The sequence below is a fragment of the Myotis nattereri genome (genome assembly GCF_964212035.1).
Source record: "Myotis nattereri genome assembly, chromosome: 9".
Lineage (NCBI taxonomy): Eukaryota > Metazoa > Chordata > Mammalia > Chiroptera > Vespertilionidae > Myotis > Myotis nattereri.
Window position 1 is genome coordinate 66,417,751 of NC_138084.1, and position 121,896 is coordinate 66,539,646.

The 121,896-nt window shown below is 38.3% G+C and overlaps 2 protein-coding genes across 3 annotated transcripts; one reads left to right on the forward strand and one right to left on the reverse strand.

The window, feature by feature from the left end:
* Window positions 1-27,022: 27,022 nt before the first annotated feature.
* Window positions 27,023-47,880, reverse strand: ANGPTL5 (angiopoietin like 5; the record flags this gene model as incomplete). The annotated part of the gene is made up of 8 exons (XM_081100373.1): window positions 27,023-27,342; window positions 32,768-32,953; window positions 35,914-36,034; window positions 38,234-38,334; window positions 40,502-40,595; window positions 41,425-41,528; window positions 43,658-43,802; window positions 47,788-47,880. The coding sequence occupies 8 exons, from the start codon at window positions 47,878-47,880 to the stop codon at window positions 27,023-27,025; spliced, it is 1,164 nt and encodes a 387-aa protein (XP_080956499.1).
* A 7,329-nt stretch (window positions 47,881-55,209) lies between these two features.
* CEP126 (centrosomal protein 126) lies at window positions 55,210-120,895 on the forward strand. 2 transcript variants are annotated; one of them, XM_081098529.1, is made up of 11 exons: window positions 55,210-55,602; window positions 61,209-61,328; window positions 75,239-75,384; window positions 80,512-80,602; window positions 89,713-89,902; window positions 92,386-94,507; window positions 102,722-102,834; window positions 105,990-106,065; window positions 107,617-107,826; window positions 113,191-113,255; window positions 120,562-120,895. In XM_081098529.1, the coding sequence occupies exons 1-11, from the start codon at window positions 55,475-55,477 to the stop codon at window positions 120,622-120,624; spliced, it is 3,324 nt and encodes a 1,107-aa protein (XP_080954655.1). In that variant the 5' UTR covers window positions 55,210-55,474; the 3' UTR covers window positions 120,625-120,895. The 2 variants fall into 2 exon arrangements, with proteins under 2 accessions (XP_080954655.1, XP_080954656.1); XM_081098530.1 differs by having other exon boundaries at window positions 107,623-107,826.
* Window positions 120,896-121,896: the final 1,001 nt, after the last annotated feature.

Genomic DNA, 121,896 nt, shown 5'->3' on the forward strand with positions numbered 1-121,896 from the left:
ATGCCAGTGAGTCAATTCTCCCCAAAATAAGTGTCTCCATACCTGCCTTCTTGGTTCCATTCCCATTATTAATGTTACTGCAGTGTAAGATTTTAGAGTTAGTCTTGGGTTTGAGCTCTAGTTCTCATGTGTGACTTTTGACAAGTTACTTAACCATTTTGAGCCTAGGTTTCATCATCTAGAAAATGACAATATCTACTAACAAAAAAACTAAGTACATTATTTCCCTGTTGAAACATTTAATCACAATGCTTTCAAGATCAACTCTCAAATCCTTATCCATATATATAAAAGCCTAAGTGACCATCACAACAGAATGGACGACCGAACAGGCTGTGTGGGGCGACCAGGCCAGCAGGGGGCTTAGTGAGGGGCGACCAAATGACAGAGCAGCAGGCTGTGTGGTGCGACCAGGCCAGCAGGGGGGTTAGTGAGGGGTGACCAACAACAGAGCAACAGGCTGCATGGGGCCGGCAGGTGGGGGCAGTTGGGGGCAACTAGGCTGGCAGAGGGGACAGTTGGGGGTGACCAGGCCAGCAGGGGGTCAGGCAGTGGTGATCAGGCAGGCAGGTGAGCAGTTAGGAGCCAGTGGTCCTGGATTGTGAGAGGGATGTCCGAGTGCCGGCAGTTGGACATCCCCCAAGGGGTCCCGGATTGGAGTGGGTGCAGGCTGGGCTGAGGGGAGCCCTCCCCGCCCCCCATGCATGAATATCATGCACCGGGCCTCTCGTCTCATTATAAAATGCCTGTATGACTCCACACTCATTTCTTTTCACTCCTCTCATTCATTGAGCCAAAGGCAACATTTGAATATCCACCACATGCCAGGTTTAGTAGATGTGGTGGTAAGCAAGACTCCCATCACCCATATTCATGGATCATATGTAACAAGATGCAGTCACTATCAAGCACTAACTTCTTCCTGGACAGAATGTTTATTCACCCCATTTCTTTACCCTAATTATGGAAGCATAAATATTCATACCTTCAAGGATGAAGAGAGGGATCAAAGCATTTAGGGACCTTGCAGAGGAAAGGAAGACAATGTTAAATTGGTGAATTCTACCTCTAGTTTTAGTTTCAACACTAGCAAGGGAGGAAACGTGCTACAGGAGCCACTGGAAGTATATACAGCTAGAGTAGAGCTCAAATTCTTTAGAGGTGATCATCAGCAAGACTTCCAAGACAAACTGGCATTGTGCGGGGCCTTAAAGGTGGGTAGAATTTCTACAACTAGAAGAGTAGGACACTCCAACCAGTGGCAAGAGTATCAATCAAACCAGGACAATCACCTTCCCGGCCAAGTTTAAAGTTACTATCAGAGAAACAAATTACTTACTCAAATGGTAATCTTTAGGATTACTCAGCTATAGGAATTCTAGTTGTCTTAAAACAATCATTCTCAAATATTGGTGTGAGTCAGTATTACCTGGAGAACTAATAACGTATACTATGTCCCAGGCACATTAAAGTGTACTATTTTTACCAAATTTCCCAGGTAATTCTAATACACACAAAATATTGAGAACCACTGTCTTAAAAGAGCTAAGCCAATTGTTTTCAAAGTGTGAGTCCATAGCCACCAGCATCGTCACTGGTTATAAATGTAGGAAATCAGAACCCACACCAGATTTGTTGAATGAAAATCTGTGTATTAATAAGATCCCCATGTGATTTAGATGCACATTTAATTTTAAGAAAAACTGATCTAAACCAATGACTCTTAACCCTGCTTTCACAATAGAATCATACTAGGATATCACTGATATCTGGATCTCAACCTCAGATTCTTATTTAATTTGTATGGTGTGGCCTTAATGTAGGAGTTTGAAAAGCATCCTAGGTCCATGGTCGGCCAACTGCAGCTCGAGAACCACATGTGGCTCTTTGGCCCCTGAGTGTGGCTCTTCCTAAGCCTTAGGAGTACCCTAATTAAGTTAATAACAATGTACCTACTGATATAGTTTAAGTTTAAAAAATTTGGCTCTCAAAAGAAATTTCAATCGTTGTACTGTTGATATTTGGCTCTGTTGACTGTCCAAGGTGATTATACTAGACAGTAAAGTTTTCAAATCACTGTGCTAAGCAAATTCCAGGTGTTCCTGATATACCAAGATAATATGGACTCCTTGATCACTTTTAACTAGACTCAAATTTTTAAAATATAACTGAAGAAATTTGAGTTAAATTATAGAAATGTCAATAAAGCAATATTTTCCCTAATTTACCTCATTTTACATACATGTGCACATTTTAGATTATAATAGATATTGTAGAAGGAAGCAATAGAATTTAACAATGCATCATATATGCAAGCTCTTCAAGTTATATAAGTGTCCAGATTCCCAATTTAGAAGCTGGTTACAAAAGTTCCTGTTGCTAAATTGGTTGGGAAACACACTTGATTTTAGAAGGATTTCCCCTAACCAGTAAGGTCCTGACATTTAAAACATTGTATTTGAACCTTATAAATCAATGCCTGCATACAGACCATGTCTGAATTGTCTTCCACTCAGAGCTAGCATTTATAATTTAGTTTGGTTTTGTAGTCTAATGATGTATTCTAATAACACTATATATTTTTTAAATCTTTAAATTAATTATTTTTATAGCTTTTAAATATACATTAAAAGAAAAGACATTAAAAAGTCTTGGTTCAGGAAAATTATATGGGTGAAATTGAGTTGAATCAATCAGTTTAATATGCTATTTCCATCTTCTGTAAATTATTTTATTTCCTACTACCAGTAATATTTAAGATTATGTTGCCACCTGCTGGTGGATATGATATAATGATGTGGTACTTAGAGTACTTTGTTTTAAATTAAACTTTACTTTTTGTTATTGTTTTCAATGAATATATGTTTCATATTAAAATTTTAAAAACTAATAAGAGAAAAACATTGCACCATAGTATAAATCAGGGACATAGTTAAGGCATATTACAAACTATTCTTTGGGAAAATACACAAACTGAGGATTTGTACGGAGTATTCATTTACATGCAGCATTTGGCCCATTGTCATCCTCAGTTCTAAGGCTACAGGATACTTAGCCAGGTCACTAAAGCTAAGGATGTCAGCAACCACAGATAGAGATGTATTCTTTGGCAAAGGTATTGAAGCAGAGAAAGCAAACAACTCAGGATTTGTTGGAATCATAAAAGTGCAATGCTCGCATAAAAACAACTAGTGGCAGACCTAACTGGTTTGGCTCAGTGGATAGAGCGTCGGCTTGCGGACTGAAAGGTCCCAGGTTCAATTCCGGTCAAAGGCATGTACCTTGGTTGCGGGCACATCCCCAGTAGGAGGTGTGCAGGAGGCAGCTGACCGATGTTTCTAACTCTCTGTCCCTCTCCCTTCCTCTCTGTAAAAAATTAATAAAATATATTTTTAAAAAAACAACAAGAACAACCAGTGGCAGAACAGAAAGAAAAGCAGAGAGAAACAGAAAGTTATATATATACACACATGCACACATATATATAGGATGTCCCCAAAAAATGTATACATACACTTTGAATAATTATAAGGCAGTGTTTACTAAAATACATTTCATCTTCAAAATTGAGCTATCAGCTGTTAAAGTGTGCATACATTTTGGGGAATACCCTATATATGTGTGTATATATTCATATATTCCCTATATGACTTTATAGATATGTGTATATATACAGACAGTCCTCAGGTTATGTCGGACTTGTACGTCGTTTCGTGGTTACGTTGCCATCTCCCATTTATTTATAAAAAAAAAAGTTCCATCATTTCAACGTATGTACATATGTGCTTTATGTTTTGTATTATTTAATTACCACAAGTAAAGGTCAGGAATTGTTATCTTTCTTTTAAATTTTTTTTACTGTTTCACTTCATTATGCTGTGCCTGTGCTCCAAGTGAGTGGCGTAGGTGCTTATGTAGGTGGATTCCGACTTACGGCGAAAATAGCGTTACATCGCGCCATAGGAACAGATCTTCAATGTAACGTGAGGACCTACTGTATACACACACACACACACACACACACACACTCACACACACACACACATATATATATATATATATATATATATATATATATATATATATGATTTCTGTTTCTCTCTTCTTTTCATCCTATTCATATAAAAATGTAAATATGTGGACTTGCATAGAAAAAGGTAGATCATCATAGCCCTCTGGATGTGTTCAACTTCTGTTCCTACGGGAATAATTAGATGGAACCCATAGAAGGGGGCTGACATGTGTCCAGCTTTCACAAAGTGGGACTACTCTCTTAGAATTCTGACAAGGCACCTACAGCATTGCTACTGCTACAGAGACCCTTACACAGACTATATCACATTTTGAATGCTACAAGTATAACTTTATGAATCATGTATTATCCGTAGAAATAAAGCATGGGCAGCTGCCATTCTTTATGCCCAGTTTTTAGGTGTATGTTCAATGACAAAATACTATATAATAAAAGCCTAGGTGGCATCACACCACACGATGGCCTCACACACAGTGGAGATGGGGCCCGGTGGCTGCTCCACATGGTGAGGCCTGGGGGTCCCACAGCTCTGTGTGGCATGGAGGAAGACGGTCCTGCGTCTCCACTGCCTAGTGCGGAGGAGGCAGGTCCTGGCAGGGGAGGGCAGTTGTGGGTGATCAGGTCAGCAGGGAAGGGAAGTTGGGGGCGATCAGGCAGGCAGGCAGGCAGGCAAGCAGTTAGGAGCCAGCAGTCCCGGATTGTGAGAGGGATGTCCGAGGGTTCCCAGATTGGAGAGGGTGCAGGCTGGGCTGAGGGACACCCCCCCTCCCCCCACACGAATTTCATGCACCAGGCCTCTAGTTCACAAATATTAATTGATACAAATAGGGATACTTAATATTTGTAAGTATTAATGTAAGTTAGATAAAGACAGAGCCTAAATAAACTTTGAGCTGAGAATACTATCTCATAAATTATGAATTAAGTTTTATGTTCAGATTAACCATTGTTATCTCAAGGAGGGAACCTATGTGTGTGATCAAATGCAATGACCAAGCCTTTAAATCCTGCCCTATTCAGTGAATAGGTGTGAATTTCCCCAACGAAGGAATGACCTTGAGTGAGGAATGACCCAAGCAGTGACTGGGGGACCCTGAAGGAGCTGGTGAAGCTTTATGTGTGCAGCACTCTGCACAACCGGTCTGTAAATCCTTAGATGAAGGGGAGGGCGGGAGGGGAGGCACATCTCTCTGTCTACCACATGGTGGCAGTAGAGGAAGAACTGGACTGAGATTATGAAAGGATATTTCTACGTGAAATTGGCAAAATATGGAAAACCTGTATGAGATAGGGTTGAAAAAGGTAAAGCTACTAGACCAAGCACGCACTAATTTTTACCTCAGGTTTTATGTAGTGATATGGGTATAATTACTAGATTATGGATTCAACTATAAAAGCCGAAGCAGTCAGGCATTGCTTTCTTTTTCCTAAGCTAATTATAGAACTTTGAACTCCAAGTCCTGGCCCCTTCTACGTTCTGGCTTATATATTGCAAACAAGAATTTCTTTCAATTAAGGATTTCACAGGAAAAAATTCTGAGTGGATCTATAACATAGAAATTAGGTGATTACTACCTGTGCTCAATGTGCCAACATTTTTAAAGCACTAGAGCCATGATTCTCTGTAGATCAGATATGCTGGTGGAAGATGCTTAAAATTAAATGGCCTCTAAATACCATGTTGAATAGGAGTTTCTTACACAGGCCTCTTTCCCTGCCCATCGCTTCAGAAACTGCCTCTCTCTGTAGAGCTTCTGGCCTGGGGAGAATCAGAGCAACAGGGCATCTGGCAGCTCACAAAAAAAACCATAATTGACCGCTGATCCACCCACCCAGCTTAAACCATTTCCTTAGAACAAAAGGCAAATATGACACAGGGTCATAAAGGAATTCTCCCTCCAGCCTGAAGGGGAATGAACACCCAGGAGAAGAGTGCTTGGACAGAACCACTTAATGGAAACCCAGGAAGAAGAATGAAGAAGGACCACAAGGAAGAGGAACCTGAGGAGACCTAAGAATAACTGGGGATCAGAACCCTTTTCCCCACCCCCATATTACTTCAATACAGTGAGGTACAGGCTTCAGAGTTCACAAGTGTTTAGTGCTTTGTTCTCTTAAAAAACTGAATTGGGGAAATGAGACATGTGCCAACCACTGGGGAGAAATAGGATTCTAATTGCAAAGACACCATGCAGAAACAAAAACTAGATATGCCCCATTTTGCAGTTAGTCAGAATAGGAAGCCTTTTAAACTTGAATAGGATTTTAACATTCAGGAAAAGATGGCCATTACTTAAAGATAAAGCCCATTGAGTTCTCATGTCAGTATAACCTTTAATATGAAACATAGCATATGTCTATGCTGACAAGATTAGTTATCCAGAATTATAATAAGACTTGGCTCTTGATTTATTTCCCAATCCATGGCAATATCCAGTACTAGAGGCCTGAGCACAAAATTCATTCATGGGTTGGGTCCCTAGGCCTGGCCAGCAATCAGGGCTGATTGGGGCCTTCTGGCTGCCGGCTGGGGCCTTCCTTTGTTTCGTGCCGCCCCCTGGTGGTCAGTACAAGTCATAGCGAGCAATAGGTCTCCTGGTCAAACTTCCCCTGGTGGTCAGTACAAGTCATAGCGAGCAATAGGTCTCCTGGTCAAACTTCCGCAGGGACAATTTTCATATTAGGCTTTTATATATATATATATATACTAGAGGCCCAATGCACGAAATTTGAGCAAGAGTAGGCCTTCCTTCCCCCAGCTGCCAGCACCGGCTTCCCTCTAGCCACCGGCGGGCACCCAGGACCCAGGCTTCCCTCGCAGCCTTGGCTTTGTCCAGAAGGTCATCTGGAAGGATGTCTGATCTAATTAGCATATTATGCTTTTATTATTATAGATAGATAAGGGCCAGGACCACTTTTAGTAAGGAAATACTAGTATGATTATAATTATTATGAATTAATTCTGTACTGATTTTTTCTAACTCATAATTAAACACTATTTGATTGTATTTAGCAGTATGAATATGATTTTTAATAAAGCCTATGGTACTACTGTCGACAGTAAAATGTACTGAGAGTTTCAATTAAAGACAACTACAATGGGTTCTTCCATTCGAACCTGATTTTTCCAAATCAGGTTCCTTTCTGTAATCCTCAAAAAATGCATGAAAACAATGAGAACACTATTTTTTTTAATTGTCATAATTAACTGTTGCAGAACTCTAGAAATTAATCAAAGATTTACAATAATCTGGAACAATTCACTCAAGAAAAACTGTTGAATCTTTGTAAAAACAATGACCCTGTGGCTCTATAATTTCATTTACTCCTGCCTTTCCTCCCCAGGTCAGCAATAGCTTTGAAAAACAATAACCTTCAATCACAGTGAAAACCCAACATTCTGGAACATTCAGGACAGGGTAGAATGAGCCCAGATATCCACCATGATCTTGCTGACATTCTGAGATTTGGGGGCATCCAACTCTACATTCAACCTGGAGTTTACAATCTGGTTTTATAGACCATTTGCTTCCTCCTCACGGTTCTTCATGAGGAGCAGCTCCTCCTTGAGAGCTTCCACCTTTGTTTCTGGCTGTAGCTGAGTGACATTGTTGTCATCAGTTACCTTTCAGAGCCACTGATGTCATTGTCCACAGACTAAGCCTTAGTCACTAAGGCATGGCCAGCTCTATCTCAGACTTGACTCTGAAGTCATCAGCAGTAAGATAGGCATTAGCAATCTGCAGAACAATGTGGCCATTATCCACAGAACTTACAAAGATCTGAGCCCTCAGGTCCTCGTTGAGCCCTCAGGTCCTCGTTGATCTTAAAGTAATGTCCCCAGTCTCTCACCCGGAGTCCTTTCTTCTCCAGGTGTTTCCAGATTTTTCTCTCCAGTCCTCATTTATCAGCCTTCAGGCTCCTCATCCCCTCCAGATTAGAAGCCAGGTGGTCATCTAGACATTGCATAGTCTCCTTCTTGCTCTGAATACACCCTAAGCCTTCCAGACGCCCAGCCATCCCTCCAGCCATCCCTCCAGCCAGGACCCCAGACCCTCAGCCACCCTGCACACTGTGGAGTGGGACACAGAGATCCCAGAGCCTGAGCCTCCAGCTCCTGCATAGACTCTGGACAGTGATTGATGGAGAAGCTAGAACGGGTGCTGAAGCTCATGTTGTTTAGGGAGAAATGCAACAGGCCAAGCCTTAGTTTCAAGTGGCCAAATTTTTTATTTAAGAAGCCCAATAGCATGCCCTAACCGGTTTGGCTCAGTGTGGATAGAGCGTCAGCCTGCGGACTGAAAGGTCCCAGGTTTGATTCTGGTCAAGGACATGTACCTTGGTTGTGGGCACATCCCCAGTTGGGGGTGTGCAGAAGGCAGCTGATTGATGTTTCTCTCTCATTGATGTTTCTAACTGTCTATCCCTCTCCCTTCTTCTCTGTAAAAAATCAATAAAATATATTTTTTAAAAAAAAAAAAGAAGAAGAAGAAGCCCAATAGCAGATTTGAGGAAACAGAAGAAAGAAATCAGAAAACTTGATTATGGGACATTTGAGATTACCCAGTCTGTGAATAGAAAGAAAAATAAAGAAAAATGAATAGAGTCTCAGAGTCCTGAGGGACACTATCAACTGTACCAACATATGCATAACGGGAGTTCAAGAAGAAAAGGAGAGGAAGACAGAAACATTAAAAAATCTGAAGAAATAATGACTAAAAACTTCCCAAATTTGATGAAAATTATTAATCTACACATCTAAGTAGCTCAAGAAACCAAATAAGATGTACTCAAAGACAGAATAAAAATATTCTAAAATTTATTGTAGTAAGGGTTTCAGAACTCTGAATATACTAAGTACCATTGACTTGTACTCTTAAAAAGGTGTGAATTGTGAAGTATGTGAATTATAAAGCTGTTTTTTAAAAAGGGAAAGAAATACTGATACATGCCACAACATGGAAGAAATTTGAAGACATTATGCTAAGTGCAAGAAGCCAGTCACAAAAAAATAACATCTATATATATATATAAAAGCCTAAGTGACCAGCCAACCAACTGGCCAGCCAGTAGATATGATGCAAACTAACCACCAGGGGGCAGACGCTCAATGCAGGAGCTGCCAAGCTGCGGTGACGTGGCAACTGTGGCTCTTGGTGAAGCACCCAGAACCAGAAAGGAGGAAGCCAGATTCCGAGGTACGGCCCTTGAGAACTGCCCTCTCACAATCCGGGACACCTTGGGGGATGTTGGAGAGTCAATTTTGGTCCAATCCCTGCAGGCCAGGCTGAGAGACCCCACCAGTGCACAAATCCATGCACCAGGCCTCTATTATTGTATGAGTTTGTTCATAAAAGGCAATTCTATAGAGACAGAAAGTAGTGACTGCAGGAGCTAGAGGGAAAGGCTGCAAATGGGTATGGGATTTCTTTTGGTGATAATGAAAATTTCCTGCAATTACGTAGTGATAATGATTATACAATCTTGTGAATATACTAAAAATTACTTTTAAAGGGTGACTTTCATGGTTTATAACTTATATCTCAATTATTTTTAAAAAGCAACTCCCCCCCACCACCACCACACACACACACACCACCAAATTTTTAGTAGTAGAAGGAGCTAAAACTATTGTTAAGCTTGTATATGATTAAGAGCATTCTTGTGCTGAAAGTTTAGTAAATTAAAATGTTTAAAACAATACCTATTTAAAACAGTACTCACTGAAAGGTAGTTATTACTTTAAAAAATGTTCTCTTTCCTTATCTGTTTTATAACTACCAAAATTTCAGGGGAAAGAATAATATGCAATATATCATTTAAAAGATATGACCAATTGTCAGAGGGAGATGGTCTGGGATAGTTATCTTACAGCTGGACCAGGACAACTCTACGCTTATCTCTGAGAATGCCTGGGATTTGGGCACTGGCTCTTGGCCAAGATAAGGGCAGTGAGCTCATGATTTACAATATACGGTTTCAAGTTCAAGTTCACCTGGTGTCAGCCAGGACCAGGTTGTTTATTGATGACTTGTACCTAGTGTAACCAGTTGGACAGCCTGGCGTGGCTATGTGACCAAGAGAGATGTACGGTAAAAGACCCCAATGGAAACTTTTAAGTACCTCTTCCAAGAAAAAGATCTAGCATCACACAGTTCTTGGCAATTCAACCCGGATACAAAGTACACCCTTACACAAATAAGAAAGACGCTGGGAAGCTACATTTCAGTTTCTCGGGCTCCCGACGCTTGCTTGCACTGTCTTTCTCCTGCTGAGCTGTGTCCTTTTCCTTTATGGATCAGGCTCGGCGAGGCCTCGTAAGTCTTTTAATTATCCAACCTAATGCACCGTTTGTCCTAGTCATACTTTCCATACTGCAAACCATTTTTTTTCTAAAAAGTAAAGGAGGTGCAGCCTCAGAATTCTATCCCAGTGAAGCTCTCAAAACCCTGTGATCAAATATAAGCAGAGGGTAGCCCTATCTCCGGGGCAGTGCCGATATACCCACCATTTGTTCATGAAAAGGATGCCAAAGAGAATGCTGTCTACTCCAAATCTGGAAACTCAAAGCTGGTTGACCAAATCAAACCACCAAAGTTGGGGCATTTCAAAGACAAGGGTGTAAGAGTTATAGCTGAGGAAGAGAAACTTACAGTGACCAAGGACTTTCTCCATGAGTCCAAGAAGTAAGGGTCAGGCATCCAAACCTTGAATCTAAGAATCGACACTTATGTACCAGCTCATCCCATATCATCTATCATCTAGACCAGCGGTTCTCAACCTGTGGGTTGCGACCCCTTTGGGGGTCAAACGACCCTTTCACAGGGTCGCCTAAGACCATCGGAAAACACATATATAATTACATACTGGTTTTGTGATTAATCACTATGCTTTAATTATGTTCAATTTGTAACAATGAAAATACATCCTGCATATCAGATATTTACATTATGATTCATAACAGTAGCAAAATTACAGTTATGAAGTAGCAACGAAAATAATTTTATGGTTGGGGGTCACCACAACATGAGGAACTGTATTAAAGGGTCATGGCATTAGGAAGGTTGAGAACCACTGATCTAGACCATGGGTCTCAATCAGAGATTTGCACAACCTTCTATAGCACTTCAGCAAATTTACCATAAACATCCTCTGATCATTTTGGCGAAGAAAAATGCTTTGTTTGGGTTGGAATTCATCAGAAAAATTCTGGGGCTTGAACATCTAGATCAGAAGGACAAGATCCTACAAAATCCCCTACTCCCACAACTCATAGTCAGGTCTGCCAGAGCCTTCCTCATATATAATCCTAGCTCTCTGGCGCAAGCATTCCAATTTCTCCCAATTCCACCTCTGATAAGCACCAGGGGACATGGATCCATAGCCTCGCTGCTTTAGAGTAGGTCTTCAATGCTTTTGTCTGTTTTCCTGAGCTCACACTATCAAGGAGGTACCCAGAGAAAGGCACAGCTCCCTGAACCTAATTACCAAACCCACCCCTTCTGATGCCTATTCAATCACTGTCATTCACTCTATCATGATCACCTGGATGTCATCCTTTCCACCCAACATGTAACCAATAGACAGCCTGGCTTGCCCCACCCTAGAAGATTTTAACAATATCCTGGTTCTCAGTATACTGGCTTGTATTTGTCACTCACTCTATGGCCATATCCTAGACCTCACCACCTGGAACCATATGGCTTTAAAATCCTAAAATCCACGCATTAATACAGCACCCTGGTCCCAGCAGCCAATTCTTCCCACTTGTGTGAGTGATAGAGGGAACCACTATGATCTGCTGAAGCCCTGGTGTATGGATTCCCTACAAAAAATACTCAGAGCCAGTGCATATTCCATCGGAGCCAAGGATGTGCTTTTCCTGTTGAAAATACCTCTGGACGACCTGGCTGGCATGTCTCAGTAGTTGAGGGTCAACTTATGAACCAGGGTGTTCCAGTCAGGGCACATGTTTGGGTTTCGAGCTCGATCCCCAGTGGGGGGCGCGCAGGAGGCAGCCGATCAATAATTCTCTGTCATCATTGATATTTCTATCTCTCTCTCCCTCTCCCTTCTGCTTTGAAATCAATTTAAAAAAATTAAAAAATAAATGCATACATACATGTATACATATATACATACCTCTAGATGTTTCTCTGAAAGCTGATAACACAAGGGAAGAAATAGATTCTCTAAACTTTTGTGTCTTTTTTGTTAATTTTGGGGTGGAAGGGAGTGTAGTTGATTCTCCCTCAGGACCACCTATTTCCTAGGGGAGGAAGTGAAAGCTGAAGAACAAGTCTCCAAAGACTCTTCCGGGAAAAGGCTCTGGTCTTAGTCCCAATCCCCAGAAGGATGACTCTACCTACCTCAGCAAATGAAAGTTAAACGCACACAGACATATACTCACACATAATAAATATAGGTGACTTTATTCCTCCTCACACCTTAGTTTAGAGCAGACATAAATTGTTTTTCTTCTCAAACTTCTTTTGTTTTAAGCTCAGTGTTGGCTCTGTCAGGCCAGTGCATCTCCACCTGAGAACCTAAGAGGAACAATGTCACCTAAACCATGAGGTGTCATCTGTCTACGCTTGCAGATGTCTGCCCCCTCCCCCCCCCCCCACCCCCCATGCCCAGAAGTCTTGTCAACACCCAGGGGATACAGATACCTAGATGACTGGATTGAAAACATTTAAACTAAGACAACACAATGGTTGGCATATACAAATATTGCATTACAAAGTTATATATATATATATATATATATATATATATATATATATATATTCATTTAGAATTAAAAGTTTAATTCAAGCACTGTTGTTCAGTTGGTAAAAGACTGAATAGAGCATTTAATTTTCAGATTATCTGCTGCTTTGATGTTTTTGACATATAATACTAAGTCTGTTCACTTCCTATATATTTGGCAGGCTTTAAGAGTCTTATTTTGAGATATTTATGAAGTTTTACCCAAAACTTACATCCAAGTGTGAAATTACAGTATTGTTAAAGATGTAAATTAAACATTTTCAAATGCATTTCTTAAAAATGTGTATAACTAACAGGAAATAAAAGTTTTCATTATATCATTTGCTTCAATTTCAGAAGACTAGTGTTGCTAAAATATAAAATGCTCCAGGCATTAGTGGAAAATGAAATACCTCAAGTCTTATTCCCAGCTGTTTAATGCATTAAATTGCTAAGTGCAATGTAACAAGTATTTGACTTCTTAAAGTCTGCTTTTATAGAAAAAAACAAGCATGAATATATTAAAGGTACAATACTAGGGACCATGACATGAAAATGCCTTTTGCATGCTTTCATATTACCAAGTTTTCTCATTTCTAGTTCTCTAAGCTTTTCTAGTTATGCTTGTTTACTGGAACTGAAAGCACAGGTCCTGTGATACTCTTACATCACCCCTTGCATAGTAGTAAGCAGCCACTAAGAGGGTTGTGGTAATCTTGCTTTGGGCCAATTTCCATAGACAATAAAGTTTTGTTTTTGTTTTCTCCTACTTACCTTTTTATCTCCTACTAGGGGCCCGGTGCACGAAATTCGTGCACTGGGTGTGTGGGGGGGAGGGGAGTGTCCCTCAGCCCAGTCTGCCCCCTCTCACATACTGGGAGCCCTCAGGCGTTGACCCCCATCACCCTCCAATCGCAGGATCGGCCCCTTGCCCAGGCCTGACGCCTCTGACAGAGGCGTCAGGCCTGGGCAGGGAACCCTCATTTCCCCCCATCACTGATTCTGCCCCCAGCCCAGGCCTGAGGCCTCTGGCGGAGGCATCAGGCCTGGGCAGGGGACCCCCAGACCCCTCCGATTGCTGGCTCTGCCCCTTGCCCAGGCCTGATGCCTCGGCCAGAGGCGTAGACCCCCATCACCCTCTGATCGCCTGATCGGCCCCTTGCCCAGGCCTGACGCCTCCGCCAGAGGGGTCAGGCTTGGACAGGGGACCCCCATCTCCCCCCGATCACTGGCTCTGGCCCCCGCCCAGGCCTGAGGCCTCTGGCCCAGGAATCATGGCTGGGCAGGGGACCCCCATCTCCCTCTGATCGCTTGCTCCACCCCCCGCCCAAGCCTGACGCCTCTGACCCAGGCTTCAGGCCTGGGCAAGGGGACCATCATATCACCCCAATCCCCGGCTCCACCCCCCGCCCAGGCCTGATGCCTCAGCCAGAGGAGTTGACCCTCATCACCCTCCAATCACCAATCACCAGATCGGCCCCTTGACCAGGACTGAGGCCTCCGGCAGAGGTGTCAGGCCTGGGCAGGGGACCCCCAGCTCCCCGCGGTTGCAGGCTCCGCCCCTGCCCAGGCCTAACGCCTCTGGCCTAGGCGTCCGGCCCAGGCAGCGGGGACCTGCAGTGGCAGCAGGGGGCGCCGCGATCGTGGGCTTCGCTTTAGGCCCAGGCAAGGGACCCCTAGCTCCTGGGACTGCCAGCTTCGACCGTGCCCAGCTCCCATCGCTGTCTCCACCCCTACTTCCTGCTATCACTGGCCAGGGCGGCAAAGGCGCCTGATTCTCCGATCATGGCTGGGGGGCAGGGCAAAGGCGGCCCCAGGGCAGCCTTTGCCCTGCCCCCCAGCTCTTAGCTTCCCCCTGGGTTTCAGATCACTGTCAGTGGCAGGGGGCTTCTTCCTGCTTTCCCTTTCGCCTCCCTGCATTGTGCCTACATATGCAAATTAGCCGCCATCTTGTTGGCAGTTAACTGCCAATTTTAGTTGGCAGTTAACTGCCAATCTTAGTTGGCAGTTAATTTGCATATAGCCCTGATTAGCCAATGAAAAAGGTATCGCCATATGCCAATTACCATTTTTCTCTTTTACTAGTGTAGATTATATCAACAGAAGGCTTTCCAAACTCTTTCTTAATAATATCACTGAAAACCTACTTCAAACTAGCAAAATTGACTTGTCTTGGCTGATGCCATTTTGGTCTCAGCCCTTCTGCTAGCAGATATAATAATAAATTTATAATTCTTTACCACCACCACCACCACCCCCCCCAAAAAAAAGAATTGACTTGTCTTTATAAGAACACTAGAGGCCTGGTGCGCGAAATCCATACACAGGTAGGTCCCTAGGCCTGGCTGGCGATCGGGGCCGATTGAGGCCTCCCTTCCTTGGCTGCCAGCTGCCAGCCAGGGCCTCCCTTCATTCCACACCACCCCCTGGTGGTCAGAGCATGTCATAGCAAGTGATAGAACTCCCGGTCTCCCAGTTGAACTCCCGCTGGGACACTTTGCATATTAGCCTTTTATATATAGAGATTCACTGCACAATAGTGCAATGGAAATAAGAAGCAAATTGGGGGGAGGGCCAGACGTACAAACACCTCTATATTATACACCACACTGAGCTGTTTCAGCATGGCAGTAGGAGTTCAAAAGATCTGTGTTCAAGCTCAGTTCACCTACATATAAGTGATAGAATGGTAGGTATATACTGTATTTAAGTGTCTTCACAGTATAGTAAGAAGAATACCTAACTCACAGGATTTTTCGAAGGACTAATTAGATCCATGAGTAAATACTAAATATTAGCTATGATTGAATATTCATAATTATGTGTATGTAGATATGTTATGTAAAACTGGGATAAGCTGTTTTCTTCAGACTACTCCTCAACTGTAGACAAGTATTTTCAAATGGGCCTTTCAACAAACTTATACAAATTTACATCACAAGTATGGATAAGCCCATTTCCCAACTTCTGCACAAACACTGACATGACAGGTCCAATAGTAGGTCTTAATTTTCATGATGAATCATGACATTATTTCATGTTTATTGACTATGTATATGTTGTCTATGTCATTTGCCTATTTTATAAGGCTGTTCTCTTCTTACATTTTAAGATTCATTATACATAAGAAATATAATTTGTCATTCATTAAAATACTTTTTCTAGTTTTTTACTTGTCTCTAACTTTGCTTATGGTGTTTCAGGTATACAGAAGCTTAAAATATTCAAGTCATCAAATGAAATCCTTCTTCTTTTGAAATAAAAGGATTTGCTGGTATGTTCATCAAATGCTAGATGATTTGGGCTTTTTAAAATGTATTTAATCAATCTAAAGTTATTTTCAAATTTTGGCCATTATTCTTCATTACCATTTATCAATCTGTCTCTCACCAATATAAAACTCTTTTTTATATACTACATTATATAATGTTATCATTGTAGAATTTCTATTCTACTGGCTTTTCTGTTTTTCTCAATATAACTGTTTTAATTTTGTCACTTTATTGTGGTAGGCAGAATGCTAAGATTGCTCCCAAGATTCCCAGTTCCTTTTATACACATACCTTCTCACAGTAATTCAATTAAACACTACTCTAGGTACTGCTTTGAAAAGATTTTCAGATGTAATTAAAGTTCCAGATCAGTTAACCTTAAGCTATGGAGATTATTCAGCTGGGTTTGACTTAATCACATGAGCTCTAAACACAGCAAGCTTTTTTCTGGCTGGCCACAGAGGAGGAAGCTAGAGAAATGTTAGTGTGGAAGAAAGCAAATGTCCATCTTATAAACTGCCCCTTGGAGCCACATGTCAAGGAATAGCAGGTGGCCCCTAGGAGCTGAGAGTGGTCCCAGCTCTCTGCTAGAGGAACAACAGGGACCTCAATCCTACAGGAAATGAATTCTGCCAACACAGGAAATGAATTCTGCCAACACCCAATGAGCTTGAAAGAGATCCCTGAACCCAGATGAGAGCTCAGCCTGGATGACATCTTTTTTTTAATTTATATAAGTATAGTTGTTATACAATATTATCCTATATAATAAAAGCCTAATATGCTAAGTGTCCGGTCAACCCATTGGCCGTTCAACCAATTGAAGTATAATATGCTAATGATATGCTAAGACCACTCAACCGCTCGCTATGACATGCACTGACCCCCAGGGGTCAGACAGTCTACTGGTTGACCAGTCGCTATAATGTGCACTGAGCACCAGGGGGCAGATAGTCGAATGGTTGACCAGTCACTATGACATGCACTGATCACCAGGGAGCAGACGCTCCAACTGGTAGGTTAGCTGGCTGCTGCTGTCTGGCCGATCAAGACTGAGCAAGATGGGCTGGACACGCCCTGGAGCCCTCCCATAGCCCCTCCCCAGCTGGCCAACCTCCCGTGTCTTTTCCCAGCCCAAATGGTGCACCAATGAGGTCCCTTGGCCTGGCCTGCACCCTTTTGCAATCCGAGACCCCTTGAGGGATGTCAAAGAGCCAGTTTTTGGCCCTATCCCACATGCAGGCCGAGGGACCCACTAGTGCACGTATTCATGCACCAGGTCTCTAGTATCAGTTTTATTAGCTTCAGGTGTACAATAGCGATTCAACATTTTTATACCTTGATTTCAGCACATGATACCTTGAGCAGAAAGCCCACCCACACCTGTCAAACATCTGACACAGAACTGTGAGCTAATAGATGAGTGTCTTTTAAAGCCGCTAAATTTGTGGTCATTTGTCACACAGTAATTTTAAAAACTCATATATTTATAATATACTTTCATAACAACTCATCATACTTCTGGAAGCACTTTAGATTTCTGCAAAATTCAAAAAAAAGAAAATCCTGTTGACCTTTTATGGTGCCCTTATTTTAAATTTATGGACTACTTTGGAGACAGGTCTGAATAGCCTATGGGCTCATTGTCTCCCTTCTCTGGCCGCTTATCAAAGAGCAGGCTCAGTGGATCTGTGCTGGCTCAATGGAAAGAGCAGGTACCAGCCACTGAGCTTCAATGGACTCTGCCTTTCAAACAAGATCACTTTCTCAACCCTGAAACTTATCCTGCTACAAAAGTGGCCTCCCAGAGCACACTGCTCATTGAGATAAGCAGGCTCTCCTATCTACCAGCCTATGCATTTCTCAGTAAAACCTATGTCATATCTGAGAGTGAGGCAATTTGTGTCAGTGACTTCTTGATTCAACCTAAATCCTCCTCACACGTTGTTCCTGCAACTCCAAACTGTTCCTGGTTCTCACACCCCATCACTCTCCTTCATACATCTGGGGCCCCTTGACATAAGTCTTCTAATCAAAGATCATGCTTGTGTTGCTATTTAAAGTTATTTATGTTTCTTAGTAATGCTGTAGAGTTCTGTTTAAAATAGGTTATTACTTGCTTTTGGACTACTTCTAAGAACTATAGCTCTCAAAGCTATTATATTGACTTTTTTCCATTTATAACTAATCTATGATGGTTTAGAGAGAAACTTTCAGATCTGTATCTCTTTCTTTTGATTTTTAACTGGACACAGTTTCAGTGTTTACTGGTGATTAAGTTGATGGAAGAATAAAGTAGTTGTGTTCTTAAATGGGACCATTTACCCAGGAAAGTCCTCAGATCCTGAAAGAATGGATCTATAATGATGTCGTTCAGGCCACAGGTATGTGACTGAGACCTTTAATGCCTCCTTCTAGCACGTGCGTGCATGCTGTTGAAGTAGTGGATAGCAAAAAGGGACAAGTTTTCCTGATCTCTTAACTTCTGAGGGTCAGGTCACTTCATTTTGGGAAGTGTGAAGCTCAGGATTATTACTCAAGGTATACTTTCTCCTTTGCAATGGGATTGGGGGCCTCTTAACACTTTTACAGCTTCTCACAAGGCATCCTAGAGGTTATCGTCCCTTCGCCATTCAAAATCATATATATCTTCCCACTCCCAAGCCTAAAGAAAGTGAAATTTCTTGCTGCTCTCTGGATCTGTCTTACCTATAAAATGTTGTGGAATCACCTAGATATAGTAAGTTTCTTTTTTTTTTTAATATATATTTTATTGATTTCTTACAGAGAGGAAGGGAGAGAGATAGAGAGTTAGAAACATCGATGAGAGAGAAACATCGATCAGCTGCCTCCTGCACATCTCCCACTGGGGATATGCCCGCAACCCAGGCACATGCCCCTGACCGGAATTGAACCTGGGACCTTTCAGTCTGCAAGCCGACACTCTATCCACTGAGCCAAACCGGTTTCGGCAGTAAGTTTCTTTAAACCATGTGAAGTTTATATATTAATCAGCACAAAGTTTTTTCTTAGAATTGTCTTCAATAGAAATTATCTGTAGATTACATAGGTACCATTTAGAATAAATATAGAAATAAGTATAATGTTCTCTTTAATTTTTCTAACAAACTATGATGATTTAATGCTTTTTAAAAAGGGGGGAGCACCCCTATGTTCATAACAGCACAATTTACAATAGATAAGACTTGGAAACAGCCTAAGTGCCCATCAGCAGATGAATGGATAAAAAAACTGTGGTACATTTACACTATGGAATACTAGATGGCAATACAAAAGGAAGAACTCTTACCATTTGCAATAGCATGGGTGGACCTGGAGAGTATTATGCTGAGCAAAATAAGCCAGTCAGAGAAAGATAAATATCACATGATCTCACTCATATATGGAATTTAATGAACCAAATAAACTGATGATCAAAAAAAAACCCAGAGAGATAGAAGCATGAACATACTGTTGAACCTCAGAAGGAAGACAGGGGAGAGTGGGTGGGAAGAGATCAACCAATGAACTAGTATGTATATATGCACAATGCATGGACACAGACAATGGGGTGGTGAGGCCCTGGGGGGCAGGGGAGGGAGCCGGCTGGAAGAGATTAATGGGGGATCAAGGAGGACCTATGTAACTTTCAACAATAAAGACTTTTAAGAGCTCGGAAAATGGCGGAGGTATAAGCGGACGTGTCCTGTGCCTTGTCCTGGAGCAGATAAGGGTGAGCAGCTGAAACGGGTAACATTCAGCCCGAATAGGTAGAGGATTTTCAGCTGAGAGATTGTCTGCAGCTAGGAAAGACTGAGAACCCCCCAGGGAAAAAGAAGGACGGTTGGAGACTGCAGCTGAAGCCTCTCCAGGTGCGCCAGCTAAGCAGCGGAGACTGCGCCATCTTGGGTGGTTGTTGCCGGCATCCAGAGACCAGCTACTAACCTGGAAACAAGGGATCTCAAGCAGCGTGACTGCGTGAACTCAGACGAGCACTGCTTCTTCTCACGGAAAGGTTGGACATCCCCTAAAGGTGCGGTTTGCAGTTCGGGTTGGAGGGAGGACCGAGCTCGCGTGTGCGCGGGGCGGAATCTGCGCCCCACAGAGTCCGCAGCCGCTGGGACCAGAGTGACCCGCGAGTGGGGAAGGGGCCCCACAGGGCTGCTGGCAGAAGGGAACGCGAAAAATGAGCCCATAGCTGGACTGGATGTAAAGGAGCAGCCTTGGACTTTGCCAATCTGCTGGCTGCTTGGTGCCAGGGGCGAGTGGGCGCGCGGAGACTGCGCGCAGAGACTGTGCGCAGACCTGGAAGGTGGAGGCTTGCGAATTCGCACAACTACCAGGCTCTTGTTACAGTTCCCCTTAGATCCGTGCATTTGATTATTAAACCCAGCGCATGGGATTCCCCAGTTGGGGTCATTCGCAGAGCCTGTAGGGGAAAGTTCTTTTTGGGGAGCCTGGGAAACAGCGGACAGTGGCAAGGAACCAGCTCTGGGCCGTGGTCTTTCCCGTATCAGTTCCAAATACCATAGAGGACAAAACCCTACTGATAGAGAGGACTTAGAGCCTCGGTGGTAAATCCAGACACACTGCCACCCAGAGGCAGAGCCACAAACTGTCTCTTTTGCGATCACAAATAAAGGCAGTCTGGTAAAAAAATACAACCTGCCTTAAATTCAGGTCTGTGGTTTACTGCACGGAGGGACAGTGCATCGCAGGGAAGTTCAACACTCCCCTGAATGCCTGGCAGGACTGAGGCGTGCCAAAAAGAAGAGTGGAAGATCTGAAGCACCTTCACTTCCGAATATTTTTATATATATTTTTTTTAATTCTTTTTTCACCATTTCATTAAGAACCTATTTTATTTTTTTTTATTTTTTATTTTTTTCATCACCTGATTTTACCTTTTTAATTACTACATTTTTTTAACCAGTATTATTGCTATCCTTTTACCATTTTTTCAAGTGTCATTTTATTTTTTACTATTTTTTTTTATTTTTCTTTATTTTATTTTGGGATTAGTGTTCTACACTCTATTTTCATCGTTCCTTTAGCATCATTTCTCTCTATCTCACATTTACCCTTAAGCCAAAACTCTCTTCCTCACTTTTCCCCTTTTGTTGTCCTGTTTCTCTTACCCTATTCCTGCTTTGGATTTTACCTATTCCTTCTTTCTACCCACTGTCTAAATTTCACCCTACTTATATATCTAATTTCCAATCCCTCGCTCTCCCCATACAAATAGCCTCTTCCCCACCTCTATTTCATTCTCTTAATTTTTTTTTTTGTTTTTGTTGTTGTTGTTTTTGTTTTGTTTTTTGGTCTTTTTGTGTTTGTTTGTTTTTTCTCTCGCTTTTCCCAATCTCATTTCAGCACTCCTTTTTGTTTTTTATTTTTCTCTCTAATATTTTTCTCTTTTTTCTTCTTTATCCCCTAATTCTCTTCGCTCGGGGGGGTCACCTTTATTTGGGGTTATTAATATTGTGAATGCATTTAGTTCGGTGCCTTGTACGTTGTGCCTTGTTGTGTTGTATTTTGTGCCTTTGAATCAGTGCAACAGAGAGAGATCTACATAACCAAACACCTTGAGAAGAGAAATCATGGTGAAACAAAGAACCAACCCAAATATGAAAGAAAAACAGGCATCATCAGAAAAGGAAGTAAACAAAATAGAGGCAATGGAGGCAAGCAACCTGTCAGAGAAAGAATTCAGAGTAATGGTCATAAGGTGGATGAAAAGAATGGAAGACCAATTCAACAATATGTGTAGGAACCAAGAGCAAATGAAGAAGAACCAAGAGGAAATGAAGAGAAACCAAGAAGAAATGAAAAACGACATCACTGCCATAAAGAACTCAATAGAAAGCATCAACAGTAGACTAGAAGAAGCAGAGGACCGTATCAGCAAGCTAGAAGACAAGGTAGAAAAAAATACCCAAACAGAACAGCTTCTAGAAAAAAAAATTAAAAAGCAGGAAGAGAGCCTAAGAGAACTCTGGGACAATGCTAAACGAAACAACATCCGAATAATAGGGGTGCCAGAAGGAGAGGAAACTGAGCAAGGAATAGAAAACCTGTTTGAAAAAATAGTAACAGAAAATTTCCCTGATATAGGGAGGAAAAAACTCACACAAATCCAAGAAGCTCACAGAGTCCCAAACAAAATGAACCCGAAAAGACCGACACCAAGGCACATAATAATTAAATTGGCAAACACCAACGACAAAGCAAGAATCTTAAAAGCAGCCAGAGAGAGACAGAAAGTTACCTACAAAGGATCCCCCATCAGACTAGCGACTGATTTCTCAACAGAAACACATCAGGCAAGAAGGGAATGGAATGAAATATACAAAGTCATGCAAAGGAAGGGTCTGAATCCAAGAATACTATACCCAGCGAGGCTATCAATCAAAATTGAGGGTCAAATCAGGAGCTTCACAGACAAAAATGGTCTACGGGAGTTTATTACAACCAAACCAGCAATGCAAGAAATGCTAAAGGGTCTGCTGTAAATAGAAAAAACAGGAAACAAAGAAGGAACGCAGCGGTAAAGAACAAAAATGGCGATTAACAAGTTTCTATCAATAATAACTTTAAATGTAAATGGATTCAATTCCCCAGTCAAAAGGCATAGGGTAAATGAGTGGATAAGAAAACATGACCCATATATCTGCTGTCTACAGGAAACCCACCTCAGAAAAAAAGACGCACACAGACTGATGGTGAAGGGATGGAAAAAGGTTTTTCAGGCCAATGGAAGTGAAAAAAAAGCTGGGGTAGCAATACTTATATCTGACAAATTAGATCTCAAAGTGAAGGACATAAAAAGAGATCAAGAAGGCCACTTCATAATACTAAAGGGAGCAGTCCAACAAGAAGAAATAACTCTGGTAAATATATATGCACCCAATATAGGAGCACCCAAATACGTAAGAAAGCTTCTGGAGAAGATCAAGGGAGAGATTGACAGCAATACAATCATAGTAGGGGACCTTAACACCCCATTATCGCCACTGGACAAATCCTCTAAACAGAAACTCAGCAAAGAAACATCAATCCTAAATGACTCACTAGATCAGATGGAATTAATTGACATCTTCAGAACATTTCACCCCAAAGCCACAGAATATACATTCTCCTCAGGTGCACATTTGTCATCTTCAAAGATAGACCATATATTGGGTCACAGACAAAGTCTCTTCAAATTCAAGAAAATTGAAATCATATCAAGTATCTTCTCAGACCACAAAGGCATAAAACTGGAAATCAACTACAACAAAAACAATCCAAAAAAAATCAAACACATGGAGACTAAATAGCATGCTATTAAACAACGACTGGGTCACCAGTGAGATCAAAGAAGAAATAAAAAACATCATGGCAACGAATGACAATGAAAACACAACAATCCAAAACCTATGGGACACAGCAAAAGCAGTCTTGAGAGGGAAGTTCATAGCTCTACAAGCCTACTGCAAGAAACAAGAAACAACGAGAATAAATGACCTAACTCTACAACTCGAAGAATTAGAAAGAGAGCAACAAAAAAAGCCCACTGTAAGCAGAAGGAAGGAAATAACAAAGATCAGAGCGGAGATAAACGACATAGAGACCAAAAAAACAATACAAAAGATCAACAAAACCAAGAGCTGGTTCTTTGAAAGGATAAACAAGATTGATACACCTCTAGCCAGGCTCACCAAGAAACAAAGAGAGAGGACCCAAATAAACAAAATCAGAAATGAAAGAGGAGAAATAACAACAGACCCCATAGAAATACAAAGGATTGTTAGAAAATACTATGAACAACTCTACTCCAACACACTAGACAACCTGGAGGAAATGGACATATTCCTAGATAAATACAACCTTCCAAAACTTAACCAGGAAGAATCTAAAAATCTCAATAGGCCAATAACTATGGAGGAAATCGAAGCAGTAATCAAAAAGCTTCCAGCAAACAAAAGCCCGGGGCCAGATGGCTTCACAGGGGAGTTTTACCAAACATTCAAGGAAGACCTAAAACCTATCCTCCTCAGACTATGTCGAAAGATCCAAGAGGAAGGAACACTTCCCAGCTCATTCTATGAAGCCAACATCACCCTAATCCCAAAACCAGATAAAGACAATACAATGAAAGAGAATTATAGGCCAATATCCCTCATGAACATAGATGCCAAAATCCTCAACAAAATCCTAGCAAATCGGATCCAGCAGTACATCAAAAAGATCATACACCATGACCAAGTAGGATTTATCCCAGGGATGCAAGGATGGTACAATATCCGCAAATCAATAAACGTGATACATCACATAAACAAATTGAGAGAAAAAAACCACATAGTCATATCAATTGATGCGGAAAAAGCATTTGACAAAATCCAACACCCTTTCTTGATAAAAACTCTCAGCAAGATAGGAATTGAGGGATCATACCTCAACATAATAAAAGCCATATATGACAAACCCACAGCCAACATCATAATCAATGGGCAAAAACTAAAACCATACCCCCTAAAAACAGGAACAAGACAGGGATGCCCCCTCTCACCACTCCTGTTCAAAATAGTACTGGAAGTACTAGCCATTGCGATCAGACACGAAGAAGAAATAAAAGGCATCCAGATTGGAAAAGAAGAAGTAAAACTGTCCTTATTTGCAGATGACATGATACTGTACATACAGAACCCTAAAGACTCCATCAAAAAATTATTAGACTTAATAAATGAATTTGGCAATGTAGCAGGATACAAAATTAATGCTAAGAAATCCATGGCATTTCTTTACACCAATAGTGAACTTACAGAAAGTGAAACTACAGAAGCAATCCCATTTACCATTGCACCAAAAAAATTAAAATACCTAGGAATAAACTTAACTAAGGAGGTAAAAGACTTATATGCTGAAAACTACAGGACACCGAAAAAAGAGTTAGAGGAAGACATAAACAGATGGAAGAATATACCGTGTTCATGGATTGGTAGAATCAACATCATCAAAATGTCCATACTACCCAAAGCAATTTATAGATTCAATGCAATCCCCATTAAATTACCAACGGCATATTTCACAAATCTAGAACAAACGTTCCAAAAATTCATCTGGAATAAAAAAAGACCCCGAATAGCTGCAGCAATCCTGAGAAAGAACAAAGTAGGTGGGATCTCAATACCAGATATCAAACTGTATTACAAAGCCACTGTTCTTAAAACAGCTTGGTACTGGCACAAGAACAGACATATAGATCAATGGAATAGAATAGAGACCCCAGAAATCGACCCAAACCACTATGCCCAATTAATATTCAACAAAGGAGGCAAGAGCATACAATGGAGTCAAGACAGTCTTTTCAATAAATGGTGTTGGGAAAATTGGACAGATACATGCAAAAGGATGAAACTAGATCACCAACTCACACCATACACAAAAATAAACTCAAAATGGATAAAAGATTTAAACGTAAGACGGGAAACCATAAAAATACTAGAGGAATCCACAGGCAGCGAAATCGCAAACATATGCCGAAGAAATTTCTTCTCTGATAATGCTCCTAGGGCAATGGAAACTAAAGAGAAAATAAACAAATGGGACTACATCAAAATAAAAAGCTTTTGCACAGCAAAGGAAACCATCAAAAAAACAACAAGAAGACCCACTACATGGGAGAACATATTTACCAATGATACCACCGATAAGGGTTTAATTTCCAACATTTACAGGGATCTCATGAAACTTAACAAAAGGAAGATAAACAATCCAATAAAAAAATGGGCAACGGACCTAGATAGACACTTTTCAAAAGAGGACATACAGAAGGCAGAAAGACATATGAAAACCTGCTCAAAGTCACTAATTATACGAGAGATGCAAATCAAAACGACAATGCGTTATCATCTCACACCTGTCAGAATGGCTATCATCAACAAATCAACAAACAACAAGTGTTGGAGAGGATGTGGAGAAAAAGGAACCCTTCTGCACTGCTGGTGGGAATGCAGACTGGTGCAGCCACTGTGGAGAACAGTATGGAGCTACCTCAGAAGACTAAAAATGGAACTCCCATTTGACCCTGTGATCCCACTCCTAGGAATATATCCCAAGAAACCAGAAACGCCAATTAGAAAGGATATATGCACCCCAATGTTCATAGCAGCACAATTCACCATAGCTAAGATTTGGAAACAGCCTAAGTGCCCATCAGCAGATGAGTGGATTAGAAAACTGTGGTACATATACACAATGGAATACTATGCTGCGGTAAAAAAAAAAAGGAACTCTTGCCATTTGCAACAGCATGGATGGAACTGGAGAGCATTATGCTAAGTGAAATAAGCCAGTCAGAGAAAGATAAATACCACATGATCTCACTCATTTGTGGATTATAGAGAACAACATAGACTGATGAAAAAGGACAGACCCAAAGACTGAGAAACAGCGATCAGGCTATCAATCCCCAGAAGGAAAGTAGGGGAGGGCGGGGGTAAGGGGAAGAGAGCAACCGAAGGACTTGTATACATGTATATAAGACAAACCAATGGACATGGACAACGGGGGGATGGGAGCATGAGTTTGTGTGTGGGGGGGAGGTTGGGGGTTAAAGGGGGGTATGAGGACACATTTGTAATACCTTAACTAATAATAATAAAAAAAAAGATTTTTAAAAAGGGAGGAGGGGACCCTTTAAAAGGACAACAGATTCCAGAAGACATCATAATTTACTTAAAATAAATTTTATTATTTATTATTAATATAGTTAGTAATGAAAAGTATACATAGAGCCATGCTTTCTTTCATTAAGACTCTACAAAATTAAAATTTTCTAATAACACTCTCAACCCCTAGATGTCATCTATAGTTAAATGTTGGCTAAAATGTTTGAAACACTCAGTAAAAAGAAAAACTATGTAAAATCTTTTATATTTAAAAAAAAATAATTATGGAACAAGAATTACAATTTAAAATGAAATTACTTAAAATATGGATTGTAAGTTCTTCTGATTTTCATTGAAACAGATTTAATCTTGACAGGTGAGTTGTTTTTGGTCCATGTGCCCCATTGAATTCCAGTCGCAAGCAATTTTCCAGGGAAGCGATGGATGCCATTCAGATTTGCTAGTCCACATTGGCTGAACCACCAGCCAGTGTTGTTATTGAGGTGACTGCAGCTCTTCACAGACTGACCAACGACCAGGCATGCGGGACGACATCCATCATTATCAACATCTGCTGTGCTGAAAGGCATTGCATTTTGATTATCTTCTTTCCTGAAGCCCCGGAAAGCATCACCTGGGTAAAATAGATTTTGTAAATGACTAAATTTAAAGGCACTTTTTGTAATTTTCAATTGACCTTTGCCAGCCTATTATGCAAAAGCATTGCATCTAGAAATGAGATTTAAATTATTTTCTACAAGATGTCATATTACAAACTCTCCTCCAGATTGCAATATGGCAAAACCTAATAATAAATTCCTTTAGCATTATAGGGATCTTTAAGTGGACATTTGATATAACATTATAAGTTTTAAAAAATCACAATCCAAAATGGAAGTTTGGCTGTGTAGATTTATTCAGCTAATTTAGGCCAAAGATGATGGTGTATAGACCTGTCATTCTTCAGGGAAGAGTAATGTGATCATTGTTAATTTAGAAAAAGAAAATAATTTACATATAAGAGGTTTTCATAACACTACCATTTTACATGTTAGAGAGGTAAGAATGAATGTGAAACTTCTGCATTTAAAAAACTTAGCTTTGTTACTGCAAAAGTGGTTTGGTTTTATTTATAAGCTGCCAAGTTTATATAAAACTAGAGGCCCGGTGCACGAAATTCTGCACTCACAAGGGTCCCCCACCCCAACCTATGCCCTCTCACAATCCAGGAGCCCTCAGGGGATGTCCGACTGATGGCTGAGGCCTGCTCTCCAGGGGGAGCAGGCCTCAGCTGTCAATCAGACATCCTTAGCACTGCCACAGAGGTGGGAGAGGCTCCCACCACCGCCACTGCACTCGCCAGCTGTGAGCCCAGCTTCTGGCTGAGCACCGCTTCCCCTGTGGGAGCACACTGACCACCAGGGGGCAGCTCCTGTGTTGAGCATGTGCCCCCTGGTGGTCAGTGCGTGTCATAGCGACCAGTCATTCTGCTGTTTGATCGATTTGCATATTAGCCTTTTATTATATAGGATGCCCAATGCCCTCAAGAAAAAAATAGGCACACTGGTGAAATGTGCCTTTTCTTTGTGGCTCTCCAAATGATATTGGAACTAACTGGACAATAGTTAAAAGAATACAATTTTTAAAGGGCTTACACTGGACATTATATGTACCATATCCCTGATAGTCCCAATGATCTTCAAAGATTACGAATCTCGGCCAAGGCAAAGCAGTTAACTAAGTTGCAGGGATAGGAGTCATGTTTTGTTTTATAAAATCTGTATAAATAAAATATTCTCAACAAAACAACAAGAAAGCCTACTTCATGGGAGAACATATTTGCTAACGTTATCACCAAAAAGGGTTTAATCTCCAACATTTACAGGGAACTCATACAACTTAACAAAAGGAAGATAAACAATCCAATAAAAAAATGGGCAACGGACCTAAATAGACACTTTTCAAAAGAGGACATACAGAAGTCTGAAAGACATATGAAAACATGCTCAAAGTCACTAATTATACGAGAGATGCAAATCAAAAGGACAATGCGGTATCACCTCACACCTGTCAGAATGGCTATTGTCAACAAATCAACAAATGACAAGTGTTGGAGAGGATGTGGAGAAAAAGAAACCCTCGTGCACTGCTGGTGGGAATGCAGACTGGTGCAGCCACTGTGGAGAACAGTATGGAGTTTCCTCGTAAAACTAAAAATGGAACTCCCATTTGACCCAGTGATCCCACTTCTAGGAATATATCCCAAGAAACTAGAAACACCAACCAGAAAGGATATATACACCCCTGTGTTCATAGCAGCATAATTTACAATAGCTAAGATTTGGAAACAGCCTAAGGGCCCAACAGCAGATGAGTGGATTAGAAAACTGTGGTACATCTACACAATGGAATACTATGCTGCAATAAAAAAGAAGGAATTCTTGCCATTTGCAACAGCATGGATGGAACTGGAGAGCATTATGCTAAGTGAAATAAGCCAGTCAGAGAAAGATAAATGTCACATGATCTCACTCATTTGTGGAATATAGTGAACAACAGAGATTGATGAACAGGGACAGATCCAGAGACAGAGAAGCATCAATCAGACCGTCAAACCTCAGAGGGAAGGTAGGGGACAGTGGGGGTAAGGGGGAGAGATCAACCAAAGTACTTGTATGCATGCATATAGCCGTAATCAATGGACACGGACAACAGGGGGGTGAGGGCATGAGTGGGGGGGGGGGGGTTATGGGGGGAATGAGGTCAAATATGTAATACCTTAATCAATAAAGAAATTAAAGATTAAAAAACAATTCTAATTAGTCCCATTGTACCTAGATTTCACCTGTAGGTAAACTTTGCTAATAAGTTTGAACTAAAAGTGAAGCTATGCAAAATCTTTGAAGAATTCAAAGCCCATGTTTGTTTCATTATGCTCCCAAACATTTGGCATCTCTTGCGATACTAGTATGTCTTTGAGGAGTCGGAGAACTTGATTAGCAGTGTGATGGCCTATCCCAGGGGTGGGCAACCCCTGGCATGCCTGCCAAACATGGCACACCAGTAACTTTTGCTGGCACACGAAACCCTCTCTTATAATCTTCCAGTTACAATTTTTTTCTTAATATCGACTTTTTTATTTTTCAGATAAATTCAGTGTAGGTGCATCTTAAATAAATGAATAATTTTGCATAACAAGTTATCTTAAAGACCATAGACATGGATTGACGAGAGAGGGGAAGAGCAATTTCTATGCCTCTGCCTTAACTCTCCCTGCCTTCCTAGATCCGACCAGTGTTTTGGTTTCATCCACATACGCTTGTGAATCTTTGTTCTAAGTGATGAATTTTGTTAAGTCTCGTAATAGGAGTAGCCTGATGGATGAAAGTAGTAGCTCGTGCATATCTCTGATGGTCATGAAATATAACCTGTTGTAAAATCTTTGTCATCATTGATGCAGCAGCAAAAAGTCCCACTGATAATATCAAACGGAGTCATAAAGTTTTCTGTTGGACTATCAGTGTACATGTATACGTTAAAAAATAAATGTATTTTTCATCATCATATACTGTGTTTTTGTCACTCGAATGAATTTTATTATTTCTTCAAGGTTCTTCACATACGTACACCTTAAGAGATATCAAGTAGGAGTAACATGTTCTCAAAAAATTAGGGTTGGCATGCAGAAGAATTTTGAGTCAGATTTTGCTGGTTTTGGCACGCACTCACAAAAAGGTTGCCCACCCCTGGCCTATCCTATACCTATACGCAGACTCTCAGACTCTATTCTTCATGGGAAACAAAATGCCCACACTGCAAGTATTTGCAGAATGTATTTTCAACATCCACATGGTACAATACCTTTCAGAAGTTCAGATGAGAGAGACAGTACTTATGGATCCCCTACAGATTCTCTCCCTGGAAAAAGTCTAATCATCAGAAAAATCATATGCCAAATCAGCTTCTCTCTGGATTATATTTAAGAAGTTATTTTTAAAATATCATGCACATGTCTATTTGTTAAGAAAGAGCCCATTTAACTCAACACCATGTTTTCTGTTAGAGTGTAAATAGAGAACATGGCATTTGCCAAAAACCTATTCATTCCTCCAAGCAGAGATCAGTGGTTCTCAACTATAAAGATGCCAACATATCCATCTATGAATGCAAATACCTGGGCCCCAGTTTACTGACTCAGATTCTGCAGGACTTTCAAAAGCTTCCCAGGTTGAATCTAATATTAACTCCTTGTTGAAAACTACCTTTCCATGATGATTTTCTGTATACAACAATTGGAATCATTTTCTTCCTCCTTTAATTTTCATGAGCAACATGTTTATTTTCATCTGCTGATCTCTATGACAACTGAATTGGTATACATTTTGATATATCTGTTTTCCTCACCTAAATGTCTATAAAATCTAACCATCTTTAAATTGGATTTATATCTATCTTGAGATTAGTATACTGTACCTAAATAAATAGCATTTACTCTTTAATTACATGTAACTTGACGTTTTCTTTAAATAACCAAGTAGAGGAATAATGAACCTGAAAATCAGACAGCATTGTGAAAAACACATTACTATTTCAAAAAAGTCTTTCCATTCACAGCATATAGGATGGTTAATGCTTCCAGTTGATTTCTACTTTATTCCAACAAAATTAATTTTCAATAATACATTTTATATAATATTTTAGTAGAGCAGAGAGTTGCTTTAAATATAGTCTATTTGACTTGTTTTCTCTTTCATTGGGTTGTAGTAAAACAAAATAATAAATTTTTCCTTCCTTTTAACCCCCAAAGCTTTACTGAAAAGGAAAATGGGGGGTGGGGGGTTGGGGGGGGGCGGGCCTTGAAACCTAGTTCAGTATCTGGTTAAAACTGTAGTCTTACTTCCCCACTCTGACTGACTTGGGCAGAGCTGCAGAGCCTAACCCCAGGGCCCTGCCACAGCTGACTTGGGCGGAGCTGCGGGGACCCTCAGGGGCCGCCACAGGAATAGATAGATGATAGATAGATAGATAGATAGATAGATAGATAGATAGATAGATAGATATAGAGATATAGATAGACAGATGATATAGATATAGATATAGATATAGATATAGATATAGATATAGATATAGATATAGATATAGATATAGATATAGATATAGATGATATAGATATCAGTGACTCCCCACGAGTTCAGTTCTGGCTTTCGATCGAGAATTCCCCTGGACCAGCAGATCTGTGAAATAAAAGTTAAACTTTCCTCCCTCAGAGTGCTGGCTGATCAGTCTCCCGTGCATTCTGCCACAACATTATCAGTATTCTGTTTTCAGTTTTATTTATCTACCCCTCTATATTATGATCACTTAAAGACTTGGGAATATATATCATTTCTTTTTGGATTTCTAACACTAAAAATACATAATGAATGAGAACCATGATGAGCAACAAAGAGCTGAATTTCATATTTCTTAACTCAAATTTAAAATTTTAACATAAGCTTATAAAAAAATATAAATTTAACAGAAAGTACTTTGAAGTTCTAACAAATTAAGTTTATTTGTAAATGAGTAAGTGTGACAACATATAGTGAAAAAACACTAAACTAATTATTCTATCAACCTGAGTTCTTGCCCTTGCTCAGATGTGATGAGCTGGGAATCTTGGGCAAGTCACTTAATCTTTCTGTTTTTCTTTTTCACCTGTAGAGTGAGAAGAGTGAAGATCAGCTCTAACATTTATGACTTCTAAATGCCAGCCTCTCTGGACACAACAATGCAAATAATGTTTTCCAAGCCTAACCCACAGGCTCTCTATCTAAAGAATCAACGGCAATTACATGCGGCAAATTGTTTCAAAGAGTATAAAGCACTGCAAAATACATGTGGTGCAATCATCTTAACAGTTTCAAAGCTCAAGACCTGGCCAGTTTTTCTCATTCCTAATTTTTCCTCTTACCAGTTATGTGTCATATACCAAGAGAAATGCATTCCTTTTATCTTCACCTAATTCTGAGTCAGTTATATTTAAATCTTCTGGATAATTTTAGGAATAAAAAACTTACCAGCATTTCCTGAATACTGTCCTATGTGCATTTTAAAAAATCTTGTTTCATCCTCTAGCCAAAAATTATCATACGAAGCATAAGCCAATGTATTATCTTCAGATTCCAATGCCACATGCAGCATAAAATTGGTATTTTTCTGATTTACTATGTAGAAAATCTTTTTTAGACCTAGCCAAAATTCGCCTGTAAAATAAAAACACAGCTTTTTAAAGTATATTTTAATACAAATTAGAATAACCCTTTATCATTGAGTGTTTGGTGTTATTTAATATTTCAATACCTCTGAAATGGCTCACATAAATCATTGGAGGGACTGGATGGATCTCACTCAAATTATCAGTGATTGATTGCCTAATTCGGAGGGAAAAAAACTCCCACTTCTACTTCGCTAGACTGTGGATAACTAGACTCCGTTTTATTTCCCCAAATTAAATTCAAAAATTCATTTAAAGGTTAATGAAGTACAAAATCAAGTTTTACCTTAAAACATGTCAATAAAAAGCCAGTTGAAATATTATAGCAAATAACAAATAATGTGTACTGGTAAATAAAAGAGGTCTAATCTCCAAATCGGCACCTTTTAATGAGACGTTCCCTGATAATGCTCAGTTGAAATAATTTTTTTTTCTGTCTTTGAGAATAATGCTTTGTGAACAAATATTTCTTTGTTATAATGCAGCTTGTGAATTACCTACAAATGGAAACATAATGTAATAACATTGGAGTATCCCCAGATTTAGGGTCAATATTTCCAAGACAATTGTAGATCTACTGAAGGAAGTCAGGGTCTAGTCAAAATAAACTTCAGAGAGTTGGGGGACAGTGTGACAGCATTCAAACTCTTAAAACTATAGCTAAGATTCTAAGTCCCTCTCCAGGGCTAACAGGGGGTATTTTAGCTACATACCCACTTGGAATTTAAAATTATCCTGAAGAAGTAAGGGAAGAAAGGGTGTACAGGAAGTAATAAAGAACTACAGGAAGTAAAATGGGTCCTCAAGGGCCTGTGTAGTGTCTCAAATCTAGGACTGTCCATTTTAAATGTCCCTGCGATCTCTCCCCTCTACCATCATCCCAAATTTAAGACTGAATATATTTAACTTAATCACAAGTTGTTTAAAATATATATGAAGTATAAAGCAGTCTGTTTGTGTGAAAGAAATCAGCCTGAAGACCATTTTGTCAAAACTCATATAATTTCCCCAACGAAACAAGCATAATGTAAGGAAGATGAACATTCAAAGGCTGAATTCAGGAAGAAACACTCACTGGAAATGTAAAGGTTAATGCTGAGATAATACCAGTATGTTAACTACACTCCATAGCATGGCAGATATTTGGCCTTATACATAACATTTTATTACATTTCATGTCCCTCCTAAAATCACTGGCGTTCAGTGCTAAATCCTTGGACAACATTATTATGGGATGCTAACGATTTAAATTATAACAACAGTAACTTAAGCTAACATAAAAATGATCAAAATCACCTGCAAACATTCCAACCAATGTAAAATCTACAGTATTCAGAAATACTGATATTTCTATTCACCAGCAAAAGTTATGCTGTTGTGTGGCAATCATGTAAACAGATTTTACAATCAACCTAAGGTTTATATTTTTCAGATTTTGAATATAGTGATTTTGATTGATATTTTTATAAAACACTACTCCCAGTTCACATTACTCGAATTTTTACAGCCACATACCTAAATTAATTTACTTGTGTAGACACAACACACATCTGAAGAATTTCAAGATTTATGAAAACCATGTCCATGCATTTTTAGTTCTACAAATAGTTGTTGAGCACCTGCCAGAACTCTTCTGGGTATATAGCAGATACTTAATAAATACCCAATTTAGAATTTTCACACAAATCATATTTCAACAGGTATCTAAAATTAAAGATTTTCAAATTCCAACTAAAGACCTACTTATCTATATATATAAAAGCCTAAGCAACTGGCCAACCAGCCGACCGGCCAACCGGTAGCTATGACACTCACTGACCACCAAGGGTCAGACGCTCAATGCAGGAGCTGCTGAGCTGCCGTGACTTGGCAGCTGTGGTTCTCAGGTGACACACCTGGAACCAGAGAGGAGGGAGCCCGATTCCAGGGTGCAGCACCCGAGAATCGCCCTCTTGCAATCCAGGACCCTTTGGGGGATGTCAGAGAGCCGGTATTGGTCTGATCCCTGCAGGCCTGGCCAAGGGACCCCACTGGTGCATGAATCCATCACCAGGCCTCTAGCCCATTGGCTCCCCACTTTGGGTCTGGCTCCCCACCAGGCCTCTAGCCCATTGCAGAGGTCGTGGGTCTGGCCCTTACAGAAACTTTTTGACTCAAATTAGCTAAATGATGAGATGTGCAGGACCTACTGGCTGTGGCCCTGACATCTAACGCCTGTGCCGGCCCACCCGCTTAATATCGATTTCCAGTGGAGGCAGCAAATTTTCCCATTACCACTCTCATCTGGGAAACTGGCCACAGCTTCCCTCCTTCTGGGCGGACAGTAGCACCAGCAGGCAACCTCCAGGGAGGGAAGGAGGCGAAGGAGCAGCTCAGGTGGGAAGAAGGAGGTTCCTGCTGCCGCTGGATTCCACCTGGGCAGAAGGGCCTGGGCGGGAGCCTGACATTGAGCAGAGTCCTGCCCTAGGCCAACAAGATTCCAGGCTAAGTAAATCCTGTTTGCTAAATAATTGCATTTTGCAGCTAAATGCCCACAAGTCGTCAGTTACCAGCAAACTTAGGGTAAAGTGAGATGAAAGAAGTGAGACATAATCTTGGGAGAACAGAGGAGGGAGCCCGATTCCTGGGTGTGTCACCCCAGAATCATGCTCTAACAATCCGGGACCCCTCGGGAGTTGTCAGAGAGCCAGTTTTGGCCCACTCCCTGCAGGCCAAGCTGAGAGAGCCTTCCCCCCCCCCCACCCCCCCAACCACCACCGTGCATGAATCCATGCACTGGGCCTCTAGTTTTAAATAATTTGTCATATTAAGAGAGAATGATTTAGTCATATTTTTATATTCACAAGCATTTACTATTTTCTTACAAACAATTTGACCAAGAGACAGTCTATAGGTGTAATACCAAAAAGAAGGAAAAAAAAGATAAAGGAAAAATAAATATAATTTGACCTAAAAGGTCACCAAATCCATCCAGATAATCACACCACAACCTTTGGAAATCAATACTCCCATCAATCCTTTTCTGTATCACTGTCCATCCACCTCCTCTGTAATCCATGTCACACATTACCTAAAATAGACCCAGAAAAGACAAAAATAACATACTATGACTTTCATCCTTTTATATAAAACTCATACTTCACCCTTAAGCCTAGAGAAAGATGCTTTCACTGAAAGTTTCAATGCAATAGTATATTAATATATTCAATTTACTGATGCAGAGACTATACTTCCATTAACTATAAGTTGTTTTATGATAAACTGAATTCTTTGTAGAAATTTAAATGTCATTTCTATGGGTTTCTGTATCCATCATTTTTTTTAACGTATAGGTGTTTGTAGCATTTTAAGGTTATTCTCTTACCCCTTAACTCTAAATATTTTTCAGTTGAGTAATAAGAGTATCAATAAGATGTGGTAGAGTGATGTATTTCTTGACAAATTAACTTTTCCTTTGAATGAAAGTGTTGATTTTTTAAAATACCGTGTTAAATATTTCCATGTACCTGTCTTTGACTGTTCTTTTCTCCAAAAGTCGGGGAGGACTGTGTGCAGGCTGCAGTTTTCAGGCACAGAGGTGTGATCTGTGTCCCATCTCAGCAGGCACTCATAGGTGTATCTTTTGGCAACTGTGTGAAATGCCCCTAAAACAGTGGTTCTCAACCTTGGCTGCACATTAGAATCACCTGGGAATCTTTTTAAAATCCTGATTTCTGGGCCTCATCCTCCGGAAATCAGGATTTTAAAAAGATTCCCAGGTGATTCTAATGTGCAGCCAAGGTTGAGAAACACTGCCCTAAGAGGACAACGGTAGGGAGCCCATAGCAGTGACATTGGGGGATCAGAGCAATCCTCCCCATTAGAAACGTCCTGCTGCGTAGAGAGCGGCGGCGGGGAGGAAGAGAGGGAACAAACGCTCTCCCACAGAAGCGGTAACTGTGCTTCCCGCTCTTCAAAAATGAGAAGCCTTCCCTTTCCACATCAGCTCTGGCCCATTTTTGAATTAAATAATTTAAAAATTATTTCCCGCCTAGTTCCTAAACTTTTGACAGCTTGTGAATAGGTGTCAAAGAATAATGTTAGCAATTCTAAGAAAAGACATTGCTAGTATCTACTTAGAAAAAAAATTATTTTATTGGTGTAATAAAGACTATCAACAAGGTGTGATACCACTGTAATAAACTTTCTTATGCATAAAGAAGTATCAGAAAAATTATATATATAATATATATAAATATACACAATTTCTGGTAGAAATTTCTTCTAGAAATCCCACAATAGAACTACTGAGAATAGACATCAATGATTTATTTTATTCAATTTATAAGTGAGTCAGCTTTTCAATGTCTCACTTTAATTTTTTTTTAATTATTAACTTATACAATCACATAAAAGCACTTGTCATACAAAAAAATTATAACTATATGCAGGAAAGGAAAACAAAAGTATTTTTAGTGAGCTCTAAGGCAAAGCACACCATTATTTTCTAATATTTATAAGCTAATTAAAGCAAGTAAGTATTTATATTGCACAATCTGCTTACTGTAAGGATAATATAAGATCCTGCACCAGTCCAGCTAGCATAGCAAGTGGTTGAGTGTCAACCTATGAATCAGGTGATCACAGTTCAATTCCTGGTCAGGGCACATGCCCGGGTTGCAGGCTCAATCCCAGTGTGGGCATGCAAGGGGCAGCCAACCAATGATACTCTCTCATCATTGATGTTTCTTTCTTTCTCTCTCTCCCTTTCTCTCTAAAATCAATAAAAATATTTTTTAAATATATTTTATTGACTTTTTACAGAGAGGAAGGGAGGGATAGAGAGTTAGAAACATCAATGAGAGAGAAACAATGATCAGCTGCCTCCTGCACACTCCCTACTGGGGATGTGCCCGCAATCCAGGTACATGCCCTTGACCGGGATCAAACCTGAGACCCTTCAGTCTGCAGGCTGAAGCTCTATCCACTGAGCCAAACGGGTTAGGGCAATAAAAATATATATTTTTTAAAAAGATTTTGAACCAAAAGGATTTACTTTGAAAAGTATAACCATGAAAACTCAGAGAGAAAAGTGAAAGACTCTGTAGTCCCTTTACACATTTGTGTTTGGGCAAAGAACTTTAAAAAAAACAAAATTTGAAACTAGAACTTATAATAACTTACTTAAAATTTTTCAAGAGATATGTTAAGTATTAAAATAATTAAATATTAACATTAATTAATGTGGTTGGATATTTATCCTATTTCATACAATAAGGGAAAACTTTACCTCAAATGGGTAGCTAGATCCTTCTGGATAGATTATGTATAAACCACTTGGTGTTTTGATGACAGAGCCAACAGTATCTTTAATATCAGTACAATCTAAACCTAGAAAAGTAAAATTAGTTATTTAGGATATTTTCAAGTGTACATTTAAGATAATAACTCTACTGTAGAGAATTAACAGTGCTTTGAAATTATTACAAATTCCACTAAGGGTATGATGATTTTAACTCTTGGAAATGAAAAATGATCTCAATTTTAGAAATAAAGAGAAAACACATGGAAAGACTGGGATTAAAGAACATATGCTATAATAAACATAACATCACTGTTAGTTATTAATATTCACGACTGTTTAAAAGTTTCATTTGAGATCAACATTTATTTAATATATTTTATAATTATACATTCTCTTGCCCAATAAATAATGCCTTTTTAGGAATCTAGGCTTATCTACAGGGAGGAGAAAACCCAAAGGAATTATATAGATTAACTACTATTAACATACCTTTGACTACTATATTCAAAACTTCAGAAACTTTGATGTATTGAGGACCATTATTACAAGCAGCAAAGGGAGAGAAGGGGAAAATCACTTTCTTCACCAAGAAGAAGCTATGCTTGAAGCCTGCTCTGTTGACAACAGAATTGTAGCACCCTCTAACCACCCTCCCCAAAGCATTCTACAATTGCCAGGGAATTGTAAACATGCTGTATTTATGTGGCTATGGATATTACATTTTACTCTATGATACTTTATTCTGTATTACCTTTTATAAATCTAATAAAATAAATTCAACCCTCACAAGTGTCAATTACCCAGAAAAACAAACGCATGAAAGCTTAGGACTCCAGAGCCAAGAGCCTGGGTTAGAGTCCTAGTTCCTCTCCTTACTAATCGAGAACATTCGCTAAGTTACTTAACCTCTTTGCTCCATGTGCAATATAATAATGATAATCATAATAATATCTACTTTGTAGTGTTAGCCTGACGATTTACATCCTAAGGCTTTATGTAAAGCACTTAGCACAGAGCCTAGTACACAGTAAATGCTCAAAAGAGGTCATCTACAAAAAAATTAGCCATAAAATTGTTTGCTTTTCCCTTCATTTCCAGGAGATATTGATTTGTTGCCTTTGTTCTGAATTACTGAGACATTCTTATCATAAATGTATGCTCAAAGAGATGATAGAAGTTTCCAGTGAAAGACTGATCTGGATTGGAGTATCTTCTTTGACATCACCATCCATATAAGTGTGAACATTTTACTTGGATTTTTCTGGGCTGCATATTCCTCATCTGATGATAATCACCATCACAGCAAACCCTTATATTGTCTTACTACACGTAAGGCAATATTTTAAGAGCTTTGCATGTATATACTCACTTAATCCTCACAACAACCACATGAGGTAGGTATTGTCAGTTGACAGATTAGGATACTGATATTAAGGGGACAGTGGGTGAGATCTGAAGAAAGCAGTCTGACATTACACTCCATGCTCCTCACCACCATGTAACGCTATCTACCTCTTGGATGGTTATGGGAAATAAATGAGATACAACAAAGTGAAAAAAAATAACAAAATAACATGAGAAAATGTTATTCCTGTTAACATATGTTAATCCCTGACACATAGTAGATTCTACGTAGCTGTTTATTCTCTTCCCTTTGTAAGGAAAAAAGAAAGATCATACACTACTAGGCCCTCAATAATATTCATCTACTTGGAATTTTTTATATTAATCTATAAATGTAAGATTTATAGGCATTTTTCTTAGAAACCCAAGCTTCCAGGAATTACTATATATTTTTAGTACAAAAAAAAATGCTAAATCCTGGTTTATTTCTGTCTTTTTTCTTTTTCTTTTCAAAAAGTTTAAGTCCCAATTTGAAATGTTTCAAAAATGTCAAAAATACTTTTATAGGTGGAGGGAACTCTGAAAATTCTTTTCTTCTAGCTAAAGATTAATTATAATAAAATATAAGGGGAGCCCAGAACTCAATTACATAAAACTATACTATTTTCAACAGATTCAGAATATCTGTATACAGCCATAGCTTTCAAAATGTCAGAGAAGTTTCCCAATTTAGGAAAGTACACATAGTGTGGGTTGAAATTTGTTTAATGGCAAATATTACTTCTCCAGTCTGTTAGATAATAGTGAGCTGTATTGTTGAAACAAAACTTCTAAACGCCCCAACCTGTCCAGGAAAATTTTAAGCAATAAAAGAGAAATATGAAAAGGTTGAAATACCAAAGTTCTCACCATGTGACTGAACTGGTCTGTGAGGAAAAGGATCCAGCTGTTTTCTAAACACTTCAGAGGTCAAAAGGAGAACTCGATTCATGAGCTCATTAACCTAAACACACATGCACACACTGAAGCAAATTTGTATTTGGACAAACTTCCTTTAGCTGAATTCTATAACTAATATCTCTAAGCTTCTTATAAATCCAGCTCTGAAATACATATAATGACCATATTTCTACATTGAATCTTTTATTGTATTAAAAAAGCAGTAAAGGCATAGCTAAGTAGCAACTGCTCTTGCTTTTATCTGCCTATTTCTACACTTGACTGCTCTTGCAAATCTGTTCTTGATATCTTGCTTGAACCACTGTTGTAGTTCCCTATCTGGAGTCTCTGTTCCCTTCCTCTGCTCCTTCTGAAGTCATCCTTCACACCAGCTCCAATCTAACCATTTGATTTCGCTGCTCAGACATTTGGGTGACTCGTTGGTGTGGCATGATTTAATTCCTATTTCTTTTAGTCAGTGTTTCTTCTACATCCTTAACTCAACAGCCACTACATCGCTGCACCAACGTCCAGGTATTCTGAGAACACCATGCCCTACCTTCTTACCCACCCTTTGTGACCTTTGAAGCATCTATTCATATAGAAAGGTTATCATATCTTGGATCTTGGATACCTTTGTGTCATTCTGACAGCATTCAAAACATTTTCAGTACATTATTCTGCTCTTCTGGATTGTGTTACCCTTAAGTAAAGGTCATTTGTTGTTGTTGGTGTTACTTTCTGTTTGCCTGAGGCTTACTATGTGCTGCCAATATAGGAGACACTAAATAGATGTCTGGACATGAATGCATTCAGAAAAGTAAATGGTTGTACTTCTAGATAACTGTGTCATTCTGCAAATACAATAACAACATGATACCAAAAATTCATACCTGATTAGATAAGTAATCCAAGGAAGCTTGCTGCTCATCCATTATATTTCTTAGTAGTTTTTTGGTACTTCGTGTGTAAGAAATAATAGAACTTTGCAAATTTCCTTAAATCATAATAAAATGTGTTTTCTAAATATTAAACTGTTATAGAAACTAATTACAATAAAAAATAATAAATTTCACATAATTTTGAACAAATATGTAAACTACAATATCTGTAAATACTCAGAATTGCATATTCTAGTTAGTGTATTTTTTGTATAACTCAGGATGAACCAAGAATGCAGCTGTTTTAACACTTCTTAAGGAAGTTATGCTTCCTAATAATTTAGATTACCCCCCAAATAATTTAATCTGATATAATTGAGAGACAACATTCTGAATATCAATTCTCACTTTAGAAGACAAGAGGTATAGAAGCAAGAGGTCCAAGACTCATTGATTCTTCCTACATGAGAAGTAAAAGGCAATAATCCCCTACCATGAAATTTAATATTAAAACCTTTCTTTTAATTTTTTATGATAATGCTACATTTTTATATAAACAAATTGCAAACACACATACATATACACACATCATAACTCTTGGTCACAAATTTTGGTTGGTTGGTTTCTGACTGAGTTTTCACTATGTATTTTCCTTTTAAAAATGTTTTCATTTTTAAATAAGCTTGCTGATAGAATAGTTGCAAGAAGAGTACAAAGAACTTTTCCCTAAATTATTTGAGAGCATCCCGCCATGATATCCCTGGATATTTTGCTGTGTATTTCTTACAAAAAGGCATTCTCTACAACACAACCATCAAAACCAGGAAATAAACATTGACTCTCATGTATAGCTCAGACCTCATGCAAGTTTTCTCCAATTATACTGGAGATGTCCTTTATAACAAAAGGAACCACACATTATTGCATATATTATTCTTTAAAAATTTGTTTTATTTCTATGTTCCTTTCACTCTAGCAGTAGAGTAACATTAATAATTCTTGATATTTTGAAATCTACCTCACCCAGCCTTCATCTCTCTATTTTTTTCATTCTCTTATTTTCTATTAGAGTCTTCCTAATTTCAGACATCTGCCTTTTTTTAGAAAGAACTTTTTAAATTGAATGTATTGGGATGACATTGATTAAAATTATATAGATTTTAGGTGTACAATTCTATAATACGTTATCTGTATATATTGTATTGTGTGTTCAGTCAAGTCTCCTTCCATCACCATTACCTCACTCCCCCATACCCTCTCCTACCTCCTCCCACCCCTCTTTCCCTCCGGTAATCATCATACTATTGTCTGTATCTGTGAGTTTTTGGGGTGTTTTGGGGGGGTGGGGTTATTTGTGTGTGTGTGTGTGTGTGTGTGTGTGTGTGTGGTGTTTTGGTTTTGGTGTGTGTGTGTGTGTGTGTGTGTGTGTGTGTGTGTGTGTGTTTGCTTAATCCCTTCATCTTTTTCACCCAACCCCTCTTCCCTTTGACAGCTGTCAGTTTGTTCTTTATCTCTGAGTCTGCTTCTATTTTTTCTGCTGGTTTATTTTGTTCTTAATGGACAGAAAGCTCCACTCCCTGGTTTGAGAAGCCTGAGACACCTGTGTTACACATTGAATTAAGCGCATTAAAGTGAGTTTTTCATACTTTCTGACCAAGGAATTACAACCCTTTAAGAGCTGGATCAAATCATCACCTCTTCCACTTCTGATTCCCCTTCTTCACCCCACCCCTCTGTACATATAATAGACCATGACAATTACTGCATTGTTACTAAATAAGTTCTAAACAAAAATTGAGATTTTAAAACTTGTTATGCTTTGTTAAATAAATTGTTGTAAATTTGTATTACACCTTTTGTAACAGTTATTCAGTATTAATGAATCCCCCTTTCCCTCCTCCCCCACACTGACCCACCCCACCCCACCTCCATAAAGCTAAGGTGAAATTTCCTACTATCGCAAATGGAATTAACAACCCAGATAATACTGCTATCAGTGCCCTCTGGCTTGCCCCTTCTTTCTGTGGTGTCTTGATGCCAAGGGGCTATATAGAAGAAGGATTTGTTCATTTACCAAATATTTACTAAGCAGCACTATGTGTCAAACACATACAATTACCAGCCTAGGATAATCAGGACATATATAAAATAGCCCAAACAGAAGCTAAGGCATATTTTTCCCATGCCCACCCTAGAAATAATAAAATCATATACCTTTATAATTATGGTTATTTGTAATACTTACTACACATGAAATGTTTTTCTTCTCGTGTAATTTTAATTTTAATATCACATGATTCCTCACATTCTTCCTTATAAACAGTATCATTCCTTTTACTTTCATCTTTTATATGAGATACATTTTCTACAATGTTAACTAGTGGAGAATCCTTTATAATAAAAAAAAACAGAAATAAGAAAAAATATATGAAGCATGTTATATGGTCTAATTGCACAGTAAATAAAAAGACTAAAGGGAAAAGATGAGGTGTAAGGACATGAAAATGATTATTAGAAAAAAAAACATGTTAATAAATTGGTTAGTTCAAACTTCCATAAATAAACCTTATGGGTAGATTTGGAGTATGAATGATAAGTGTATGTTAATTCAGTACTTTTGTTCTCTTTTCTTCTCAAATTTCAAAAGGACTTACAGTCATCCCTTGGCATCCACAGGGATTGACATCCAAATCTACAGTTGCTCAAGTCCCCATGTAAAATGGCATAGTATTTGCATAGGAACTATGCATATCTTCCTGCATACTTTAAATTATATCTAGATGACTTGTAATGCCTAATTCATGTAAATGCTGTGTAAATAGTAATGCTGTATTATTTAGGGAATAATAACAGATGAAACCATCGTAGGCCTAACTACATGATAAACGTAGCAACAATGTAACTCTTGCCCTAAATATTTTCCACATACAGTTAGTTGAATCTGTGGATGTAGAACCCGTGGGTACAGAAAGCCAACAGCACTTAGGGTCTACGGTCTATAACCATGGCCGTGTGGCTTGAACGTTTGCGCATTTGGGGGTGTGATACCGTGCTGAGCCATCCCCCTTTTAGGAATCTGCAAATTTAAGTTCCTTGAACATGGAGATTCCCTACAACATTTCTATGCCAAATGGACTTTCTGCCGCCAGTTATTAGAAATCATCCTGAGGGGTAGAGGTTGAGGAATGTGTAAGAGAATTGTCACCTTTGTATAAGCTAACGATTTAAAAGTAAAATACTCGAGGAAAAACCAAGATGGCGGCATAGGTAAACACTGGAGTTCACTGCCTAGAACAACCACTTCAAAAATACAACTAAAAGACAGAACAGACATCATCCAGAACCACAGGAAGGCTGGCTGAGGGGAAATTCTACAACTAGAAGGAAAGAGAAAAGCATACAGAGACTCAGAGGAGGCGCAGTGCGGAAGTAAAATACTAAGGTGCAGAGTACATGTGGAGCGGGCTGGCGGCTGAGGGCGCGGTTGTCATTTTCAATCGGAAGGGAGTCTCAGGCTCTGAGCTCCAGATCCGGGCAAGTCTCTAGGGATCCAGACTCATACGGGAGAAGCGGGACTGTCTGGCAGCGGTGGGAACTCGAGGACAGCTTTCTCTCCGAGGGGCTTGCAGCAATTACTGGGACATTGAGAAGCAAAGCCTCTGAGGGCTGGACTGAGAGCAGCCATAACTGCTAGCCCCACCTTGTTGATCCCGCCCCACCCAAGCCCTGCAGGGAGGCTTTTGCTGGATAGCCTCAGGCAAAGGCTAGATTAGCACCTCCCTAGAGATCCAGGAACCAGGAAACCCAGAGGTCAGAGTGGGACCATCCAGTTTGCAGCCCCGTGGAACCATAAAGGACACACTCAGGGGGCAGACTCAGTGAGCACCAAAGCCCCATTGAAGCAAGTCTTGCCCCAGAGGGGTGTCTCCAGCACAGAAGTTCTCCCACTGCAGACACAGCTGATTCTCACAGCCAATTGGCCTGGAGGTCAATTCCTCCCAGTGATAACTACACCAATCAAGGCTTAACTACAACAAGACTGTGCACAAAGCCCACAAGGGGGTGCGCCAAGAGTTCCCTCCTCAGGTAATTGGGGAGGCTAAACCACTGGGCCCTAGAGGACACTCAGCACAGAAAACCACTTTATCAACACAGGGAAGCATAAAAAATGTGGAGACAAAGAAAAAGGACATAAATGACAGAAATGGAGGAAAGCAAACTATTGGATATAGAGTTCAAAACTACACTTTTAAGGTCTTTCAATAATTTTCTAGAAACTGCCGATAAACTTAATGAGATCTACAAGAAATCTAATGAGACCCTCGAGGTTGTGATAAAGGACCAACTAGAAATTAAGCATACACTGACTGAAATAAAGAATATTATACAGACTCCCAACAGCAGACTAGAAGATTGCAAGAATCAAGTCAATGATTTGAAATACGAAGAAGCAAAAAACACCCAACCAGAAAAGCAAAATGAAAAAAGAATCCAAAAATACGAAGATAGTGTAAGGAGCCTCTGGGACAACTTCAAGCATACCAACATCCGTAGTATAGGGGTGCCAGAAGACAGGAGAGAGCAAGATATTGAAAACCTATTTGAAGAAATAATGACAGAAAACTTCCCCTACCTGGTGAAAGAAATAGACTTACAAGTCCAGGAAGTGCAGAAAACCCCAAACAAAAGGAATCCAAAGAGGACCACACCAAGACACATCATAATTAAAATGCCAAGAGCAAAAGACAAAGAGAGAATCTTAAAAGCAGCAAGAGAAAGAACTCACTTACCTACAAGGGAGTACCCATACGACTGTCAGCTGATTTCTCAACAGAAACTTTGCAGGCCAGGAGGGAGTGGCAAGAAATATTCAAAGTGATGAATGCCAAGAACCTACAACCAAGATTACTTCATCCAGCAAAGCTATCATTCAGAATTGAAGGTCAGATAAAGAGCTTCACAGATAAGAAAAAGCTAAAGGAGTTCATCACCACCAAACCAGTATTATATGAAATGCTGAAAGGTATCCTGTCAGAAGAGAAGAAGAAGAAAAAGGTAAAGATACAAATTATGAACAACAAATACACATCTATCAACGAGTGAATCTAAAAATCAAGTGAATAATCTGATGAACAAAATGAACTGGTGATTATAATAGAATCAGGGGCATAGAAAGGGAATGGACTGGCTATTCTTGGCGGGGAAAGGGGCGAGGGGGACGCGGGAAGAGACTGGACAAAAATCATGCTCCTATGGATGAGGACAGTGGATAGGGAGTGAGGGCGGAGGGTGGGGTGGGAACTGGGTGGAGGGGAGTTATGGGGGGGAAAAAGAGGAACAAATGTAGTAATCTGAACAATAAAGATTTAATTAATAAAAAAATAGTAAAATACTCAGGTTTGAAGGGTAGCAATAATAACAGAAAAAAGCATGGAATTTTGCTTTGCAAAATCAACAACAGATGTCATTTTAAAAAGCAAACTGCAGCTGTCATTCCAGCAATATCTACTCTGTTAGTACTCTGGTTTCTTCAATGTTAAAACACTCATTGATAGAAATTATATCAATTTAAATGACATATTTTTTAATAACAAGCTTTGTCCTCCTTAGACCTGGATATTGAGAGAATGATAAACACATTTTGTTACATAGATTTATTTTTAACTTCTTGCTCCTTCTCTTCTACTCCTATAATAACTGACATACCAGATGTTTTCAAAAACCTACATTCTAGGTTATTGTTTTCAGATTTAAATGAAATTCTTAAATAGTATTTTAGAGAATTAGATTATTAATATTTCTGTAGCTTAACCTTGGAACTTCGGAATTCGGTATCTATAGAGTGGTAAATACATTTCATAATGTTTAAAAATATATAAACCAGTATTTAAATATGTAACATTCAAATCGCCATCTCTTCATAGTATTGTCTACACTATATTAAGTTATTACTCTGACATTATTTTAAATAACATTTTCTAACATCCTAGGTAACCACTCACAGACTATATTGGAAATGTGAAAGTTTATAGAATAGTGTTTTTATAAGTGAAGTGAATTTTTTTTTTTTTTTACTTACCGGATAGTTCTTTATCAAAGTTAATCAGAAAGTTGCTGGCTAGTTTTTAACCTAGGCCTGCAATTTGAATAAAATATTTTCACAAGAAATGGGTTAAGAGTCAATCCTCCGTTTATGGTTTCCTACATTTACAAGTAACATCATTTAAGCAAAGTTTCAACATTTCTAAATAAATACTTTAATTTTCCATAAATTATATTGGGTGGTATAATTAATCTTTTCAAACATCTAATATAAGTATTTAAAACCACATAATCATGCTTTCCTAGCTAAAGTAATATTGCTGAAATTCTTACCGTAGATTGATGTACACAGTTACCTTGTATAGTTTCTCCACAAATAAAAACACATATATTAAAGAACAAGAGTGAGATTTGGGAAAGATGCATTTTTCTTGAAGAAATAAAAAACTTCTTCAACTATCAGCCAGCTCTCTGTGGAAAGAACTACAGTGCATAGAGTCTTCAGTCAAAAATTTCTGGAAAGTGTACAACAAAAACAGAAGCCAATACTCACTGGTTTCCATGCCCTCATTCAAAACAGCACCCTTCACATAAAAAACAAGGTAGCTTCTAGAGATGCTGTCATTTGGAGTTATAAATCCCCCCCTTTTTTTTTTCACTACAGGTATGCATTATAAAATCCATGCCTTTTTAATATGAGCAATAAATAGCTAGATCATGAATTTATAAAGTCACCTAGTTTTTATGAGTCAGATTTTTTTTTGCATTAGAAAAAAATGCCTTTGATAAGGTATACCTCAATAATTATGAGCCAGTTTGAATAAAAATGATAAGTGGAAATAAGTGATGGTGTGGAAATAGTTTTACATTGGAACTATTTCTACAAAATGCTAAGTAGAAATTTAATCAATGAGGACATTCGGAGTAGGTAGATAATTCAGAGTTAAAATATGCTTCTAACTGAATTTAGCTATCAATAATGGTTGCACTAACCTCATAAATGCCAAATTTCTAGGACTCTAATTGATGTGTATGTTTTATATCTAGATTGTTAAAACTTAAAAGTTTTTGAACATATGGGAACTATTGTTATTGAAAATTACCGCTCTCTGAAAGTTAATAGATCAATGTCTGTGACAAGTCTTCATTTTCCCATACAATGCCTCCTTCTCTTCATTGTGCAAATATAACTAAGTCTTCTCTCTCTTAAAATTAAGAGGCAAAGCAAAACTTTCCTGAGTCTTGCTTCCTATTCAAGGCTTTATTTTCTCCATTTCCTTTCCTAGTCTGAGAACCACAGAGCAGAAACCATCGTTTTTATAGTTCTAGCATAGTGATTGGTATATAATAGGCACTCAAATATAAATTAATGAAGCAATATCCTAAATTAATTCTCTATTCTCTGGCTTTATTTCCTCAACACCTATTATTTAAACAATTCGTCTCTTCACCTAGTGAAACTTTCTCAGAGTTTCTCCAGAGAGGCAGTATGGGGTGGTTAGGAGTGCTGGCTCTAGAACCAGTCTGCCTGGGTTTGAATCTTGACTCCCCCACTCCCTTGCTCTGGAAACTTGGGCAAAATTACTTAATGTCATTGTAGCTTAATTATTTCCTTTGTAGAACGGGGACAGTTGTGTGGATTCAATGATTTAATATATGTGAGCACTTAGCACAGAACATGGGAAACACAAGCCCTCAAATGTTAGGTGGTGTCATTATTATTATTGGACTTGATCTACACTACAATTCTAACATTGCTGACAACATCGATGACTTTTGAAAACTACATTAGGAGTAGATGAGTGTATATCTTAAACCTTCAATTTCTAGTTGAAGTCTTATGAAATTGAAATGAAGATGGTAAAACTTAAGCAATTTTTTTAAATCAGTAGACATTAAAATTCTTTGTTCTTTCACAGCTTGCCCAGAGACAAATTCAGAAAATTCTTACTTGAGAAAAAAAAAAAATACTTCAGCAGAAGATGGAAAAAAAATAGCTTCAGCCAAGATGAAAGTAAAACCTCAAAAATTATTCATCACAGGCTGTTTGACCATATAAGTCACAAGGGTATAGTAGTATTCAAACTAGATTAAGTTATGGAACATGCTTTGTAGACATAAAGTGATTATTAATTTATTTTGTAAATACAACGTATTTTTATGAAACCATGTTAATAAAGTTGGGTGTTTAATAGGCAACTCACATTTTACATGTTTGAAACCTAACTCCTATTCCTTCTTCCATCCTCAGCCCATCCCTCTCTATCGTAGTATTTGGCAATACCCTTTAATCAGTGCTCCAGTTCCAAATCTGAGTCACATTTAATTCTTTTTTCCCCTACTCACCACAACCACTCATCAACACTTATTGGCTCAAGGTTAAAATTTTGAACACTTCTTGCCACTCCCATAACTACCATTGTAGTCCAAGTCTCCATAATCTCTAACCTTACCAACTATAACATTCAAACCAGCCTCACTGTGTCTAGTTTTATCGATTATAGTCTAAATTTCCCCACAGACCACTAGTATGATTATTTTTTAAGGTTGAATCCTATCATATTACCCCCCTACTCAAAATTCTCCAATGGCATTCCCTCCATTGGAAGTTGGATTTTATATTCATTTCCTGCATAATGAATCTGAAGTACATCCCCCATGCACTTCTTCAATCTCATATACTAACACACTTCCCCTACCTCACTCTGTTCCAAACAGAGTGGTCTTGTTGCTGTTCTTTGAACACATCAAATAACACTGCCCTTCAAAGCCTTTTTCCCTTATAGCACCCTTTGCCTATAATATTCTTCATTCAAATATTTGAATGGCAACTTCCTTTCTTCATTCTGACCTCTGCCCTAATTTCCCTTTCTCAGAGGACTTCCCTGAGCACTTTACCTAAAATAGAACTGACATCAGTCTTTATTCCCCTACACTATGCCATTTTTCCTCGTAGCACTTGTCACTACATGATCTATTCTGGAGGGAGAGAAAATAAAAATGCAAGCTTCATGAGCATAGGGACTTGGAAATTTTGTTCCCCACTGAATCCCCAGCACCTAAAAAGCTTGGCACATGCTCAATATATGTTTCCTTAATTAAAAAAAATAATTTTAGCCCTAGCCAGTTTGGTTCAGTGGATAGTGCACGGCCTTCAGACCAAAGGATCCTGGGTTTGATTCTGGTCAAGGGCACGAACCTTGGTTGCAGGTTCCTCCCCAGGCCCGGCCCTGGTTGGGGCACATGCAGGAGGCAATCACATGAATGCTTCTCTCTGTCTTTCCCTCTCTCTTCCACTCTCCCTAAAAATCATTGGAAAAATATACTCAGGTGAGGATTAACACACACAAAAAACATATTTTATTTCACACTTTTATTTAAATAAAAATATTTTATTTCACACTTTTGGAGTATGAAAGAATCAAGCATTATATTTAATATAGATATCTCTTCTGACAAAACATAAAGATTTTAATATATTCTTTTTTTGCTTCAATCATATTTGCCTTTCCTGTCAAGAGATAAAGTTTATAACTAATTCAAATTATCTTTCTATTACCCAAATAAAGCCCTTTTAAAAGAATTTATGACTATATCTATATCTACACTAATAAAAGAGAAAAATGGTAATTGGCATACGACGCTACCCTTTTCATTGGCTAATCAGGGCTATATGCAAATTAACTGCCAACTAAGATTGGCAGTTAACTGCCAACAAAGATTGGCAGTTAACTGCCAACAAGATGGCGGCTAATTTGCATATGTAGGCACAATGCAGGGAGGCAAAAGGGAAAGCAGGAAGAAGCCCCCTGCCACTGACAGTGATTGGAAACCCAGGGGGGAGCTAAGAGCTGGGGGGCAGGGCAAAGGCGGCCCCAGCCCCCAGGCCCCAGCCATGATCGGAGAATCAGGCGCCTTTGCCGCCCTGGCCAGTGATAGCAGGAAGTAGGGGTGGAGCCAGCGATGGGAGCTGGGCACGGTCGAAGCTGGCAGTCCCGGGAGCTAGGGGTCCCTTGCCTGGGCCTAAAGCGGAGCCCACGATCGCGGGGCCGCTGCAGCTGCGGGTCCCCGCTGCCCGTGCCGGACGCCTCAGCCAGAGGCGTCCTGCAGGGGCAGGGGCAGAGCCCGTGTGATCGCGGCGCCCCCCGCTGCCACTGCAGGTCCCCGCTGCCTGGACCGGATGCCTAGGCCAGAGGCGTTAGGCCTGGGCAGGGGCGGAGCCTGCAACCGCGGGGAGCTGGGGGTCCCCTGCCCAGGCCTGACACCTCTGCCGGAGGCCTCAGGCCTGGTCAAGGGGCCGATCCGATGATTGGTGATCGGAGGGTGATGAGGGTCAACTCTTCTGGCCGAGGCATCAGGCCTGGGTGGGGGGCGGAGCAGGGGATTGGGGGGATATGATGGTCCCCTTGCCCAGGCCTGAAGCCTGGGTCAGAGGCGTCAGGCTTGGGCGGGGGGTGGACCAAGTGATCAGAGGGAGATGGGGGTCCCCTGCCCAGGCATGATTCCTGGGCCAGAGGCCTCAGGCCTGGGCGGGGGTCAGAGTCAGTGATCGGGGGGAGATGGGGGTCCCCTGTCCAAGCCTGACACCTCTGGCAGAGGCGTCAGGCCTGGGCAAGGGGCCGATCAGGCGATCGGAGGGTGATGGGGGTCTACGCCTCTGGCCGAGGCATCAGGCCTGGGCAAGGGGCAGAGCCAGCAATCGGAGGGGTCTGGGGGTCCCCTGCCCAGGCCTGACGCCTGGGCCAGAGGCATCAGGCCTGGGCTGGAGGCAGAACCAGTGATGGGGGGAAATGAGGGTCCCCTGCCCAGGCCTGATGCCTCTGTCAGAGGCGTCAGGCCTGGGCAAGGGGCCGATCCTGCGATTGGAGGGTGATGGGGGTCAACGCCTGAGGGCTCCCAGTATGTGAGAGGGGGCAGGTTGGGCTGAGGGACACTCCCCCCCCCACACACACACACACCCAGTGCACGAATTTCGTGCACGGGGCCCCTAGTATATATATAATAGCCTAAGCAACCATTATGATGGAACTACCAGAACAGTGATTCCCAAAGTGGGCGCTACCGCCCCCTGGTGGGTGCTGCAGCGATCCAGGGGGGCGGTGATGGCCACAGGTGCATTTGTTTTAACTTTTTTTGTATTACCTTTCTATTCTGAGTTCAATAAATAGTTTCATAATTTCAAACTTCAATGTTTCTAATTTACACCATTCTTTACTATATTTTACGAAAAAGGTAGAAACATTAATACATATATCTTTCTGTTTAATTGCTATTAAAAATTTTTTAAAATTAATTTCCATGGGGCGCTGAGTAATATTTTTTCTGGAAAGGGGGCGGTAGGCCAAATAAGTTTGGGAACCACTGTACCAGAACGACTGGTTGTTATGTTGCGCACTGACCACCAGGGGGCAGGCAATCAATGCAGGAGCTGCACCCTGGTGGTCAGTGCGCTCCCACAGAAGCTGGGCTCATGGCTGGTGAGCGCAAGAGCAGTGGCAGGAGCCTCTCCAGCCTCCATAGCAAGCTAAGGAACAGCAAGCGGAGCAGTAAGGAGCGAGCAGGCGGACATCTCCCGAAGGGTCCTGGACTGTGAGAGGGTATAGGCCGGGCTGAGGGATGCCCCCCGCCCCCCAACAGTGCACAAATTTCATGCACCAGGCATCTAGTAACTAAATAAAATGTGGAAAACTTGCTTAATATTTTGAAGAAAGAAATAACTTAGGGCCAAAAAATTAGTTCCTGTGATTTATTTGTAAAAAGCTGGCAATATTATGTTCAGAATTTACCTATTTTTTTGGCTATTGTAAAACAACATATAAATGAAGAACCTTTATATGAGCAAAATATTTGTAGGCAACCAATTCATGCTTCTTAATGCTAATACTACATACAACAAAGCAGTAAGGTGTCTAGGAGTTATGAGATACTAAACTTAATAATTAGCAAATGCTAGATTTTCAAGAAGGCTAAAAATGCATGCCTAAATACTCCAAACAGCAACCACAACCTTCTCCCTTTTATTTTCACTGTGCACTGCCCTACTTTGGCGCTCTCTCTCTCTCTCTCTCTCTCTCTCTTTCTCTCTCTCCCCCTCTCTCCTTCTCTCATTGCTCTAATTGGCACTAGAGAAACATACTTGTGATAATAACAATGGGAATAGAATCAAGGTCAATGCCTATGGCTAGACCAGTTAAAAACTTGCCAAGATAGTTAATCGTCCAAGTGTATACATTTAGCCTTTCTCTGCCAGAATTATGTATTATATCATCTTGGCATTGTCCTTAAAGGGGCTTATGTGTTTCATGTTCCAAGTCAAAACTGGATTTGGCCCTGGCCAGTGTGGCTCCTTTGGTTGAGTGTGGTCCCATGCTCCAAAAGGTCGCCAGTTCTACTCCCAGTCAGGCAACAGATTGATGTTTCTCACATTGACTTCTCTCTCTTTCTTTCCTCTCTCTCTAAAATCAATAAAAATATATATTTTTTTAAAAACTGGATTTGTTGTGGCACTTTAAAATCTGTTACCAGAGCACATTTCGAGTCAATGCACCCAACTTTGCAAAAAAACTTTTTAAATAGTTTCAACTGGAAAAGGTTATTATTTGAACTCTAAACATGAACAAATTGATTCACAAAGGCAGACATGTTTGCATGATGGATGAGTGATCTTTATTGGTTTGTACATTCTGCTTCCAATCTGGGAATTTTTCCACCAAAATAAAACCTGGCTGAAATACGGTCCGAATTTATATGGACGTTTATAATGGGCTCCAACAAAAAATTTCAGCCTTTTTTCAAATTTTCACTTGTAGAGCCATTACACTGATGATTCGAAAACCCATTCAATTTTCCATACCTTCTGGAACAATTTCAATATGATCTCTTTTGGCATATCTTCCCAGGAGATGACGAGGCTAACTTTGGATTTCTTTCCAGGCTACAGATGCTCTGATGGTCTATTTCCAGAATCTGACTGCAAGGCACGCACCATTAGGAGCCTTTGAAATGTCAGCCTTTTAGGTAGGGAAATGGCCAGGAAAACGGCTGCAGATCCCGGCAGGAGTGGGTGAGAGAATGCCGAGAAAGGAAATTTCCATTTCAGAAGCTTTTTAAATGAGATGGTGTTGGGGATAATAATACCCCAGAAAAACAACTCAAACCCCACAACAGGATTCAGGTAGTTCAACACCAATTACCCCCGAGGAAATCATTCCCGAATCCCCACGGCAGGGGATTTTGCATCTCCTGTCTCTGATGACTCAATACCCCCACGAAAACATCTTCATAAAAAAAGATGATAGAGCCCTGGCCGGTTTTGCTCAGTGGATAGAGTGTTGGCCTGCGAACTGAAGGGTCCCAGGTTCAATTCCGGTCAAGGACACATGCCCGGGTTGTGGGCTCCATCCCCAGTGGGGGACTTGCAGGAGGCAGCCGATCCATGATTCTCTCTCATCGTGGATGTTTCTATCTCTCTCTCCCTCTTCCTTCCTCTCTGAAGTCAATAAAAATATTAAAAAAAAAAAAAGATGATAAAACCGAGTCAGATTCTGACGCAGAATTGAATTCACTTCAGCAAAGACGCGGGTCCCAGGAGACGCCAGGGTTCCCAACGGTCGCCAGCCCGGCAATTGGAGCAGGCGGGGCCGCCAGAGCCTCCTATTGGTTGCCTCGGGCGTCGGCCCCGCCCATCCGCACCCCGCCCCGCCCCGCCCAGCCCCGCCCTGGTTTCTGTCGCCAAGGACGCCGCGTCGGTTGGTTGCCAAGATGGCGGCGGCGGCGGTGGGGTCGCTGTCACCACCTCTCCCGTTGCCAGAAAAGTTGCCCACCGCAGCTGCCGTCGCCACCACAGCCACCAGCGCCGCTGAGCGCGAACCAGCGCCGCCACGGGCCACCCTTCCTCGCCCGTGACTCGGGACCCGAGAGGCCGAGTGTAGGGAGGGGCCGAGGAGGAGGAGGAGCAGAGGCCGGAGCGGCCATGAGGGCGGCGCTAGGGGCGAGCCCGCAGGCGGCGCGGAGGTGAAGGATGCTGACCCGGAGGCCGGGAGCCCGGAGCGCGGTCGCGAGACCGGGCGCCGAACCCTCGGACGCCCGCGACGGAGGCCCCCTCGACCCTCCGGTGGGCGGCGGGCGGCGCGGACCCGGCGCTCACCTGTATCCTTCCTTCCCAGCGGCGGCCGCGGGGGCGGCGTGTTGGCCGCGTGTCCATCTTTTTCCCGTTAGATTCCCTCTCCCGGGGGCGCTGGGGGATGGAAGCCAGCAGTCACCCCGGGCGGACCTTCGCTGTAGCTCCGTCGCTGCTCCCCCTGAGACCTGAGATGACACCGTTTTACCCTTGACCGCCTCCCCCGCCGCCGCCTTGTGCTCCCGCCCCCATTCTTCACCTTGGGTGTAAAATTGTTGCGAGTTTTAAAATGCAGGCTCCGCGTGTGCCGCGGAGATTGTGTTCTTGCCTTCCAGGATTAGGGCCCTTTACTGGTGGTATTCTCCTCCTGATCCATCATGCTGCTCGGAGAGAAGACGTCCACACATAAGTAAAAACGTTTTGCTATGTTGCATGTTTGAACAGTCCACCTAACGCGCCGCGAAGTCATTTACCAGAGCTGCGCAGGGGGGAGTTTTGTTGTTTTGTTTTGTTTTGTTTTGTTTTGTTTTGTTTTGTTTTCCATCCCCTGCCCCGGCCGTTGTCGGAGCGACAGCGCAGCGAGCGGGCGAAGCCCAGGGCCGGTGCTTCCTGCCGGCTCCGCTCCGACCTCCCCGGGGAGGGGGCCGAGCCCGCCCGGAGGTGGCTGTGGCTTGCACTGTGGGAAAGTCGAAAGAGTGCGAGTTTTATTTTCAGAGAGTGTACGTCGTGTTTATTCCTTTGGAGGATATTGTGAGAATTCGCATTTCACCGTTGTGCTCTCAAAGGACTTGGCCGGCAGGGATGGTGTTGAGGCAGCAGCATCTTCATTTTTGTCGGAAAGTGGAGTGTCCCCTCGTTTCTAGTTAACCCCGTGTTTACCCACGTTGTCTGCCACTACTTCTGGGATGCTGCGCCTTTGCCAGCAAGTCGGCGCGTTTAACCTCCTAGGGCCTGCGCTCGGCAGACCCTGTTCTGGGTCCTGGGGATCTTTGTGAAAACGCCTCTCCTCTGATGGTGCTTTCCTCCAGCTTCTGCCCTTCCGTCTTTTCCTTCTGTGGCTAAGTTCCGGAAATGGTAGCCGGCCGTAGCACCTTCTGGTTCCGCTTACCTATTCACTATTCACCCTACTCACTTTGGCCTTGTCTTTGCTACTCCCCCAGATCGGTCCCGGCAAAGATGTGTTCTGGAATAAGCAGTATTGCTTTCAGCAGGGATTTGATTCTGATTGTGTTTTCTTGAACACTAAACTCCTATTACACTGACCCTGATTTATCTCTAAATCTAGGGAAGCATTGTAAATGGCTCATTGACAGAGTGTGTATTTCTATCATTTTCATTAATGAAATGGTGGTAGACTGAATTCTTTTAATTTTATGTAGCATGAATGTTGATACATATATCATAGAAATTCAGCAATACCTCAAATGAACAAAACCAAAAAGACCTAATTCCAGAATTGTAATGATGACTTTCTTAAAGACATATATTACTAAAAATATACTTCAACACTAAATGTATTTATAACATATGGTTAAAATTTCTAAAGCTGTAAATGATCATTTTAATAGATGCCCAGGGGGCTTTGACAAAACCCAGTAATGTTTGCTAGTATGTATATATACACACATACATATATAAACACATGCCTACATATATATTTTGCTGGTATATATAAAATACATAGTGTGTATATATATTTAAATTGGAATAAAGGAATTCTTTTTAAATATCATAAAGACTGACACTAAATCAAGAATATGTTACTAATTAAAGAAACACTTAAGCATCCTTTATAAATATTAATTTGTATTTCCTTAGTGTCTGTAATGCTCACATTTATTTGAATGAATGACAGAAAAAAACTGAAAGACCTGTCATCTTAAAAAAATTAACTATGTGTGGGGGGGAGGTTGGGGGTTAATGGGGGGGATGAGGACACATTTTTAATACCTTAACTAATAATAATTTTAAAAAAGAGGAAAAAAATTAACTAACTTGGTAAAATTTCCACAGGTGATTTTCAAATATGAAGTCAGTACTGAGCGACATCCAGCTTTCTATTTGTCAAAATTTCTTTACTCTAAATGCATTTTCCTAATTATAATTAGCTGAAGTGAATTCTCTCATGTCCCCTTCACACTGAGCTTCTTCTTTTCTCATAAGTATCTGCACTGCTTTTCCCTTCCATTTTTATCCTAGACCCATTTTGTCTCTCTTTCTTCTCTACCCAATTTATACCCTATTCTTGATTACCTGCACATATTCTCTCACTAACATCCTTGGTTCTTTGCACCCTGAAAGGATGAGTTAGTCAAGCATGTGCTAAGAGATAATGGCATGCTATATCATGGCATGTTCTGTTCATAAGTATCCATGTGTGGCTGGACATAGGATTCATGCAGGGAACTATTGAGGAGTAATGTTGGAATGTTAGAAAGTTTTATATTCCAAGAAATTTGGAATTTGTCATAAAGATGATAGGAACTTTGGAGAGCAACAAAGAATGAAAAAACTAATCAGATTTGCAATTAGCTAGCTTTATAGTGTTTCAAAGGGAAGTTAACAAGTTTATTTTTTTGATATATTTTTATTGATATCAGAGAGAAACAGGAGGGAGAGAGGGATAGAAACATCAGTGATTAGAATCATCAATTGGCTGCCTCCTGCACACCCACTACTAGGGATTGAGCCCAAAACCCAGGCATGTGCCCTGACCAGCAATCGCACCATGACCACCTGGTTCATACGTCAACACTCAACCACTGAGCCACACAGGCCGGCAGGATGACAAGTTTAGAGGTAAAGAGATGAGTTAGAAGATTACTGAGTGAGTCCAGGCAAGAGATTCAGAATGCCTGAGCCAAGGCTATGGAAGGGGTTACAGAGAAAAAGTTTTAATCAGGAAACCTCTAATACATTTGGCAGTAATATAGCTTGTATGATACATAGTTGTTTTTATGGTAACATATTTAAAATACCATAAATGAGCTCTAATTGGAGAAAGACTAAATTGGGAGAGATGAGGATGAGGTGGAGTAGATTAGACTATGTTTTTAAATTCTTATGTGTTACTTAATTCTATTATTATTGGTTGGTTGGTTTTTTAATGATAAGTACATAAAAATTATTTTCCTTTGAACAGGTATTTAACAGTGATTCTTATGAAAATATTTTACCTATATATTACAGCTTATAAGAAAAACAAAAGTTTAACTAACCATCTAATATTTTCTAAACTTGAAGAGCATACTTTGAAAAAATGCAAAGGCAGCAGCATTCTTTATAATTTAGCAGGCAAAATTGTGTACATAATACACTTTTTATATCCTAATATATAAAAACCCTGGGTCCGTCACATCCACAATGATCAGGAGGCTCAACCAACTGGAAGTCAGTCCTACAGGCACGGTAGGGCTGCAGGCACGATAACCCAGCATTGACTGCTGAGGGGGCTGCGAATCAGGGCCAGAGAGAGGCCTGAAGAGAGAAGCAGGGTCTGATCCATAGCCTCTGTGGCAGCTGTTGATCAGCACTTGCCTCTCTCTTTATCTTTGGGCCTGGTCAGCACCTGTGCCTCCATTTCTATCCAGGCTTCCAGAGGGCTGCTGATCAGCCCTGCCTCTCTGATCAGGCCCTGTTGATAGGCCCAGAGACGCTGACTGGCATAGAAGCCAATCAGAACAAAATCTGGGTCAACTGTGAGGAGCCAGTGGCTGCCTAGGAGGCGGAGCTTTTGACTCTGACTGGCATAGAAACCAACTAATCAGAACCAAATTGGCCGGCAGAGGAGGGCAATTGGGGGTGATATCGGGCCTGCAGGGGAGGGCAGTTAGGGTTGATCAGGCCAGCAGGGAAGGGCAGTTGGGAGCGAGATCAGGCCAGCAGAGGAGGGCAGTTGGGGGGGACCAGGCTGGCAGGGGAGGGCAGTTTGGGGGATGAGGCCTGCAGGGGAGGGCAGTTATGAGCAATCAGGCCAGCAGAGAACGGCAGTTAGGGGCAATCAGGCCAGCAGGGGAGAGCAGTTGGGGGTGAGATCAGACTGGCAGGGGAGCAGTTAGGTGTTAATCAGGCCAGCAGGGGAGAGGTTAGGGGGTGATCAGGCTGGCAGGCAGAAGTGGTTAGGGGCAATCAGGCAGGCAGGCGAGTGGTTAGGAGCAAGCAGTCCCAGATTGTGAGAGGGATATCCGACTGCCGGTTTAGGCCCACAGGGATCGGGCCTAAACCGGCAGTCGGACATCCCCCGAGGGGTCCTAGATTGGAGAGGGTGCAGGCTGGGCTGAGGGACACCTCCTCCAGAGCACAAATTTCATGCACCAGGCCTCTAGTGCAGTGATGGCGAACCTATGACACACGTGTCAGAGGTGACACGCGAACTCATTTTTTTGGTTGATTTTTCTTTGTTAAATGGCATTTAAATATATAAAATAAATGTCAAAAATATAAATCTTTGTTTTACTATTTTTGAAAATATCAAAAATTTCTGTATGTGACACAGCACCAGAGTTAAGTTAGGGTTTTTCAGAATGCTGACACACCGAGCTCAAAAGGTTCACCATCTTCACCATCACTGCTCTAGTGTATATATAAAAAATATTTATACATGTATATAAGGAGAGAGTCCTTTGATTAAATTTAAGAATATATATAATTGTCAGAACCTTAGAAACATTACATTTGTGATTTTCTTTAAGTTCTTATGATGAGATCTCAAACTTATTCAACAGAGAACAGAATTGGCTTGCTTCACTCAAGCCAAAGCAACTTCTCCCACTGTTGCTCTTGTGTGCCCTGAAAGGAGCTAGCACTTTCCTCCACTATCTTGTTGTGACTTTCAGTAGCTAGCTGTCTTGTTGAAGTCCGACTCCTAATAAAATTCTATATTAGAAAAGAACAAGATAAGTCTTTAGGTGTTTCTGAGCTAGCAAAGAACAAGATGTCCTTCTCTTGGTTTCATTTTTATAAATCCTTCAAGAGAAACTTCAAGTAAAAGTGTGTGTGTGTGTGTGTGTGTTTGTAGGTAGGTATATGTTTGTGTTGAGGTGGTGCAAAATTTTATAATGAAGAAAAAATAAATTATTGTCAATGGTATAAAGATGGTTAAATAGCAATATCATTGAAAATTAATAAGCTCCCATTAGCAAAGTTTCAAACACCCAAAGGTTCAAATACATGATTGTTTTGAATTATATAATAGTTTTTATAATATTAATACTGAAAGGATCCTGAAATCTACTGAAAAGTATAATTGATATACTATCTATTAGTAAAATATAACCTTCATTTTCCTACATATATGCCTAAGATAGTAATTTGTTCATCATCACTCAAACATCTGTGTAATAAATGAAATGATATGCAGTCTCCTTATCTGAGCTCATGATGTCTAAAAGCGATCCCCCACCCCTCTCCCTCAGGGAAAGTGAGATCTAGCTTCAATTCTAATACCAAGTCAGAATTTTTTTTTTACATAAAAAAGTTGCTGGCCATATACTGACACTAATGTGTACACATACTAATTGTTCCACAAAAAATCATGATGTCATTAGTATGAGGCTGTAATTGTATTTATCATATAGCATTGACACTCATCCACTAAAAACATAAACCAGATCTCCTTAACTTTATTTATCATTAGCGATATGAAAACCCATCTAGAGAAAAATTTAGAAGAAGAGCGTCAAATATTACTGCAGCAACAAAAAATATTTCGAAATCGAGCACGTAAATATTTCGTGGAGTCAAACCGGAGAAAAAAGTAAGTAATTGTATTTTATTCAGAGTGTAGAAATTCAGTCTTTATAAAATAATAGTTCTTCTACTTTGTAGCATTTTATGAGCCTAAGTCATGACAACGCTTTATCTGTAAAACAGTGATTCCCAAAGTGGGCGCTACCGCCCCCTGGTGGGCGCTGCAGCGATCCAGGGGGACGGTGATGGCCACAGGTGAATTTGTTTTAACTTTTTTTGTATTACCTTTCTATTCTGAGTTCAATAAATAGTTTCATAATTTCAAACTTCAATGTTTCTAATTTACACCTTTCTTTCCTATATTTTACGGAAAAGGTAGAAACATTAACACATATATCTTTCTGTTTAATTGCTATTAAAATTTTAAAAAAATTAATTTCCGGGGGCGCTGAGTAATATTTTTTCTGGAAAGGGGGCGGTAGGCCAAATAAGTTTGGGAACCACTGCTGTAAAACATTAATCAAGATTTAGGTGGCTTTGTACATTTCATAATTGTTTTTCTGCCTAAAGCACAAACATGGTGATGTAATTTCTAGATTACTGACTCTGACCATAATCATCTTTTCTTGTCATAAAACTTCTGATTACAGTGTCATATGCACTTCTTAAAATGACTGTAAAATGTATTCTTTATTTTTATATAATTTCATGATAAATTAAAGATTACCGATTAATATTTAGTCTCTAATAGAATATAATTTTTTTTTAATTTATTATTCACTTCTATATACTTTTTCTGTAAGAGCTATTCTCAGGAATATGATAATGGTGGAAATGTGATAAAAGAATTTTATAAATGACTGCCATAAAAGAGTTTTCTAGTATAAGCTGGAAAGTAAAGTAAAACCATCCAATCAATGCTTAACATTTTTCAAAATTTGTTTGAATTATTGGATTTTCTTAACATACAGTAAGTAAGCCATTTTGTATTATTGTTTTTGCTACCTTCTCTATATTCCTACAATATGCAAATGGCAGAAAAGCATTGGAGTTTATTAACTACATCATTAAGTATAGTTTCAAGTCCCATTTCAGAAATACAAAATTGTTTGCTTATAATTTGTTTTTCTGGCATATGTGTCTTTGTATATTAACTCTTTCATTGCCTGGTGTACTTAAAATTATTTAATAAAACTTGTTTTTATTTTGTATTTGTGTGCTTCTGTTTTTCTCCTGTCTTTTAGCTCCTGAAACTTACAAAAGGTGCATGATAAATGTTGAATAAAGATGAATAAAAGTGTCATGGGCTTTGGAGTCAGAGATCTAGGTTAAAGTCCTAGCTTCATGAGTTAGAGGAAGTTATTTAATCTCTTTAAGTCTCAGTTTCTCATTTACTATTTGAATTAATACCATCTATTTCAAGGGATTGTTATGTAGAACAAAAAAGGTAATATTATAGAGGAATCGTTGAGAACACATATACTAGTAAAAGTAATTATCATGGTGTCTGTCACAGAGTGCTTCTTTCCTATTAAGCTTATTTATTTTGTTGATAAATAAGTTAACATTTGTCCGTTGTGTCTTCTAATAGTTGACTTGCTCTGTGAAATAGCAGGCTTTATGTGTGGATTTGATTTTTTTCATTTTAAATATGTTTGTATTGATTTCAGAGAGAGGGAGGGAGAGGAAGAGATAAAAACATCAATGAGGGGAGAGGATCATCGATTGGCTGCTTCTGCACACCCCCTCCTGGGGATTGAGGCCGCAGCCGGGCATATGCCCTGACCAGCAATCGAACTGTGACTCCCTGGTCCATAGGTTGACACTCAACCATTGAGCAACAGCAGCCAGGCAGGATTTGATCTTTAAACTTCCTACCTGTCTTCTCTCATCAAACATTTATATAAATTTTGATGTGGGAAATAATTGATTTAAAATTCTAAAGGCAGAACATTTTGCAGTACAATTTCATTATTTGCTATTTTTCTGTTATACTACAATGCTATGTAAAGACATAAAAATTTATTTTTTAGCCCAGCCAGTGTGGCGCAGTGGTTGAGTGTGGACCTATGAACCAGGAGGTCACGGTGTGATTCCCAGTCACAGCACATGCTTGGGTTTTGGGCTTGATCCCCAGTAGGGGGACATGTAGGAGGCAGCCAATCAATGATTCTCTCTCATTATTGATGTTTCTCACTCTCCTTTCATCTCTGGGATCAATAAAAATATTTTTTTTTAATTTTTCTTTTTTAAACATTAGTCATTTGTCTCTGTATTTCACCTTTTATAAAGGAGGTCAAATTATGTATACACTAATGAATTTTAAAATATGTATCATTATGGTCTTTTTGGCCTTCCTATTATCTATCCATTTATGCTTTACATCATCTAAATTCATACTTCCACTCACATTATGGTCACCAGTTTGTTGTGGTGGGGGGGGGGGGTGTTAAAGTATTTTTTTCTAGAGACAGTCTACTTTCATTATTTGTCAGTTATACTTTGACATTGTCAGTGCTATCCCTAGTAGTATTCAAAGGAAAATGTTCACAGTAGCAAGTGCTTTATTTATTTCCATTAATTGCTAAAAAAATCTCACTCATCTGATATTTTTTACTCCTTTTTGCTTTTCTATTTGCCAGTTTTTTTCTTGTGTGTTTTTACCATATTCTCATGTTTTCTAGTCTCTTACTCAGTGTCTGTACAATGGAGTCCGTTGTTTTCCTTTGAGACCTCTTTCCTTCATCAATAGGTACTGGTTACCTTTTAGGCCTAATGCACACTGGCAACCTGGGACTTCCCTTTATTGCTCTTAAGAGTTGGAGCCACTGTTTCTTGCCTCCCATAGCATTCCTTTCTTCATTTTGTCCTATATCATTAGTTCGCTGGAGCACATCCTCAAGCAACTTTCTAAGATGCTGTTTTATAGACCAAGTGATTTTAAGATACACAGACACATAAAAGAACTAATTTATTTCCTACATTGTTTTTAATTTTCAAGTTTAGAACTATCTTTTGGTAAATAAATGAACAGGCATTTATTCATTCAACAAACATAGTTGAATACCAATGATATAATATCAGGGAAAAATATTTTATTTTACCATTAAACTTTAGAAATGGCAATAGATTAAATGTGACTTCATGAAGAAAAGATATTGTAATAAATTTTAAGAAGTAAAAATTCCAAAAGGAGCCTTCATACATTTTTTAAACAATATGATATAAGCATATACAGATGATCAGAAAAATTTCTGTGTAACTAACTGACAGAATCAGAGAGAAAAGGTCAGAATAGGCAAAATAGCCCAGAAAAAGAGAAGCGGAAACACTACCAGGTAACAGATGAGGGACAAGCACTTGGGAAGAATCACTAAAATATATAATAAAAAAGATTCTTTTAAATATCCTAAAGGCATAAAAGAGAATCATGAAATGAATTATTTTGTGAATATGAAGTAGGGGATAGCTGCATTACCTATTATTGAGAATGACTGAGTTTGGAGTTGCCCATAAAGCAGGAAAAAATGTATCTTTATAATAAATAGGAAGGAATTATACTTTAAACAATAAGTCATATTTGTCAAACCCCCATAAATGAAGATATGGTATAAGCTAAAAAATATTAATAGGTTCAAATAAATTTAGATATCAGTAGGTTTAAATATCAGTGAGTATATTATTGATAATATAATAAAGAAATTTAGTATATTTGGAAGTTATTGACCATTTGAAATATTTACTCAACTTTTACTGGGTTTAAAATACTGGAGAATAAAAATAAAATGCATAGTTCCTGCTTTCAAATTACTAAAAGTAAAGTAATAAAAGATGGCAATGGTATGCAATAAATACTCTGACAGAGTCACTTACAAGGTACTATGGAAGCATATTTTATACGCTACAAGACAAGGAATAAAAAAGGTTATTAGGTAACCAGGGAAAATGAGGAGCAAATATGTTTTAAGCAAAGAGAACAATAATTGAAAAAGCTTAATGTTATGAAATATAAGAGAAAAGTTTTGTGTGACCTAAGCACAGAAAAATGTAGAAGAGCATCAGCAGATGAAGCTATAGAGTTGGTAAGAGACATTTCACTTAAAAAAAACTTTTCTGCCCAATCTAAAGAAATTAAACTCTATCCTTAGGACTCTGAGATGCTATTGAAATAGTAAAATAAAAGTGTCATGATCAGATTTATATTTTAGCTCATTATAGCAATGAGGTGGAGGATGACTTGAAGCACAGGCTATAGGCAAAGGGAAGAGGCAAAAAGCTGTTATAGTGATCTGAGGTAGAGTTGAGTTTGAGTAGGTAGAGTCAAAAGGAGTCAAAGATCAATTATGGTTGGTCCAAGAACAGCATTATCGTAAATGGAATACTTATAGATTATACAAACTTTATTTTAACATTTTAATATAAATCTTTCTAAATTACAATGTATATTTCTATAATCTTTTATACAGATTATGATAAATGTAGTTTGATCTTCATACACTGATATTCATTGTGAGGATCAAATATTCTACTCTATTATATTACTAGTATTGTCTTGCCCTTGAGCTGTTAAGCTTTTTTAGTTTACAATAGCAGCCTCTGACAGGTATGCTTGGTGAATTCTTCTAATCAAAAATTTTCTCCCTCTGTCCTGGCCAGTTTATTGGAACAGCATCCTGTGCACCAAAAAGGTGGCCAGTTTAATTTCTGGTGAGGGCACATAACCAGCTTGCATGTACAATCCCTGGTCAGGGCGTGTGCAGCAGGAGGCAACCAAGCGATGTTTCTCACCTCCAAGATTCTCTCTCCCTCCCTCCCTCTTCCCCTCCCTCTCCCTCTCCCCCTCCCTCTCCCTTCCTCTCTCCCTCTCCCTCTCTCTCTCTCTCTCTCTCTCTCTCTCTCTCTCTCTCTCTCTCTCTCCATCTCTCTTTCCCTTTCTGTCTCTAATATCAATTTTAGATAATTTTAAAATTTTCTTCATTAGCTGTAATTTTTTTAAATTAAACTATTTTAAGGTAATTGTAGGTTCACATGCAGTTTTTAAAAATAATATGGTAAGATCCCATAATATCCTTTATTCAATGTTTCAGAATGCTAAAATCTTGCAAAACCTATAGCTCAGTCTCACAACCAGGATGATGACAGTTATACATAGTCAAGATACAGTACATTTCCATCACCACTAAGATTCCGCACATTGTCCTTTTATAGCCAAACCTACTTCCCTCCCACACCACTCCCCTGGACATCACTAATCTGTTCTCATTTCTAGAGTGTTACATAAATGGGATTATACTGTGTGTAACCTTTCAGATTGGCTTTTCTCACTCAACACAATTCCCTGGGATTCATCCAGGTAGTTATTCCTTTTATTTTTTCTCCTTAAGTATATTTTTTATTTCAGAGATGACGGGAGACGGGGAGAGAGATAGAAACATCAATGATAAGGCAATCATTGATCGTCTGCCTCCTGCATGCCCCCTACTGGGGATGGAGCCCACAACCCAGGCATGTGCCCTGACTGGGAATCGAACCGTGACCTTCTGTTTCATAGGTCAATGCTCAACCACTGAGCCACATCAGTCAGGCAGTAGTTCATTCTTTTTTATTGTTGAGTTTTAATCCATGATACAGATGGACCATAGTTTATTTAACCATTTGCCCATTGAAGGACATCTGGGTCATTTCCAGTTTGGGGTTACTGTGAATAAAGCTGCTGTAAAGATTCATAGATAGGTTTTTGTGTGAACACAAGGTTTTATATCTCTTGGATAACCAAGAATACAATGGTGGTATGTTTAGTGTTGTAAGAAAATACCAAACTGTTTTTTCGGTGTGACTGAATTCACCAGCAGTATAAGAGTCATCCAGTTTTCTAATCTTCACTAGCATTAGTGTTGTCTATTTTTTATTTTAACCATTCTTATAAGTGTGCAGTAATATCTCATTATGGTTTTAACGTTCATTTCCCCAATGATTAGTGAAACAGAATATCTGCCTATTCTCTTTTAATAAAATTTCTCTTAACATCTTTTATCCATTTCCTAGTTAAATTATTTGTTTTTTTTACAGTTGAGTTTTTTTTGTTTTTTTATTTGTTTTTTATTATTATTATTAGTTAAGGTATTATAAATGTGTCCTCATCCCCCCCATTAACCCCCAACCTCCCCCCCACACACCCCCCGCACACTCACGAACCCATCCCCCTGTTGTCCATGTCCATTGGTTTGGCTTATATACATGTATACAAGTCCTTCGGTTGCTCTCTTCCCCTTACCCCCGCCCTCCCCTACTTTCCTTCTGGGGATTGATAGCCTGATCGCTGTTTCTCAGTCTTTGGATCTGTCCTTTTTCATCAGTCTATGTTGTTCTCTATAATCCACAAATGAGTGAGATCATGTGGTATTTATCTTTCTCTGACTGGCTTATTTCACTTAGCATAATGCTCTCCATTTCCATCCATGCTGTTGCAAAAGGCAAGAGTTCCTTCTTTTTTACTGCAGCATAGTATTCCATTGTGTATATGTACCACAGTTTTCTAATCCACTCATCTGCTGATAGGCACTTAGGCCAAATCTTAGCTATGGTGAATTGTGCTGCTATGAACATAGGGGCGCATATATCCTTTCTGATTGGCGTTTCTGGTTTCTTGGGATATATTCCTAGTAGTGAGATCACTGGGTCAAATGGGAGTTCCATTTTTTACAGTTGAGTTTTGATAGCTCTATATATTCTAGGTCAGCCATGGGCAAACTACGGCCCGCAGGCCGGATCCGGCCCATTTGAAATGAATAAAACTATTGAAATAAAAGACCATACCCTTTTATGTAATGATGTTTACTTTGAATTTATATTAGTTCACACAAACACTCCATCCATGCTTTTGTTCCGGCCCTCCGGTCCAGTTTAAGAACCCATTGTGGCCCTCGAGTCAAAAAGTTTGCCCACCCCTGTTCTAGGTACTAGTCCTTTGTCAGATAAGTGGTTTGCAAATATTTTCTACTGTGCTAAAGCTTATCTTTTTATATTCTTAATTTGGTCTTTCTCAAAGCAAAAGTTTTTAATTTTTAGGAAGTCCAGTTTATCAATTTTTATTTTTATAGATTATACTTTTGATTTCAAGTCTGAGCTCTTTGGCCCTGGATCCTGAAGATTTTATCATATGTTTTTTCCTAAAAGTTTATAATTTTATAAACTTTTTATAGCTTATCCTATATAATAAAGAGGTAATATGCAAATTGACCCTCACACCCTCACAAGATGGTAGCCTACAACCAGGCCAGCAGGGTGGTTAGTGAGGGATGACCAAACAATTGAACAGCAGGCTACATGGGGCAACCAGGCTGGGGGGCGGGGGCCCATGAGGGGCAACCGGGCCAGCGGTGGGGGGCACTTGGGGGCAACCAGGCCAGCAGGAGGTGCATTTGGGGTGATCAGCCTGGCAGAGGGGGCAGTTAGAGGAAACCAGGCTGGTGGGGGGGTGCAGTTGGGGGTGACCAGGCCGGCGGGGTGGGGGGGGCAGTTGTGGGTGTTTAAGCTGCCGGGGGGGGGGGGCAGTGAGGGTGACCAGGCTGGCAGGGGGGGCAGTTAGGGGCGATCATCCCGGCACACAGAGGCAGTGAGGGCGATCAGGTCAGCAGGGTGGGGGCCAGTTAGGGGCGACCAGGCAGGCAGGCAGGTGAGCGATTAGGAGCCAGTGGTCCAGGAGTGTGAGAGGGATGTCTGACTGCCGGTTTAGGTCCGATCTAAGGGATCGGGCCTAAACCGGCAGTCAGACATCCCCAGAGGGGTCCCAGATTGGAGAGGGTACAGGCTGAGCTGAGGGGACCTCCCCCCGTGCACAACTTTCATGCACCGGGCCTCTAATAGGTTTATAAACTATATAAAGTTTATAGTTTCATAGTGATATATTTCAATTTAACTTTTATATAAGGTATGAGACTTAGGTCAAGGTTTTTTGTTTTGTTTTGTCTATGGATATCCAGTTATTCTAGCATCATTAGTTGGAAAAGCTATCTTTCTTCCATGAATTGTTTTTGTACCTTTTCAAAAACCAGCTGAGCATATTTGTGTGGGTTTAGTTCTGGGTTCTCCATTCTGTTAATCTTTATGTCTATCCCTCTTCCAAAACTACACAATAGTAAATCTTCAAATACAATAGACTGATTCCTCCCACTTTATACCTCTTTTTTACAATTGGTTTAGGTATTCTAATTTGTTTGCCTTTCATATAAAAATTTAGAATAATCTTGTCAGTACTTGCAAAAATATTGCCTAGATGTTTCTAGAAATTCCATTATTACCTGTATATCTATGAGGTGTAGGGAGGACTGACATCTTTTCTATGTTTTCTCCTAATAAGTCTACTGAGTTTTTCATTTCAGTTGTATTTTTTAAGTTTTAAAATTTCCATTTGGTTAGTCTTTATATATTCTATTTATTTTTTAGACCTATTTTTTTCACTTGCAAACATGTCCATAGTTGTTCATTGAAGCATTTTTCTCATGCTTCAAAGATTTTATCAAGCATTTAAAATTTTTGTCAGATAGTTCTAACATCTCCATCATCTTGATTTTGGCATCTTTGGATTATCTTTTTCATTCAGTTTTAAATCTTCCTGGTTCTTGGAATAACAAGTGATTTTCTTTTGAAATCTGGACACTTTTGTATTGTGTTATAGACTCTTGGGCTTATTTAAACCTTCAGCTTTTGCTGGATGTCTTTGGCACTGTGCCAACATAGAGAGAGGTTAGGAGACACCACCTCATTGCTAGGTTGGTTGGGGGAGGGGCTCTTTATTACTGCTGATCAGTAGTGGGAGTTCTAGTTCTTCACACGGTCTCCACTGGCACCCTGGTGGGAATAGCCTCATTTAAAATGTTATATTTTATTCTTAAAAACATTTTTTCTCCAATTGCATTTTTTAGTTTGAAAGAGTGATAGTTTATCATATTTTTAAATTTTTTAAATTTCTAATTATCTCAAAAAATAATTGAATTTTAAACTTAAATACGATCATATGTCCAGAAAGTTGTAACTACCTAAATCTGAAATGTGGCTTCATCTGCAAAGAAAGAAATGCATCACAAAAGGCCAGCTCTCCAGTCCTGCCTGTGTCTCCTGTGACCTTGAGTACTCTTAATACTGCTTGAGTTCTATTGTTAAAGAAAGTTGTGGCCATGATGGTTATTTCTGTGGTATCAGTTGTCACTTCCCCTCTCTCATTTTTAATTTTATTTATTTGGGTCCTTTCTCTTTTTTTTCTTCATGAGTCTGGTTAAAGGTTTATCAATCTGGTTTGTCTTTTCAAAAAACTAGCTCTTAATTTCATTGATCTTTTGTATTATTCTTCTAGACTCTATTGTGTTTATTTTCATTGTGATCTTTATATTTCTTTTATTCACTTTGGGCTTTGTTTTTTTATCTTTTTCTAGTTTCTTTACATGTAAGATTAGATGGTTTATTTGAGATTTTTCTTGTTTCTTGAGGTACGCCTGTATTGCTATGAATTTCCCTCCTAGGACTGCTTTTACTGTGTCCCATAGATTTTGGGTTGTTGTATTTTCATTTTCATTTGTCTTAAGGTATCTTTTTTGTTTTGTTTTGTTAATCCCAAGGATATTTTCCCATGGATTTTTAGAGAGAATAGAAGGAAGGGGGAGAGGTACAGAGAGAGAAACATCATTGATGTGAGAGAGACACATTGATTGGTTGCCTCCCGCATGTGCCCCAACCAGGGCCAGGATCGAACCTGCAAACAAGGTACATGCTCTTGACCGGAATCAAACCCAGGACCCTTCAGTCTGTGGGCTGACACTCTATTCACTGAGCCAAACTGGCTAAAGGGGCTCAAAGTATCTTTTGATTTCTTCCTTAATCTCATTGTTAACCCATTTATTGCTTAGTAGTATGTTTTTTAACCTTCATTTGAGTGCTTTTCCGTTTTATTCTTATAATTGATTTCTAGTTTCATACCATTGTAGTCGAAAAAGATGTTTGATATTACAGTCTTCTTAAATTTCTTGAGACTTGTTTTGTGTCCTAACATGTGGTCTATCCTGGAAAATTTTCCATGTGAACTTGAAAAGAATGTATATTCTGGGGCTTTGAGTGAAATACTCAAAAGTATCAATTAAATTCATCTAGTAGAATATGTTATTTAAGGCTGCTATTCCTTTGTTGATTTTCTGTTTGAAAGATCTATCCATGATATCAATGGTATTTTTAAGTTCCATAATATAATTGTATTACTGTCAATCTCTTTCTTTATGTCTATCAATATTTGCTTTGTATATTTAGATGCTCCTATGTTGGGTGCATGAATGTTTACAACAGTTATATCCTTTTGTTGCAATGATCTCTTTATCATTTAGTATTATCTTTGTCTTTTATTATAACCTTTGTTTTAAAGTCTATTTTGTGTGATAAAAATAGTGCTACCCAGCTTTTTTGTTTCCAATTGCATAAAATATCTTTTTCTATCCTTTTATTTTTAGGCTATATGTATCTTTTTATCTGAATTGGCTCTATTGTAGACAGCATATATATGGATGTTGTTTTCTTATTCATGCTACTACCCTATGTCTTTGGATTGGACATTTAAATCTATTTATATTTAAAGTAATGATTGATGTATACACAGTTATTACCAGTTTACTATTCATATTTATGTTCCTTTTTTTCATCTTCCTCTTCTTTAAAAAGTCCCTTCAATGTTTTTGTAATAATAGTTTGGTGGTGATAAACTTCTTTAGCATTTTTTGGTCTGGGAAGTTCAATTTAAATGATAGCCTTGCTGGGTAGAGTAGTCTTTGTAGGTCTCTGGGTTTCATCACTTTGAATATTTCATCCCAATCCCTTCTGGCCTGCAAAAGTTCTGTTAAGAAATCAGCCGATAGTCATATTAGAGGTCCCTTGTAGTTAACTGTCTTTCTCTTGGTGATTTTAATATTCTCTTTTTGTCTTTAACCTTTCCCATTTTAATTATGATGTGTCTTGGTGTTGGTCTTTTTGGGTTCATCTTGTTTTGGACTTTTTGCTTCCTGAACTTATATGTCTTCTTCCTTCACTGGGTTAAGGAAGTTTTTCAGTACTTCTTCAAATAGGTTCTCGATCCCTTGCTCTCTCTCTTTTCCTTCTGGTACCCCTATGATGAAGATGTTCTTACACTTGATGTTTTCCAAGAGGTCCTTTAAACCAGCGGTCACCAGCTGGTGGTCCGTGAGGTCTGAAAGGTTGGCAACTGCTGCTTTAAACAATCCTCATTTTTTAATTCTTTTTTCTCTTGGCTTCTCTGATTAGGTGTTTTCTGCTACCTTGTCTTCCAAATTTCTAATTATGTCCTTTGCTTTATCTAATTTGATATTGATTCCTTTTCGTATAGTATTCATTTCAATTATTGTATTCTACATTTCTGTCTGATTCTCTTTTTTATGGTTTTTATGTCCTTTTTATACTATTGAAGTTCTCACTAAGTTTGTTGAGCATTATTTTAACCATTGTTTTGAACTCTATATCTGGTAGATTACTTGCCTCCATTTCATTCCACTCTTTTTCTGGAGATTTCTCCTGTTCTTTCATTTGCACTGTTTCCTTTTCTCCCCATTTGGGCTGTCTCTCTGTGTTCATTTCTATATATTTTGTGGGTCTTTTATGTCTCCCATTCTTGGTATCATGGCCTTATGATGTAGGTGTTCTATGGGGCCAAGTGGTACATGTCCCTGATCACCTGAGCCAGGTGTTTCAGCAGTGTCCCTTTTGTGGGTTATGTCTGCCCTTCTTTTAAGTTTTTCCTTGTTTGTCTTAATTTTTTCATTTGTTGCTTCCCGTTTTGTATTCCACATATGAGTGAAAGTCATATGGTTCTTGACTTCTATATCTGATTTATTTCACTTAGCATGATATTCTCAAGATCCATCCATGTTGCTGCAAATGGCAGTATTTTATCATTTTTATGGTTGAGTAATATTCCATTGTATATATGTACCACATCCTACGTATACATCATCTATCAAAGGACACTTCAGTTGTTCCCATGTCTTAGTCACCATGAATAATGCTGCAATGAACATAGTGGAGCATCTATCTTCGCATATAGATACCAAACGTTTCTAACATTATTAGCTAAAAAAACTCTTTTCTTCATTGAATGGTTTTGGTACCCTTCTTGTAAATCATTTGACCTTGCAAAGGTTTATTTCTTGGCTCTATACTCCATTGGTCTATGCATCTGTCTTTATGCCAGTACTACAATGCTTTGATTCCCATAGATGTTAGGAAGTTTTTAAATCAGAAAGTATAAGACTTTCGTCATTGTTCTTTTTCAATAAAGTTTTGATTATTTGGAGTCCCTTGTGATTACATATGAATTTTAGGATGTATTTTTTAGGTTTCTGAAAAAAAAATCATTGGTATTTTGGTAAGGATTGTCACTTTGGGTGGTATTGACATGTTAACAACATTAAGTCTGCCAATCCATTAACATGGGATGTCTTTCCATTTATTGTGTGTGTGTGTGTGTGTGTGTGTGTGTGTGTGTTTTAATTTCTTTCAGCAGTGTTTTGTAGTTTTAGTATACAAGTCTTTCACCACCTTGGTTAAGTTTTTTTCTAAGTATTTTATTTCTGATGCTATTGTAAGTTGAATTTTTAAAATTTCCTTTCCAGGTTTTTTGTTGTTAGTATACAAAAACACAACCGATTTTTGTATGTTGATTTTGTATCGTACTGTATTTGTTTAATTAGTTTTAACAGTGTTTTCATAGAATCTTCCAGTGCTGTGTTGAATCAAGTGGTGAAAGTAGGCTTCTTTGTCTTGACATGGAGGGATTATTGAAGGAGTTTGTTTGGAGAGGTAAAAATCTTCTCTCCCTCCTGTAGCACTACACTACAACCTCCTACTTACCACAGGGGTTAGACCACTTGAAGATCAATAGCCCTACTTCCCAGAAATATAGTTCCACAAATCTGAGTACTTTAGACTGGAATAATACCCCAACCAGTGGATGCTTTGGAAAGATAATTAGTAGTAACCTATGACACTAAAAATCTTAAAGATTAGTTCTAACCAACCACCCCTATCACCATGCATTCCAAGAGGCTTCTCTACCAGTGACTTGCAGCCTTGCTTTTTTTATTTTTCTCATTATCCAGCAAAATAATAATTGAAACACACACATATTTTTCAAAACTTAATTCTTTGATACAGTTTAAATTAGATAACATAAACTTAAGTGCCCAGGGGCAATCAAAAATAAATAAAATGTGAATGTTAACAAAAATAGGGAATGGTAAGGATTACAGATAGGTGTTTATAGCCATAAGTGAATAAGAGTCCAGGGATGCCAAGTCTTCCACACTTTCAAAAGAGGTTAGAAATCAAGATTTTTGTGTAAATTGTCTGGATTTTTAGCACAGTTCAGACTTAACATGGCAGCCAATTTTAAATTTTTGGTCTAAAAGAAAAAGAGAAATATACAGTATTTCCTTGACTGTCTGATAATTTGCAAGACTGCTTCTTTCACCAATGAGTTAGTTCTTCACATTACAGAAAATAAGGTAGCTTTTTAGAAAAGAATTTTCTGCAGCAAAACTTGGGAGGTAGGAAATTAGAAAGAGCCTCATTATAAAGACTTCTCTTTGACCTGGATAAAGTTCTGAAATTACCACTTACAAAGCTATTTAAATTTTTTGCCAATGGCTTTTTTAAAATGCTAGATGTGTTGTTTCTAAGTCAGTAAAAATTTTAAATATATAGGGTGCCCCAAAAATGTATATATACTTTAACAGCTGGTAACTCAATTTTGATAATGAAATATATTTTAATAAGCACTGCTTTTATAATTATTCAAAGTGTGTATATACATTTTTTGAGACACCCTATATTACTAGCATATAATGCATTGTTTTGAAACTATTTTCTGTGTTGAGATTTTTAAAACTTATTGTCTAATTCTGCTATCTTCTTTATGTTTAAATTTAGATATTTTGAAGAGAAACAAAAAGAACGAGAAGAAAGAGAACACCAAATTAGAGAACAAATACTTCAACAAAGAAAAGAGAAGTTTGAAGAAGTTACTGAAAATTTCCAGCGGGCCCATATCCCTCTTTCACAGCGGAGGAGAGCAGGTATCTTAATTTCTAGAATAATATGAGAACAAAAAATGAAAGCTATAATCACATTTGACTTGAGTAGATGATAAAATAATAAAAAAATAAAGTAGAAATTTAAATTAAAAAGACTAGTATCCCTTTTTAAGTAATAAGACTTTCACCAAATGAAATATTGCAATTTAATTTGGTTTAATTTGGAGAATATTTTGTTGACTGTATTAGTAAATTTTGAATTTTCACAAGTTTGATTCTACTTTATACTGGCTTAAATGTTTTGTTATTTTTAAATTTGATCTAATAAATAGCTTTATAAAAGGAAAATTTAACATTTAGGTTCAGTAAATTAGTGTCACATTTATTCTGGCATTTATTCACATGTGACTCAAATTCATATTTGAGAGACTGGCAAAATAAAAGGAAAGTCTACACAGTGATATAATCTAACAATCTAAGACCTGGAATCAATTAAGGATTTAAATATGATTGTGGTTGATTCTTTTGGGTCCATCTACATTTTTTATACCTTAAATAATAACATGGAATTAACAACAAACTGTCAAAGCTTCAGAAAGAAAAGGAATAGGCAGCATCTTTATGTGTTCACTAAACATATGTTATACCTGGGCCAACCACAACTATAGAGAAATCTAATTGTACTCTACCATTAAAGATCTCACAGCTTATTTTGGAGCTGAGAATAATATAAACATTGAAAATAAATATAGTGATAATTGCTATGATAGCAGAATGTATTATAAGAACATAGAACAAACACTAAACCTATACAGGAATATCAAGGGCATCATCCCTGGAAAAATAACTTAATTTTAACCTTAAAAAATAAGCATTTTGCCGAAACTGGTTTGGCTCAGTGGATAGAGCGTCGGCCTGCGGACTGAAAGGTCCCAGGTTCAATTCCGGTCAAGGGCATGTACCTGGGTTGCGGGCACATCCCCAGTGGGAGATGTGCAGGAGGCAGCTGATCGGTGTTTCTCTCTCATCGATGTTTCTAACTCTCTATCCCTCTCCCTTCCTCTCTGTAAAAAATCAATATAAAAAAAAATAAGCATTTTGCCAGGCAAGAGAAACCAAACCAAAAATTAAAAAAAAAAAAAACTTCCCAGACAGAAGGAATAGTTTTTACAAATAAATTATGTATTGCAGTATATCTGAAGCATAGTATGGCGGGCGGGCGGGGTCGGGAGGGAAGAGAAGTGGTTTTGAGGCTAGAAAAATTTTAGTTGGAACCAATTCTCAAAGAGCACTGTATGCCATGGTAGGAATTTCATCTTTATCCAAAATGCAATCAACTTAATGTATTTTAACTGAAATGCAAACCATTATTGTGCCAGTAAGAAATATTGCTGTCAGTAAGGGCAACTAGTAATACTATTAAAAATAATAATAGCTTAAAGGTGAAAGGGATTCATTTTTCTCTTGTATATTATGAAAACCTGAGGTTGTTGTGATGATTATGCAGTTTCACTAGTAACCCAGACTCCTCCTGTCCCTCAGCTCAACCATCCTTAGTATGTGGTTTATATCTTCACTCTCATGGTTACATGGTAGCTTCTGGAGCTCCAGCCATCATGTCAATGCTATTGGCAAGGAAGAAGGAAGAAATGTAAAGGCCAAAAGGCTATACCTCTGAGCTACTTTTAAATTTTTTATATCTCCATCTGCAAGAGAGACTGAAAAAAAATTTTATGTTTTTATATTGCCACCCCTAACAATATAGAGTCTATTGCCAAGGGAGAAAGGAAAAACTGATATTAGGAAGGAAATTAGGGGTCCCTGGTACAATTAGATTTATTTGTTAGAAAGATAATTACAGTTACCACATGGAAGATAGATTGAAGTAGGGACACTAAAATAGGTAGAGTAGAGATTATTTTAATATTTGAGGCAAGAGATGCTAAGCTACTAAATTAAAGCACTTCACTGGATATGGTAATAAGAGGTAATATATTCAGGATATATAATCAGTGCATTGAATTTGAGCCTCGCATGACTCATTCAAATGGGGAAATCAAATCAGCAACTAGAAATATAGGTCTCAAATTTAAGAAAAAGATATGGAATTGAAATGTATATTTAAGAGTCACTAATGGATATATATATATATATATATATATATATATATATATGGTTGATAAATGAAGCCATAGGAAAGATAAGCTAAATAACAGAGTATAAACCAAAAACTGAGTATATGGCCTAAAATAAAGCCTTTATACACACTATTACATGTACTATAGGTAGAGCAAGAAAAACTAAAAGTGGATTTTGAGAAGTAGTTATCAAGAAAGCAGGTGCGAATCAAAAGAAAACAAAGAAAATAATGTATATGAAGACAAAAGAGGAGATAGTTTTAAGAGAGAAGATATAATCATTTGTGTCAAATGCCTCAAAGAAGTAGTTACCACTCATGAATATTGTTTGCTTCAAAAAGGGTGCTATCAAAGCGTCTAGGTACAAAGAGTCAAAAGAGTTTTTGCAAAAACAAATTATATGCTTTCATAAAACCTGTATTTATCCCTGACTTCTAGGATATATTAATTGTAAAATCAAGGCCCAGATCAGTATACATAATATTTTGCCTTCTATGTGAGAAAAGGGGAAAATTCCAACATATTTACTTATATTTGCATAAAGAGACAATGAAAGAATATATGAATGAGCGATGAGAGTAAGCTGCCAAATGTGTATCATATATTCTTTATTTCTGAATATGAATATAATACCTGTACAAAATATTAATAATTTAAGAAAATTCAGTGCTATCAATGAAGAACAAAACTATGTAAGACAGCTATTGGTCTATGAGTTTAGTTTATCATGTATGCATGAGAGCTGACTCTTTCCCATGCTACAAAAGAAGGACGACGGATTGCTGGTTTCAGTGAGGTCAGAAAATTGTTAGAGGGAGAATATGAGAGTAAAACAATGGCACTAGTGGGTTGAATTAAATAATAATACCCTAATACACAGTAAGCACTCAAAAAACATAGGCTTATATTATCCTCAGCAAATGAGAGATAGTTACTGGGAGGTCATAAGATAACAACAAAAGTAGTAATGGTGGTTGTAAGTTGACCTAAGTTAGTTTTTAAGTTGTCTTTGATAGACAAGTGGTGAAAGTTAATAAAAGCAAATCTCAGGCTATCATCGAGCATGACTAGTCATTAGCAAAGCAGATATAAAACAATTTATACAACTTTTTCAGTAAATTCAAGAAAGTCCCAGTTCTCTGTCTTCTTAGGTTCTCTGACTGCACCTTAAATGAAAGGTCCTTTACACAGCCACATTCCAGAGACAGAATTCTATGCCTTCTGGTATTGGACATCAGAAATGCTCCTATATTAACGGCTGGACACAGGACTGGTTAGAGATCAAACCTGAAATGCCATTTGTAACGTAAAGAGTATAGACCTCCCTAGATTCTTGGTCTTTGTTCATGCAAGGGTTGGGACTGATTAACATGTTTAGGCAAATCCACTTGTTTTGAATGCCTTTAATTTCAACAAAGAAAGCCCATATTAAATATTCGTCAGGCTCCTCAAAAGGCTATTATTTTTCACTAATAAAAACCCATTTTGGATATTGATTATGCTAATTAGAAAAAGCTACAGCTTGATAGTATCTGCCTCAAGAGGACTGGTCCTTTATGATTAGAATATCCAGCAAACCATTTCATAATTGTGTTTTGGTCACTAGTATATTATGCTATTACTCCTTGATTAGGGAAATGGACTATTTCTGGAGTTCAAGTTTGAACTAATTCATACGTAATAATATACTGGTTTTGCTTAAGCATTTTAGGGTAAAAAACATTGTAATAAGGGACGTTTGATGACATGGGTTTTTCAAAGGAGAAAGCAGGAAAGACTGTGTGGAGGTGCCAGGATTTGAATTATAGGTAGTATGTAATCAAAGAAAAATCATGTCTTCACTTAAGAGGGTTTCAGGAGAAACAATATACTTAAAAGACAGCTGTGTTTCGCCAGGCCAGTGTGGCTCAGTGGTTGAGCATCAACCTATGAACCAGGAAGTCACGGTTCAGTTCCCAGTCAGGGCTCATCCCCAGATTGCTGGCTCGGGTTGTGGGCTCAAAGCCCAATAGGGGACTTGCAGAAGGCAGCTGATCAATGATTCTCATCATTGCTGTTTCTATGACTCCCTCTCCCTTCCTCTCTGAAATAAATAAAAATATATATTTTATAAAAAGACAGCTGTGTTTCAATTCAAACAAGAAGGTAAATTAGAGGTGCTAAGTAGTATGTAGAAGAATGTTTACATAATGTATGACTGTGAATAAATCAGTTACCTTCTGTATGCCTCAGTTTCCTCAGTTGCAAAATGGAGACTTAAATAGCATCTACCTCATAGGGCATAGTGAGTATTAAATAATACTACAAAATGCTTAAAAATAATGCCTGCAACAAATAATGCCTAACTCAATACATGTTAGTTGGTGTTTTCATAGCTTTCCCCTTTCTTCATAAGAATATTTTTTGCTCAGTGGTTAGAGTGTTGGCCCACTGACCAAAGGGTTGCACATTCTATTCCCAGTCAAGGGCATGTACCTGGGAGGCAACCAATCAATGCGTCTCCCATTGATGTTTCTCTCTCTCTCTCTCTCTCTCTCTCTCTCTCTCTGTCTCCCCACTCTCACTCTTCCCCCTCTCTCCCTTCCACTCTAAAATCAATGGAAAAAATATCCTCAGGTGAGGTTTTATATATGTGTATATATGTATATACATGTACATATGTACACATATGTACATGTATATATGTATATATATTTATAAATTTTGTCAGAAATTTATGGAACTCTGAGATGAAATGTAATGAGTTTTGTATGCAAGAACAAAGAGTCTGGACATTTCTCACAGTTTCTTTTTTTTTCAGATAAATATTCTTAAAATTGGTTATGAGAATTTTGAAGTAGCAATTTCTCTTTGTGGATTAGAGGTCTAAATTTAAACTATTTAGACTATTCTTAAAAATGTTTTCTTCTTACCAAAGTTTTAGAAATAGTATTTTATCATTGACCAATTAAATTATATAAAGAGATTGTTGAAGATGCAGTGATTCTGAACTATTTGATTTTTATTATCCCCTTACTTTTTCAAAAACCAGTGCCTCCATTAGAAGAGGCCCTCAAACAAATTCAAGACTCCAACTTAAAAGTAAACTTTCCCTCTTCCCAGAGACCAACAATAAACTTGAGGTAAGTAATTTATTATCATGTGTAATTATTAGTGTATAAATAAGTCTCTAGTTGCTGAGCTTATAGGCCTTTTCATCAGTTACTCCTCACTCCTTAATTACTATTTTATTTTCACAGATTAAATTAAGGTTAAGTGGAATATAAATATTTTGCTTCAAGAATAAGGCAGAATTTTAGTTTGTTGTTTTGGAATTACAATGCTGCTTAGGTTGAATAATTGTCTTTGGAAACTATCATCAAAACCATTTTTAAATATTGATATTGGTTATTCATCTTTGCCAAGATGAGAAAATTGTGTTTAATTATAGTGATATAATTTTAAGTAAAAGGAGTAACTCTGTGGTTAGAAATGGGTTTTTCTGCACTGAAAATCTTTCCTTGGTGTCTTGAAAAAGCTACAGTGTCTCCTGCTTCCTCTCCAGGGTAGCTTAAATGTGTCATCTAGAAGCAATAAGATGGCCAACCAACACAGTACTCTCTGACATCCTATATTTCCCATTTAATTATTAGAAATGTTTGTTGGAGCTACTACATGCATAATACTAGGTCAAGAATTGTAAAGGGGATATGGAAAAGTATAACAATGTAAAATACAATCATTATATAAACTAGGAGAGAAGTGAATGCTTCAAAAGTATAGAATAGTACCAAACAAGTAATGATAATAATATTTAATATTTATTTACTAGAGACAGCTTCATTTCAGGCATAAATTATGTTAATATTTTACCTGTATCTGATGTCATTTACTAAAGTACTTCCATTTTTAGAATACCTGTGGTCAATAGTTTCCTTGATCAGAACTAGGAACAATTAAATTATCCTCTCAGTCTTCACTGTAGTTCAGGCAAGACCTCATGGAATAGGAGGAGACTCTTCAGCAAAGCTTTGAAGAAAATAAGAGTTAATCATTAAACAAGAGGATGGATGTCATTCCAGACAGAGGGATGAGCATGTGCAAAGGCCAAGAGTAATAGAAGGAAAGATGTGGTCTGGGAGTAAGAGCATGGCTGAATGATAGAATGAAAAATAACAATAGCTTGGCTAGATATGAGATTGGTGAGGTAAATACATCTGCATGCTTAGGAATATAAACTTTATCCTGAAAGTTTAAGAGACGCTAATGAAGTATTTTAAACCAATGGGTGATAAGGTCAACTTTTCTTTTTTAACATATTCCAATTTATTGTGAACAAGTGTAGATAATGGATTGAAGATGACCCAAAAAAAGGCTATTTGATCGTATCTATTGTATCTAAAGCTCAAGAGAAAGACCTACTAGTAAGCTTAAGATATGTGAAGCTAACACAATGAATGAGATCAACCATGGAGAATTATGTGCTGTGATAACAAGACTAGGATAAAACACTAAAAAACAGCAACATTTAAGAAGTGGAAAAAAAAAAAGAGAGAGAAGCCTGCAAAGAGGAATAGAATGGATAAGATAGGACTAGGAGAGCGTGGTATCATGGAATGAAAGAAACAGTTTATGAAGATCAAATTGTTTCTAGGGAACCAATAACAAAAAGTTACATCTTCCAAGATCCTGGCAGGAAACAGGTGGCACATTTAAAAGGGATAACTGAAAAGAGATTAATTAAGGGACTGGGAAACCAACTAAGGATGGTGAAACACGCGTGGAGGTGACAACAAAGTCAGCATGACCATCACAGACCTGAACTATAGAAGAGGGCTGCCAGACAGCACCTGCAGTCCTAGTAGAGGAAAGTTGCCACTGTTAAACCAAGCTCAGCAGAGAGGAAGCCACCAGAATAATTATCAAAAACCTATATTTTCTGTCACCCTCCCATTTCTTGCTAGTGTCTTCCATTGGCCAAACTCAATTATTAGATCAGTTAACTATTAGAAAAATCAATATGTTGAAGTGGTGGAGGTAGAAGCTAGATAGCAAGCAGTATGTTACAGAAAAAATAAAAGTTGAAGCAGTGAAGACAATGCTTGTAGAGTACTATGGAAAAGCTTGTGTGAAAAAGGAAGATGACAGACAATTAGAGGGGAGTTTAGTTTCCAGAGGGAATTTAAAGTGATAAATATTTCCAAACTATTTAGTGTAGAAGTAATGAGCATTTTTGTACACAGTTTTTTACTCTCGGGTTTCTTTTTCTATGTATCCAATTGTTATCCCTTGTGGTATCGGATATTTTTAATAAAAAAGCTCTTTGTACTATGAATGAAAGGATAGAATATTTTGTTTAACAGTGTATAGTTTCTTAAAGTCTTAGAAGAGGTAAAATATCAGAACAACTTTGATTTCCCTATAATAAACAAGCAAAGTTATCATTACACTAAATCTTTGCTAGGACTATTAAATAACATCATTGTTTTATGAGAAGTTGTCTTCATTCTAAATTAGAATACATAATTTTCATATTATTCTTGTAATCCTATATAATAAAGAGCTAATATGCTAATTAGACCATACAGCAAAATGACCATCCAGACGAGCTTATGGACGAAGCCAGGGCTGCGAGGGCCCAAGGCAGCTGCAGCTGCAAGGGCCGAGCCCCTTGCATAAATTTTGTGCATCGGGCCTCTAGTCTACTTATATAAAAACCCTGGGTGGTGTTCATCATGACCAGAACCGTGACCAAGCAGAAGGGAGTCAGTCCAGCAGGGGTTGTCTTGGCAACGGCTGCACCCTCCCCCGAGCTGATTCCAGAAGCGGTTTCCTGTAAGGGCGAGGTTTGAGGCAGGAACCTGCCCTGGGAGCGTGGAGGCATATCTTTATAAAGTGTGCCGCACCAGCACGACCAGGGGTGAACCTGAGTGGGGGCGACTAAAAGGCTTAGAAAAAACAGACAAGAGAATGAAAGCCAGGTCTTGGTGAGACACTGCTTCTCTGAGAGACAGCGACCATGCCCACGGCCATGCCTTTAGTTTATAGCAGATGCTATGAGGCAAAGTAAGGGCGTGACCAAGATGTTTACAACATTCTCCTGGGTTTCAATCCTGAACTACATGCACCTGAACTCTATCAAGCCTACATCACTCAGGCACGTGTGGCCACATGTTCGGAGCATAGGTTCAAGCTTACAACTACAGCTATTGGCTATAATTTTGCTGGGAGGGCTCTGCCCTCCAAGCTGGGACTTGCATGTGGCAATGAGAGGACTGTGCCCTCTCATCAGTCCAAGGCTTGAACCTGTCCAAAACACTGTAGCGGCTCCCCACAATAAAGTTTTAATTCTGTTTCTTTGTTACTCATGTTGTGGCCCCAACCTATAACAAAGAAACAGGAGGGTGAGGCCCAGGAATCAGGATTTTAAAAAGATTCCCAGGTGATTCTAATGTGCAGCCAAGGTTGAGAACCACTGCTATAGATAATATTAAACATATATCTAAACGTGCAATTCTTTGTCCAAAAAATGAGCATGTTCAAAAATTAAATGAAGGAAATTTGGATATACTCAATGGAGATTTTCACATATATTTGAGTGATGATTCCATTGATTCCACAGATGATGCTGAAAAGGAAAATTTTCCCATCGAATTTCTAAATAGTATTACTCCTTCGGGAATGCTGTGTCATAAATTAAAATTGAAAGTGGGTGCAATCATCATGCTATTGAGAAATCTCAATAGTAAATGGGGTCTTTGTAATGGTACCAGATTTATTATCAAAAGATTACGACCTAACATTATCGAAGCTGAAGTATTAACAGAATCTGCAGAGGGAGAGGCTATTCTGATTCCAAGAATTAATTTGTCCCTGTCTGACACTGGCCTCCCATTTAAATTGATTCGACGATGGTTTCCCGTGATGCCAGCATTTGTGATGACTATTGATAAATCACAAGGACAAACTCTAGACAAAGTAGGCGTATTCCTACCTGAACCCGTTTTTGCACATGGTCAGTTATATGTTGCTTTCTCTCGAGTTTGAAGAGCATGTGATGTTACAGTTAAAGTTCTAAGTACTTCATCACAAGGGAAATTAGTCAAGCACTCTAAAAGTGTTTTCACTCTTAATGTGGTGTACAGGGAGATATTAGAATAAGTTTAATCACTTTATCAGTCATTGTTTGCATCACTGTTGTTTTTATATCATGTTTTTGTTGTTTTCATATCATGTTTTTGTTGTTTTCATATCATGATTTTGTTGTTTTCATATCATGTTTTTGTCGTTTTTATATCATGCCTCTGTTGTTGTTATATCCTTGTTACTGTTTATTTATTAATAAATTTATATATTATTTTCATATACATTTTACTAATTTCCTTTCATCTCTCACACTTCTATTATAGAGAAAGGGCAAATAGCAATATTAAAATATCTCCACTAATTACCTTTTTTAAAAAAAATCTATTTTATTGATTTTTTTACAGAGAGGAGGAAGGGAGAGGGATAAAGAGTTAGAAACATTGATGAGAGAGAAACATCGATCAGCTGCCTCCTATACACTCCCCACTGGGGATGTGCCCGCAACCAAGGTACATGCCCTTGACCGGAATCGAACCTGGGACCCTTGAGTCCACAGGCCAATGCTCTATCCACTAGGCCAAACTGGTTAGGGCAATTAACTCCCTTTTAATGTGCACGAATTTTGTGCCTCGGGCCTCTAGTCTATATAATAAAAGCCTAAGCAACCCTTATGATGGAACAACCAGAATGACCAGTTACTATGATGTGTACTGACCACCAGGGGGCAGACGCTCAATGAGGAGCTGTCCCCTGGTGGTCAATGTGCTCCCACAGGGGGAGCACCACTCAGCCAGAAGCCAGGCTCACTATGTTGAAATATACTGTTATGACTATGACTTTATGATATCTATATCTATATATACACATACACACATATAAATGTTATTTTTTTGTAAAACAACAGATGTGCAAAATTTGTAGAGAGAACACTGGTTTACTTATTAAAAAGTTGACCTTTTCTTCACAGATAACTAACAATATTAAATAATGTGTGTGAAAATGCTTTGTAAACTATAAAATGCTATAAAATATAAGATATTAAAATATTAATGACCAGATGTAAGGTTAATAGAAATATTTATATGTACTATTTATCACAAATATAAGTAAGTTGCAAGTATTGAAGAGTCATTATTACATTAAAAAGGCTTTTTTTGTGGAATATAAATCTAAAATGCATTCATGAATAAGCACAGTCATGCACCAGTTAATGACCAGGATACATTCTGAGAAATGTATAATTAAACAATTTTGTCATTGTACAAAGTCATAGAGTGTCCATACACAAACCTAGATGGTATAGCCTACTCCACATCTAGGCTGTGAAGCATGTTACTGTACAAAACAACAGCAGATTAAATCAAACACAAGAGAAAATTATGCAATCAAGAGACAGTGAATGTGAGATGTATGAGCCTGCTGCCAGTATAACACAGCACACTGTTTTACAGCAAACGGTTTTTATAAACAAATAGAGTACACTCTAAAATAACAATAGAAAGTACAGTATAGTAAATACATAAGTAACATAGTTGCTTATTATCATTATCAAGGATGATGCACTATACATAATTTTTTGTGCTGTAGGTTTGTTTATACTAGCATCACCAGAAACATGTAAGGAATGTGTTGGGCTAAGATGATATGATGGCTACAACATCACTAGACAATAGAAATTTTTTATTTCCCTAATAATTTTACAGGACTAGAGTCATGTATATTGTCTGTCATTGACCAGAATGTCATTATGCAGCACATCACTGTAATGCCAAGAAATAGGGAGTTTCCAAAGAAAGAGAGATATATCAGTACCCATAAACAATTGTTCTAATATGGAAAATATTACTAATAGATTTTTAAAATTTTAAGATGCTGGTAATGTGGTCTTCTAAAGGAGAAAAATTTTATATGAAAAAATGAAAGGTATTCAAAGCTTAAGCCTCAAGAAAAAGAGAATGTGTTCATATGACAATTGAAGCTGCCTCAGGAAATAATGAGACACAAAAATGTTAATGTGGGACTAACATTTAACATATAAGTAATCAACCTTCCAGCACATTCGAAATACTTATCACAAAGATAATATACTTGACTCTCTGGTAGAAGTGTGGTAAAAGTAGCTCTATTTTACTCTCACATTGAATTTTTATACTTTAAAAGATGTTGTTAGATACCTATCTCCAATATCCATGTATTTGTGGTTAGACCATAAATTCTAAACCACATGCTATGCTGAGAAATCTGGCCAGAACTGAGCAGCGGTCTATTTGACCTCTATTTGCCCTTTGTACTAATGCTTTAAACCAGATCATCTAGCCCAGTGATGGCGAACCTATGACACTCGTGTCAGAGGTGAAACGCAAACTCATTTTTTTGGTTGATTTTTCTTTGTTAAATGGCATTTAAATATATAAAATAAATATCAAAAATATAAGTCTTTGTTTTACTATGGTTGCAAATATCAAAAAATTTCTATATGTGACACAGCACCAGAGTTAAGTTAGGGTTTTTCAAAATGCTAACACACCGAGCTCAAAAGGTTCGCCATCACTGATCTAGCCTATATTCATTATCCATATGACTATCAGACTTCTGAGAGGTGAAAATATTCTAAGAGCAAGGAATGAGAAAAAGGGAATCTGAGTAAGCTATGTACATTTCTCAGCCCATGTGAGAGCACATGATTGAACAAAGAAGATTATACATGGATCATAAGGACAAAAAAATATTATTAATCAAAAGCCTGTAGGCAACCCATAAACTAAAACTAAACTAAAAAACCATTTAATAAGGCTGTCTCTCTACCTGCCTGTCCAAATGCTTTCCCACCTGTGCAGATCCATTCCTGCTTGTCCAGCTGTCTCCACATCTGATCCCTACTTACCTGGTCAGCTGTCTCCTTCACGGGCCCCATTGCTATCCCACCATTCCCAAATTCTTCCAAGCTATCCTACTGTCTCTCCCACTCGCCAGCCCTATACCCTGCCTATCCGTCCATCTGTTCGCTCTACTCTTCCAAAGACCTTTTTACCAGGCCCATTATTGTCCTACCCAACTAAATATCTTCCTCGCCCTCCAGCCCCAGTAACTCCCAGCTTTTCTAGCAGTTTCCCTTTTCTACCAGCCCCAATTCCTTGTGGCCCACCTGACCATTTGCCACAGCCACCCCGAAGTTCTCCAACCATTCCTGACTCTGACTCACAGAGCAAGTTATTTTACAAAACTTTCAGGCACAAACATTTCCTTCCAGCACAACATTGTACCCCAGCCACTCTAATGCCTGCCCTTGTTCGCCGTTCCCTTCCAGCTCAACTGGTTGTCTCCCCAATCCCTTCGGAAGCTCTCCCAGCTTTGAAGCCTTCCGGTTTATCCAGTCGTCCCCCTCATCAATTTGTCCCCACCCTTTCTTATGTTGCTCCATTGCCAGAACATCCTGCTAACTTAGATTCTTTTCAGTCAGTCCAGCAATCTGTTCCACAAACCACATTGTCAAATCTGCCCCAGGCCATTGCAGACCATCCGCCTCCCTCTCTTCTCTCCCACCCGCCTCCCTATCACTCTCCATCCTCTTCTTTGTCTTCATCTCCTTCTAATTCCACATCTTCTTCACCCTCTGTACAGTTTTCTTCCTCTTCATCCTTTCTTGCTTCTCCTTTACCTTCCTCTTCTCTCTCTCCATCCTCCCTTCCCTCACCTATTCCTCTTTCTTCCTCATCTTTGCATTTAACTCCCTCTCCATGTTTGCTTCCAACTTATTTAGATTTTCCCTCTCCAATTCCGCCTGTTTCTTCTTCCTTTATGATTTCTTCTTCCTTTCCCCCCATGCTTCACTCTCCCTCTCTTTCTACCTCCCCATCTCCTTTTATTCCTATCCATCCCTTCCATCCTCCTCACTGGGGGAAGAATGTAGAGAAGAGAAGAAAAGCAAGTGGAGTAGAGAAGAAAATAGAGAAGAAAGAGTTGAGAGACGACAACTTAAAGGTAAATAAATTGAGTTTATTGGATACTTTGTAGATTTAGCAATATTTTGTTTGGGAAGGGTGATTGAAGGGGAAGGAATATGTTAGAGAAAGGCCTAAAAGGAAGTGAGAGGAACATACTTTCAATGTTCAGAAATTTGTGTTAAATAACTCCTTGCTCTCCCTGATTTCCCTGTGGTCACAAAAAGATAGTCAGAAATCTAGTACTCATTGAGCCAGACTGTGTCATTTTGTCCAAATAAAAATGTATATGGGTATTGGAGATAGGTATATACATACCTCACCTTCTAAAACATTTTTATCTTCATTGACTTGAATAATTGAATTCAAATGAATTAGGAGTAAATGCCCTTGGGATTCACACTAATGGCTCTAGTGCAGCAGCAGTCAGCTTTTTTTATACACCTCATCCTGATCCCACCTCCACCCAAAATCTTCCTTTGTTCTTTGTTTTGCACTTTGTACTTATGCTAAACTGTAGCATGCTGTGAGTTTCTAGAAGATGCAAAATTCTAGTAGAAGATGATGTCATCCCCTGATGATTTGGGGTGGCATTTTGGCACACTAAAAGTAGAGTCTACATTAAAGATACCTTTCTGTGACATATAAACCATGCTTATATATGTGATTCAACTGGAAACAAGTGTGTTCACACTTTTCCATGGAATAAGATGCAAACACCCAAGCCTAGTAAGTTAGAATGGAAATTCCTGCCTGCCCTGACAAGCAATTTTTTACCTACATGAATCTTCAAACAACTCTACTAGAGTTATAGGACTATCTACTAGCCATGACACCAACTTAGAACTAATGTAATGCAAATTATTATCCAGATAGGAATGCTCTTAAAGAACCGAGGACTGACTCTACACATCTAAAGGAATTCCTTCTGTATCTGTCCTAAACAATAAAGGAATAGGATTTAATAATCAAAGCTATAAATAATTGGATATTCCTACATGAAGGTGGAGTGCTTTATTAGAACTATAATGCTACAGCCATTTTTATTCTATCATTGACTGCCTTAAATTTCCATGCTAATATATATATTTCTCCAATATCCTTATATGTAATTATCTGGACACACACATACACATACACACATTACACGAGTGTGTCATTTATATGTATGTAAAAAGAAGTTCATTTATTTAAATGTACTAAGTATTTTTATGTATGGTTCACAGAGCTATAGGTAATGCCTTGCCTTCGTCACTATCAAAAAATGACCAGAAATATCTCTTATCCAAAATCAATTGTGATAAAGAAATGAAGGAAAACAGCAGGACACACTTGGCTGCTAACAAAGATGGATTCCAGCTTAAACTAATGGAAACTCAGAAACTCCTAGAAGATCAACATCTAAGGAGTTTGCAAGTATGAAACTATAGATATGGTATTAATATTTTATGATCTAGTAACAATTCTATGTTCATTGCAGTTTTCTCCATTAAAGAAATGTATGCCATTTGCCAGTGATAGGCCATGAAAAAGAATGTGGATGAATTAACACAAATTCATCACAGATACTAGAAAAATAATTTATTGGTTTTTTTCCTTACATTTTATTCATTTCCCCCTCTGCTTCCTCTATTCTTCTTTTTCCATCTTATATTTAGAAAAATATGCTTATGAATGATATTTACTGACTAACAAGAAAGCTATTTGAAAGTAGAATGTAATATGTGTCACTATTAGAGACTGGATTATAAAATGCAACCTGAAAATTATACTGCATGTGGACAGTAGGTTCTTAATGAAAACAGGGTGCAATTAGCAAAAAATGGTGCTTATATTCTATCTCTTAGGGCACTTACTTTGTTATTTTCCCACCAGTGAGTAGGATTTCAGCTGATTTTCCTGAAATATTCATGTGCTTTATTTTTCAGTCCTTAGTAGGCTGATACCAAGATTAAATTCATAAACTTGGTCTGATTAATTCAATAACTAAGCAATAGTGGCAAGGTTAAAAAAGCAAAGCAGGAGACTTCTGACTATGATGAAGTATCTTCCTGCTATAAACTACTATAATTATGAATAAAATGTATGAAACAAATGTTTTCAGACATTACACATCAGGCAGTATAGGATATAATCTTGGGGGGAAAAAAGGAAACAAATGGGATAAGTCCTATGATTACATAGACTTTTTACCTAGACATACACTCTGGATAAGCCTCAAAAAAATCCACAAGTTACTCAATTGCCTGTCAAAAAAACCTTAACACACTCTTAAAGAAGACTGAAATCTTGATACACAACATAATGCTCACAGTGTCCAACACTTAATCACAACTTACTAGACATGTGAAGAAGCAAGAAAATATAACAGATAACTAGGAAAAACTTAGTCAATATAATCAGATGCAACAATGACAGAAATGATGGAATCAATAGGCAGGAATTTAAAACCATTTTTATAAATATTTTCAAGGAATTAAAGTAAAAATGAACATAATGAAAAAGGATATTTTAAAGGAACTAAATAAACCTAGATCTGAAAAGCATATTTGAAATGAAAATTTTACTGGGTGGGCAAAAAGATTAATGGACTTGAAGACATGGCAATAAAAATTATTCAATTGAATCACTGGGAGAAAAAGACTAGAAATAAATGAAAAGAACATTACTGACCTGTGAGACAATATCAAGCATACAGTTAATTAAAATCCCAAAAAGAAGGGAGGGACTGTTTAAAGAAACAATGACTAAAACATTTCAAATTTGATCCAAAAAGCTCAACAAACTCCATGAAAGATAGCCAGTGTGGCTCAGTGGTTGAGCATCAACCTATGAACCAGGAGGTCATGGTTCAATTCCCAGTCAGAGCACTTGCCCAGGTTGCAGCCCCTCAGCAGTCAGTGCTGGATTGCCATGGCAACACAGCACTGACTGCAGGACTGACTTCCAATTGGTTGAGCCTTTGGTCATTTTGGATGTTACAGACCCTGTATATGTTAGGATAAAAAAAGCCTAATATGTTATATGTCCAGTCGGCCATTCAACCAATCAAAGTATAAAATGCTAATAATATGCTAAGGCTACTCAACCACTTGCTATGACATACACTGACCACCAGGGGCAGACAGTAGACCAGTCAACCAGTCTCTATGACATGTACTGACCACCAGGGGGCATACGCTCCGACCAGTAGGTTAGTTTGCTGCTAGGGTCTGGCCAATCAGGACTGAGTGTGATGGACCAGACATGCCCTGGAGCCCTCCTGCGGCCCCATCCCCAGCTGGCTAACCTCCTGCATACCTCCCTGGCCCTGATCATGCACCGGTGGGGTCTCTCGGCCTGGCCTGCTGGTGGTCAGCGCACATTGTAGTGAGTGGTCAAACTCCCAGTCAAACGACCACCCAAGGGGACAATTTGCATTTTAGGCTTCTATTGTATAGGAGGATATAGCCCTTCCAACAGGAAATTCAGATTAGGGTCATAGAGCTTTTAGGAGCTTCATTCAAGTCTAGAGAATGTTTTAGGAAAAAATGCCATTTGTAAATAACTTTTTCACGTGCTATTATGAAACCTTCAAGAAACTTCATATTCTAAATGGAATAGCAATAGCAAAATTATTTTCCAAGCTATAACTGTGCCTAGAATAATTGGGTAGTTACTTTAGGCAGAAAAATTAAGGCTACAACTCTATTATCAAAGTCTTTTTTAGCTCCCTCTTTTTTCATTCTGAGGACTGCTCCAGACATATAGATCTTGGATATGCCTACACTGTTTATGATTATTTTACTGTATTTTATATGCCAAGGAGAATTGGGCTCAGTAATAATGATGTGATGAATCATAAATGTTGGCATTTACAAAATTTCTAAGCTATAAAACTTTGTTCTTTTTTCTTTCAGAAATTTTGTGATGACGTTAATCAGATAACGAATTCTGAAACCCTCTCAAGTATAGATAGTCTTGAGGCTGGAGAACGTGAACAAATCTATTTATCACTTGTTAATAAGGAGCCTCCCACGTCAGTTCAGCAGAATTCTGTTTTCCTCAAATCAGCAAATCTACAGTCAGCTCATCTAGGCGGCTTTGATAAAGATAAACTGACATTCTCTAAAACTCAACATATAAATAATTGGCTAAAAAATTTAGATGATCCAAATACTCAAACTGACATACCTTTCTCAGATATTTTAAGTAAACCTAATGTTCTACCTTCAGGTGAATATTTTAATAGTAAAGAACAAAATCCATCTGATCTATGTAGAACTGTGGAAAGAACCACAAATACTAATAATAATTTAGATTTTGTATGTAGTCCGTCCATATTTATACCCAATAAAAAAAACAAAAAGACCTCTGAAACCAGCACTGTGAGTACAGCTGACTCCTGTTCTGGGGCATTCAAAAGAGAGAGACCATCAGTTACTGAGAGCCCAACATTTAAATGCAGCAAAGCCTGGGACACTCCAGATTCTCTAACTCAAGAAATGGCTACAATTTCAGACCAAGTGAAATATTCTGAATTAACTCAAGAAAGTAGAACTACTTCAATTCCTACTTCATTTGTACCTGTGGCAACCTCTTTAATTTTGCCATCTAATACACAATCAACTGAACCTTTACCAAAGAAGATTATACATAATAATGAAATTGACCCAGTGCAGTGTTCTGATAAGTTAGGAGAATTGAAAGATGATAAAAAGATAAAATATTTTCATTCTAATAAGGAAGAGTTGCCTTTATTTTCAGACAATTTTCCAGCTGCCTACATACCTCACAACTCTGATTCAAAAGATAAAAAACAGAAAATAACTGAAACATCAACATTATTGTCTAATGTAATTTCTAATTATGACTTAGTTGGTCAGGAAAAGAAAATGAAATACAATACTGCTGAAAGGAGCAGTGTGAGGTTTCTTAAAAGTATTTTAAAGAAAGAATCAAACATCGAACATGATTCTTTTAAGGCACTAATTATAAATCAAGGCTTTAAGTTAAGAAATAAAAAAGCAGAAGCTATCAGAGATAGTATTGAATTAACAAAAGAAAAAGGGGAAATGGCAGAAATTCCAAAGACTATTAAAAAACTGAGATGGGTTGATGAAACTGAATATAATCATTCACTGAAGAATGGAATAGAAACATCTCAACAGTGGTCTCAATCACTCCACACTCAAACGAGGAGTGATGTTTCCAGCAACATAATTAGTGTTCCTGCTTGTGCTGTAAATTCTGCTAATAGAAAAAAGCCCAAGGATGATTCTGTCTCTCAAAATCTTGCTGCTTCAGGAGGGTCTAGAACAAACCATGTGTCTTCGAACTGCTTTATACCTTCAGCTTTTAATATTGCTAAACAAGCCTGGCCAGCCTCAGAAAAAGAGGAAAGTAAATCTCCCACACATAATAGTGTTTCTAAAACTCAGAAAGCTAATATACAAAGAGGTAGAGAAAAGGTAATTAGAGCAAAATCTGCTGACGTCCAATCAGGATTTCTATATACAAACAGAAAAGGCACTGTTATTCGAGCACAGTCTGAAAGCAAAGCCAACACGTTTTTACAAGCTCAGGGTAAATTAGTTGTACCTCATCCTCCTAAAACTCCACCAAATATTAGGAGTGATAAAAATATACAAGTGCTTCAGTGTCAATCAGAAATGCCCGAAAATTCTCATAACATTATTACAAATAACTATTTTAATTCGAAACATGTGCTTCCCGCAGAACACAAGGTGAATCAGTGGAATAAAGTATGTAGTCTTCCACTCTCACATGTTTGTTCCGACGCGATCCCTGTGATGCCATCTCTACCATATTGTTGTTCTGAGTGCCAAACTTTAGCAAAAACAGATCATTCAAATGGCACGCAAATCATTGCCCAGCAGGATGAGACATTATATTGTGCACAAAGAGGTCCTGTTTATGAAGAAAGTCATCACTCGGTGGCTTTTAGACCTACTAAAGAAGAATCTGTTCCCTCGTGGAAAAGATGGCATAATAGTCTGGGTCAAAATGAAAAGGCTGCTGGTAAGAATAAATTTATATATTTTTATAGATAAAATGTATAACTTCTTTAAATTCATGTGACATTTTTCTTATTGTACAGTAATGTAGACCATATATATATATATATATATAGGTATATATATATATATAGGTATATATATATGTAAATGTTAAATAATAACCTTATAGAAGCAACTTATTTTCTTTAATATTGCACCCTTAGCTATCTAATAGCTGAAGTTAAGAGAATTACCCAACCATTGCTTAACTAAAATTAGAAACTTTTGCTAGCCTCCATTTTTTTCCATTACTTTTGTTAATTTAAAAGAGGGAGGACAGAGAATATGGTCTAATTGTTATACCATTTCATTCTGTCATTACCCCAATATTATAGTCAAAATGTCTGTAAAACAATCTCAGTAAAAATATTGTTTAAATTATTCCAGATAGGTAAATAAATGGTGTTATAATACTTTCCTTTTTTTGTTTTAAATGTTTGTGAAATTGAATTATTATAAACTAATGATAGATGTGCCAAACTCTTCCATCCCCTTTCCAAAAGAATGGAAGCTCTACTGTTATCTGTTATATATGTTGGTTTTCATATGAAGAGAAAAAATAATAGCGTTGCTTTAAACATTTTTGAAAAGTATTTCTCTACAAAATGTCATTGCCCTTTATTGCTGGTTGCTGCTTCATGAAGCTGCTTTCCTCTAAAGAATGGACTAGGTGACCATAAATTTTCCTACCACTGGGAATCAGTTCCCTATTGAGAAATAGCTAGGACTTGGAGCTGGGGCGGCAGGGGAGGTGCGAGGGAGGGCGGGAGACAGAAAAGCAATGCTTTTTTCCCCCAAAGGTATGAATAAGTATTAAGAAGATATAAAGAAGGGAGTTGCTTTAAAATTGACTATTTAAAGTCTTCTTCAGTTACACCATGAGATTTTAAGAACAAGGAACTTTTTTGTAATTTACCAGGTCCTAACTGCCTGGTACTTAATTTAGACACCCAGACTTTCTTGAATTGAACAGACACAAGCCATATTGACAGATGGAAAGCTAAATGCAAAGACTATAATCTAAAAATCTTCAGTACATATCTACAAAATTTAGATTTTAAAAAAATTATATCTCTCACTAGAGTGGAATAAAAAAAAATAGTCCTCTACTCTCACGTTTGTTCTGACTTACTCTCTGTGATGCCATCTTTTTTTATTCAGCCATTTTACAATGTAACTTTAGTTTTCACACTGCTTCCAAAAGATGAAAGCATCATACATAATTGACACTCTAAAGTAATAATGATAAATAAATTGTGAGTTCCTACTCTGTGCCACTTACAGTGCCAGGTGCTTTATAGTTATTGTCTCATTTAAACCTCACAACAATCCTGAGAAATAAGTATTTTTTATAACACCACTTGCAAAGAAAGAAATAGAATTTCCCAAGGTCAAGAGCTAGTAAATAGCAAAATTGGTATTTTAAATTAAATATCTATGACTCCAAGTTCCGTGCTTTTTCTACTAAAATTATATATATATATATATATATATATATATATATATATATATATATATATAGTTATTAAGCAAATATCATTTATCAGAGTCTAAGCTGATCAGGAAAAAATATTAAGAAACAAAGTTTCCCAGTAGCTTAAGCATAAAAGGATAGCATATTAAAATTATGTTCTCATTCTCTGGTGAAAGAATATATGTGTTCATTCCAATATTTAATCAAATGGGGTATTTCTTATGGATATTTATATAAGAACACTAGAAAATGTAATGAATTTTAACACTTTCAGCCATGTTTTCAAAGGGAAGTATTCAAACTGTTGTATATGTCTATACTTCTTAATACAGTGATTATACTTAGAAAATCTAATACTAACAATACTAAATATTTTGTATACTTAGTCATTCAAACTTATTTTCAAAACTATTTAAATATTAAACATTATAAATGAACCCGTTGCTAATCGTGGATTATAGTTAAATGAGCATCTATTCGTTGTTTTCCTACTTTGCTATTTACCAGATTATTTTTATTCTCAGACTAAATGTACCCAGGGTTGAAAATATGGATGGCATCTTCCTCTTCATTGCATTTCCAGAACTCTCTAGCAAAATTCCCTTGAGGCCTGAGCCATTCAAGTATCCCACCTCCTGACTTCTCAAGTCATTTCTTCCCTCAAAGATGACTTTGGCATCTGGTTCACAGTCTTCCTTTCTATGCATTCTGATTCAGCATTCATGTGGATGAACAATCCAACACCCTAATCTCTCTCAAATATCTCTCATCTCTAATGATTTTCTGTGCCATTCTGCTTCAAGTACCCATTCCCTTTGTCATACCGTGCACCTTGTCAATACCCATAACTCCTCTGCATCTAAAATCAGTAGTTCAGCGCAGCCGGCACGACTCAGTGGTTGAGCAATGACCTATGAGCCAGAAGGTCATGGTTCAATTCCCAGTCAGGGCATATTCCCAGGTTTCAAGCTCAATCCCCAGTGTGGGGTGTGCAGAAGGCAGCCAATCAATGATTCTCTCTCTGCATTGATGTTTCTATCTCTCTCTCCCTCTACCTTACTCTCTGAAATCAATAAAAAATATATATTTAATTAATTAATTAAATCAGTAATTCAATTTACATCCTCCTCTCAGATGACAGTATGGTATCTGCACAAGGATAGTTAGACCAATGGAATAGAATACAGTCTAAAAACAGACCCACATATTTGAGATCCACATGTTTAATTTTTGGCAAAAGTAGTACAGCATAGCAGGGAGAAAAGACTTGTCTTTTCATTAAATAGTGCTGAATTATTTCAATGATCATCTGGCATTAGTAAAATAACCCTTCATTCACACCATAGGTAAAAATCAATTCCAGGTAAACTGTAGATATAAATACAGAAAAGAAAAAAGAATGTTTCTATAAAATAATGTAGACTTTAGAATGTACAGAGATTTCTTGCCCAGACATACAACTATTAAGGAGAAGATTGATAAATTGTACATTAAAATTAGAAACTTTTTCATCCAAAAAATGCCCCTAAGGTATTGAAAAGGCAAACCACAGAGTGACAGAAGATATTTATAATGTACAATACTAACAAAGAGTTCATATCCCAAATTTATAAAGATTATGTGATATTTATCTTTCCCAGTTATGTCAGTCGGGGTTTAACTAGAGAAGCAGAACCAATAAGCTATATTAAGGTTCATTGCAAGGGATTAGTTTTTTGTGAAAATGAGGGCTGTCTAGGCAAATCTGAAATTTTTAGAGTAGGCCATGTGGGAAGGGACAGGCCAGAACTCACGGAGGTGAACTGAAATTGCTACCCACAGGCGGAATTTTTTATTCTCTCAAGGAAGGCTCAGTCCAGCTTTTAAGGCCTTTGACCTGACTGAAGTAGGTACACAAATTATCTACAGTAATCACCCTTACTTGAAACAAACTGTTTATGGGTTTTAATAGCATCTACAAAATACCTTCACAGCAACACCCATATTAGTGTTTGACTAAATAACTGGGGACTCTGCCCTAACTGTTTTGTTTCAGTCGCTAGAACGTCAGCCTGCGAACTCAAGGGTCCCAGGTTCGATTCCGGTCAAGGGCATGTACCTTGGTTGCAGGCACATCCCCAGTAGGGAGTGTGCAGGAGGCAGCTGATCGATGTTTCTCTCTCATCGATGTTTCTAACTCTCTATCCCTCTCCCTTCCTCTCTGTAAAAAAATCAATAAAATATATTTTAAAAATAAATAAATAATAAATAAATAACTGGGGACTCTGGACTAGGTGACACTTAAAAAAACTATCACACCGATTTCTTTTTATTTATTTTTAATGCCAATTTATTTTTAAAACGAAAATATTTGAATAAGCCTTTCATAAAAGCGGAGAGCCAAATGGTAAATAAACATGAAAAGATCTCAGTCTCAGTCCTCAGGAAAATTGGCATTAAAACAATTAGATACAGGTAGTAAAACTATCATATCTAGAAATTTGTCCAGATATGCCAGTGCAAACTGTATTATTTTTACAAAAATACCAAGTTTTCCAGGTAGTATAATAATTGGTAGATAGTATTTAAGTGCATGTATGTGAATGAAACAATACATAGTTTTAAGCACATACTGTATCTATTCCTGGGATCGGTAATGTACAATCCATAATAACGAACATCTATACAAAGAACAGTAAAGCACAAAAATAAATAGTTATGTTACAAATCAAGGAAGTATACAAGTGTTGGTAGGTCTTGCCTCAAAGATTTAGGACCGAATGGTTTGTTCAATGCTTCTGGATCTATTTTTGTTCATCAGTTTATGTTGTTCATTATATTCCACAAATGAGTGAGATTATGTGATATTTATCTTTCTCTGGCTAATTTCACTTAGCATAAAGCTCTCCAGGTTCATCCATTCTGTTGTAAATAGTACGAGTTCCTTCTCTTTTACAGCAGCATAGTATTCTATTGTGTAGATGTACCACTGTTTTTTAATCCACTCATCTGCTGATGGGCAGTTAGGTTGTTTCTAAATCTTAGCTATTGTAAGTTGTGCTGCTAAGAACATAGGGGTATTTAAATCCTTTCTGATTAGAGTTTCTGATTTCTTGGGATATATTCCTAGAAGTGGGATTACTGGGTCAAATGGGAATTCCATTTTTAATTTTTTGAGGAAATGCCGTACTGTTTTCAATAATGGCTGCCCCGGTCTGCATTCCCACCAGCAGTGCACAAGGGTTCCTTTTTCTCCACATCCTTGCCAGCACTTGTCTTTTGTTGATTTGTTGATGATAGCCATTCTGACAGGTGTGAGATGGTACCTCATTGTCGTTTTGATTTGCATCTCTTGGATGATTAGTGACTATGAACATACTATATATTAAAAGGTTAATATGCAAATCGACCAAACAGCAGAATGACTGGTCACTATGACACACACTGACCACCAGGGGGCAGACGCTCAATGCAGGAGCTGCCCGCTGGTGGTCAGTGCACTCCCACAGGGGGGCGCCACTCAGCTAGAATCCGGGCTCAAGGCTGGTGAGCACAGTGGCAGTGACAGGAGCCTCTCCTGCCTCCGTGGCAGTGATAAGGATGTCTGACTGCCGTGGGGAGCGGGCCTAAGCCAGCAGTTGGACATCCCCCAAGAGCTCCCAGACTGCGAGAGTGTGCAGGCCAGACTGAAGGACCCTCCTCCAACTACACAGATTTCATGCACTGGCCTCTAGTTGGTGTATAAAAAAGCCATAGATTTCTGGATGTTAATTTTGTATCCTGCTACATTGCCAAATTCATTTATTAAATCTAGTAGTTTTTTTGATGGAGACTTTAGGGTCTTCTATGTACAATTTCATGTCATCTGCGAATAATGACAGTTTTACTTCTTCTTTTCCAATCTGGATGCCATTTATTTCTTCTTCTTATCTGATCACTATTCTAGCACTTCCAGTACTTTGTCCAACAGGAGTGGTGAAAGTGGGCATCCCTGTCTTGTTCCTGTTCTTAGGGGAAATGGATTTAGTTTTTGCCCATTGAGTATGATGTTGGCTATAGGTTTGTCATATATGGCTTTTATTATGTTGAGGTATGATCCCTCAATTCCCACTTTGCTGGGAGTTTTTATCAAAAAAGGGTGTTGCATTTTGTCAAATGCTTTTTGCATCAATTGACATGATTATGTGATTTTTGTCTCTCAATTTTTTTATGTGATGTATCACATTTATTGATTTGTGGATATTGTACCAGCCTTGCATCCCCGAATAAGTCCCACTTGGTCATGGTGTATGATCTTTCTAATGTAATGCTGGATCTGATTCACTAGAACTTTGTTGAGAATTTTAGCATCTATGTTCATCAGGGATATTGGCCTGTAATTCTCTTTCTTTGTAGCGTCTTTATCTGGTTTGGGGACTAGGGTAATGCTGGCTTTGTAGAAAAGCTTGGAAATGTGCCTTCCTCTTGAATTTTTTGGGATAGTCTGAAGAGGTTAGGTTTTAGTTATTCTTTGAATGTTTGGTAAAACTCCCCTGTGAAGCTGTCCGGACTAGGGCTTTTGTTTGCTGGAAGTTTTTTGATTACTGCTTCAGTTTCATCAGTAGTTACCAGCCTATCCAGGTTTTTTATTCTTCCTGATTGAGTTTTGAAAGATTGTATTTTTCTAGGAATATGTCCATTTCATCTAGGTTGTCCAGTTTGTTGGAGTAGAGTTGTTTGTAGTATCCTATATAATAAAAGGCTAATATGCAAATCTGCCAAATGGTGGAACAATCGGTCACTATGAAGTGCACTGGCCACCAGGGGGCAGACGCTCAGTGCAGGAGCTGCCCCCTGGTGGTCAGTGTGCTCCCACAGGGGGAACACCGCTCAGCCAGAAGTGACAGGAGCCTCTCCTGCCTCCATGGCAGCACTAAGGACATTCCCTGAGGGCTCCCAGACTGCGATAAGGCACAGGCCATGCTGAGGGATGCCCCATGCCTTGAGTGCATGAATTTCGTGCACCAGTCTCTAGTTTTTTTATAATCCTGTGTACATCTGTGGGGTTGGTTGTTACTTCACCTCTTTCATTTCTGACATATAAAATACTTTTTTCAAATATCTTTTTTTCCTTTTAATCTTTATCAAATGCCTTAGCAATAATAGATGACTCCACTTTATATGCCATCATTAGCTAACACCTCCAGGTACACTATGCATTTAGGATGAAGTTTATTATGATTTTTTTATAAATTTTTATTTGTGATCCTAACTTTGTTATAAACATAATTATACTGTCATAATTATGTGGCAAAAAGTTTACAATGAGAATAAGAGATGGGTCAGTTGTGCCTTTCTTATTCGCCAGTGCTTGCATTACTTGTATTACTTTTGATCTCTGATTTTGCAAATTTATATTTTTTAAATTCATTTTTATTGATTTCAGTGAGGCAGGGAGAGGGAGAGCAAGATGGAAACATCAATGATGAAAGAAAATCTTCGTTTGGCTGCCTCCTGCACGCCCCCCACTGGCGATTGAGCCCGCAACCCAGGCATGTGCTCTTGAATGGAATCGAACCCAGGACCCTTTGGTCCATAAGCCAACACTCTATCCACTGAGCCAAACCAGCTAGGGCAAATTTATATTTTAATGTTATACAAAAAGCATAGAAAAATAATATACGCATGTGCCCACCACTCACCTTAAATAATAAAATATTACACATGTAATGGAAGCTCTACAAAAGTCTTGTTAGCCTCTTTCTCATTTTGTGAGGACTCATTTAAGATACTACAAGATATCCATAACCCACTAAAGCACATATAAAATTTAGTACATTGAAGAAAGCAAAAGTGCACATATAAATAACACTGCCAACTCACACACTTAGAATCTCTTGCTCCAAGATAATTTTGTTTCTGTGTGCAATATATGACCATTGACCTTGCAAACTGTCAAGGGGGATAGTGCTAACCATATACAAATTTCCCATCCACAGTTGGAAATCCAAGTGTGCCCAGGGCCAACTTAAATTATACAGGATTTTCCACTGCATGGGTGGTCAGTGCCACTAACAGCTCCCACCCTGTGTCAAGGGTCAACTGTACTACCATAATATAAAGTTTAATTATTAGTTTTAGGTCATTAATAAAAAGTAGAATTCTAATATGTTCTTCATGCACAACAGTGATTTACTTTGGTGATGCACCACACTTTGGAAGTCACTGCTCTAAACTGTAAACACCTCAAAAGCTGAGATTATTTTTTAATTAATTTTTTAAAGAGGAAGGGAAAGAGAGGAAAGAACATCAGTTTCTTGTTCCATTTGTCTTTGTATTCACTGGTTGATTCTTTTTTATATAAATTTTTTAGTTTCTTGAGTTAAGAGGGAGAGAGGGAAAGAGCAAAGGGGAGAGGGAGAGGGAGGGAGATGGAGAGAGAGAGAGATTTGTTGATGCATTCATTGGTTGCATCCTGTATGTGTCCTGACTGGGATGAATCCACAACCTTGGCATATGGGGATAATGCTCTAAGCAACTGATCTACTCAGCCAGAACCCAAAAGAAATTTTGTTTAATTCATCATTGTAACTGTGCCACGTTAGAGAATAGTAGGTAAAACAATAATAGTTTACTGACTGAATGAATCAGAGTTTTCTGTGATGTTTGAAGGTAATTTGGAAGTTTATGGTGGATATACTACTTACTAGTATAAATTTGATATTGTGCTGGCATTTATTTAAGATTCTACTGTTATGAGAAGAAAACGAATTGTTGAAAATAAACAAAGAAATCTTTTAGCGCAGAGAAAACAAAACCCTGGATCTGTAGGACAGAAGTGCAGTGAGCAAATGAATGTAAGTACATTATTAGTAAAACTTTCTATTGAATGGTGGAAAATAGCTTGGAAAAAAAACTGTTCTGTTCAAGGACTCTGCTCTTGCTGTAAACTGTGCCCCACAACAGAAATATAAGTATACCCAAAGTCATTGTCAAGCAGCCTTGGAATCTCTATGCTTGGAGCTTGCTGTACTATAATTATTTGCTATACTAGAGGCCTGGTGCATGAAATTTGTGCACGGATAGGGGGCAGGTGTCCCTCAGCCCGGCCTGCACCCTCTCCAATCTGGGATTGGGCCTAAACCGGCAGTCAGACATCCCTCTCACCATCCAGGACTGCTGGCTCCTAACCGCTCGCTGCCTGCCTGCCTGATTGCCCCTAACCACTTCTGCCTGCCAGCCTGATTGTCCCCTAACCACTCCCCTGCCGGCCTGATTGACACCTAACTACCCCCTGCCGGCCTGGTCACCCCCAACTGCCCTCCCCTGCCGGCCTGGTCGCACCCAACTGCCCTCCCCTGCAGGCCTGGTCACCCCTAACTGCCCTCCCCTGCAGGCCTGGTCATCCCTACCTGCCCTCCCCTGCAGGCCTTGTCACACCCAACTGCCTTCCTCTGCCAGCCATCTTGTGTTGGCCATCTTGTGGTAGCCATCTTGTGGTGACGTCGTGCAACCCCACCTAGGCTTTTATTATATAGGATGGTCAACTCTGGGGGAAAACTGAAGTTATTCACAGCAAAGTTATTTAAATGCATGGGTAAAGGAAGCAAGTATGCTAATCATAAAGACTAATATAGTTCTCTGTGTTTAAATATCCTATTTGGGTCTGAGCTTCTGGAAGACATGGTATAAAGAAAAATAGGATGTTATACAGCTCTCAGCAGATATTGATAATGAATTTGTTTGAGGTATACTATTTAAAAGACATTTACCATTGAGGATCTTCTATAGTGGATCTTGAAGTTCATAATGGACATATCCCTATCAATAACAAATGAATAGGAAGTTTCATATGGCTGTTTGAAATAGACATCTATACTAATAAAAGCGTAATATGCTAATTAGACCAGGAGACCTTCCGGACGTTCTTCTGGACAAAGCCATGATGGCGGGGCCAAGGCAGAGGCAGTTAGGGGCGATCAGGCTGGTGGGGGGGTAGGCAGTTGGGGGCCAGCAGGTTGGCGGGGATCGGTTGGGAGTGAGCAAGCTGGCAAGGGGGGGGCAGTTGGGGGCAAGCAGGCTGGTGGGGGAGGGCAATTAGGGGTGACAGGGCTGGCAGGGGAGGGCAGTTGGGGGGGAATTAGTCTGCAGGGGAGAGCAGTTGCACTGGGCCACTAGTCTTCAATAAAATTCAAAAGCACAATAATATTAATTTTAGTTAGTGAAGATAACTCTATGAGAGCTAAGTAAATGTGACCTAGATATGACATTTTCTAGGGGTCTAACTTGATCCAAGGATTGAATATAAAATATTAAAAATTCTAGATGTGTGAGTGAATAGCATTTTACTTGGAGTTTCTACTGTAAATATCACTTCTAATGTTTTTTAATAAAACTGGAATAGTGCCTTATGAAGAATTTATATTTCAAGCTTTAGGTTGAAGATCCTCTTATTTTATGTTATAGAAACTATTGATTTTTATGTGAACAAATTTATTAATATGGAGAACAATCAACCATGATATATCTTATCAGCAAAAAAAAATCATTTATTTAAGTAAATTAAGTTGTCCTATTACCAATATATTCTTACTGCTTAATATAAACATAGTACTTATTATAAACCTAACTTCCTGATTATAAATAGTAAATCCTTTTTTTAATTTCCATGTTATTCACATCAAACACCTCAAAATCTATAAAAGAAAATTTTTTATCTTTATTTTTTCTTTATTTTTATTAATATAGTTTAAATTTAAAAGTAATATGTAGTTGTTATAAAAAAAAAACACAAACTAAATTTTAAATGGCTGTTATTAATGCCCTGTCTAAATTCATCTTTATTATTCTGGTTTTATGCTGTTCTTCTGTCTTCCTCCTTTACATTTTCTATTAGTCTTTAGAATTCTATTTTTGTCCTTCTTTCCAGAAGCCTTACTTCCACTTTCACTCACACACCCACTTTACACATGTTCTGAAGTTAGCTTTAGAATATAGGTCCGTATTCCAATGACAAAATCAAGTTTGAAATTTAATGTTTTCAGTTTTATTGTTTTGCTTTGATTTGGGGTTTTGTGGGGGTGGGGGGTTGTTTTTTGTTTTCACCCGAACTGTGGGGTTCAGTTACTCTAGCGCTGGCCCCTGTCACCTAGTGTTAGGAGAAGTATTTTGTCATCCCTGGTTTTTCCCGGCCCGCCACTTCTGTGTGGAGAATCTGAGGGATCCGTGAGATAGGAAGAGCACAATTACCACTTTGTGCCAGGGCCTCCATCCAGGGTGCCTCAAGTCTGTAATGAAGGTGAGGCTAGGCTACGAGAGCTACTGACGGAGGGCTGTTGCAGAAACCTGCATGGGCTACTCTTCAGAACAGAATGGTCAAAGGTGAGGTATGGTTGTAGCCGGGCAGTTTTATCAGTGAAAAAGTCATTTCTTAAAGTGGAACAGAATAGGAGTAAAGAAGCAAAGTAGAGCATATCCAGGGAAGGAGAGTGGGTATTCCTGAGAGTGTTGAATGGGTGTACTGACGGCCAGTGTTCTGAGATTTCCCGTTTCCCGGTTCTATGCAGCTCTTTCTGCTTTAAGCTTTGTCATCTAAGATATCTAACCTATCCTTGTCATGAGCCATCTCCAAGGCTTTAGGCTGGTAGTAGTGATTCACCTGTACTATGATAAATCAAGTAGATTACAAACATTAAGGTGATTTTCAACTTTTCTTTAATTAGCATTTTTGATTGCCACCCAAATTACTTCTTTCTTCCAAATATCCAAGACAACACTGCAACCTGAAAAGTTTTCAAAATTGAAATTAAACATTTTTAAAAATATTTAGGTACTGTAGAAAGGCCTTATCTCAGTAATTCTTGATTGATACTTTAAAAAAAGAAAATATACAATTTATATGAACAGTGATAGCTGAAAATATATACAGCAAATAACACTTTTTTAAAAGTCAATGTATATATAATGAAATTTAAATACAGAATCATGTTGATTTAATATTCTATTTTTATAGAATTTTGGACAAAGGGTCCAGCTAAGTTCAAGTGAGCCAAAACAAGCTACAAGGGATACTTCTAATATTGAAGAAGGTATGTTTTAACTTAAACATTTTCCCCTTACCAGGGGATTTTTTTTTTCTTGTATGTATTTACCCAAATACTTACATACTATGTGAGTGTTCAAGCACCACTTGGGACTTAATTGTCCTCCCCCTGTTCATTCAGATTGTTGCCAGTTTTTCTTTATTCTAAGTTGTAATGTACCAAACATCTTTCTACATAAGCCTTTTCCTGACTTTTCAATTATTTTCCTAAGTTAGATTCTCAGAATTAAAATTATAGTAATTGGCATGCAATTGGCATCTAATAAATATTTATTGAATAAAAGTTTGTATTAAATAAATTCTGGATCAAAGCATATAAGTATTGTTATGGCTTTCATACATATTACTAAAGTATTTTCCTGAGTGTATTATTATTCAATTCTGGGGTATGTACTTACTTGAGATACATCACTTATATTATTTGTTTATGTCACAGGAAAAGATATGGTGTTTTGTTAGTTTTGATTTGTACATTGTTTATTAATATACTTAATTGTTTTTGTGTGTATATTTATTTTTGGTGAATTGTTTCTTTATATTCTTTTTCCCTGTAGATATTGGAGTTTTTATATTTTCTTGCCAACTTCTGTAAATTCTTTAAATATCAAGGATTCTAATCCTTATATTAATTTCAAATATTTTTACTACTTTATTATTTGTATTTTATTGAACTTACATTTTATTATTGCATATAAAAGTCTTATTTTTATTTTTTCATGCAATAAATTATTATGAAAGCCAATTCCCAGCTGCAGCTAAATATTGAGTATACAATAATGAACAAAACATACAAAAGTCTTGCCCTTCAATAATTTAAAGTCTGGTAGGGAAGACTGGCCTTAAATAAACATGTTTTCAGTCTTTTTTACTGATTTCTCCATTACTTTTAAGCTCAAAAAACCTTTTCCATATAGAAATTTAGAAATGTTTCTTTTTCCTTTAGATTAAATTTAATTCTTTAATTTCTTTGGAATTTGTTTAAGTGGATGATGTGAAATGAAACTCCAAGTTGATTCTTTTTAAACAACAAACTTATTGTGTCATCTTTCTTTTATCTCATCTTTGATCAAGTATTAAGTTCTTATAAATAATTTGATCTGTTTCTAGGTTGTCCTGTTCAGCTGATTATCTAATTTTCTAATCTTTCTTTAAGTTTATTTTCTCTTACTCTTGTATTTATAACTCATCTTAATTGCTATTGCAAAGACAGTCTACTTTATCTTTTCTTTGTACTACCAATGAATGATAAAAATACACAAAATAATTTTAACAGAATATATTTTTTCTTTACTTCAGGTAACGCTTTATAGGCATTGCTATGTCCTCAATGCCATCATTTGGATATCTTTTTTTTTTAATTAGGGATGGGGAAATGCTAGGTATAGAGGATTCTGATAAACAAAATGCGAAGGAACAGAAGATTCACTGGGTTCCTGTTAGTGAAATGAATACATATAGACATGTGAGTTAAGTGTGTATAAGTGCTGATCCCAAAGACAAATGGGATCAAAGAATAGTTAATGTTAAGTTTCTTTAGTTTCAGACAGTACTTCTGAGTTTCTGATGGCTGAAAACCTAGTGAAATCTTCAGTGGCTGAGGATGAAATCCTGTCTGTCATGAGTAACAAGCAGCTACAGAAACCAAATCTGGCTTTCAGTAAGACCCAGCAACTGGACATCTGTGCGCTATCCGCTGAAGAGCAGCAGATCCTGCAGTCCCTTCATCGTCTCAATGAAAGGTTATTCTGTAAGTGTGGAAGGACACCTTTTGTAAGAAGGGTTATATTTCCTACTTACTATTTGAATTTAAAATTTAAATTAGCTTAAGAATTAAAAATACAAAATGTATCCAGATTATTACCTCTTAAATCAAAGTAACAACAATATATTTGAATATGCCATACTATTACACCATACTCATGTCCTGTTTATAAATAAGATATTTAAAACATAAGAATATAGAAAAGCTTAAAATAAAAAAGATGGAAAATAATCAAATTCTAACAAGCAAATTCTAACAAAAGGAAACTGGTTTAGATGTATTGTTATCAGACAAAATTGACTATAAAGCAGAAAGCTTTGCTGTACAGATAAAAAATAACTTTGTGATGGTCAAAAGTTTTAATTCTGGAGAAATATATACATATTTTCACTTTGTATGCATTTCAGAACATAGCCTCAAAATATATAAAATATTTTTTAGACATGGTGAGAGATTTTTTTTTACATTGTTAGTAATTGATAGACTAGACCAAAAAAATCAAATAGATATATAAGAATCAAACATGATTAACAAACTTGATCAAATACATATAGAATATTTATAATAATGGACCATATATTATACCATAAAATAGGCCTTCACACATTTCAAAGGATTAAAGTTATGCACATCCTCTGACACCAATTTAATTAAACATGAATAACAAAATGATAAGCATTAGGAAACACATTTGTAAATAAACCATGGTTCTGAAAAAGCTACCATAATGGAAATTACAAAATATTTATGTTTTTTAAAATATATTTTTATTGATTTCAGAGAGAGGAAGGGAATGGGAGAGATAGAAACATCAATGATGACAGAGAATCATTGATTGGCTGCCTCCTGCACGCCCCTATTGGGGATTGAGCCCTCAACCCGGACATGTGCCCTGACTGGGAATTCAAACATGACCTCCTGGTTCATAGTTCTATGCTCAACCACTAAACCACACTGGCTGGGTGGAAATTACAAAATATTTAGACATGAGCAATAATAACAGTATTTTATGTGTGAGTGTATTTAGCATGGTCTCTCAGCCGTGGCACTACTGACATTTTGGGTGAGATAATTCTTTGTTGTAGGAGCTGTCCTGTGCAGTGTCAGATGTTTAGCCACATGCTGACCTCTCTACGCACTGAATGCTGTACAGTACCACCAGTCATGAAAAGTGTCTCCTGACAAATGTTCCCTGGGTAGCAAAAATCACCTATGGTTGAGAACCACTGGGAAAAATATCTAACATAATATATACACATACATTCCTATATAAGGCATATATAAAAATGTATGTGTATGCATTATGTGTGTATTCCACTTCTGCTTAAAATGTAGCTATAATGTGTCAGCCCCACCCTAAGACTAAGAAAAAGCAAATAAACAACAAAAGTATAGCTTATTTTAAATGCATTAGAAAATTGAAGTCACAGCCCAGCTGACGTGGCTCAGTGGTTTTGTGTCAACCTATGAACCAGGAGGTCACGGTTCAATTTCAATCCAATCAGGGCAGATGCCTAGGTTAGGGTCTTGATCCCAGTTTTGGGGCGTGCAGGAGGCAGCCAATCAATGATTCTCTCTCATCATCGATGTTTATACCTCTCTCTCCATCTCCCTTCTCTGAAAAAAATAACAAAAACATTTTTTAATTGAAAGGAAGGAAGGAAGGGAAGGAGGGAGGGAGGGAGGGAGGGAGGGAGGGAGGGAGGGAGGGAGGGAGGGAGGGAGGAAAAAGGAAAGGAAAGGAAAGGAAAGGAAAGGAAAGGAAAGGAAAGGAAAGGAAAGGAAAGGAAAGGAAAGGAAAGGAAAGGAAAGGAAAGGAGGAAAGGAAGAAGGAAGGAAGGAAGGAAGGAAAGAAGGGAAGGAGGGAGGGAGGGAGGGAGGGAGGGAGGGAGAGAGAGAGGGAGGGAGAGAGAGAGAGAGAGAGAGAGAGAGAGAGAGAGAGAGAGAGAGAGAGAGAGAGAAAGGAAGGAAGGAAGGAAGGAAGGAAGGAAGGAAGGAAGGAAGGAAGGAAGGAAGGAAGGAAGGAAGGGAGAAAAAGTTAGTTGAAGTCACAGCACAAACAGGTAGCGACAGGAACTTTCAAAGAGAGACAGTACACGACTATTAGCTCACCTGTGGCAAAGTGTGGGAGACATTAGGAATTCTGCTTAGACTTTTAACAAATTACGAAAGGATAAGTGTGAACTATTGTGAGAATATAAAACCCCTGGGAGTCACAGACACAAGAGTTTACACTCATTTACAGATTGTTTTCCATGAGCCTATGTGGTGTGTTCATGAGAAAATGCGGGAACAGAGCAGGAGGTTAGAGAAATCCTTCCTCAGTGCTGCAGCCTGCAAGAGAGGAGCAGCCATTGCTGTAGAAAAGGCATGAAACCCCATGCAGAACCTTCTCTCCTACAGACTAAAGGCCAAGGATACTGGAACAGAGGCAGCAAGTCTTCTGAGAGAGGCACAGAGCATAGAGCACAGAGAAAACCTCCTCATATTGTGCAGACACCTCAATTCCTAAGGTGATTAACTACACACACACACATACACGATTGCCTTGCAGGAGATGCATGCCCATATCCAGTTTTTACTCAGGTAAGATTTACTAGTATTTACCTGAGTATCCACTATTCCAAACATGAGGCCCAGCATTTAATCAAAAATTATGAGACATGCAAAAAAAAAAAAAAACACAAAAAACAAGGAGGAATCACACACACACACACACACACACTGTCAAGGGACAGAGCAGTCAACAGATTATGGTACAGAGATGACCCAGAAGTTAAAACTATCAGGTAATTTTAAATAACTATGACTCTTAACAGGTTATAGTGGAAAAAGTGAGCAGTTATGGGACAGATAGACAACATGCATGAACAGACGGAGAATTTCAGCAGAGAGATGAAAACTAGAAGAAAGAGTTAAATAGAAAAGTGATGAATGAAAACTGTAACAGAAATGAAAAATGTTTTCTATGGGCTAATCAAGAGACTCAACACAGCTGAGGAGGGAATCAATGAATTTGAAGAAAAGCAATAGAAATTTTCCAAACTGAAACACCCAGAAAGAAAACAAACGGGGGGGCGGGGGGGAACAAGAGCAGATGATCTAACAGCAGTGGAAGAATGAAATTAGACTAACAAACATGTCATTGGAATCCCAATGTGAGAAATTGTAGCTTTTTAAGATTTTTGCTTTTTTTTTTTTTTTTTTTCTGGAAGAAGGAGCTACTGATTTCATAGGAAGTTGGATTTAGGCACAGCCCCTCTCACATGGATCCTGTTTTTGGATCCTAGCTATGAAGACCTTATGGGGTCATTTTGAGACAAGTTGTTTGTCTCTCCATATTGAAATAATTGGATATGAAATAAAAAATTAAATTGAACCCCTACCAAATACCATACATAAAAAAAGTTCCAAGATTAAATGTAAAAGAAACTATATAAAGCTTTTAGGGGATAATATGAGTAAGTATTTTCTAGCCTTGGGGTAAGGAAGGATTTTTTAAGCAAAGCAAAAGGAACATAATCCATAGAGGAGAAAATAAATTTGATTATATTAAAATCACAAACTTCTGTTCATATCAAACATCATTAAAAGAATGTAAAGACAGATCACAAATAAGAGAAACTATAATACATAGGATGAAGGACTCATTCAAAATATGTAAAGAACTATAAATCAATAAGAAAAAAAGACAACTCAAAAAAATAGGAGAGCCTGGCCAACATGGCTCAGTGGTTGAGCAGCGACCTCTGAACCAGGAGATCACGGTTCAAGTCCCAGTCAGAGCACATGCCCGGGTTGCGGGCTCAAGCCCCAGTGGGGGGTGTACAGGCGGCAGCTGAAAAAAATTAGTCTCTCTCATCATTAATGTTTCTATCTCTCTCTCTCTCCCTCTCCCTTCCTCTCTGAAATCCATAAAAATATTTTTTAAATAGGAGGAAAAAAGCCTTAAGAGGAATTTCACAACAAAAGAAATGCAAATTACAATAAACATTGATAGATATTTACCTTCATTAGAAATAGGGAAATGCAAATTAAAACAATGAGATATAGTTATATCCTCATCAGAAAGAGCTATATTTAAAAGCCTGGCAATGCTACATGTTGGTAAAGATGCAAGCAATTGGAGCTCACATATAATGCTGGTTGAAGTGTAAACTGGGGCAACCTGTTTGGGAAATGTTTTGCCACCACTTAATAAACTGAACGTTCACATACCCTATAACCAGCAATTTCACTTCCACGTGCATATCCTAGATAAAACCCTGCACATGTACATCAGCAGATTGTTAAGTATATAGAGACCATCAAAACCAAACTTTGAAAATTTTAGATATTCTGGGAATACCAGTCAGCAAGGAAAATGAACAAACTACATCTGCAAATATCATCATAGATGAATCTAAATAATATATAATTTTGAGCTAAATAAGGAAAATCAAAGGGGAATAAAGACAGCCCAATTTAATTTATATGAAGTTCAGAAACAGGCAAAACTAAACAATATTCTTTGGGGGATGTATACATATGTGTTAAAACTATAAAGGCAGTCAGTGTACTAGGTTACCTCTGTGTGAGCAAGGGAAAGGAGTGCAATCCACAGGGCACTACAGAAGGAATATTGTTCAATTTTATTAATCTAGGTGGTTACACAGACATTAGCTATGTTATTCATTAAAATGTACATGTACTATATACTCTGTTAATTCTAAAATTAAATCTTCAATATATAGTAAAAGGGTGCTACAACACAAAATCAATATAGAACTAATGCTGTAAGTTTAAAATGCAAAATTAGGCAGAAAAAGGTAAAAAACCCTCAAGTCAGTTTTTATGTAGGGGTTTTTTTCCTATTATATACTTCCATATATTTAAATTCTTCCTGCAAAAGATTCTGCCTGAAATTTTCTTTCTTTTTCCCAGGCCCTTGCTATTATATAGACAGAGGCCTAAATATTGAAAAGGCAAGAGTTGAATTTTTTTGTGCCTCTATAGCTAAATAAACATCTTTCCTAAGATGTTCTAAGAATGAAATTCATTTCTTTGGTGTATTCTTTTAAAGAAGAAAAGGAAAAAATGAAAGAAAACCTAGCATTTGAATAAAGATTGTTATAGACTAGTCAAAGTACTAGAAATTTCTTTTTATCAACATAAGTTTTATGTATTGTTTTTAATCAAATTCTATTTCCTAATCTAATATTAAGTCTAAAGACTATTTCTGGGAACAGTAGAAAAAGTCTCTTACTCCATGTTGACTATTTTGATACATCAAAATTTAGTATTTGATTTAGTCATTCTTCTCTTTCAATAAACAAAGCAATTATATTTATATTATTATAATTATTTCAGATGTACAAGCAACCATTTGGAAAAATCCATCCATTAAAAATACCTTGCAAATAATGCCATTTCTGGTAAGTATTTTAAGAAGTTCTTTTTTCCTTTTTAGGACACTTCATGATTGTATGTATAAGAATTCTGTATTGATATTAATTTTTGAGATTAGTTTTTAGGGAGTTTTTCTCCTCAACTTTCAATTATAAGACGATCTGTTAGAATCAAGCAAATGTCCTCTCATTTCAAAAAAAACTATAAATATTTTTACATTCAGAGTATTTCATCAGTCATGAGAACAGAAACAGGTATCAGTGTACTACTTTTATCAGTGTACTACTTTTCAAATAATTTTAGATATGTAGCCTAATTGGAAAATTGTTAAGAAATTTCCATTGTCAATGATCCCATCATTGCCATTATCCTTTCCATGTCTTCAGAGTTCAAAACTAGACCCTCCTGCTTTGAATTTTGGTTTTGCCTTGGCATGGGGTCCTGGTAAAGATACATATATAAATGAGAAACAGCAATTCAGGAATTCTCAGTCTAAAGGAGCAAGACACACGTGGACAGTATCTCCAGGGAAATAACACAAGGCAAGCTAAGACTGTGCTGCAGGGACGTAGGAAATCACTGGAGGAAGAAGTCATGTCTGCCTAGAAGTGAAAGGAGACATTCAGGTTTATAGAAAGGCACATCCTCAGTTTAGGTCTTCAACAGAGAAATGTTTTGTTGGAGGATTAATTGCATGTTCCTTTGTTTTTTCGTTACGTACCCTCAATTCTGAAATCTTGACAGGAAAAAATAAGATTATGCAGTATACTTCATTTCTTATTTACTTTTACATGAAGTTATGCATTTCTTTTTTTTTTTTTAATTAAATCTTTATTGTTCAGATTATTACATTTGTTCCTCTTTTTTCCCCCCATAACTCCCCTCCTCCCAGTTCCCGCCACACCATCCGCCCTCACTCCCCACCCACTGTCCTCATCCATAGGTGCACGATTTTTGTCCAGTCTCTTCCCGCATCTCCCACACCCCTTTCCCCCCCAAGAATAGTCAGTCCATTCCCTTTCTATGTACCTGATTCTATTATAATCACCAGTTCATTCTGTTCATCGGATTATTTATTCACTTGATTCTTAGATTCACTTGTTGATAGATGCATATTTGTTGTTCATAATTTGTATCTTTACCTTTTTCTTCCTCTTCCTCTTCTTAAAGGATACCTTTCAGCATTTCATATAATCCTGGTTTGGTGGTGATGAACTCCTTTAGCTTTTCCTTATCTGTGAAGCTCTTTATCTGACCTTCAATTCTGAATGATAGCTTTGCTGGATAAAGTAATCTTGGTTGTAGGTTCTTGGTATTCATCACTTTGAATATTTCTTGCCACTCCCTTCTGGCCTGCAAAGTTTCTGTTGAGAAATCAGCTGACAGTCGTATGGGTATTCCCTTGTAGGTAACTGAGTTTCTTTCTCTTGCTGTTTTTAAGATTCTCTCTTTATCTTTTGCTCTTGGCATTTTAATTATGATGTGTCTTGGTGTGGTCCTCTTTGGATTCCTTTTGTTTGGGGTTCTCCGTGCTTCTTGGACCTGTAAGTCCATTTCTTTCACCAGGTGGGGGAAGTTTTCTGTCATTATTTCTTCAAATAGGTTTTCAATATCTTGCTCTCTCTCATCTTCTGGCACCCCTATAATTCTGATGTTGGTGCGCCTGAAGCTGTCCCAGAGGCTCCTTACACTATCCTCGCATTTTTGGATTCTTTTTTCATTTTGCTTTTCCGGTTGGGTGTTTTTTGCTTCCTCGCATTTCAAATCATTGACTTGATTCTTGCGCTCCTCTGGTCTGCTGTCAGGAGTCTGTATAATATTCTTTATTTCAGTCAGTGTATGCTTAATTTCTAGTTGGTTCCCCAATATAACATCGAGGGTCTCATTAGTTTTCTTGTAGATCTCATTAAGTTTATCGGCGGCTTCTAAACAGTTCTTGAGAGACCTTAAAAGTGTGGTTCTGAACTCTAGATCTTCCATTGACAATTTTGTCCTGTTTCTTTGTCTCCGCATTTTGTTATGCTTCCTTGGTGCACCCCCTAGTGGTCTTTGTTCGCAGTCTTATAAATCTTGATTGTTGTAGCTAATTCCAGGGAGGGTTTGACCTCCAGGCCAAGTGGCTATGAGAATCAGCTGTGTCAGCAGTGAGAGAACTTCTGTCCTCTAGGGAGGTGCTAATCTGGCGTTTGCCTGAGGCTATCCGGCAAATGCCTGTGTGCAGGGCTTGGGCGGGGCGGGTCGCACAGGATCAACAGGGTGGGCCGGAGAGAGCAGTTATGGCCGCTCTCAGTCCTGTCCCCAGGGGCTCTGCCTCTCTGAGTCCCAGCACCCGCTGCAAAGCTCGGAGAGAAAGCTGCACTCGCTCTGACCGAAGCCAGGCAGTCCCGCTTCTCCCGTTTGAGTCTGGGTCCCTAAAGACTCGCCCGGATCTGGAGCTCAGAGTCTGCGACTCCCTCCCGATTGAAAACGCCAACCGCGCCCTCAGCCGCCAGCCCGCTCCGCACCTCAGAATTTGACTTCAGCACTGCGCCTCCTCTGAGTGTCCGAATGCGTTTCTCTTTCCTCCTAGTTGTAGGACTTCCACTCAGCCAGCGTTCCAGTGGTTCTGGGTGATGTCCGTTCCGTCTTTTAGTTTTACTTTTGAAGTAGTTGTTCAAAGCAGCAAACTCCGGCGTTAACCTATGCCGCCATCTTGGTTCTCCAAGTTATGCATTTCTTACCTGCGTTTCAGATTTCTGCATGCTCTGAGTGCAGTGGTGAATAATTGGAAGTAGAAAAAGACTGTCCCTGCCCTCCTGGAGCTCATTTAACCACTGGGCACGTGTTTCTTGGAAATGGTCTTTCTGGTGTGGCATTTATGATGCTGTGATTTTTAGACACAACTCATTTGGCAATGGCTACTTTGACTCCTGGTATATTATTTTTTCATGGTTACTTTTTACATGCTAATTTGGATTTTTTGACCAAATTTTCTATTTCTATCAATTCAGCAATTTAAGTAATTTTTGCAGTGACGGTTTTTCTGTGTCTGAATTTTAACTGTGACAATTTTCTGTGACTTAGCACATTTATGGTTCTTACCTCACTTTAGTGAGATAAGACCTACAGTGACTGAGATCACCCTTCTATACACCTCAGCTCAACCTGAAAACAGTGTACTAACCACAGACAACTAACTGATCATGAATTGTAAATACTCAATAAGAAGAGAAAGCTACCTAATCATCAAATTACTCTACTGAACACATGGGTGTACTGTGTTATTATATTGCTAAAGTATCTGACAAGTAACTGAAAAGGTAATGGTGAGGATTAGGGACCAGGAGTAGACTTGAAATAATTTTTATTTTACATCATTTTTCATTCTTTATGACATGTGGTAACCATTAGCTTTATTCAGTCTCTTTATCTCCAAACATGTTAGTCTTCCTTATTATGACATCACTAATATAAGTCAGAAACCTTCCATTTATTTTCAGGGAAAATAGTATAAAATCACAGAATTATTAAGTGCCTGTTTAAACAGCCAACATTAAAATTACCCTGTCCCCAGGGCTCTGCCATCAAAATTCATTTACCATATTCTGTAGATGGGGATTTTAACATTTTATTCTTGTTTGCCCTTTTTCTGCGATATTTTTATTTGGTTACTATTGACATTTTGCCACACTTCCTTTATCTGATAGATGGATGGATGATGGGTGGGTGGAAGAATAGAAAAGAAAAGAATAGAATAAAATAGAACAGGAAATACATAAATACTCACACAAACATAATGAACTGTTTGAAAGTAAATTACAGACCTAATGATACTTTCCCTCTAAATACGTAATCACAATACCATCATCATACCCAAGAAATTTAATATTGACACAGTATTATCTGATACACACTCTGTATTTAAAGTTCCTTAGTTGTCTGAAAAGTAACGGCTTTATGGCTATTTTATTTCTCTGATTCAGTATCCAATGTATAACCAGAATTATACATTGCATTTGATTGTCATGTCTCTTAACCTAGAAGAGTCTTTTTCATCTTTCATGCACAATGACACTTTTGTAGACTAAAGTCCAAACCAGTTGTCTTGTTGAATACCCCATGATCTGGATTTGTCTGATTGTTTTCTCATTATTAGACTCAGGTTAACATTTATGGTGAATATATAGCTTCAGAGTTTATATTTTTATAGCTTTTTTGTTTTCTTTTTATCACCTGGGATTACCTGTACCTCTGTCTTGCCTTCAAGTCTTCTGTTTAGCTGCTTGTAATTTATTTTAAGTTCAGGAAACATATGTCCAAACTTTTCGAGTTATATTTAAGGCAAGGATACATCGGTACTTCGTGCCCCCTCTGGAAGTAAAGTAAATGGACTGTAGATATACTTTTGTCTTTTAAAAGCTCTCAAAATTTGTTCCTGGATCCCATTGCATTTCAATAAGTAAAATTATTTAATATATAAGTTCTCAAAATGCAAAATATAACTTTAATTCTAAACTTTCTGTATGTATGATCACCAAAACTGTATTGTATTTACCAGGACAATTGTGGTATAGCCTAGTTTTTCAATAGGGATGTGTCTTAGAAAAAGATTTCCATCTCTCCATATAATAGCAGAAATATCTATTTGGGAGTATTTGTTGTTTTGGAGATGTTGCAGGTAAGTTTTTTATTAACGTTTTTATTTCCTTTTACATTCAGCTCCAATGTTTTTATGCCCATATGAACTTAGAAATATTTTGTTTTTAAATTTTAACATGTGTCATATAATATACTAGAGTCCCAGTGCATGGATTCATGCACCGGTGGGGTCCCTCATCCTGGCCTGCAGGGATCAGGCCAAAACCAGCTCTCCAACATCCCCTGAGGGGTCCTGGATTGCAAGAGGGTGCAGACCAGGCCAAGGGACCCTACCAGTGCACCATCAGGGCTGGGGAGGGACCACAGGAGGGTCCAAGGAGTGTCTGGCCCATCTTGCCCAGTCCCGATTGGCTGGACCCCAGCAGCAAGCTAACCTACCAGTTGGAACATCTGCCCTCTGGTGGTCAGTATGTGTCATAGCGACTGGTCAAATGGTCAGACACTTAGCACATTAGGCTTTTATTATATAGGATGTCTAGCTTTACAATGTACAATGTATTGTGTGGTTAACTCAGGAACTGAATTTCTCAACTTCACAACATTATACCTACTGGATTCCTACCTCTGAAAAGTACTGTGCTGCCTGATTGGTGTGGCTCAGTGGTTGAGCATCGACCCATGAACCAGGAGATAATGGTTCAATTCCCGGTCAGGGCAAATGCCCAGGTTGCAGGCTCGATCCCCAGTAGGGGGTGTGCAGGAGGCAGCCATTCAATGATCCTCTCTCTCATTGATATTTCTATCTCTCTCCCTCTTCTTTCCTTTCTCTGAAATCAATAAAAACATATTTAAAAAAGAAAAGTACTCTGCCAAGTAGTTTCACACATATTCTGTTGTTTAGTCTTCTAAACTAGGGACATCAAATAATGTCCTCAAATCTTAGAGCTGTTCAGTGGCAGAGCCAGGATTTGCACTTTCCCTTCACTGCCTCCCCGCCACCCAAACTATGTCCTACCTTTATAATTCTTTATTTATTTATCTTTATAGTTGAAAGTATTACAGATGCCCCCCCTTTTTTTTCAATTGACCCCGTCCCTCCCAGGCCTTCACCACACTATTGTTTGTGTCCATGGGCTGTGTGCATATATGCATATAAGTTCCCCGTTAATCTCTCCACACCAACCCCTGGCTTCCCTCTGAAACTCATCAGTCTGTTCCATGCTTCTATGTCTCTGAATCTATTTTGTTCATCAGTTTATTTCTTATTTCAATTAATGACACCATCATCCACCAAATTTCCCAGATAAAAATTAGAAGTCTCATCCAGGCTTCTCATTCTCTCATAACCCTAGACCAGTGATGGCGAACGTTTTGAGCTCGGCGTGTCAGCATTTTGAAAAACCCTAACTTAACTCTGGTGCCGTGTCACATATAGAAACTTTTTGATCTTTGCAACCATAGTAAAACAAAGACTTATATTTTTGATATTTATTTTATATATTTAAATGCCATTTAACAAAGAAAAATCAACCAAAAAAATGAGTTCGCATGTCACCTCTGACACGCGTGTCATAGGTTCTCCATCACTGCCCTACACAGTAAATCCTTCTAATAATATCACTCCTCTCACTCTTACTGATAGTGTCTTAGTTTAAGAATTCATCATTTCTCATCTGGACCATTTCAACAGCCTCCAGGTTTGCTCTCTCCAGTATATCTTACACCCAATTACTACCAAAATAATTCTTTTTAACACGTGAACATATCACTCTCCTGCTTAAAACCTAACCTCGGTGGTTACCCATTACCAAAAAGACAAACTCGGGAGAACTGCATTCAAGACCTTTCCACTCTCGCCTCCATTTGCTTCTCAGCTCGTAACTTGCACACTGCTGAGCACAGGTTGATCCCAGAACTCTCTGCAGGCTTCCAGGGCCCATGCTGCTCCCACTGCCTCACGGGGATTGCTCTCATAAAACCCTTTCTCTTACTCTTTGAGAATTGACTTTAGTGTCATCCTGGCTAGAAAAGCTTATTCAGCCCAAGCTTTGTCTTGTCCAAAATTACTTTGTCCTGTCCATTTGGCAACCATAGCCGCATGATTTTTTTTTTTTAAGCTATCATATTGGTCTCTTCATTGAACAGATATTGCCTAAGTCTTGCCATGTGCCAGGCACTCTGCTAGGACAGGGACTAGGAAGAGGAAAACATCTCCTATTCTCAAGGAGCTTATATTCTAGTAGAGATGATATGCAAACAATATAGTATAATAGAGTTACTGCGGGGCATCCTCAGGACACCCGCCATGATTTTTCAATGTAAAAACTATGAATCTTATAAGCAGGATTTTCATTTGGAATATTTTACTTACTGTTTTAAATAAAATAAATTTAATGAATTTTGAACAATTACCTTTTCAAGCAACTTCTTTAGCCCAATGCATGTTGTTAAATTACTCCTAAGGTACTATATGAGTTACAAGTGCTTCCTGTAGAAAATAAAATGATTAAATTTTAAACATTTACACATCAGATTATGATTTTAAAAACCTCTCAAACAACTTTTACCAATATCAAAGAGTGAAGATGGTGAATTATTGTAATTAGTCAGATGTCTATGTTGAGATTAATGCATATGTAGCATTTGAGAGTTTTAATTATGACTTTAACCTTTTTAAAATCTGTAATCTATAAGGAGATCCACTGTAAAGTCCATAATACAACAGTAAAAGAATATTCTGAAATTATGTTACAGAACATGCAGCCAAGGACCAGTCTGTCCCCCGACATTGGATCCAGATTGCACAGAAAATACTGATGAAATATACCAGTAACTATTAAATAGAATCATTATTTTTTTCAAATCTCCTGTAAATATATCATTTATTTATGTATTTTGTTAATTATTAATACACTAAACCATAAAATAAAGGTAAAGTATAACATGGGTAATAGAAATAGATAAACTAGTTTACATTTTTGCTACAAATTATACTTTATTATGTATTTTTTGATAATTCATTTTTAATGAATGGAAATATTTATTGTTTTTAATGAGCATGCTATTGGAAATAAACTCATTATATTTTAAAAGAAAATGAAGGCTAATTTGTTATTCAAATTATTAGCTACAGTTGAGAAGCTTTGTTTATCTGAAATTTCTAGTAAATTCTATTAAATTTGTGTACAGTGGTATAAGAAGTTTATGATTAATAATATCTGTCATCAGTAGTAAAACTATTTGTTTAGGGCTCTGAAGGATCTCTGTACTTTGGAGATGTTACCAAGGGGTCTTGTTCTCAATTCTGCATGTACAGAAATTAGTTATCACTTTAATTTTGATTGGTGTCTAAAGAACTGACTCCACTAGAAAGCTCACAAGGTAAATGGTAAATATAGAAGATAAACTGCAGTCCCCACTAGATTGCTTGAATTGCCTGATCAGTATGTTCTTTTCCCAGGAGAAATGTCTATTTGGAAAACCAGTTATATTAGAAGGTTGTATTTTTTGTTTGTTTGTTTTGGGTCTTGGGTTTTGGTTTTTGTGTGGGGGGTTTTTGCCCCAGAATTTTTTTTAATCTTTATTGTTGAAAGTATTACATATATCCCCTTTCCCCCTTCCCATTGACTTCTTCTAGCTGCCCCTGCTCCCCACCCCAGGCCTTCACCACCCTATTGTCAGTGTCCATGGGTTATGCATATATGCATACGAGTTCTTTCCACCCACCCACCCATCCATGCCTTCCCTCTGAGATTCAACAGTCTGTTCCCTGCTTCTGTGTCTCTAGATCTATTCTAGAAGGTTGTTTTTTAAGTATAGAAACAAAGACAAAAGTTGTATAATCACTAAAAAAGATGTATAGAATTATACATTCTTTTATTTCCCCTCAACCTATCTCTACTTCAGATTGTCATCACCTCTCATCTAGACTTTTCCAAGCTGAATTTTTTAAGTTTGGCATTTCTAACATGTGAGCAAAATGGCCCAAGTGAAAATCTGTCTTATCAATCTCATCTTAAAGGTTTTCAGAGCTTCCCGTTCAGCGACTGGAGGAAATGTGCACTCCTTATCACAATATTTAAGGCTCTT

What these genes read in the sequence shown, in the direction of transcription:
- CEP126 (XM_081098529.1), top strand. Translation starts at nt 55,475, where the DNA reads ATGCTGACCCGGAGGCCGGGAGCCCGGAGCGCGGTCGCGAGACCGGGC. An exon ending in AGTGCAGTGAGCAAATGAAT is followed by an intron (nt 102,835 to 105,989) that starts GTAAGTACATTA and finishes CTATTTTTATAG; the next exon opens with AATTTTGGACAAAGGGTCCA. An exon ending in TCTCAATGAAAGGTTATTCT is followed by an intron (nt 107,827 to 113,190) that starts GTAAGTGTGGAA and finishes TAATTATTTCAG; the next exon opens with ATGTACAAGCAACCATTTGG.